The sequence below is a fragment of the Syzygium oleosum genome, unplaced genomic scaffold (genome assembly GCF_021117445.2).
Source record: "Syzygium oleosum isolate NSW1041296 unplaced genomic scaffold, Sole_v2.1 Sole_v2.03, whole genome shotgun sequence".
Classification (NCBI taxonomy): Eukaryota; Viridiplantae; Streptophyta; class Magnoliopsida; order Myrtales; family Myrtaceae; genus Syzygium; species Syzygium oleosum.
This window is the reverse complement of record NW_026607487.1, coordinates 15963119-16075629: the sequence shown is the minus strand read 5'-3', so window position 1 is coordinate 16075629 and position 112511 is coordinate 15963119. Positions and strand designations below refer to the sequence as shown.

Genomic DNA, 112511 nt, shown 5'->3' with positions numbered 1-112511 from the left:
GGCACGCTGGCAAGTCACATCGGCCAGAGAAACTAATAAAATATGACCACGTCGGATTTCGATGACCCAAATTGGAGTTATCACTTAAGTGATCATTTTTTTTTAATAAAAAGTGACATTTAAGTGATTCAAAAAAAACTTTTGGCACTAAAGTGAACGTCGTACAAAAATTTTAACACTTCTAATGTCTTTATGCCCTCAATTAAAATATTAGGCCGTGAGTATTTTTTTGAAGGCTGTGAGTAGTTGCCAGGATCAACATTCCGATAGGAATGGATAAAATACGATGAGAAATATGGGCAATATGTTATATCCTATCTTTTGTATGGCAAAACATTGTATATCAACGTTAAGCCGGTGACCCTCCATTCGGGTCATCCTGAACTAGCCCGAATTAAGATACGTGTATCTCATGATTTGGTTGTCAGATTGGGACAAATTGGATATTGTTGAAAGGCTCTTGACAAATATGATTCGTTTGCACCATTCAATTAGGCTTTTGACGAAATTTGACTTTGAATCAAAATTGATCAAGTATTAGTAAAAAACTAAGTGTCTAAAATCTTCTCATGTGACATTATTGGTTTTTTGTTGCGTCGATCCAACAAGTGGTATCGGAACTAATGATTGAGTGGTGGCTCACTTTCAATGTGTATTAATATTTGGTGGATATCTTAAAGAAAGAATCTCATGTGACTTATTGATGGAGGTAGCGAATGGTGTGTGTTGGCTTCTCGCTGAACTTGGCTTGGTGAAGATGACTGAGGTAAAATCTGAAGTTTGAGTTATGATAATGTTGGTGTGAAAGGAAACTTGGACTAAAGAGGAGCCTGGCTTAACGCAGGAGGTTCACATGTGAGGTGGAGATTGTAGAGGCAATGATATTGGCAAAAGAAATTTCACATCGAGATGTAATGTATTGCGGAGCAGTTAAAATATTTCAATTGACCTATAACTAGTTTAAATTTTTTAGTAATTATGAGTCTAATTAAATATGTTAACGGGCTCACACTTAACTCCCACTTTGTGATGACTTCTGATGCGAGTCCCAACAAATTCGTCAAGTTTCTTTGATGTGGCTTAATCTTGTCATCTAACGGATCTCGGAAATGAATGCCTTCCGTAAATAGGATATCTGCATGTAAATCATCTGGAAAACACAAAGCTTCATAACAATTGATCATTTCCATTCAGCATCTCTAATAAAAAGATTGTATTCATTTTCCCATGTTTTACGTGGGGTCTATCAGGACATACTAGAAGCAACTTATTCTATGTTTCTTATCAAAAATAATATAAAATATTATCCTATGTTTCGGAAAAAAAGAAGACTATTCTATGTTTGATGGAACGAAAGTCATATTCCTAATCCATCGCAAGACTTTCATGACGCTAATCCATCAAATCAGTAATTCGTCGCTTTTTTCGACTTTCCCAATTGCCTTTTCCCGGGCTAATACTAGTCTATGAAGTAAAGTTGCACCTACCGCATGACGTAAGTGCTTACCATTTTCGTGCAATCCCAATCAGCTGACACCGACGAGCATCATAAAATTGTTCTCATGGATATTATTTGTTTATCTTTGGGTGCTGATCAAGGCTCAGTCTCTCCCTATCGCACGTGATAGTTGAGTTATTTAACTCCACATGTTCAAGAAAATCTCAGTCAATCTTGGAAAATAATGGGGATCAGCATAGCCATCGTGTTGAGCTCTCTCTTTGTGTTTCTAATCTTACGGTCTCTCGCCGAGCTCGTGCACCGGTTATGGTGGAACCCGCTCAGAATACAGAGGTTGATGGCCCGACAGGGAATCAAGGGCCCTCCTTACAGGTTCGTCCATGGGAGCACCAAGGAAACAATAAAGATGAGATCTGAAGCCAGAAGCACACCCATGGACGATCTCTCTCACGACATACTCCCTAAGGTTCAGCCCCACATCCACACATGGATCAACACATACGGTAAATTTAAAATTGTTAGTATTTGCGGAAGCGTGATTTGTTTTGTAAGTGAGTGAGTGATTTAGTGAGTACAAGTGTTGGTACGTGGACTTGAAGCAACAGTAGAGCAAAACTTTTGATAGTGGAAGACAAGTAGGAAACAAAGAAGACAAAAAGTATTGTATTATGAAGGCTTTGTACAAGGGACTTAGTTTTTTTCTTCTAATAGGTGTGTTCTTCAAGTGGAGAGGGGTTGGCTATTTATAGCCCTCTTCCACCGCCACTAAGGAAAAATCTATAGCATGTTACATAGATATTTTTCTAGAATTTTCTACACATGTCTCATTATCCTTCTAGAAATATCAAAGATTTTTTCTAGAAACTTTTCTAGAAATATCTTAGATATTTCTCACAACTTTCTAGATTATTCATTTAAATATCTATTCTCCAAAAATCTTGAGCATACTAGAAACTTCTAGAAATTGGATCGCTATTTCAACAAAAATATAAGCTTTAGTCATAATATTGTGCTAACCATTCCTGGGAATTTGATCTGACTTTAGGTTGTTCATAATTGAGGTTTTTGTGCAAACATGTGGTAGGGAGGAATTACCTAAGTTGGTTCGGGACTCAAGCTCAGTTGGTCATCACGGAACCGGAGCTGGTTAAGGAGGTGCTAATCAACAGGGAGAAAACGTTTCCGAAACCAGGAGCGAGAGACTACGGCAAGAAGATTTTAGGAGATGGGCTCGTGTCGACGAAAGATGAGGTAAAGTGGGCGAAGCAGCGTAGACTCGCCAATCACACTTTCCACGGGGAAAGCCTGAAGGTAATTGGGTTTGATATACTGAAGAGAATTTCATGCAATCTTGAGATTTGAGTTATGAATTGAGGGGAACTAATTGAAGTGCAGAACATGGTTCCGGCCATGGTGGAGAGTGTTCGCATGATGCTAGAGAAATGGAAGCAACGAGAACGAAAAGAGATTGAGGTGTTTGAAGAATTCAAGTTATTGACCTCTGAAGTGATTTCGAGGACAGCTTTCGGGAGTAGCTACCTTGAAGGGAGAGACATCTTTGGGATGTTGACAAACTTGGCTTTGTTAGCGTCCAGGAATGTTTTGCATATGAGGTTCCCGGGAATGAGGTATTCCTCTTCAACATTTTCCTGAGAAAAATTCTCTTAAATTTAGGATGTATAAAAGCTAGAAGAGAAAAGTACCAAAACCTGCGTGAACCCGTTTTAGCTTACTCAAATTGACTATGTCAATCTTGTTTTGAAAAGTCAAGAATAAAACTTGCAATAAATCATAGCGAAGACCCCGACTTCCTTCCTTGCTCATGTTTTGTAAAGTGGCGATTCTTCCCAGTATTTGAACAACCTAAGAGAATCATAAAAGGCAGCTTGTAAATCATAATGCTGTTATATGTATATGTATATCCACCTCAGGCACAAACTTGTCCATCACAAGAGTAAATGCAGCTAGCAAGGTAAATGGAGACTTGAGCACGCATTTGACAGAAAATCAATCTATGATTTAGATTCACAATCTAAGGCGTTTCTTCTTGAATCTGGGCACAGTAAGATTTGGAAGACGGCGGATGAAATCGAAGCTGAGAAGCTCGAGAAAGGCATACGTGATGCGATCTTGGAGATCGCCAAGAAAAGAGAGAAGAAGGTGATGGCTGGGGAAGCAGATGACTATGGGAATGATTTCCTGGGGCAGCTTGTGAAGGCTTATCATGATAAGGATGAGAGCAAGAAAATCACGGTCGACAGTCTGGTGGACGAGTGCAAGACATTCTACTTCGCTGGACACGAAACCATCACCGCAATGCTGACATGGGTCACGTTGCTCCTAGCAAGTCATCCTGATTGGCAGGAGGAAGCAAGGAAGGAGGTTCTTGATGTATTCGGGAATGAAGACCCCAACTCCGATGGAATCGCGAAGTTAAGGACGGTATGAAAAATTGAACTGGTCTTTGTCTTGATTGATTTGGTAGTCTAGAAATGATCCTCCTAACAACATATTTTTTTTAGTAATTCCATAAAAGTGTCTGTTAGTTACCCTTAAGTTATTGTAAAATTACGTGACCGGTAAATTTCTGTACCGACAGTTTTTTCGACACTTAACATCTCTTTCAGAAATTTACCGAGGACGGAATAGAGTTAATTTTACTGGAAAGATACAATGAAATCGTCCTTCTTCTAAATTCTGAGTTGTACGTGTTGTCAACTAATGTCTTCTCTTGTGTGCAGATGAGCATGATCATGAACGAAGCTCTACGATTATACCCTCCTGTGATTGGGTTTGCTCGAAAAGTGGACCAGCAACTTAGGCTAGGGAAACTTGTTCTTCCTCCTAATATTGAAGTCTTTATAGCAAACCTCAAGCTTCAACATGACCCCGAAATCTGGGGAGAAGATGTGCACCTCTTCAGACCAGAGCGATTCTCAGAAGGCGTCTCTAAAGCCACCAACAACAACGCAGTGGTGTTCCTTCCCTTCGGCTTCGGGCCTCGAATGTGTGTGGGAATGAACTTCGCCATGAATGAAGCGAAAACCGTCCTTTCGATGATTCTGCAGCGCTACGCTTTCAAATTGTCGCCAGGGTACATCCACAGTCCAGATCAACTCATCATGACTCGCCCGCAACATGGACTTCAAGTTATATTTCATCCATTATAGCTTGTTTATCAGCATATATGATATAGTTAATTTTGGGGTCATAGTTTCATGAAAGACCCACAGAAGTTCATTTATCTCAATGATGTGTTTCGGCTTATGTCCAGGTCAAATAGGGTTGGTTTGACCCCTTGAATATAACGGATTAGGTGAATCGTGTGTTCTGATTACCTACGTAATCATTAGGTGTTCGAGTTTCCTGAAAAAATAATTATATAGCACATCATGTTCGATTGACTTATCTAAACATACACTATCATGTTGACAAGACATGAATATGTATGAGGACATGAATTGCCGCCCCTAGTTGCGAACGGAAGGAGCAAACAAGGGGAAAGCAGGGAAAAATGGATAATAGGTAGAGAAGATGATGATCGAAAATATATTAGGAACAAAGACGTCGATGGAGGAGTGATGGAATTGAATAGAACCATGAATGAAAAGTATCACACCTCGAATCCTATAAACATAGTTGAGATGACACGACCGTCCTCTTACCCAAAAAACGTAGCCTCAAACATAACCAATATTAACATGTTGTCTCAATATATATCTCTATTTAAATTTCCGATAAAATAGTAATTTGGTTACAAGACGAGAGTTCTAAAATTCATTAACAAATATGTATTTTTTTCAAACTAAGAAATGAGACCTCAACAGATATTCCAACTATCTAAATTGATATCCACAATCCACCTACCAAAAGTTCTCCGTCGATATCGCTCTTGTACTACTCACCGCTAATTGAACAACCTGAAAAAGATCGGAACGAATGAGGTGAGTAACTACAACTTAGTAAGTAGTATATCTAATTTAAGCAGATTGAACATGTATTATGTATCTTTGTAAAACGGATATCCTAACTCATCTATCCCAAATCCAAATATCAAAAGTGGATGATAGCTTTTCAACTAAACTTTTTGCATTTCAAATAAATCAAAAATATCAAGGAGGCAATAACAAATCAATCATCAATGGTTCATTTGATTGATCAATCTCTATCAAATCAAATGTTAATAGTGCATTCTATTGACTAATTTAATGCTCAATATCTAACTTCGCCGGTGACAAAGCCAACCAAGTTTACTCCATTGGCTAAGTCTCCACCTTTATTAGCTGTGGTTTGACTAAGAAGGATGTTCAGATAACAGTATGCATATTTACTCCTCAATTGCTTCTAATAATAGCAACACGAGCATAATCCATCAACCTCAATCTCCAAAAACCTACAACCAAAACCATAAACCTTATCAAAATTCTGGTTTACTAACCAAATCATATAACTTTTCACAATTCAATATTCCACAATCATAAATCATGAACTTTTCGTGATTCTCTTATAAAAGGTTTCACAAACCATTTATAGACAATCAACTCAAACTGTAATCCAACAAATATTTTGTCATTTCAAATAGACTAAATGGTAATAAATGCTCAATCCAGTTTTATGCCTTTTTTAACTTATAATATAACTAATCTATATTGCTTTCAAAATGCGAGTTTACAAACTCAAAAAAAAGATAGTACCACTCACATGGAAAAGTTGAAAACCAACCTACGAAGGTTACTCAAAGCGATGAACTTGTATTCCTATCAATTTAGCAAAAAACAATATCAAAATCAAGCAGAATGCTATCTTAACTACGAATTGACTAAGCTAAGCTTATTTGCTGACAAAATGACTCCGACGCGCTAACAAAACTCTCGTTGGAAGTGGATATTCAAAGCTATCTGTAACACAGAGCTTGAGCGCAAAAATTCAAAAATCCGTTTTGATCAAACCATAAATCGGAATCGATGTTTGACGAACCCTACATCTTCACAACGCCCGAAACTATTATGACTATACAATTCCACAAATTGATAACTCCTCAAACAAACCTCATAGTTTAAAATTCACATAACTCCGAATTTATGACCTAACTTCGAAAATTATTCTAATTATATGAACTAAGGGCTCAAATACTTATCAGACATTGCAAAACATAGTTAATTCAACTTGTTGAGGTGTCCAAATTGTGTATGCGTTAATTTTTCCTTGTCTTTCCTTCGCTTTCTTTTTCCTGGCTTTAATCATACGAGCTCGCCCTCTCCTCCTTATATAACCTCATTGTGCTTTAAGCGAGGCGGTGGCTTTCCCTTTTGTTTTTTTCCTGTCTTTTTGACCTTCGACCGGTCAAGATTGCTTGAGCCCTTCTTGTCAGCTTGTATCAACTGTTACAAAAAGGTGTTAGACATATATTTTCATTGATTCCACATATCTCTCGAGATTATGTATTATCTTTTTGTTTGATCATGATTGATAAAGATTGAGATTGTAATCTTCAATTACTTAAAATAGTCATCCCATAAAGCTTATAATTAGATTAATGTACTTTTCAATATTGAACACACTGAAATATATAGAAATTTCACAAGTCTCTTTTCCCCTCTACTCTTAACTTGGTATCCGAGCTATTGTTAGCTTGCTACCCGTGTTATCTGAGAAAGCATTCATTGAGTCTTTTTCAAGGTGGTTGTCGCAGTAACCTTACGTTAGCCACGTCGTTGTCTGTTTTTTACTGTACTTATCACTTTTGAGTGAGGTTCCGACATTTCCTTTGCTTGCTTCGAAAAACCAACACCATCATCTGACTCACTACTCTCAAACGAGTGAGATCCTGAATTTTTGTAGTGATCTACCGCCGCATGCATCAATATCTTATCAATTTAATTCTAACACATCGGACTCTGGCGATCAGAGTTGCGGAAAATCATCCTTTGCACTTTCTGCACCTCACAAAATTAACAACCTACATGCCATCCGAGGGTCCAAAACTAAATAATACTTAATTTTATATCCTTAATATTATTAGGAAAATTTCAGATGTCACAATTCTTTCCCCCTTAAAGAAATTTCGTCCTTTAAATTTAGAATTACCTGTTAATTGAAATAGCTAGGGATACTTGCACCTCATATCATCTTCACTTTTCTACGTCGCCTCTTTTTTAAATCGTGATACTGACACAAAACCTTGACTGAGGTAATGGTCTTGTTTGTAAGAACTTGTTCCCTTCGATCTAAAATTTGTACAAGCTTCTCCACATAAGTTACTCTCTTGTCTACCTCGACGGTTTCAAAATCCTATAAGTGCGTAGGATATGGTTCATTCTTCCTTAACATGGACACATGAAAAACATCGTAGATATTGGAAAGTCTTGGCGGCAATGCTAATTGATAGGCCAAGTCGCTAATCTTTTCGAGAATTTCAAAAGGTCCTACAAATCTTGAACTTGTCTTGTCTTTCTTTCCACATCATGATACACCCTTCATTGGTGACACCTTCAGGAATACATGGTCACCAATGTTAAACTCCAATGGCTTTCAATGTCTATTTGTATAACTCTTCTGTCGGCTTTGTACAGTTTTAAGTCGATCTTGAATCACTTCTACTCCATTCGAAGTGACTAGTACTAACTCTGGTCCTATCAGCCTTCTTTCTCCTACCTCATTCTAGCAATAGGAGTTCTCTTCCACACAATGCTTTAAAGAGAGCCATATCAATACTCTGTTGAATGTTGTTATAAGCAAACTCTACTAAATGCAAGCGTTCATCCTAACTACCCTTAAAGTCAATCACACATGCCTGTAACATATCTACCAATGTCTGTATGGTCCTTTATGATTGACCATCAGTTTGGGGATGAAAAGCGATGCTATATTGAAGTTTAGGTTCCAATGCAGTTTAAAGAATACGCCAAAAATTCGTAGTAAATCTTGGATCTCAATAAAATGCGAGTCATGGGCACTCCATGCAATCAAAGTATTTGTTGGACATATAGTTCCGCATACTTTTCCAACGTATAATCTACTCTCACCGCCAAAAAGTGAGCAGATTTAGTCAACGACTATTACCCAAATAAAATCGTGACTTTTTGGTGTCATTGACAATCCTTGGACAAAATCCATCTTTACGTGCTCCCACTTCCATTCAAGTATTTTCAATGGTTTCAACATTCTACCTGGCTTAAAATGTTCTGTCTTCACTTGTTGATATGTCAAACATCTCGAGACATGTTTGGCGATATCAACCTTCACCCAATTCCACTAATAGTGCTGGCGAAGGTTTTGATACATCTTCGTACTTCCTGGATGAACACTGTAATTACTTCGATGAGCTTATGATAAAATTTCATTCCTCAAGTCGACGTCATTAGGCACACAAACATCTATGAAATTTTAGAACTCCATTTTGACACCTGAAAACTTGGCGTTTTTCCTACGATGGCTTCTTTTCGAATTTTCCAAATTTCAAAGTCGGTTTGTTGCAGGGTCATGATTCTTGCACAATCACTGGCTCAAATCTCAGAGTAGCTATTACACTTTAAAGAGTACTCATATCAAACCTAAACTCAAAATCTCAAGCTTCTTCAAGTAAGGTCCATTCCTAAACCATCATATGTGCAACTACTTGTGTAGATTTCTGACTGAGCGTATCCACAACTTTGTTCGCCTTTTCAAGATGATACAAAATCTCACAATCATAGTCCATCAATAATTCCATCCAACGTGTTGGACTCATATTCAATTCTTTTTGGGAAAAATAGGTACTTCAAACTTTTCCCCATAGAAATAATGGCTGTCTCCATATCTTCAATGCAAATACAATTGCGGTGAGCTCTAAATCATGAGTAGGATAATTCAACTCATACGGCTCCAACTATTTGGATGCGTAAGGTACAACCTTCCCATGTTGTATCAAAACACAACCAATCCCCTTATGAGATGCATCATTGTAAATTACAAAACCTCTAGGTCCTAATGGTATCATCAAGATCGGAGCCATAGTCAATCTTCTTTTAAATTCTTGGAAGCTTTGCTCGCACTTATCCGACCACTTAAACTTCACTTCCTTTCTCGTCAATTGAGTTAATGGAGTGGCGAGACGTAAAAATCCTTTTACAAATCTCTGATAATATCTAGCTAGACCCAAGAAACTCTTAACTTCGATTACTGTTGTCGGTCTTGGCCAATTTATCACTGACTCGACTTTTGCAGGGTGAATAGATATTTCTTCGCTTTATACCACATGGCCTAAAAATACCATACGACTAAGCCAGAACTTGCACTTGGTAAACTTAGCATATAATTTGTGCTCACTAAGTGTTTGGAGCACATGCCTTAAATGTTGCTCATGATCATTCGAGCCATTTGAGTATAGCAAAATATCATCAATGAACACTATAACAAATTGATCAAACGATGTAAACACCCTATTCAACAAATCTATAAATGCTATTGGTGCATTAGTCAAACCAAAAGGCATGACTAAGAACTCATAGTAGCCACAACGAGTTCGAAAAACCGTTTTAGGAATATCTTCCTTCTTGATCTGCAATTAATGATATCCTGATCTTATATTGATCTTGGAAAATACCAACAACCCAGAAGCTGATCAAATAAATCATCGATCATTGGCAACGGGTCTTGTTTGTAACTTGATTTAGTTTTGCTGATAATCGATGCAAAGTCATATCGACCCATCTTCTTTTTCACAAACAACACCGGTGCACCCCAAGGTGACGCACTAGGCCTAGAGTTACACCTTTAACTCTCTCAACTCCATTAAAGCCATCCAATGGGGAGCTTTGGAAATAGGTTCCGTTCTAAGAGCTAATTGGACAATGAATTCAACTTCACACTCCAGCGGTAACCCTAGTAATTCGTCCGAGAATACATTATGAAATTCTAGCACTATAGGGATTTCTTCAAGTTTTTCTTCTTCCTTTGACAGTACTACCACAAATGCCAAGTATCCTTGGCAACCATTGCCTCAAGCGCAGAAATGAGTGGCATTGAAGGATTTACCCCTTTTCCAAAGAATGCAAAACTAGGATGATCAGGTGGATTGAACTGGATTATTTTCTTGTAACAATCCACATTGGCTTGTTGCTTACGAAGCCAATCCTTTCCCAAGATAACATCAAAATCGTACATAGTTAACATGATCAAATCTGCCGTTTGATCTTGTTTGCCTATGGTGACCTTACAACCCTTGCTTGTTGGAGTGGACAAAATCGCATCTTTAATGGCGTAGAGACACTAAGGGATATTTCAAGCGGCCTAGGGTTTATTCCAATCGATTGTACAAACCGTGTATACATGAATGAATGTATGGTACCCGTATCAAATAATGCATAAGAATTATTGTCGCACACAAAAATGATACCTGATATAACCGTCTTGGATGTGACTGCATAAACTCGACCTTGAGCTGGTGACCTTGATACCCAATTTGTTATGGTTTCGAATTGGGGAATTTCTTTCAATTTGCAATTTAGGATTTATATTTTTGGGCAAACATTGTACACGACGTCCTTTAGGGGTCTATATGTTAATTGGGCACGACAGCGAGCCACGTTGACCGGAGAAACTAATAAAATATGGTCACGTCGGATTCTAGCGACCCAAATCGGAGTTGGCATTTAAGTGATCGTTTTTTGAAAAAGTCGCACTTAAGTGATCCGAAAATAACTTTTGGAACTAAAGTGAGCGTCGTACAAAACTTTTGACACTTCTGATGTCTTTATGCCCTCAATTAAAGTATTAGGCTGTGAGTATTTTGTTTCCAAAGGTTGTGAGTAGTTGCCATGATCAAGATTACGATAGGAATGGATAAAATACGATGAGAAATATGAGGAATTTGTTGTATCCTATCTTTTGTATGGAAAAACACTGTATATCAATGTTAAGCCGGTAGTCATCAGTGACCCTCCATTTGGGTCATCTTGAACAAGCCCGAATTAAGATACGCGTATCTCATGATTTGGGTGTCGGATTGGGATAGATTGGATATTGTCGAAAGGCTCTTAACGAATATCATCCGTTTCCACCATTCATTTAGGCTTTCGACGAAAGTTGACTTCGGACCAAAATTGGTAAAACGTTAGTAGAAAACTAAGTGTTTACAATCTTCTCATAAGAAGTTATTGGTTTTCTATTGCGTCGATCCAACAAGTGGTATCAGAACTAATGGTTGATTGGCGGCCTATTTTCAATGTGTATTAATATTTGGTGGATATCTTAGAGAAAATATCTCATGTGACTTATTGATCGAGGTAGCGAATGGTGTGTCTTGGCTTCTCGCTGAACTTGGCATGCCGAAAATGATTGAGGTAAAATCCGAAGTTTGAGTTATGATAATGTTGGTGCAAAAGGGCAATTGGATTAAGGAGGAGCCTGGCCTAACATAAGAAGTTCACAAGTGAGGTGAAGATTGTAGGGGTGATGGTGTTAGGCAAAAGAAGTCTCATATTGAGATGTGGTGTATTGCGAAGCAGTTAAACATATTTCAGTTGACCTATAACTGGTTTAATTTTTTTTGTAATAAATGTGAGTCTAATTAAATATGTTAATGGGTTCGCACTTGACGTCCTTTTCGCGATGACTTCTATTGTGAGTCCCAACAAATTTTGTCTAGTTTTTTTGATTTGGCTTAATCTTTTCATCTTACGAATCTCGGAAATGAATGCCCTCCGTGGGTAGGATATCTGCATGAACGTTAGTACACGCAATGACTCATCTAGAAAACACAATCTTCATTATGATCGATCATTTCTATTCAGCATCTCTAATAAAAAGATTGTATTCATTTTCCCATGTTTTACGTGGGGTCTATCAGGACATACTAGAAGCAACTTATTCTATGTTTCTTATCAAAAAAATAAAATAAAATATTATCCTATGTTTCGGAAAAAAAGAAGACTATTCTATGTTTGATGGAACGAAAGTCATATTCCTAATCCATCGCAAGACTTTCATGACGCTAATCCATCAAATCAGTAATTCGTCGCTTTTTTCGACTTTCCCAATTGCCTTTTCCCGGGCTAATACTAGTCTATGAAGTAAAGTTGCACCTACCGCATGACGTAAGTGCTTACCATTTTCGTGCAATCCCAATCAGCTGACACCGACGAGCATCATAAAATTGTTCTCATGGATATTATTTGTTTATCTTTGGGTGCTGATCAAGGCTCAGTCTCTCCCTATCGCACGTGATAGTTGAGTTATTTAACTCCACATGTTCAAGAAAATCTCAGTCAATCTTGGAAAATAATGGGGATCAGCATAGCCATCGTGTTGAGCTCTCTCTTTGTGTTTCTAATCTTACGGTCTCTCGCCGAGCTCGTGCACCGGTTATGGTGGAACCCGCTCAGAATACAGAGGTTGATGGCCCGACAGGGAATCAAGGGCCCTCCTTACAGGTTCGTCCATGGGAGCACCAAGGAAACAATAAAGATGAGATCTGAAGCCAGAAGCACACCCATGGACGATCTCTCTCACGACATACTCCCTAAGGTTCAGCCCCACATCCACACATGGATCAACACATACGGTAAATTTAAAATATAAGCTTTAGTCATAATATTGTGCTAACCATTCCTGGGAATTTGATCTGACTTTAATTTGTTCATAATTGAGGTTTTTGTGCAAACATGTGGTAGGGAGGAATTACCTAAGTTGGTTCGGGACTCAAGCTCAATTGGTCATCACGGAACCGGAGCTGATTAAGGAGGTGCTAATCAACAGGGAGCAAACGTTTCCAAAACCAGGAGCGAGAGGCTACGGCAAGAAGATTTTAGGAGATGGGCTCGTGTCTACGAAAGATGGGGTAAAGTGGGCGAAGCAGCGTAGACTCGCCAATCACACTTTCCACGGGGAAAGCTTGAAGGTAATTAGGTTTGATATACTAAAGAGAATTTCATGCAATCTTGAGATTTGAGTTATGAATTGAGGGGAACTAATTGAAGTGCAGAACATGGTTCCGGCGATGGTGGAGAGTGTTCGCATGATGCTAGAGAAATGGAAGCAACGAGAAGGAAAAGAGACTGAGGTGTTTGAAGAATTCAAGTTATTGACCTCCGAAGTGATTTCGAGGACCGCTTTTGGGAGTAGCTACATCGAAGGGAGAAACATCTTTGAGATGTTGACAAACTTGGGTTTGTTAGCGTCCAGGAATGCTTTGCATATGAGGTTCCCGGGAATGAGGTATTCCTCTTCAACATTTTCCTAAGAAAAATTACCTTAAAATTAGGATGTATAGAAGCTAGAAGAGAAAAGTACCGAAACCTGCGGGAGCTCGTTTTAGCTTTAGTCAAATAGACTATGCCACTCATGTTTTGAAAAGTCGAGAAAAAAAGGTGCATGGATAATTGTCTGCGGATAATAGTGAATCAAAATCATTGATTTTTGTGGGATCCTCGTGGAAATCATGTGGACCTTCCATGGTGATGGAATGTGATTAAACCGATTCATGTGGATTCGGATATAAGCAATTCCAACCCCAAGTAGCAGTGAGACCTACGTGAGATCTCACTAAAAGAAATAAGTTAGTAAAAGTTTGATGAGTGGTTTCAAGCCGGCGGACAATAACTGTGTGATCAAACTTACAGTTTGCGATTCTTCCCAGTATTTGAACAACCTAATAGAATCATAAAAGGCAGCTTGTAAATATAATGATGTTAGCTAGCTAGTAAGGTAAATGGAGACTTGAACACACATTTGACAGAAAATCAATCTACACTTTAGATTCACAAACTAAGGCGTTTCTTGTTGAATCCGGGCACAGTAAGATTTGGAAGACGGCGGATGAAATTGAAGCTGAGAAGCTCGAGAAAGGCGTACGCGATGCGATCTTGGAGATTGCCAAGAAAAGAGAGAAGAAGGTGATGGCTGGGGAAGCAGATGACTATGGGAATGATTTCCTGGGGCAGCTTGTGAAGGCTTATCATGATAAGGATGAGAGCAAGAAAATCACGGTCGATGGTCTGGTGGATGAGTGCAAGACATTCTACTTCGCCGGACATGAAACCATCACCGCAATGCTGACATGGGTCACGTTCCTCCTAGCAAGTCATCCTGATTGGCAGGAGGAAGCAAGGAAGGAGGTTCTTGATGTATTCAGGAATGACGACCCCGACTCTGATGGAATCGCGAAGTTGAGGACGGTATGAAAAATCGAACTGGTCTTTGTCTTGATTGATTTGGTAGTCTAGAAATGATTGGTATGGCTGATTGTTTGAGTCCAAAACGCAAACTCATTGATACTCTATATTACCAGAATTATACCATTTGCAACTCTGTTTGAGGAACACCCTTATACGTAAACTTGAGGCTCAACCATCGATAACTGAAAAAATTGTCGGTAAAAGCAAAAAATAAAATAAAAGACCAGTGTGCTTACATGTAACTTGCCGATAACTTGCCAACGCTTTTACGTAATTATCGACTTCTTTTATAATTTGTAAATAGTAATTTTTGTACTAACTTACCAACTTTTGAATCTGTCTGAATTGATTTTTACTTTTTACTCTTTACTCAAATAATCTAAATTTTACACCTCGACATTTTGCCTTATGCTAACATGTAGAATCATACGTAGTTTTTCACAATTTTTAAACTTTGGACAATATTTTAAATTTTGGCGGGAAAAGTAAAAAAAATATGTGAACAAACAAGTCTTTGTTGCATAACTTACCAACGTTTTGAATTTTAGAAGTCTTACATGAAATTAATAAAAAGATTTGGTAAGCAGTCCAATTAAGGTTGGTAATTTCTAACGAAGTTTGCAAATTTAATAGGTTGGTAAGTAAGGAAAATAAAAATTCGTAAGTCAATAGATAAATTGGTAAAATTTATAATTAAATTAACGTCAGTGAACAACTTAAATAAGATTTGGTAAATTAAAATTAATTGGCAATCTAACATGGAAAAACTGGTCAGTTGCAAAAATAAAGGTAGATAGAATCATGTAGAGTTGATAATTATAAGACGTTTGTAAGAGAGACAAAAAAAAATTGGTAAACTATAAAAAAAATTCATAAATTGAAAAAAAAATAAATCTATGACTCAAATGAGAGTTGGTAACCCAAAACTAGTTTGTAATTTAATCAGGAAAAAATTGGTGAGTTACTCAAATAAATATTGATGAGTTCATATAGAAGTTTAAAAATTAGAGCATTTGCTAAACTGTGCAAAAAAAAAAGTAATTCCATAAAAGTGTCTGTTAGTTACCCTTAAGTTATTGTAAAATTACGTGACCGGTAAATTTCTGTACCGACAGTTTTTTCGACACTTAACATCTCTTTCAGAAATTTACCGAGGACGGAATAGAGTTAATTTTACTGGAAAGATACAATGAAATCGTCCTTCTTCTAAATTCTGAGTTGTACGTGTTGTCAACTAATGTCTTCTCTTGTGTGCAGATGAGCATGATCATGAACGAAGCTCTACGATTATACCCTCCTGTGATTGGGTTTGCTCGAAAAGTGGACCAGCAACTTAGGCTAGGGAAACTTGTTCTTCCTCCTAATATTGAAGTCTTTATAGCAAACCTCAAGCTTCAACATGACCCCGAAATCTGGGGAGAAGATGTGCACCTCTTCAGACCAGAGCGATTCTCAGAAGGCGTCTCTAAAGCCACCAACAACAACGCAGTGGTGTTCCTTCCCTTCGGCTTCGGGCCTCGAATGTGTGTGGGAATGAACTTCGCCATGAATGAAGCGAAAATCGTCCTTTCGATGATTCTGCAGCACTACACTTTCAAATTGTCTCCAGGGTACATCCACAGTCCAGTTCAACTCTTATTGACTCGCCCGCAACACGGACTTCAAGTTATATTTCATCCATTATAGCTTGTTTATCAGCATATATGATGTAGTTAATTTTGGGGTCATAGTTTGATGAAAGAGCCACAGAAGTTCATTTTATCTAAAAGATTTGTTTCGACTTATGTCCAGGTTAAATAGGATTGGTTTTACCCCTTTAATATAACGGATTAGGTGAATCGTGTTCTGATACGTATTCATTAGGTGTTCGAGTTTCCTGAAAAAAAAATTGTTTAGCACATCTGTTCGATTTACTTGCCTAAACATACACTTCCATGTTGACAAGACATGAATATGCATGAGGACATGAATTGCCGCCCCCAGTTGCGAACGGAAGGAGCAAACTAGGTGAAAGCAGGGGAAAAATGGATAATAGGTAGAGAAGATGATGAGCGAAAATATATTAGGAACAAAGACGTTGATGGAGGATTGATGGAATTGAATGGAACCATAAATGGAAAGTGTCACACCTCGAATCTTAAGGCATTAATGGACTAAGGTTAACATAGATAATGTAATGCATGACATCATGGTTAGCCAAGTTTTTTTTTTGATCGAAGGTTAGCCAAGTTGAATGTCACAAATTTAAGGCTAGTGGTTCAAAAATGCTTGGTAGAAAATGAAAAGAGGCGTGTACTAAATTTAAAGAGAGACCAAATGTTTATTCCAAAGTAGATATTTTGTTAAATTTCCAAAATATCTAATAAATCGATACGTAATTATGGAAACTGGTGTCCGCTCTAAAGTACTGATAAACCCGAAAAATATTTTGAACCCACTAAATTATTAGTGAGCAATACCGAATGCTAGGAAAATTTCAATTTAGTAAATTTAAACTTGAAAATTCTCAAATAAGTAATTTGGAGTACATCAGCCCCCATCTACAACTCATATGGTAGTAAATCAATTACTGTTATGCCACACCATCAATGCACACGCCAATATCTTATCAATTCAATTCTAACACATCAGACTCTAGCAATTACAGATGCGAAAAATTGTCCTTCGCACCTTCTGCACCTCACAAAATTAACAACCTACATGCCATCCGAGGGTCCCAAATTAAATAACACTTAACTTTATATCCTAAATATAATTATGAAAATTCTGGATGCATAAAAATGACTTCCCGAAAAATATTTTCCAGAAATATCACATTTTTCACGAAACAAGCTAAGCTTTAATTTAAAATATTTTCACTAATTTGTCCTTTTTTACATTTTAAGCTTACTAAAATAATTTTTGATATACTTTCTCTTTATCCATTTTCTAATTTTTAAACTCAATATAAACTAAATATCGAAATTGGGAGATGATAGATTACAATTGAGAATGCTTTCTCTAATTTATCCTTCTTTTTTAAGTTGAAAGTCAATAAGAGATAAAATGTTCATAATTTTCATTTATTTATTTTATAAAATTTAAATTTAATAAGAGATAAAACTGGCATATTACCAATCATTAAGTTAAAAATTTATTGGTCAAATGTGTGTCATGTGGCAAAATTGTGCCATAAGTCTCAAAAACAAAAGTGAAGTTTCATGTGGTGAGCACTGAGGCGAACGTGACACGGACATTATTAATATGTCTCCTCCAATCTGAGGCACTATAAAGTCTCAACCTTAAGTCTGTGAAATTTGATGAATTACAATAAGTTCATGGTTTTAGATTTAGAGCACATCTGATTGATAAGAAATCATTCTTTGATTGTTGATAGTTTATTTCATCCGACATCACACAAACAATGCCTCCGGCGAGCTTACCACCTGTCTAATTTTATTTACTTGACATTAAGGTTGGTCTAATGATCTTTTTCAATACATATTCTGATAAATGCAATGCTTGAATATAAAACCTAATCTAACAAAGATATTTTTAAATTAAGGTGTCGAATTATGTGTTAAATTATGTCTCAGGTTTGAGTTTGTATACAAAACCCGACCTGTTTGGAGGATTTTGATTTGTTAAACTCCAATTAAATTTGAATTTCTTGAGCGGTGGAACTTGATAACTGAAGGTTTGTTTTTCTGTTGGAAATATATTTCAAGATTTGGCCAACAAGATTAGTTTCTTCTTTCAATCAAATTTGACTGGTTGATCAAGAAGTGGACGTCTCCTCCTCCTTCAGTATAAAAATTGCCCAAGAAAGACGAAATAGGCCGCTCTTGTTTAAGCCATAAAAGGCCAACAAGAAATGGGACGCAACTTGCCGTGTAAAGAACAACTTCACGCACGGAAACATTCTAGCTCACTCAAGCATGCGTTTTTTCAATTATTAATGCATTATTTGGAGACTCTCTCGTAGAGTAGGTAAAGAACTCGAATCGAATCATATACATCTCCGGTGTCCTTTATTATTTCTCATTTATTTCTTTGGTTTTCTCGTATTAATTTAATTGTAAGATCCGTTTTCACCTTATTGTCTTGAGGGATGATTTCTTAAAACATACTAGAGCCGGCAAATGCGACATTTTCGATGTCAGTATCAGCCGTTCCATCAATCAATGCCGAAAGGCGGTCATTTTGAGCCTGTTCTTACCACCCGGCTCACAGATTCCTCCGGCCAAAGCCACTTAAAAGCTTGATCATCATCACTTCACAACCCATGATTTGGATTTTCTAGTTTCCTCTACTTCCTTCCTTTCCCTACCTCGGAAAGAAACCATGCAGGTGCTCATTATCTTGAGCTCTCTGTTTCTGTTTCTCTTCTTGTCTCTTGCCAAACTCTGGTACAAGTTATGGTGGAACCCGCTCAGGATAAAGAGGATAATGAATGAGCAGGGAATCAGAGGTCCTCCTTACAAGTTCGTCCATGGAAGCACTAAGGAATCATTCAAGATGACCATGAAGGTCAGGGACATACCCATGAACAATCTCTCTCATGACATATTCCCCAAGATTCAGCCTGAAATCCACACATGGACCAACAGATATGGTAAATGACTTAAGTCCTTAGCTTTAGTTCTGATTTTGTGCTCTACTTTATGTCCATAATGAAAGCTGCTGCAGGATCATCCGACCTTAGTTGTTGATTGGAATTTTTTATGACTTTTGTAGGGCGAAATTACTTAAGTTGGCATGGGACTCAAGCTCAGCTGGTCATCACAGAACCAGAACTGATCAAAGAGGTGCTAGTTAATAGAGAGAAAACATATCCGAAAACACCAGCTAAGGACTTTGTCAAGAAACTTTTAGGGGATGGGCTTGTGACCACCAATAATGATGAAAAATGGGCAAAACAGCGTAAACTGGCCAATTACACTTTCCACGGGGAAAGCTTGAAGGTACTTAAGCTTGATAGTAAAGTGCTCCAAGTTCATTATTTCAACAATCTCAATCTTAAATAAAATTCCATGCTATTAATAATAGCTGAATGTGCTTTTCGTGATCGACCTAATGGAACCGTTAAGAAGACGACGAGAAAGGAGAATGGTTCTCTGATTGTACTAACAAATTCAGATTCTACCAATTTTGTGGGGTTCGAAATTGTCACGCAGAATATGGTTCCAGTGATGGTGGACACCGTTCACGTGATGCTAGCAAGGTGGAAGCATCAAGAAGGGAAAGAGATTGACGTGTTTGAAGACTTTAAGTTATTCACAAGCGAAGTGATTTCAAAAACGGCATTTGGAAGCAGTTACGTCGAAGGCAGGAATATTTTCCAGATGTTGGCAAGATTGGGTGTGTTATTAAGCAAAAATATTCCTCTTGTAAGGTTCCCAGGATTAAGGTATGCCTCCTTTTCTTAAGAACAAATTGTTTTTGGCCAATTTTTAGGTTGACCTCTGTTTAGTTGAGATTAGCCTAACAAACTAGGGGAGTTTCTCTTGGAATACCTCTCAGTAAGTTTTGGAAGACGGCAGATGAAATCGAAGCGGAAAAGCTCGAGAGAGGCATATACGACGCTATATTGGGGATTGTCGAGAAAAGGGAAGAGAAGGTGAAGGCTGGTAAGGCAGCTGACTTCGGGGATGATTTCCTAGGACAGCTTGTGAAGGCTTGTCGTGGCATGGACGAGAGCAAGAAAATCACGATCGATGATCTGGTGGATGAATGCAAGACATTCTACCTAGCGGGACAAGAAACCACCAATGCATGGATGACATGGGTCGTGTTCCTCCTAGCGGCTCACCCTGATTGGCAAGAGGAAGCGAGAAAGGAGGTTCTCCATGTGTTTGGGAACAGTGATCCCGACTCTGATGGTATCGCAAAATTAAAGACGGTATGAATATAGATGTTCAGTCTGGGGTTAATTTGGTAGAACAAAATGTAGTTCAATCTCACAAATATAATAAAATTCGGGTGGCCTTATCTAGAATTTCTTTAATTAGAAAGGCAAAGATTGATGAACTTGATGTCTAGTTGTCATATTTTCTTTGTGTGCGCAGATTAGCATGATCATAAATGAGACTCTGCGATTATACCCTCCTGTCATCGGGATGAGTAGGCAAGTTGATCAGCAACTCAGGTTGGGAAAACTTGTTCTTCCCGCCAATATTCAGATCGTAATAGGAAATCTCAAGCTTCACCATGACCCCGAAATCTGGGGAGAAGACGTGCTTCAATTCAAACCAGAGCGATTCGCCCAAGGCATTGCCAAAGCCACCAACAACAACCCAGTCGTGTTCATTCCTTTCAGCTTCGGATCCCGAATTTGTGCAGGCATGAACTTCGCGACGCATGAGGTGAAGATCATTCTCTCGATGATTCTGCAACGCTACACTTTCAAATTGTCATCTGCCTACGTCCACTGTCCGGTTCAAGTCCTCACGATTCGCCCGAAACTTGGACTTCAAGTTATATTTCAACCCTTGTAGCTTGGTTCACCGGCATATAAATAATGTCTTAGTGGTAAAATGATGTCCATTGATGCCTTCATATTTCAATGCCTTGTGGTGGGCTTCTAGGATTTGTCGAACATTCTGGGGGATGCTGATGATCAGCGTATCATCCTTCCTAATCAGCATAAAAATGTTGGGGTTTGGTGCCTTCTTTATTTACTGCATACTACGCTATCGACGCATGAGTGCCAACATATATTTGCTGGTATATAGCATTTGTCGGGCTCCATCCCGACCCGTGGAAATGTCAGGAGAAGAGGACAAAAAACTGTGCAAGCAGGTGAGCGACATGAAATTGATCGGTCGATTGTTTTTTTTTCCTGATTTCCGCTTTTTCCTAATATGTTGGGGTTGGCCAGTTATATTGGCTCCATCCATACCCTAATAAAGTAAAATGATAAAAATACTCGCACAATGATACTTCTGTTCGTCTTCCTTTGTTTTAGTCAATTAAGGGACTGTAAAATCTTCCTTGGACTGTGTTCAGTCTTCTGCGATTTCAATATTGTTGATGCGGAACTTGAAAATCTTCCTGGACTTTCAGAGCTTCATTAAGAAGAACCACCCATTGCCACCCAGGGTCATTAGTCCCCTTACCGAGTGAACAACCTTGGTCGCGATCGCCACTATGACCACTGATGCGATAATCTGGGTTTTCAAAAGATAGTTCTGTTGTCACCTAATAGTGCTTGTATATGCAAAATAAAGTTGTTCGACAAACCTGAAGTCACGTTCTGACGAGCAATTTGAATGTTGACGAATGATCCGAGTCCAACGAATTCACGTTGTGTCCTTAAGACAATTTGTCCCCTCTACCGGTACCCAAGGTTGTTAAACAATTATATCCCAAGATAAAACGGATCGCCTTTTCAAAGAAGAGGTACTTCTTCAAAGGAAATATTTGAACGCAACTTCACATAATAATCGCACAATGTCGTGACCGAGCTCCCGAGCTTTTTTTAACAAAAGAGGGGGGTCTCAACACACAATGATGAAGAAAATGCAGCAGAATGCCTTGCGGAAACAAATGAAAAATGTGTAGAGAGTGTCGGGAAAAAAGTCTCACGGGAAAATAAGAATGCCACGAAGAGTCACAAGACCGAACAGAACAGTCCGGTTATAGATGGCGAAAATGAAGAGTCGCGAGCAATGAAGCGGTTTTTTCGTTCGGTCCATGAACAGTCGCAAGCACTCACTTGAACCGAAGCAGTTTTCGTTTGGTTCGTGAACAGTTGCGAGCAATGTTTCGGGCGAACCGAATCTCACGAACAGACATGTTTGTTTGTCCAAAAAAAAATAATTAATTAATTTCTAACAAAACGTGGCTATTCGGGAAAAAATAAAAATCGATAGAGAATGGACTCGGGCCCGGTCCGAGCCGAGTCGGCCGGACGGACGGCGGCGTGTAGGTCCTCTCCCTTCCACAAAAGCAGGGTATCCCTTGGGGCCCAAACCCATTTGAGAGGCTTATCTAAATAAACCATCTCTCATCACAACTTCTATCCAATGTGGGACTATTTCCATCCTCACTTCTCATTCACAATTTATGGATTTTTGATACTAAAATCCCAACAATCCCCATGAGAAGTTCAGATATCATGACTCTTCGTGTATGCATGAGATGCAATGTGCGATTATTCCATGAGAGAACGTTGCATTGGGATAAGTAGTCTGAGGCTTTGAACTTTCCCTAGTGAGACCTATCGGACTTACTCGGTCAATCAATAGACTTGATGTCTTTGAACTGTCGACCTTTCGTGTAAGTCAAGACAATAGAAATCACACAATTATCTCTCAAACAAAGTTGGTTCTCACTGTTGTGTTCGTTTTGGCCACGAACACCGCCTGGATTCATGAGTGCTTTGAAGAATTTGGCCTTTCAAATTCTTCATAGAAGCGGCCCTCACTTCACACTCACATATGTGATTTCTGATTGTGTGGTATATTATGTACCCGAATCAGAATCATTAAAAGCTTACACTTAACCTCCACATGTTAGTATTGTCTCTATACGGGAATGAGCAAGAGTTGACAGTACACTACTCCGCTTGCATAACTTGGTTGTTCCTTTGAACCTAGATCTTGGGATCTCCAGTCAACTAGGTAGGGTTTCCGCTATGATGACTTATTTTATAGGCCTTAAACCCATTCCCCTTGATGTTTTTACAACCAACTCTCTAGTTAAGCCTTTTGTTAATGGATCCGCAACATTATCTTTTGACTTCACATAGTCAATCGTGATAATTCCACTAGAGAGTAGTTGTCTTATAGTATCGTGTCTTCGACGTATATGTCGGGACTTTCCGTTATACATGACATTTCTTGCCCTGCCTAGTGCCGCTTGACTATCACAATGAATACACACAGTTGGCATTGGTTTAGATCAATTAGGAATGTCTTCTAGGAAATTTCGAAGCCACTCAGCTTCTTCGTCGGCCTTATCCAAAGCAATGAATTCTGCTTCCATAGTAGACCTTGCAATATAAGTTTGTTTGGATGACTTCCAAGACACTGCTCCCCCACCAAGTATAAACACATACCCACTTTAGGATTTTGTGTCTCTTGTGCCGGTTATCCAATTTGCATCACAATATCCTTCAAGTACCGCTGGATACTCTGTGTAGTGCAAAGCATAATTTTGAGTGAGCTTCAAATAGCCCAATACACGTTTCATAGTTTTTCAATGATTTTCATTTGGACTAATTGTAAATCGACTTAGCTTGCTCACAGCACAAGCTATATCTGGCCTAGTACAATTCATGATATACATTAGACTGCCTAGTATATTAGCATACTCATTTTGAGCTTTGCTTTCACCAGTATTTTTTGAAAGATGTAGATTAACATCTATCGAAGTCTTTACTGGTACAATGTCTAGATTCTTGCACTTTCCAAGAATCGTATCAATATAATGGGACTGTGATAGAGCTAATCCTCCATAAGTCTTGTGGATTTTAATTCCTAAAATAACATCTGCAACCCCCATATCTTTCATATCAAATTTACTTATGAGCATTCGTTTGGTCATATTGACAACTGTAATATCGATACCCATTATAAGCATGTCATCTACATACAAGCACAAAATAGCAAAACTATTATGAGTGTTCTTAACATATACACATTTATCACACTCATTAATCTTAAAACCATTCGATAACATGACTTGGTCGAATTTTAGCATGCCATTGTTTTGGTGCTTGTTTCAATCCATATAGTGACTTGATAAGCCGACATACTTTCTTCTCTTGTCCTGGAACAATGAACCCTTCGGGTTGTTCCAAATATATTTATTCTTCCAAATCCCCGTTTAAGAAAGCCGTTTTAACATCCATTTGATGGATTTCAAGCCTATACACCGCTGCTCTAGCAATTAGCATCCTTATAGATGTAATTCTAGTAACAGGTGAATAAGTATCAAAATAATCAAGGCCTTCTCGTTGCTTGTATCCTTTTACCACAAGCTTAGCTTCATACTTATCAATAGTACCATCCGCTTTTATTTTCCTCTTGAAAATCCACTTACATTGTAGTGGTTTATTACCAGGAGGAAGGTCAACCAATTCCCATGTATGGTTTGACAAGATGGATTCAACTTCACCATTGATAACTTCTTTCCAGAACGGGGCTTCTAGGGATGTCACAGCCTCTTTAAAGGTCTGAGGCTCATTCTCTAATAAATATGTTAGAAAATCATTTTCAAAGAACTTAGAAGTTCTTTGTCTTTTACTACGTCTAGGTTCATCTTCTATAGGATCGCTTTTAGGTGTAATATCTCGATGCCTCTTATTATTGTTAATTGGCTCATAAACTATGTTATACGGAAATATATTTTCAAAGAACGAAGCGTCCCTTGACTCAATGATCGTATTAACATGTATATCGGGGACCTCAGACTTATGAACAAGAAATCGATATGCATTACTATTAATATCATATCCAATAAAGACACAATCAACGGTTTTTGGTCCTATTTTAACCTTTTTAGGTTTAGGAATCGCAACCTTAGTTAAGCACCCCCACACTTTGAGATATTTCAAATTAGGCGTTCTGCCTTTCCACTTCTCATAGGAAGTTTGTTGTGTCTTTCTGTGGGGTACTCTATTCAAAATAAAATTTGCCGTCAAAACAGCTTCCCCCCACAAATTTTGTGGTAAACCAGAATTATTCAACAATGCATTCATTGTTTCCTTTAAAGACCGGTTTTTCCTTTCCGCCACTACATTAGCTTGTGGCGCATAAGGAGGAGTAGTTTGGTGAATAATACCAAACTCAGAACAAATTTCTTTAAAAGGAAATTCATATTCACCTCCTTTGTCACTTCTTATCATCTTAATTTTCTTATTTAACTGAGTTTTAACTTCGGACTTATAAGTTCTAAAAGCATTCACAGCCTCATCTTTACTACTAAGCAAATAAACATAACAATACCTCGAACAGTCATCTATGAACGTTATAATATACTTCTTACCACCTCTTGACGGTATTGCTTTCAAATCACAAATGTCTGTGTGTATTAAATCTAAAGGTTTTGTGATTCTATTATCTATAGAATGAAAAGGAGGCTTAGAAAATTTTGATTCAACACACACTTGGCATTTTTCACTTGGACAGTCGAATTTTGGCAATAACGCCATGTTCATTAATTCTTTTATTGACTTATAATTAGGCAAAAGAACACTACAAGTGCCATAACTTGTGTACGACGCTCACTTTAGTGCCATAACTTTTTTTTGGATCACTTTAGTGCTAAAATTTTTGAAAAACGATCACTTAAGTGCTAAAATTTTTGAAAAACGATCACTTAAGTGCCAACTTCGGTGCCGCACACAATTTTTCGCCGGAAATCTGACGTGGCATTTTTTGTATTAATTTCTGAAGCTGACGTGGCTCGCCGGAGATTGGCACTTAAGTGATCGTTTTTCAAAAATTTTAGCACTTAAATGATCGTTTTTCAAAAAATTTAGCACTTAAGTGATCGTTTTTCAAAAATTTTAGCACTGAAGTGATCCAAAAAAAAGTTATGACACTTAAGTGATCGTTTTTCCTCCGACTTGGCACCAAAGTGATCCGAAAAAAAGTTATGGCACCAAAGTGAGCGCCGTACACAAGTTATGGCACTTATAGTGTCCTTTTGCCCTTATAATTAACATGTCCTAGTCTAGCATGCCATAAATTAGGAGACTCAAGCACATAAGCAGAAACAACTTTATTCATAACATCATTGGGTACAACAGTCGTTACATTCAACTTGAATAGACCATCATTAAGATAACTCTTTCCTACATACATCTCATTTTTGGAGAGTATAAACTTATTAGACACAAATACCAACTTGAAACCATTCTTGCTAAGAAGAGATCCGGACACTAAATTTTTGCATATGTCTGGCACATGTAGCACATTGTTTAATGTCACAACTTTCTCAGACGTCATCTTCAAAGCAACCTTTCCAACACCTTCAACCTTAGAAGTTGATGAATTATCCATGTATAGTTTTTCATCACCTTCCATAGGCGTGTATGATGAGAACATAGATTTATTGGCGCATATATGACGAGTTACTCCAGTATCAATCCACCATTCTTTGGGGTTTCCCACCATGTTGCACTCGGATATCATAGCAGTAAGATTGATATCATCAACACCATTGAAAATCTGTTCCACCACATTTGCCTGAGTCATCTTTCTTTTTTGGCTCTACAGTTTTTGGCACGATGTCCAAACTTTCCGCAATTGTAGCATTTGCCAATGAATTTTTTCAGGCCTTGGGTGGATCGCTGTCCATAGTTTTTCCTCTTCTTGTTGGTTTTTTATCCTTCTTCAACAACGTTGGCCCTTGAGACCGCCAGATTGCTGCTAACTTTCTTTTCAGAATTCCTATTATCTTCCTTTATCCTCAATCGAACAATTAAGTCTTCAAGTGATAATTCCTTTCTCTTGTGTTTGAGATAATTCTTGATATCTTTCCAAGACGGTGGTAACTTTTCATTGAAAGCAGCCACTTGAAATGATTCACTGATCATCATACCTTCAGCATGAATGTCATGCGTGATCACTTGAAGTTATTGAACTTGACTTAAGACGGTTTTAGAATCTACCATCTTGAAGTCCAGAAATTTGCCGACGATGAATTTCTTCAACCCAGCATCTTCCGTTTTGTATTTCTTGTCCAAACTTTCCCACAACTCCTTAGCTGTTTTTAGCGGATTATAAATGTTGTAGAGGGAATTGTCCAGACCATTAAGGATATAGTTGCGACACAGAAAATCAGAATGCTTCCATGCACCTATAGCAGCAACCTTTTCTTTGTCTGTCTCTCCTTCATCCAACTTCATAGCATCCTCTATGAGGAACCTTGCCAAGTTCAAAGTAGTGAGTAGAACAACATCTTCTGTTGTCATCTCTTGAAGTCAGCCCCATTGAACTTTTCTAGCTTCTCTCCATGAGTCGAAACAGAAACAATATGCGTCATTGATGTTGTAGCCATTTCTGAAGTCACGAAGATAGAAATGATTGAGAAATGCAATTATACAAACACGATAAAAATTGTCTTAAGATTGTTGTCACGTAATAGTGCTTGTATATGCAAAATAAAGTTGTTCGACAAACCTGAAGTCACGTTCTGACGAGCAATCCGAATGTCGACGAATGATCCGAACCCAACGAATTCACGTTGTGTCCTTAAGACAATTTGTCCCCTCTACCGGTACCCAAGGTTGTTAAACAATTGTCTCCCAGGATAGAACGGATCGCCTTTCCGAAGAAGCGGTACTTTTTCAAAGGAAATATTTGAACGCAACTTCGCAGAATAATCGCACAATGATGAAGAAAATGCAGCAGAATGCTGTGCGGAAACAAATGAAAAATGTGTAGAGAGTGTCGGGAAAAAAGTCTCGCGGGAAAATAAGAATACCATGAAGAGTCAATAGACTGAACAGAACAGTCCGGTTATAGATGGCGAAAATGAAGAGTCGCGAGCAATGAAGCAGTTTTTTCGTTCGGTCCGTGAACAGTCGCGAGCACTCGCTTGAACCGAACCTCACGAACAGACATGTTTGTTTGTCCAAAAATAATAATTAATTAACTTCTAACAAAACGTGTCTGTTCGGGAAAAAATAAAAACCGATAGCGAATGGACCCGGGCCCGGTCCGAGCCGAGCCAGGTCGCGGCACGCCCGCGGGGGGACCGACCTAGCTTGGCGTAGGTCCTCTCCCTTCCACAAAAGTGGGGTACCCCTTGGGGCCCAAACCCATTTGAGAGGCTCATCTAAATAAACCATCTCCCATCACAACTTCTATCCAATGTGGGACTATTTCCATCCACACTTCTCATTCACAATTTATGGATTTTTGATACTAAAATCCCAACAAGTTCTTGAAGGGGACCGTAAATTTTCTTTATGGATATGAGATGAACGAAAGAGATTAGGTAAAAATCGATCAACTCTTGCATATACATTTCCTTGAAATGGTTCAAGTGTGCTGTAAAACTATTGACGCACTCTGGCTTTCATTAGGTCAAACTCTATTTAGAATAGAAGAAATGGCAGAAAGCATATGCTAGAAGCAAACCTAGTAGATATCTTTTTTTTCTTTTTAGGGATATGTTCCCTAAAAGTCCTAAAACTTATCAAATTGGTTCAATCGAGTTTTAAAGTTAACACCGTCTAATTTACTAACGGAAAATGTTGACGTGGCACTAATGTGGCTTATTTTATTAATTTTCTTGAGACACGTGGCGTCCAACAAGCGCCACCAGCAAGGGCTTGGCTAACGCCACAGCCGCTTGTTGGGGTCTTCTTCTCTTCTTTTTTTTTTATAAATTTTTATAGATTTTTTCTATTTTAATTTTAATTTTAATTTTAATTTTTGCTGACGTGGTGCTTGTTGGACGCCACATCATTTCCATGTGTCTCAAGAAAAGTAATAAAATATGACATGTCAGCGCCACATCAGCATTTTCCGTTAGTAAATTAGATAGCGTTAATTTTAGGACTCGATTGCTGCTTTTGTAAGTTTTAGGACTCAATTGCACTTTTATAATAAGTTTTAGAACTTCTAGTGTACATATTCCTTCTTTTTATAAACATTACCAAGAAAAAAGTTATTGAACAAGGGAGAAGTAGAGAACAAAGGAAGAAGATGAACGGCATCAATGTTTAAGTTGTCATTGGGTGTGGATACAGTCGATATAGGGGTGGAAAAAGCATGACCAATATGTTAATGTAGCCCAATCTATTCGGAAGAGATGAGATTTTTGTTGCCACAATTAAAATATTAGGCTATGGATAGTCGTCAAGATAAGTATTGTGATAGGATTGGATAAAAGAGAATATACAATGTAGGGATGGGGATTTGTTATTTCCTATCTTTTGCTTAGCAAAACACTCCGATGACCCTCAATTCAAGTCACTCTAAATTGGCCAAATCAAAAGAGGCGTATCATTATAAAGTTCTCAACAAATATCATTAGATCGCACCATTCGATAAGGCTTTTGACGGTGGTTGACTTCGGGTCAAAGTTGGTGAGACCTTAGTAAAAAGTTAGGTGCCTAAAATATCCTCGAGTGAAGTTGTTGGCTTTCTATTGGGTCGATCTAACAAATAGTATTACAGTCGATGATTAATCGGTGGCCCACTCCCTATATTTATTAATGTTTGATGAATATCTAAATGAAGGAATCTTACATTTGATTTTCTTAATTGAGTTGGTTGATGGTGTCCCCTGACTTCCTATTGAACTTGTCTATGTCAAGACGATTGAGGTAGAATCTGAAATTCGAGTTATGATAATGTTGGTATGGAAGGGTGCTTGGAATAAAGGGAAGGGGCCTAACACAGAAGGCTGACACGTGAGGAGGGGATTTGTTGAGGTGCACGTGTGAGAGTGTTGGGCAAAGGAAGTCCTACATAGGAGATGTGCTACATTGGGGAGCAGTTAATATATATTCTAATTGAGACAAAACTCATTTGTTTAGACTTTTAAATGAATGTGGGTCCAACTATATATGTTAATGAGCTTGAACTTGACTCTCTCTTGGCGATTTACCCAAATGATTTAGATTTTTGTTGTCCGTCCCAATAAATTTAGTGTAGGTCTTTGATGTGGCTTAATCTTTTCATCGTACGGTTCACAAAAATAATGCACTACATGGATTTGGAAATCTGCATGAACATTATATTGTAAAAGCAATGAATCATCCGGAAAAAAAATCTTCAAAACGATTGATCATTTTTATTCACCATTGTTGATACCTAAATCTTGACTATCCATTTAGGATTTAATTGTATAGAAAATTAGAAATTAATTTTTAACCCCTAAACAAAAATAATTATCATTAAATTGCATAATATATAAACATTAGGAGCATTTTCATTAATAATAATAGGGTTTATTAAAATTTTGTTCAAGAAAAAAAAAACCTCGGGCCGGTTCGACTGGACCGGTCCGACCCGGCCCCTTATTTTTCTTTCTTTTCTTTCCTCAGTTGGGCCGGCCCACTAGACTTTCTTTTTTCTCCTTTTTGGCCCAGCCCCTTTCTCCTCCTCCTCCTCCTCCCTCACGTTCAGAAGACAGAGAGCAGGAGGGACAGAGAGAGGAACAGAGGCAGCGACGCAGAGCTTTGGCGGCCGACACGGGCAGGCGCAGGGAGTTGGTGGTCGGCGACCGGCCGGCCATAGCAGGCTGGCGGTCGGGCGTGACCGACCGGCCATAAAGGGGCCGTGGGAGAGAGCGGGAGGAACCGGAGAGAGAGTGAGACCGTGAGGGAAGAGGAGAGAGCCGAGAGTGAGAATCCGACATTGAGAATGTTCCTCCGGTGACCACCGCGCCGGAGCTTTAGTCGACGAGACGGTCATCCGACGTTTTCCCTTCCTCGAGCCAAAGTCACTGTAGGTTTCGGTTTGTTCATTCCCCTTTTTTTTTTTCGGTTTTAGGTCGATTCCCCGAGGATCCCGGCTCGGAGGCGTGCGAGGCGACCGGATGTAGTCCGATCTATCGAGCGCGCCCCCCATTCGCCGCCGCCAAGCCGGGTAGGGATGCCACCGCCGAGCCCCCTATTTTTCTTGTCTTTTGTGCTCTGTTTTTTTTTTGGTCTCGGCCAACCGGGGCCGAGACTCGCCGACGCTAGCTTGCACTCGTTTCTGAGCGTCAGCGAGCCTTCCCCGGCCACTGTTGTGTGCTGCCTTCTGTTTTATGTTGATTGTGGTTGTGGGTTTGAGCCTTAATCGGCTCTGTTCTTGTTCCCAGCCAGTCGCACGTAACCTGTTTGACAAAATGCTCATGAAAACTCGGTGTAAGTGGTTTCGTTTCCTGTCGTCATCCGAGAACTGTTACTGCGGACTACATCATGTTAATCAATCCTCGAGTCATTTTCACGATCGGAAATGGATACACCCTCTTGTAGTTACATCATGACTTTTTGGTGTCATTGACAATCCTCGGACAAAATCCATCTTTACGTGCTCCCACTTCCATTCAAATATTTTCAATGGTTTCAACATTCCACCTGGCTTAAAATATTCTGTCTTCACTTATTGACATGTCAAACATCTCGAGACATGTTTGGCGATATCAACATTCACCCAATTCCACTAATAGTGCTGGCGAAGGTTCTGATATATCTTCGTACTTCCTGGATGAACACTATAATTACTTCGATGAGCTTATGATAAAATTTCATTCCTCAAGTCGACGTCATTAGGCACACAAAGACATCTATGAAATTTTAGAACTCCATTTTGACACCCGAAAATCTGGCATTTTTCCTACAATGGCTTCTTTTCGAATTTTCCAAATTTCAAAGTCGGTTTGTTGCAGGGTCTTGATTCTTTGCACAATCACTAGCTCGATTCTAAGAGTAGCTATTACACTTTAAAGACTACTCATATCAAACCTAAACTCAAAATCTCAAGCATCTTCAAGTAAGGTCTATTCCTAAACCATCATATGTGCAACTACTTGTGTAGATTTCTAACTGAGCGTATCCACAACTTTGTTCGTCTTTTCAGGATGATACAAAATCTCACAATCATAGTCCATCAATAATTCCATCCAACGTCTTGGACTCATATTCAATTCTTTTTGGGAAAAATAGGTACTTCAAATTTTTGTAGTTCGTGTAGATTTCAAACTTTTCCCCATAGAAATAATGGGTGTCTCCATATCTTCAATGCAAACACGATTGCGGTGAGCTCTAAATCATGAGTAGGATCATTCAACTCACACGGCTTCAACTGTTTGGATGCGTAAGTAACAACCTTCCCATGTTGTATCAAAACACAACCAATCCCTTTATGAGATGCATCATTGTAAATTACAAAACCTTTAGGTCCTAATGGTATCATAAAGATCGGAGCCATAGTCAATCTTCTTTTAAATTCTTTGAAGCTTTGCTCGCACTTATCCGACCACTTAAACTTCACTTCCTTTCTCGTCAATTGAGTTAATGGAGTGGCGAGACGTAAAAATCCTTTTACAAATCTCTGATAATATCTAGCTAGACCCAAGAAACTCTTAACTTCGATTACTGTTGTTGGTCTTGGCCAATTTATCACTGACTCGACTTTTGCAGGGTGAATAGATATTCCTTCGCTTGAAACCACATGGCCTAAAAATACCATACGACTAAGCCAGAACTTGCACTTGGTAAACTTAGCATATAATTTGTGCTCACTAAGTGTTTGGAGCACATGCCTTAAATGTTGCTCATGATCATTCGAGCCATTTGAGTATATCAAAATATCATCAATGAACACTATAACAAATTGATCAAACGATGTAAACACCCTATTCAGCAAATCTATAAACGCTATTGGTGCATTAGTCAAACCAAAAGGCATGACTAAGAACTCATAGTAGCCATAACGAGTTTGAAAAGCCGTCTTAGGAATATCTTTCTTCTTGATCTACAATTAATGATACCCCGATCTTATATCGATCTTGGAAAATACCAACAACCCTAGAAGCTGATCAAATAAATCATTGATCATTGGCAACGGGTACTTATTCTTGTTTGTAACTTGATTTAGTTGCTGATAATCGATGCAAAGTCATATCGACCCATCTTCATTTTCACAAACAACACCGGTGCACCCCAAGGTGACGCACTAGGCCTGGAGTTACACCTTTAACTCTCTCAACTCCATTAAAGCCATCCAATGGGGAGCTTTGGAAATAGGTTCCGTTCTAAGAGCTAATTGAACAATGAATTCAACTTCACGCTCCAGCGGTAATCCCGGTAATTCGTCCGAGAATACATTATGAAATTCTAGCACTATAGGGATTTCTTCAAGTTTTGCTTCTTCCTTTGACAGTACTACCACAAATGCCAAGTATCCTTGGCAACCATTGCCTCAAGCGCAGAAATGAGTGGCATTGAAGGATTTACCCCTTTTCCAAAGAATGCAAAACTAGGATGATCAAGTGGATTGAACTGGATTATTTTCTTGTAACAATCCACATTGGCTTGTTGTTTACGAAGCCAATCCTTTCCCAAGATAACATCAAAATCGTACATAGTTAACATGATCAAATTTGCCATTTGATCTTGTTCGCCTATGGTGACCTTACAACCCTTGCTTGTTGGAGTGGACAAAATCGCATCTTTAATGGCGTCGAGACACTAAGGGATATTTCAAGCGGCCTACGGTTTATTCCAATCGATTGTACGAACCGTGTATATATGAATGAATGTGTGGTACACGTATCAAATAATGCATAAGAATTATTGTTGCACAAAAAAATGATACCTGATATAACCATCTTGGATGTGACTGCATAAACTCGGCCTTGAGCCGGTGTGACCTTGGTACCCAATTTGTTATGGTTTCGAATTGGGGAATTTCTTTCAATTTGCAATTTAGGGTTTATATTTTGGGGCAAACATTGTACATGACGTCCTTTAGGGGTCTATATGTTAATTGGGCACGACGGCGAGCCACGTTGACTGGAGAAACTAATAAAATATGGTCACGTCGGATTCTAGCGACCCAAATTGGAGTTGGGATTTAAGTGATCATTTTTTGAAAAAGTTGCACTTAAGTGATTCGAAAATAACTTTTGGAATTAAAGTGAGCGTCGTACAAAACTTTTGACACTTCTAATGTCTTTATGCCCTCAATTAAAGTATTAGGCTATGAGTATTTTTTTTTTTCCAAAGGTTGTGAGTAGTTGCCATGATCAAGATTACGATAGGAATGGATAAAATACGATGAGAAATATGAGGAATTTGTTGTATCCTATCTTTTGTATGGAAAAACACTGTATATCAACGTTAAGCCGGTAGCCATCAGTGACCCTCCGTTTGGGTCATCTTGAACAAGCCCGAATTAAGATACGCGTATCTCATGATTTGGGTGTCGGATTGGGATAGATTGGATATTGTCGAAAGGCTCTTAACGAATATCATCCGTTTCCACCATTCATTTAGGCTTTCGACGAAAGTTGACTTCGGACCAAAATTGGTAAAACGTTAGTAGAAAACTAAGTGTTTACAATCTTCTCAAAAGAAGTTATTGGTTTTCTATTGCGTCGATCCAACAAGTGGTATCAGAACTAATGGTTGATTGGCGGCCTATTTTCAATGTGTATTAATATTTGGTGGATATCTTAGAGAAAATATCTCATGTGACTTACTGATCGAGGTAACGAATGGTGTGTCTTGGCTTCTCGCTGAACTTGGCATGCCGAAAATGATTGAGGTAAAATCCGTAGTTTGAGTTATGATAATGTTGGTGCGAAAGGGCAATTGGATTAAGGAGGAGCCTGGCCTAACACAAGAAGTTCACAAGTGAAGTGAAGATTGTAGGGGTGATGGTGTTAGGCAAAAGAAGTCTCACATTGAGATGTGGTGTATTGCGAAGCAGTTAAATATATTTCAGTTGACCTATAACTGGTTTAAATTTTTTTTAATAAATGTGAGTCTAATTAAATATGTTGATGGGTTCGCACTTGACGCCCTTTTCGCGATGACTTCTATTGTGAGTCCCAACAAATTTTGTCTAGCTTCTTTGATTTGGCTTAATCTTTTCATCTTACGGATCTCGGAAATGAATGCCCTCCGTGGGTAGGATATCTGCATGAACGTTAGTACAAGCAATGACTCATCTAGAAAACACAATCTTCATAACGATTGATCATTTCTATTCAGCATCTCTAATAAAAAGATTGTATTCATTTTCCCATGCTTTACGTGGGGTCTATCAGGCCATACTAGAAGCAACTTATTCTATGTTTCTTATCCAAAAAAAATAAAAATTGTCCTATGTTTCAGAAAAAAAGAAGATTATTCTATGTTTGATGGTACGAAAGTAATATTCCTAATTTATCGTAAGACTTTCACGACGCTAATTCATCAAATGAGTAATTCGTCGCTTGATTTCGATTTTCACAATCGCTTTTTCCCGGGCTAATGCTAGTCTATGAAGTAATGTTGCACCTACTGCATGACGTAAGTGCTTACCATTTTCTTGCAATCCCAATCAGCTGACACCGACGACCATCATAAAATTGTTCTCATGGATATTATTTGTTTATCTTTGGGGTGCTGGTCAAGGCTCAGTCTCTCCCTATCGCACGTCATAGTTGAGTTATTTAACTCCACATGTTCAAGAAAATCTCAGTCAATCTTGGAAAATAATGGGGATCAGCATAGCCATCCTGTTGAGCTCTCTCTGTGTTTCTAATCTTACGGTCTCTCGCCGAGCTCGTGCACCAGTTATGGTGGAACCCGCTCAGAATTCAGAGGCTGATGGCCCGACAGGGAATCAATGGCCCTCCTTACAGGTTCCTCCATGGGAGCACCAAGGAAACAATGAAGATGAGATCAGAAGCCAGAAGCACGCCCATGGACGATCTCTCTCACGACATACTCCCAAAGGTTCAGCCTCACATCGACATATGGATCAGCACATATGGTAGATTTAAAATATAAGCTTTAGTCATAATATTGTGCGAACCATTCCTGGGGATTTGATCTGACTTTAGTTTGTTCATAATTGAGGTTTTTGTGCAAACATTTTGTAGGGAGGAATTACCTAAGTTGGTTCGGGACTCAAGCTCAATTGGTCATCACGGAACCGGAGCTGATTAAGGAGGTGCTAATCAACAGGAGCAAACGTTTCCAAAACCAGGAGCGAGAGGCTACGGCAAGAAGATTTTAGGAGATGGGCTCGTGTCTACGATAGATGGGGTAAAGTGGGCGAAGCAGCGTAGACTCGCCAATCACACTTTCCACGGGGAAAGCCTGAAGGTAATTAGGTTTGATATACTAAAGAGAATTTCATGCAATCTTGAGATTTGAGTTATGAATTGAGGGGAACTAATTGAAGTGCAGAACATGGTTCCGGCGATGGTGGAGAGTGTTCGCATGATGCTAGAGAAATGGAAGCAACGAGAAGGAAAAGAGACTGAGGTGTTTGAAGAATTCAAGTTATTGACCTCCGAAGTGATTTCGAGGACCGCTTTTGGGAGTAGCTACATCGAAGGGAGAAACATCTTTGAGATGTTGACAAACTTGGGTTTGTTAGCGTCCAGGAATGCTTTGCATATGAGGTTCCCGGGAATGAGGTATTCCTCTTCAACATTTTCCTAAGAAAAATTACCTTAAAATTAGTATGTATAGAAGCTAGAAGAGAAAAGTACCGAAACCTGCGGGAGCTCGTTTTAGCTTTAGTCAAATAGACTATGCCACTCATGTTTTGAAAAGTCGAGAAAACAAGGTGCATGGAGAATTGTCTGCGGATAATAGTCAATCAAAATCATTGATTTTTGTGGGATCCTCGTGGAAATCATGTGGACCTTCCATGGGGACGGAATGTGATTAACCCGATTCATGTGGATTCGGATATAAGCAATTCCAACCCCAAGTAGCAGTGAGACCTACGTGAGATCTCACTAAAAGAAATAAGTTAGTAAAAGTTTGATGCGTGGTTTGAAGCCGGCGGACAATAACTGTGTGATCAAACTTACAGTTTGCGATTCTTCCCAGTATTTGAACAACCTAATAGAATCATAAAAGGCAGCTTGTAAATATAATGATGTTAGCTAGCTAGTAAGGTAAATGGAGACTTGAACACACAATTGACAGAAAATCAATCTACACTTTAGATTCACAAACTAAGGCGTTTCTTGTTGAATCTGGGCACAGTAAGATTTGGAAGACGGCGGATGAAATTGAAGCTGAGAAGCTCGAGAAAGGCGTATGCGATGCGATCTTGGAGATTGCCAAGAAAAGAGAGAAGAAGATGATGGCTGGGGAAGCAGATGACTATGGGAATGATTTCCTGGGGCAGCTTGTGAAGGCTTATCATGATAAGGATGAGAGCAAGAAAATCACGGTCGATGGTCTGGTGGATGAGTGCAAGACATTCTACTTCGCCGGACATGAAACCATCACCGCAATGCTGACATGGGTCATGTTCCTCCTAGCAAGTCATCCTGATTGGCAGGAGGAAGCAAGGAAGGAGGTTCTTGATGTATTCAGGAATGATGACCCCGACTCCGATGGAATCGCGAAGTTGAGGACGGTATGAAAAATCGAATTGGTCTTTGTCTTGATTGATTTGGTAGTCTAGAAACGATTGGTATGGCTGATTGTTTGAGTCCAAAACGCAAACTCATTGATACTCTATATTACCAGAATTATACCATTTGCAACTCTGTTTGAGGAACACCGTTATACGTAAACTTGAGGCTCAACCATCGATAACTGAAAAAATTGTCGGTAAAAGCAAAAAATAAAATAAAAGACCAGTGCGTTTACATGTAACTCGCCGATAACTTGCCAACGCTTTTATGTAATTATTGACTTCTTTTATAGTTTGTAAATAGTAATTTTTGTACTAACTTACCAACTTTTGAATCTGTCTGAATTGATTTTTACTTTTTACTCTTTACTCAAATAATCTAAATTTTACACCTCGACATTTTGCCTTATGCTAACATGTAGAATCATACGTAGTTTTTCACAATTTTTAAACTTTCGGCAATATTTTAAATTTTGGCTGGAAAAGTAAAAAAATATGTGAACAAACAAGTCTTTGTTGCATAACTTACCAACGTTTTGAATTTTAGAAGTCTTACATGAAATTAATAAAAAGATTTGGTACGCAGTCCAATTAAGGTTGGTAATTTCTAAAGAAGTTTGTAAATTTAATAGGTTGGTAAGTAAGGAAAATAAAAAATCGTAAGTCAATAGATAAATTGGTAAACTTTAGAATTAAATTAACGTCAGTGAACAACTTAAATAAGATTTGGTAAATTAAAATTAATTGGCAATCTAACAGGGAAAAACTTGTCAGTTGCAAAAATAAAGGTAGATAGAATCATGTAGAGTTGATAATTATAAGACGTTTGTAAGAGAGACAAAAAAAAATTGGTAAACTATAAAAAAAAATTCATAAATTGAAAAAAATAAAAATAAATCTATGATTCAAATGAGAGTTGGTAACCCAAAACTAGTTTGTAATTTAATCAGGAAAAAATTGGTGAGTTACTCAAATAAATATTGATGAGTTCATATAGAAGTTTAAAAATTACAGCATTTGCTAAACTGTGCAAAAAAAAATAGTAATTCCATAAAAGTGTCTGTTAGTTACCCGTAAGTTATTGTAAAATTACGTGACCAGTAAATTTCTGTACCAACAATTTTTTTGACACTTAACAGCTCTTTCACAAATTTACCGAGGACGGAAAAGAGTCCATTTTACTGGGAAAGGAACAATGAAATCGTCCTTCTTCTACATTCTGAGTTGTACGTGTTGTCAACCAATGTCTTCTCTTGTGCGCAGATGAGCATGATCATGAACGAAGCTCTACGATTATACCCTCCAGTGATTGGGTTCACTCGAAAAGTTGACCAGCAACTTAGGCTAGGGAAACTTGTTCTTCCTCCTGGCATTCAAGTCTTTATAGCAAACCTCAAGCTTCAACATGACCCCGAAATCTGGGGAGAAGATGTGCACCTCTTCAGACCAGAGCGATTCTCAGAAGGCGTCTCTAAAGCCACCAACAACAACGCAGTGGTGTTCCTTCCCTTCGGCTTTGGGCCTCGAATGTGTGTGGGAATGAACTTTGCCATGAATGAAGCGAAAATCGTCCTTTCGATGATTCTGCAGCACTACACTTTCAAATTGTCTCCAGGGTACATCCACAGTCCAGTTCAACTCTTATTGACTCGCCCGCAACACGAACTTCAAGTTATATTTCATCCATTATAGCTTGTTTATCAGCATATATGATATAGTTAATTTTGGGGTCATAGTTTTGTTGGCCACGAAAATGGCACGCCCAGGATCACCATAATCAGAAACCGAAACACGATAATGGAGAAATTATCGATTCGCGTACCTGGTTTGGAATCCATCGAACTTGACGCGGAATTTGCGACGGTTTCCGAACACGAACTCAAGTTCTTCTCCCCTATACCCTTCGTTAGAACACTGGCCTAATGAGATTGCCACTCACGAGAAGAAAGTTCTCTCTAAATCAGTATGTGAGTCAAATTGTGCATCATCAGATTAGGGGAGGGACTTGAGTGCTATTTATAGAGTCTTCGACCACGGGCTCTCTCATTACGGGCCGGGCCGTACTCGGCCCATACCAGCCAGCCCCATATTAGACTGATTAAGAATCTATATATCTTACCTTTATTAGACCAAACTAATTCAGTTAATTTCAATTAATGAAGCCCACATTAAGAAATTCTTACATTCTCCCACTTGGGCGATATTAATTGAAATAGAACTGTGTGCGCACCCTTATATTGGTCTAGAGATTATTCTTAATAGTCAATCCGATCCCATAAAGTCTCGAACACCGAATCATGGCGGTAACTGCATGTACTCACGTAGAGCCTTCCATGGTCACGAGTGCTTTCAACTTTACTGATATGGATTCAATATGGTAGTGTGTCAAATGGACAATACCTCAAAATGAGTGATACTTCATGTGTTATCCATTTTGTTAGTCCAAATTCTCTCTCCTTAAGTGTCACAAAACCTAGTGTGTCACCAGAGAATTCCTTCATGGTTCCAACGAACCTTCATATGTCTTATCTTGATAGTTAACTGTACTTTATGTGTAACAAGACATATTGTTAAGGCTAATACCAAGAATGCCCCATAGCCTGTACTCGAGGTTTACACAATGCCTCGAGATTTTCATCAAATATGTGTACTCAACTTGATAAATCTACATTCACAAATACCTCATTGAATGCAAAAGAGTTGATACATATTCAAATATTACAAAATGTAACAAAATCATATACAAACTTCATAAGAGCAACATAAAACTAAACAGCTCCCACTAATTAACAGTATCCCATTGTACTCCTAAGCCCATGTTCATGACATGTCGATCAAATACACAAGGGCGAAGGCCTTTAGTTAGCGGATCTGCAATCATATCATCTGTTGAAAAGTGCTCTACTACAATGTCACAATTCTGAACTTTTTCTTTTATAGTCAAGTACTTGACCTCCATATGCTTAGACCCCTTGAGACCTCTGTTGTTGTTAACAAACAACACTGCAGAGTTATTGTCACAATACAGCTGTATCGGCCTATCCACAAAATCAAATACGGTCAACTCCTTAATGAGGTTCCGGAGCCAAATTGCCTGGGTAGCGGCCGAAAAACATGCTACAAACTCCGCTTGCATGGTAGAAGATGTCATTGATTTCTGTTTCTCACTTTTCCATGATACTGCACCTCCTGCTAACTTAAAGATGTAACCCGTTGTCGACTTCTTTTCATCCTGACAACCAGCAAAGTCTGAATCTGAATACCCAACCAGCTGTAGGTCCCGAACATGTTTGTAAATCAGCATATAGTCTTTTGTCCTCTTTAAGTACCTCAAAATCTTCTTGGCAGCAATCCAATGATCGTGTCCTGGATTTGACTGATACCTGCCTAGAAGTCCCGTTGCAAAAGCAATATCTGGTCTAGTACATACTTGAGCATACATAATACTCCCAAGTGCACTAGCATAAGGTACATTCTTCATTTGGGCTTTCTCAAAATCTGAATGAGGATATTGTGACAGACTCAACTTATCACTCTTACTGACAGGAGCAATTCCTGGCTTACATTGCTGCATGTTGAATCTTTCTAAGATTCGATCAACATATGCCCTCTGAGATAAACCCAATAGTCGGCGAGAACGATTCCTATGAATCTCAATGCCAAGGACAAAAGACGCCTCACCAAGGTCCTTCATATCAAAGTTCTTTGACAACATCCGCTTTGTCTCATGCAGTAAACCAAGGTCACTGCTCGCAAGCAGAATATCATCTACATAGAGTATAAGGAAAATGAATTTCCTCCCACTGACCTTGCAGTATATACACTGATCTACTTTGTTCTCAATAAAACCAAATGAAGCGACAACACTATGAAACTTCAAGTACCATTGTCTAGAAGCTTGCTTGAGACCATAAATAGACTTTTTCAGTCTACATACAAGTGTACCTGAATCATCTGCCGCAAAGCCTTCGGGTTGCATCATATAGACTTCTTCATTAAGGTCTCCATTAAGAAAGACAGTTTTAACATCCATCTGGTGTAACTCCATATCGAAATGAGTTACCAATGCCATGATCACTCTGAAAGAATCTTTAAAAGAGACTGGAGAAAAAGTTGCTTCATAGTCTACTCCTTCTCTCTGAGTGAAACCCTTGGCTACCAGTCTGGCTTTAAACTTCTCAATCTTTCCTTTAGAGTCCCTTTTAGTCTTATATACCCATTTGCAGCCAATGGGTCTATGACCTTCAGGTAATTCAACAAGTTCCCAAACTCCATTATGCTTCATAGACTGCATTTCATCTCTCATTGCATCCAACCACAGTGCCGACTGAGGACAAGAAACAGCTTCCGCATAAGTTACTGGATCAGCCACAGAACCGATATCGTAGTCTTGCTCTCCTATATAGACTAAATAGTTCGGTGGTATAGCTGATCGTCTCTCCCTAATGGATTTCCTTACTGGAGCAGCAACAGCCTCATCCTGCACTTGAGAGCCTTGAGGAACTTCATTAGGAGCTGTCTCAACAACAGGATCCTGAGCCTCAACAGGTTCAGTCTGTGGTGTGGGAGTCTCCACAATTATCTGTATGGGAGGAGATAAAGATACAACATTACCCACCGTACTATTATCCTCAATAGTCTGTGAGCAGCTACTTTCTTCGGCCACATCAAATTCCAAAAACTTGGCTGTCTGTGATTCCACAATTCTTGTGCCTCCATTGGGATTATAGAACCGATATCCCTTCGAATGATCCGGGTAAGATACAAAGTAACATCGAGTGGTTCTGAAGTCCAACTTACTTAATGTTGAATTATATAACTTCACTTCTGCAGGACATCCCCAAACCTTAAGATGGTTTAAGCTAGGCTTACGTCCAGTCCACAACTCAAAAGGAGTCAATGGAACAGCTTTAGTAGGTACACGATTTAGAATGTACAAAGCTGTTTTCAAAGCTTCACCCCACAGAAAACTAGGTAAATTTGTCCTACTAATCATACTCCTCACCATTTCCATAAGGGTGCGATTGCGCCTTTCGGCTACACCATTTTGCTCAGGACTCCCAGGCATAGTGAACTGAGCCACTATCCCAGAATTCTCTAAGTATTTGGCAAATGGTCCCTTAAGCTGTCCGGCATCGCCATACTTGCCATAATACTCTCCATCTCGATCAGATCTAACAACCTTTATGACCTTTCCAACTGTTTCTCGACTTCAGTCCGAAAAATCTTGAACTTGTCAAGAGACTCAGACTTTTCTTTAATCAAGTACAGATAGCCATATCGAGAATAGTCATCAATAAATGTAATGAAATAAAAATTTCTACACAAGGTTGTCGTATAGGGTCCACTTATATCAGTGTGAATGACTTCCAACAGGTTAGAACTTCGGACTGCAGTTTTCTTCCTTATCTTGGTCATTTTACCTCTACAACAGTCTACGCATGTCTCTAAGTCATCTTTAAGAGCAGGCAGGATGTTAGTCTTTATCAGCCTTTCTACTCTATCCTTAGAGATATGACCAAGCCGTTTATGCTACAATGCATAAGACTGTTCCTTAGGTAGTGGTCTCTTAGAAACAACATTTTCAGCCGTATAAGCGACGTATATGTCATTGGGAGACAAACACAATCTATACAATCCGTTGGATATATAACAGCACCCAACCTTATTTGAATTAAGAAACAAAGAAATAACATTGTTCGTGATTTCAAAAGAGTAGCCATACATGTCCAAACACGATACGGAAACTAAGTTCCGTCTAAATGAAGGTACATAAAAAGTGTCTTTCAACATTAATCTAAAACCAGAGTCTAGAATCAAGATTACATCTCCCACAAACACAACATCGGCTTTCTCGTTGTTTCCCACAGTGAGTCTTGACTCATCCTGATTTGGCTTCCTCGGGTTTATGAATCCCTGTATGGTAAACGCAACATGATTAGTTGCACCGCTATCGAGCCACCAAGAACTGGATGGTGCTTCTGATAGGTTGGATTCACAAACAAGTGCCAAAGAATCATTACCTGTAGGCTCACGTTTGGACAACCAAGCTTTAAACTTTCCACAGTCCTTCTTTATGTGACCTTTCTTCTTACAAAAGAAGCAATAGTCACCATCCCTTTTGAAGGATGTTTTTTTTAGACCCATATTGTCCGATTGACCGGTAGTGTCATGAGCACCTTTATGAGTACGATTTCTGGACTTCTTATTCTTCCTTTTGTGGGAACTAGAAACATATAAGGCTAGATGCCCTTTTTCTTTCTTAAGTTTCTCTTCCTCTGCCACCACCCTTGCTATCAAGTCATTCACTGACCAAGTCTCATCTTGGGAATTGTAATTTGTCTTTATAATCCCAAAATCAGGTGGAAGGGTGTTCAGGGCTTGATGCACAATACAAGCATCAAGAATGGAAACATTAAGAGCTTGAAGCTTCGTCTTTAGGTCTACCATCCTAAGGACATAATCTCTAACCCCAGCAGTACCATCATACTTCATATTGAAGAGTTTTTGAAGAAGTATACCAACCTTAGCATTAGATGAAATGCAGTTTCTAGCCTCTAAGGCTGCCATCATTTCCTTAGCAGTACAGTCAGCTGGCAAACCACTTTTCAAGTGTTCTTGAATGGATTTCTTCATTGTCAATAAGCAAGTCCGATTGCTCTTTTCCCAGGTAGCATAGTCCGTTTTCTCAGCTTCAGTACTGGTGGCCGTGATATCTGTCGGCTTATCCTTTGTAAGAGCAATGTGAACATCCGTCAGCTCCATTCCAAATAGAAAATCCTCTTTCCATTTCTTAAAGTTCAACCCAGTAAGGACCTCAATGGAAATGGAATTGCCGTTTACAGAAAAGGTGACTGGAAAACAAACAAACAATACAATCAGCATCATGTGAGTACTTATCTAGAGAGTTACATACATCATCACATAATCACCTTTGGGCAGAAAATATGACATGCAGTTGTACACTCTCCACATGACAACGGCCATGAGAACATATTCTAATCTTTCGTGAAATCACCACCTTTGGGTGTATGAATCACTAAGATTAGTCATTTCTCAAGCACATGCTATACATGTACCCCTCCATGAACCAATACAAGATCACCTCCTTTGGGAGTATGATCATGCAATAGAACAGGAGACATCCCACCACAATATGAGACCAATATTTCTCAAACCTAGTCAAGCGTGCCACATTGGCGGTCACTACTCAACTGAATCCTTGAAAATGTCTCATACCAGGGATATAAACTTTATGTATCACATTCACTATATACATGTAATGCTAGACGTAAAGACATGAGCGTATGTCTCTGAAATTACATGTCATGCTAATTATATTGTTCCATTCATTGATAGACAATGAATTACGCTCTACACAGTCCTTATGTGGTGATATACAAGTGAGCTACCATATGTATTTCCGAAACCATAGAGAAATACAAGAAAATACGCAAAAATACCCTAAAAATACGTGTATATAGGGTTCTATACGTATTTTCACATATGTATAAGCTTCAAAAATGTAAAATAAATACACCACAATTAGAACATCTCAATACGAGCGTGTCGGTACCAAGAACGTCCAAAACGGACGTCGGACGCGCCCTCACGCGCCGCCGGAAGGTGCGTGCTTGCGTGTTCAGCCGGTCAAACCGGTCTGAACAGCCGGTCCGACCGGTTGACCGGTCCAACAGGTCAACGGTCAACGAACCGGTCCAACCGGTTGACCGGTCGGGTCAACGGTCGGGTCGGGCCAGATCTGCGCCTCGCTGACGTCAGCCTGCGGTTACCGGTGGAAAGACGCGCCGGTTTGGCATGGCCGCGCGTGTCCGTCACGCGCCGCCACGCCTAGGGCACGTGTAGGCGCGTGACGGCGCGTTCGGCATCCTCTGGCGACGTGCCGCCCACCATTCTTCTCGTCTTGACGAGTAGATTCTAAATATGTAATAAAATTCAACTTTCATCCGACAAAAAAATTTCGAAACTGGGCAAAAACCTCTCGGACAAAACGAAAACGGTCCTAATCCGCATGTTTCAGTTCTAATCTATGGCAGGCTCTGATACCACATGTTGGCCACGAAAATGGCACGCTCAGGATCACCATAATCAGAAACCGAAACACGATAATGGAGAAATTGTCGATTCGCGTACCTGGTTTGGAATCCATCGAACTTGACGCGGAATTTGCGACGGTTTCCGAACACGAACTCAAGTTCTTCTCCCTTATACCCTTCGTTAGAACACTGGCCTAATAAGATTGCCACTCACGAGAAGAAAGTTTTCTCTAAATCCGTATATGAGTCAAATTGTGCATCATCAGGTTAGGGGAGGGACTTGAGCGCTATTTATAGAGTCTTCGACCACGGGCTCTCTCATTACGGGCCGGGCCGTACTCGGCTCACACCAGCCAGCCCCATATTAGACTGATTAAGAATCCATATATCTTACCTTTATTAGACCAAACTAATTCAGTTAATTTCAATTAATGAAGCCCACATTAGGAAATTCTTACAAGTTTCATGAAAGAGCCACAGAAGTTCATTTTATCTAAAAGATTTGTTTCGGCTTATGTCCAGGTTAAATAGGGTGGTTTTACCCCTTTAATATAACGGATTAGGTGAATCGTGTTCTGATTACCTACGTATTCATTAGGTGTTCGAGTTTCCTGAAAAATAATTATTTAGCACATCTGTTCGATTGACTTACCTAAACATACACTTCCATGTCGACAAGACATGAATATGCATGAGGACATGAATTGCCGCCCCTAGTTGCGAACGGAAGGAGCAAACTAGATGAAAGCAGGGGAAAAATGGATAATAGGTAGAGAAGATGATGAGCGAAAATATATTAGGAACAAAGACGTTGATGGAGGATTGATGGAAATGAATGGAACCACGAATGGAAAGTGTCACATCTCGAATCTTAAGGCATTAATGGACTAAGGTTAACATAGATAATGTAACGCATGACATCATGGTTAGCCAAGTTGAATGTCACAAATTTAAGGCTAGTGGTTCAAAAATGCTTGGTAGAAAATGAAAAGAGGCGTGTACTAAATTTAAAGAGAGACCAAATGTTTATTCCAAAGTAGATATTTTGTTAAATTTCCAAAATATCTAATAAATCGATACGTAATTATGGAAACTGGTGTCCGCTCTAAAGTATTGATAAGCCCGAAAAATATTTTGAACCCACTAAATTATTAGTGAGCAATACCGAATGCTAGGAAAATTTCAATTTAGTAAATTTAAACTTGAAAATTCTCAAATAAGTAATTTGGAGTACATCAGCCCCCATCTACAACTCATATGGTAGTAAATCAATTACTGTTATGCCACACCATCAACGCACACGTCAATATCTTATCAATTCAATTCTAACACATCAGACTCTAGCAATTACAATTGCGGAAAATTGTCCTTCGCACCATCTGCACCTCACAAAATTAACAACCTACATGCCATCCGAGGGTCCCAAACTAAATAACACTTAACTTTATATCCTAAATATAATTATGAAAATTTCGGATGCACAAAAATGACTTCCTGAAAAATATTTTCCAGAAATATCACATTTTTCACGAAACAAGCTAAGCTTTAATTTAAAATATTTTCACTAATTTGTCCTTTTTTACATTTTAAGCTTACTAAAATAATTTTTGATATACTTTCTCTTTATCCATTTTCTAATTTTTAAACTCAATATAAACTAAATATCGAAATTGGGAGATGATAGATTACAATTGAGAATGCTTTCTCTAATTTATCCTTCTTTTTTAAGTTGAAAGTCAATAAGAGATAAAATGTTCATAATTTTCATTTATTTATTTTATAAAATTTAAATTTAATAAGACATAAAAACTGGCATATTACCAATCATTAAGTTAAAAATTTATTGGTCAAATGTGTGTCATGTGGCAAAACTGTGCCATAAGTCTCAAAAACAAAAGTGAAGTTTCATGTGGTGAGCACTGAGGCGAACGTGACACGGACATTATTAATATGTCTCCTCCAATCTGAGGCACTATAAAGTCTCAACCTTAAGTCTGTGAAATTTGATGAATTACAATAAGCTCATGGTTTTAGATTTAGAGCACATCTGATTGATAAGAGATCATACTTTGATTGTTGATAGTTTATTTCATCCGGCATCACACAAACAATGCCTCCGGCGAGCTTACCACCTGTCTAACTTTATTTACTTGACACTAAGGTTGGTCTAATGATCTTTTTCAATACATATTCTGATAAATGCAACGCTTGAATATAAAACCTAATCTAACAAAGATATTTTTAAATTAAGGCATTGAATTATGTGTTAAATTATGTCTCAAGTTTGAGTTTGTATACAAAACCCGACCTGTTTGGAGGACTTTGATTTGTTAAACTCCAATTAAATTTGAATTTCTTGAGCTGTGGAACTTGATAACTGAAGGTTTGTTTTTCTGTTGGAAATATATTTCAAGATTTGGCCAACAAGATTAGTTTCTTCTTTCAATCAAATTTGACTGGTTGATCAAGAAGTGGACGTCTCCTCCTTCTTCAGCATAAAAGTTGCCCGAGAAAGACGAAATAGGCCGCTCTTGTTTAAGCCATAAAAGGCCAACAAGAAATGGGACGCAACTTGCCGTGTAAAGAACAACTTCACGCACGGAAACATTCTAGCTCACACAAGCATGCGTTTTTTCAATTATTAATGGATTATTTGGAGACTCTCTCATAGAGTAGGAAAAGAACTCGAATCGAATCATGTACATCTCCGGTGTCCTTTCTTATTTCTCATTTATTTCTCTGGTTTTCTCGTATTAATTTAATTGTAAGATCCGTTTTCACCTTATTGTCTTGAGGGATGATTTCTTAAAACATACTAAGAGCCAGCAAATGCGACATTTTCGATGTTAGTATCAGCCGTTCCATCAATCAATGCCGAAAGGCGGTCATTTTGAGCCTGTTCTTATCACCCGGCTCACAGATTCCTCCGGCCAAAGCCACTTAAAAGCTTGATCATCATCACTTCACAACCCACGATTTGGATTTTCTAGTTTCCTCTACTTCCTTCCTTTCCCTACCTCGGAAAGAAACCATGCAGGTGCTCATTATTTTGAGCTCTCTGTTTCTGTTTCTCTTCTTGTCTCTTGCCAAACTCTGGTACAAGTTATGGTGGAACCCGCACAGGATAAAGAGGATAATGAATGAGCAGGGAATCAGAGGTCCTCCTTACAAGTTCGTCCATGGAAGCACTAAAGAATCATTCAAGATGACCATGAAGGTCAGGGACATACCCATGAACAATCTCTCTCATGACATATTCCCCAAGATTCAGCCTGAAATCCACACATGGACCAACAGATATGGTAAATGAATTAAGTCCTTAGCTTTAGTTCTGATTTTGTGCTCTACTTTATGTCCATAATGAAAGCTGCTGCAGGATCATCCGACCTTAGTTGTTGATTGGAATTTTTTATGACTTTTGTAGGGCGAAATTACTTAAGTTGGCATGGGACTCAAGCTCAGCTGGTCATCACAGAACCAGAACTGATCAAAGAGGTGCTAGTTAATAGAGACAAAACATATCCGAAAACACCAGCTAAGGACTTTGTCAAGAAGCTTTTAGGGGATGGGCTTGTGACCACCAATAATGATGAAAAATGGGCAAAACAGCGTAGACTGGCTAATTACACTTTCCACGGGGAAAGCTTGAAGGTAATTAAGCTTGATAGTAAAGTGCTCCAAGTTCATTATTTCAACAATCTCAATCTTAAATAAAATTCCATGCTATTAATAATAGCTGAATGTGCTTTTCGTGATCGACCTAATGGAACCGTTAAGAAGACGACGAGAAAGGAGAATGGTTCTCTGATTGTACTAACAAATTCAGATTCTACCAATTTTGTGGGGTTCGAAATTGTCACGCAGAATATGGTTCCAGTGATGGTGGACACCGTTCACGTGATGCTAGCAAGGTGGAAGCATCAAGAAGGGAAAGAGATTGACGTGTTTGAAGATTTTAAGTTATTCACAAGCGAAGTGATTTCAAAAACGGCATTTGGAAGCAGCTACGTCGAAGGCAGGAATATTTTCCAGATGTTGACAAGATTGGGTGTGTTATTAACCAAAAATTTTCCTCTTGTAAGGTTCCCAGGATTAAGGTATGCCTCCTTTTCTTAAGAACAAATTGTTTTTGGCCAATTTTTAGGTTGACCTCTGTTTAGTTGAGATTAGCCTAACAAACTAGGGGAGTTTCTCTTGGAATACCTCTCAGTAAGTTTTGGAAGACGGCAGATGAAATCGAAGCGGAAAAGCTCGAGAGAGGCATTTACGATGCTATATTGGGGATTGTCGAGAAAAGGGAAGAGAAGGTGAAGGCTGGTGAGGCAGCTGACTTCGGGGATGATTTCCTAGGACAGCTTGTGAAGGCTTGTCGTGGCATGGACGAGAGCAAGAAAATCACGATCGATGATCTGGTGGATGAATGCAAGACATTCTACCTTGCAGGACAAGAAACCACCAATGCATTGATGACATGGGTCGTGTTCCTCCTAGCGGCTCACCCTGATTGGCAAGAGGAAGCGAGAAAGGAGGTTCTCCATGTGTTTGGGAACAATGATCCCGACCCTGATGGTATCGCAAAATTAAAGACGGTATGAATATGGATGTTCAGTCTGGGGTTAATTTGGTAGAACAAAATGTAGTTCAATCTCACAAAAATAATAAAATTCGGTTGGCCTTATCTAGAATTTCCTTAATTAGATAGGCAAAGATTGATGAACTTGATGTCTAATTGTCATATTTTCTTTTTGTGCGCAGATTAGCATGATCATAAATGAGACTCTGCGATTATACCCTCCTGTCATCGGGATGAATAGGCAAGTTGATCAGCAACTCAGGTTGGGAAAACTTGTTCTTCCCGCCAATATTCAGATCGTAATAGGAAATCTCAAGCTTCACCATGACCCCGAAATCTGGGGAGAAGACGTGCTTCAATTCAAACCAGAGCGATTCGCGGAAGGCATTGCCAAAGCCACCAACAACAACCCGGTCGTGTTCATTCCCTTCAGCTTCGGATCCCGAATTTGTGCAGGCATGAACTTCGCGACACATGAGGTGAAGATCATTCTCTCGATGATTCTGCAACGCTACACTTTCAAATTGTCATCTGCCTACGTCCACTGTCCGGTTCAAGTCCTCACGATTCGCCCGAAACTTGGACTTCAAGTTATATTTCAACCCTTGTAGCTTGGTTCACCGGCATATAAATAATGTCTTAGTGGTAAAATGATGTCCATTGATGCCTTCATATTTCAATGCCTTGAGGTGGGCTTCTAGGATTTGTCGAACATTCTGGGGGATGCTGATGACCAGCGTATCATCCTTCCTAATCAGCATAAAAATGTTGGGGTTTGGTGCCTTCTTTATTTACTGCATACTACGCTATCGACGCATGAGTGCCAACATATATTTGCTGGTATATAGCATTTGTCGGACTCCATCCCGACCCGTGGAAAGGTCAGGAGAAGAGGACAAGAAACTGTGGAAGCAGGTGAGCGACATGAAATTGATCGGTCGATTGTTTTTTTTGCTGATTTCCGCTTTTTCCTAATATGTTGAGCTTGGCAAGTTATATTGGCTCCATCCATACCCTAATAAAGTAAAATGACAAAAATACTCGCACAATGATACTTCTGTTCGTCTTCCTTTGTTTTAGTCAATTAAGGGACTGTAAAATCTTCCTTGGACTGTGTTCAGTCTTCTGCGATTTGAATATTGTTGATGCGGAACTTGAAAATCTTCCTGGACTTTCAGAGCTTCATTAAGAAGAACCACCCATTGCCACCCAGGGTCATTAGTCCGCTCACCGAGTGAACAACCTTGGTCGCGATCGCCATTATGACCACTGATGCGATAATCTGGGTTTTCAAAAGATAGTTCATGAAGGGGACTGTAAAATTTCTTCATGGATCTGAGATGAACGAAAGAGATTAGGTAAAAGTCGATCAACTCTTGCGTATAGATTTCCTTGAAATGGTTCAAGTGTGCTGTAAAACTATTGATGCACTCTGGCTTTTATTAATTCAAACTCTATTTAGAATAGAAGAAATGGCAGAAAGCATATGCTAGAAGCAAACCTAGTAGATATCTTTTTTCTTTGGGAAAATACTACCAAAAACCCCAAATTATGCCACTTGTGACAAATTTATCCTGAATTTTTTTTTGTGACACGAAAAGCCTCAAATTATGCCACTTGTGACACATTTATCCCACAATACATTTGTCCACGAGCATTTTCGTCTTTTTCTTTTTTCTGTTTTTTTTCCTTTTTTTTTCTTCTCTCTTCCCCTCCGCCGTGGTCGGTGGAGGGAAGCCGGCAAGGGCGGCCCTCGCCGGCTTCCCTTCGCCGACCACGGCAGAGGGGAAGAGAGAAGAAAAAAAAAGGAAAAAAAAACATAAAAAAGAAAAAAAAAACGAAAATGCCCATGGACAAATGTATTGTGGGTTAAATATGTCACAAGTGGCATAGTTTGGGGTTTTTCGTGTCAAAAAAAAATTCGGGGTAAATTTGTCACAAGTGGCATGGTTTAGGGTTTTTGGTAGTGTTTTCCCTTTTTCTTTTTAGGGATATGTTCCCTAAAAGTCCTAAAACTTGTCAAATTGGTTCATTCGAGTCCTAAAGTTAACACTGTCTAATTTACTAACAAAAAATGCTGATGTGGCTTATTTTATTAATTTTCTTGAGACACGTGGCGTCCAACAAGCGTCAACGGCGAGGGCTTGGCTACCACCACAGCCGTTGGTTGGGGTCTTCTTCTCTTCTTTTTTTTTTTATTTTAATTTTTATAGCTTTTTTCTAATTTAATTTTTATTTTTATTTTTGCTGACGTGGTGCTTGTTGAACGCCACATCATTGCCACGTGTCTCAAGAAAAGTAATAAAATATGACATTTCAGCGCCACGTCAGCATTTTCCGTTAGTAAATTAAACGATGTTAACTCTAGGACTCGATTGCATCTTTTGCAAATTTTAGGACTCAATTGCACTTTTATAATAAGTTTTAGGACTTTTAGTGTACATATCCCTTCTTTTTATAAACATTACCAAGAAAAAAGTTGTTGAACAAGGGAGAAGTAGAGAACAAAGGAAGTAGATGAACAGCATCAATGTTTAAGTTGTCATTAGGTGTGGATATAGTCGATATAGGGGTGGAAAAAGCATGACCAATATGTTAATGTAGCCCAATCTATTCGGAAGAGATGAGATTTTTGTTGCCACAATTAAAATATTAGGCTATGGATAGTCGTCAAGATAAGTATTATGATAGGATTAGATAAAAGAGACTATAAAATGTGGGGGTGGGGATTTGTTATTTCCTATCTTTTGCTTAGCAAAACGCTCCGATGACCCTCAATTCGAGTCACTCTGAATTGGCCAAATCAAAAGAGGCGTATCATTATAAAGTTCTCAATGAATATCATTAGATCGCACCATTCGATAAGGCTTTTGATGGACGTTGACTTCAGGTCAAAGTTGGTCAAACCTTAGTAAAAAGTTAGGTGCCTAAAATATCCTCGAGTGAAGTTGTTGGCTTTCTATTGGATCGATCTAATAAATAGTATTAGAGTCGATGATTAATCGGTGGCCCAATCCCTATATTTATTAATGTTTGATGAATATCTAAATGAAGGAATCTTACATTTGATTTTCCTAATTGAGTTGGTTGATGGTGTCCCCTGACTTCCTGTTGAACTTGTCTATGTCAAGACGATTGAGGTAGAATTTGAAATTCGAGTTATGATAATGTTGGTACGGAAGGGTGCTTGGAGTAAAGGGAAGGGGCCTAACACAGAAGGCTGACACGTGAGGTAGGGATTTGTTGAGGTGCACGTATGAGGGTGTTGGGCAAAGGAAGTCGTACATAGGGGATGTGCTACATTGGGGAGCAGTTAATATATATTCTAATTGAGACAAAACTCATTTATTTAGACTTTTAAATTAACGTGGGTTCAACTATATATGTTCATGGGCTTGAACTTGACTCTCTCTTGGTGATCTACCCAAATGATTCAGATTTTTGTTGCCCATCCCAATAAATTTAGTGTAGGTCTTTGATGTGGCTTAATCTTTTCATCGAACGGTTCACAAAAATAATGCACTACGTGGATTTGGAAATCTGCATGAACATTATATTGTAAAAGCAATGAATCATCCGGAAAAAAATCTTCAAAACGATTGATCATTTTTATTCACCATTGTTGATACATAAATCTTGACTATCCATTTTATGATTTAATTGTATAGAAAATTAGGAATTAATTTTTAACCCTTAAACAAAAATAATTATCATTAAATTGCATAATATATAAAAATTAGGAGCATTTTCATTAATAATAATAGGGTTTATTAAAATTTTGTTCAAGAAAATAAAAAACCTCGGGCCGGTTCGGCCCGGTTCGATTGGACCGGTCCGACCCGGCCCCTTATTTTTCTTTTCTTTTCTTTCCTCAGTTGGGCCGGCCCACTAGACTTTCTTTTTTCTCCTTTTTGGCCCAGCCCCTTTCTCCTCCTCCTCCCTTACGTTCAGAAGACAGAGAGCAGGAGCGATAGAGAGAGGAACAGAGGCAGCGACGCAGAGCTTCGGCGGCCGACACGGGCAGGCGCAGGGAGTTGGTGGTCGGCGACCGGCCGGCCATAGCAGGCTGGCGGTCGGGCGTGACCGACCGGCCATAAAGGGGTCGTGGGAGAGAGCGGGAGGAACCGGAGAGAGAGTGAGACCGTGAGGGAAGAGGAGAGAGCCGAGAGTGAGAATCCGACATTGAGAATGTTCCTCCGGTGACCACCGCGCCGGAGCTTTAGTCGACGAGACGGTCGTCCGACGTTTTCCCTTCCTCGAGCCAAAGTCACGGTAGGTTTCGGTTTGTTCATTCCCCTTTTTTTTTTTTTGGTTTTAGGTCGATTCCCCGAGGATCCCGGCTCGGAGGCGTGCGAGGCGACCGGACGTAGTCCAATCTATAGAGCTCGCCGCCCATTCGCCGCCGCCAAGCCGGGTAGGGATGCCACCGCCGACCCCTCTATTTTTCTTGTCTTTTGTGCTCTGTTTTTTTTTTTGGTCTCGGCCAACCGGGCCGAGACTCGCCGATGCTAGCTTGCACTCGTTTCTGAGCGTCAGCGAGCCTTTCCCGGCCACTGTTGTGTGCTGCCTTCTGTTTTATGTTGATTGTGGTTGTGGGTTTGAGCCTTAATTGGCTCTGTTCTTGTTCCCAGCGAGTCGCACGTAACATGTTTGACAAAATGCTCATGAAAACTCGGTGTAAGTGGTTTCGTTTCCCGTCGTCATCTGAGAGCTATTACTGCGGACTACATCATGATAATCAATCCTCGAGTCATTTTCACGATCAGATGCTCTTCGACACCATTGTTTACTTTGTTTTGTGTTTCATGCTTCGTGACCACCAATGATGGTCCACTGGCGGTGTCCGACGAACAGCCGTGTGATAGCGTTACAAGAGTTGGGGCTTTGCTCAAGTTGTTTGAGTTTGGGCTTATTTTGGTCTGGATTGAGTGAAGCCTTGTTTATTGGCCCAATCTTTGCTTGTGTCCATGAGCCCAGTTTCGTGTGACTAGTTGCAGCCCATTTTTTTTTTCTAAAATTAAGAAAAAGTTTGGAAATTAGATTTCGGGTAGTTTTTCTTAAAAAAATATTTGAAAAATCTTTTATAAAAATTGTGCTCAAATTGGACAAGCCTCAATAGGGTGATGTTTGTTCGTAGAGACAATGCTATGTTGTTGTTTGTACATTTTCATTTGGATTATTATTCCATTGCATGTTGATTGGTTCGCATGTTTGAATCGCGTTATTCAAATCAACCTTGTATGTAGTCGATTAGAGACATGTTAGGCCATTGTTTGTGCACTCCCGATGCCTTGTTTGCTGTTTCCTTAGCCTTGTTAGAGATATAATTTTGGGGCTCACTATTGGTAAGACTGCTGCATGAACACATTATGTGGTGATTGGACAAGTTTAGGTATTGAAAGGGCACTAGTTAGTTAGTTAGTGTAATCAAGTTCCCGAACTCATTGAATCTTTGGCTCGTAAAAGTAAAGCAATTCTCTCACCCTTTACTTGGGTATCTAATCGACTTACCAAAAACTGATTAGTGGCGACTTCTCGATAAAATTTATTTGCATGTTAATGATTTAAATTTAAGTTGCGAATTGGTATAGACTTGGGAGAGCCCAAGTTATGTTTAACTTAGTAATCCATTAACTAAACCTCCTAGGTGACAAGATCGATTCGAGGAGGTCGTGACAACCATCTCTAATACAGAGATCATAACCCATTTCCCATATGTTATGTGGGGCCTGTCCTGTCATTCCAGAAGCAATTTAGTCTATGTTTCTAATAAAAAAGAGAGAATATCATCCTGCGTTTTGATAAAAAGATTATTCTATATTTGATGGAATGAAAGTGATTTTCCTGATCCCTCAGAAAACTTTCATGACACTAATCCATAAAATGAATAATTTGTTGCTTAATTTCGGCTTTTACAATTGCTTTCCCATAAAGTAAAGTTGAGGCACTGCATGACTTGAGAGCTTACTAATTTCCATGCAATCCTAGTCAGCACGCTTTGTTTGAACCGGCCGGCGACATTCAATGTTTTATTTTAGGGTGTCGATCAAGTGGCAGTCTGTCTTTACTCCATTTCTCGTACCAAAGTCAAAAAGGTTGTCGTTTCCGATCGTGTACGTCTCTACAAGCTGAACATTCCTGCAACGATGACATCGATCCCAAACAACCGCAGTTGCATTATTCCACAAGCTCGAGAAAAATTTCTCTCTATCTTGGAAGACAATGGGAAATAGCATCGCGATCGCGTTGAGCTCTCTGTTTTTGGTTCTAATTTTATGGTCTCTCGCCAAGCTCGTGCAAAAGTTATGGTGGAATCCGCTCAGGATACAGAGGATGATGGCCCGACAGGGAATCAAAGGCCCTCCTTACAGGTTCATCCATGGAAGCACCATGGAAACAATGACGATGATCGAGGAAGCCAGGAGCACGCCCATGGACAATCTCTCTCACGACATACTCCCCAGGGTTCAGCCTCACATCCACACATGGATCAACACATATGGTAATTGAAAAATATAAGCTTTAGTCATAATTTGGTGCTAGGCATTGCCGGGACTTCGATCTGACTTTAGTTTGATCACGCGGGAAAATTTTGTAGGAAGGAATTACCTAAGTTGGTATGGGACTCAAGCTCAACTGATCATCACAGAACCGGAGCTGATTAAGGAGGTGCTAATCAACAGAGACAAAACGTTTCCGAAAACAGGATCAAGGGACTTTGCCAAGAAGCTTTTAGGAGATGGGCTCGTGACGACGAAAGGTGGGGTAAAGTGGGCTAAGCAGCGTAGACTCGCCAATCACACTTTCCACGGGGAAAGCCTGAAGGTAATTAGGTTTTGATACATTAACGTGCTGCAATTTTACTTCGAGTTTCTTCTACTTAACATATGCAGAAAGAATTCCGGATTACGAATTTACGGAACTAACTGAATTGCAGAACATGGTTCCAGCGATGGTGGAGAGTGTTCATATGATGCTAGAGAAATGGAAGCAACAGGAAGGAAAAGAGATTGATGTGTACGAAGAATTCAAGTTATCGACATCCGAAGTGATTTCGAGGACAGCATTTGGGAGTAGCTACGTGGAAGGGCGAAACATCTTCGAGATGTTGACAAGCTTGGGTATGTTATTCTCCAGGAATACTTTGCGCATGAGGTTCCCGGGAATGAGGTATACCTTTTTAATCCTTCCTAATAAAAATTCGCTCATTTTTGGGATGTATAGAAGCTAGAAAAAGAAGAAGAGAGCACTGAAATCTCGGTGATCCCGTTTTATCCTAGTCAAATAGACTTTGCCAATCATGTGTTAAAAGGCATCTAGTAAATCGCAATGATGGTGAGAAGCTAGCTAGCAAATCCACCTCAGGCACAAACTAGTCCTCACCAAGAGTAAATGCAGCTAACTAGTAAAGTAAATAGAGACTTGAACACACATCAGTCAGAAAAGCAATCTTAGAATTTAGGTTCACAAACTAAGGTACTTCTTGCTGAATTCGGGCACAGCAAGATTTGGAAGACGGCGGATGAAATCGAAGCTGAGAAGCTTGAGAAAGGCGTGCGCGATGCGATCTTGGAGATCGCCAAGAAAAGAGAGAAGAAGGTGATGGCTGGGGAAGCAGATGACTATGGGAATGATCTCCTAGGGCAGCTTGTGAAGGCTTATCATGATAAGGATGAGAGCAAGAAAATCACGGTCGACGGTCTGGTGGACGAGTGCAAGACATTCTACTTTGCCGGACAGGAAACCATCACCGCAATGCTGACGTGGGTCATGTTCCTCCTAGCAAGTCATTCTGATTGGCAAGAGGAAGCAAGGAAGGAGGTTCTTGATGTATTTGGAAATGAAGATCCTGACTCCGATGGAATCGCCAAGTTAAGGACGGTATGAAGAATCAAACTGCTCTTTGTCTTGATTGATTTGGTAGACTAGAAATGAGTTTCCTAACAACATATTGGTATGACTGGTAAAAAATATTGGTAAAAAAAAAAGACTGGTGAGTTTTTATTTAACTTTTTGATAACTTGTCAACACTTTTATGAAATTATGGACTTCTTTTATAGTTTGCGAATAAGCGATTTTTGTACCAACTTACCAACTTCTGGATCTATTTGGATTGACTGTTACGTTTTACTCTTTACTTAAATAATCTAAATTTGTGCCTCAGCATTTTGCCTTTTTTAAATTCAACGCCCCTGGAACTTTCATGACACCCAAATGTTGACATGTAGAATCATGCATAATTTTTCATAATTCTTAAATTTGAACACTTTATTAAATTTTGGTGGGAAAGTTAGAAATGTAAACAAACGGGTCCTTTAGTTGCATAACCTACCAACTCTTCGATTTGTCTGTACACGTAATTTCTTTTGCGAAGTTAGAAAATGCATATGAAAAGAATTGTTTTATTGGGAACGAAACAATGAAATCGCTTGTGTATCAGCATATATGTATTCTGAGTTGTACGTGTTGTCAACTAATGTCTTCTCTTGTGTGCAGATGAGCATGATCATGAACGAAGCTCTACGATTATACCCTCCTGTGATTGGGTTAACTCGAAAAGTGGACCAGCAACTTAGGCTAGGGAAACTTGTTCTTCCTCCTAATATTGAAGTCTTTATAGCAAACCTTAAGCTTCACCATGACCCCGAAATCTGGGGAGAAGATGTGCACCTCTTCAGGCCAGAGCGATTCTCAGAAGGCGTATCTAAAGCCACCAACAACAACGCAGTGGTGTTCCTTCCCTTCGGCTTTGGGCCTCGAATGTGTGTGGGAATGAACTTCGCCATGAATGAAGCGAAAACCGTCCTTTCGATGATTCTGCAGCGCTACGCTTTCAAATTGTCTCCAGGGTACATCCACAGTCCAGATCAACTCATCATGACTCGCCCGCAACACGGACTTCAAGTTGTACTTTATCCCTTATAGCTTGTTTATCAGCATATATGGTATAGTCAATGCTGAGATAATAATGTGCTGAAACTAATTTGAATGCCTTTGTGAGCTTGTGGTTCCAGTTTCATGAAAAAGCTATTGAAGTTTCATTTTATTTCAGAGATGTGTTAGGGGTAACAATCGGGTTGGATTGACCCACATTAAATTTAACGTACGTATTCAATTGGTGTCTGTGTCGAGTTTCTCGAAAAAATAATCATATGACAGATCATGTTCAATTGACCTATTTATGCTTGGATCTTGACGGACCTAATGAGCCATCATATCAATGATCAAGTCTATCTTGTATCGTTCTGACAGCTATTAGATGCGGGGTTCGATCCTCACTAAGGTCCACTCCCGATTTGACCGACTATGTGGCAGCTAGGACACCTTCATACCCGTGTGGTGATGAAGCAACAGAAACAAGAGGCCAAATTTGTTTTTGGATCTGCCAATGAAGAATGTGTTGGATAGACTTTTCGAACAAAGCAAGAAAAAGATGAAAACGAGTGATAGATGGTCTTGGTGTTTCCTTGTCACGTCCGATATCAACATCGATGGAGTTTTATTCATTGTTGTGATCTATCGTCAGTGTAAAAAGCTATTTATCGTAAGCTCATGATTGCGTCTCTGATTGAAAAGTTAGACAAATTCTTTGTTCACCGAATTCTCAGTAAATTTGGGTTTGGAAACGGAATTTTGACAGTTTTCGCATTCGAAACGCCAACCTGTCGCGGGCTTGGAGGAGAACCGGGCGCATGCGTACCTTGTCCGTCATAATTGCCGCTGGTTGTGGGCCTCGTTGGGAGTCACGTGATTTTGATGGCTTTAATGAATTGGATACATAGTAATCCGGATCACCCAAGAGTCCCTCGTCGAGTGCTCTTCCTTTTTGGGTTGATTTGGATAAATTCCAGATCGGCTACCGACACACGGATGACGTTAACCAGTTAGTCTCCATCCCACGTTTCCTTTGAAATGGAGCCAAAATGTCAAACTAGGACCCAAAGACCTTTCCGACATCATCCCAACAAAGTCTCTTTCATTTTGACCGTGGCATCATCGTCCGGCTCATAGAATCCTCCGGAAGACACAACAAATACGTGATCCAATCAAACTTGTCACTTCATAAGAAAAACCCAGTATCATAATTTTCACAGTTTTCGTTTCCTTTACTGTTTGATCCCCGGGTAGAACCATGCAATTGGTCATCTTCCTGAGCTCTCTGTTTCTGTTTCTTCTTCTCTGGTCTCTTGCCAAGCTCTTGCACAAGCTATGGTGGAACCCGCTCAGGATACAGAGGATGATGGCCCGACAAGGAATCACAGGCCCTCCTTACAGGTTCCTCCATGGAAGCACCAAGGAAACAATCAAGATGAAGATGGAAGTCAGGAACACACCCATGAGCAATCTCTCTCACGACATATTCCCTAAGATTCAGCCTCAAGTCAACACATGGATAGACACATATGGTAATTACCGAAAAAACTAAACTTTAGTTTCATTAGTGTTGTGACGCTTTAATATTGAACTTCTCTGCAACTTTGTAGGGAGGAATTACCTGAATTGGCACGGACCTCAAGCTCAACTCGTCATCACAGAGCCAGAGCTTATTAAGGAGGTGCTGCTTAATAGAGAGAAAACATACCCAAAAACAGGAACTAAGGACTTTGCCAAGAAGCTTCTAGGAGATGGGCTCGTGAGCACAGGCGACGGCAAGAAATGGGCGAGGCAGCGTAAACTCGCCAACCACGCTTTCCATGGGGAAAGTTTGAAGGTAGTTGAGTTCGATCAAAAGAGAGAATTGTCTGATTTGAGCTTTTACTAATTATTTTTGGGGGATTGAAATTGCAGAATATGGCACCGGCAATGGTGGAGAGCGTTCACACAATGCTAGGAAAATGGAAGAATCAAGAAGGGAAAGAGATCGAGGTGTTTGGAGAGTTTAAGTTATTGACATCCGAAGTGATTTCAAGAACTGCGTTCGGGAGCAGCTATGTCGAGGGGAGGAACATTTTTCAGATGTTGACAGGATTGGCCTTGTTAACATCCAAAAATGCTTTCAATATAAGGTTACCAGGAATCAGGTATCACACATTTTTTCTAGGAAAAGTTTGTTTTGACCATTTTCAGGATGAAGAAGCTGGAAAAGTACAGTGAGTATGGGCCACTTTTAGAATGAACTTTAGACATCTGAATTTGATTATTCTGACCAAGTTTTCCAGTCGAGTAAATGCATTCCAAGGAGGTACACTGTTTTTTGATAACCATTCTTATCTTTAAGCTTACTGTTGTAAGATCAGACTTAGCAAGCTGCAAATTTCTAATGATGGTCAGGCAACAATTTTGCTCATTGTGCAAATACATATTCAAGCCTTAATTGACTTAAGACATTTCACATCTCAGAATCAGAGTTTCAATCTGGCCTAACTAACTATGGAATTTGTTCTGAATCCTGCTGGCAGTAAGCTTTGGAAGACGGCGGATGAAGTCGAAGCGGAGAAACTTGAGAAAGGCATACGCGATTCCGTCGTACAGATGATCAAGAGAAGAGAGACGAAAGTGATTGCCAGTGAAGCAGATGGCTTTGGGGATGATTTCCTAGGACAACTTGTGAAGGCTTTGCACGACGGGGACAAGAGCAAAAAAATTACGGTAGATAATTTGGTGGATGAGTGCAAGACATTCTACATCGCCGGACAAGAAACCGCCAACTCAATGATGACATGGATGTTATTCCTCCTAGCAATTTATCCAGAATGGCAAGAGGAAGCAAGAATGGAGGTTCTTAATGTATTTGGGAATAAAGACCCTGATTCTGACGGACTAGGAAAACTAAAGAAGGTGTAGAAAACGATTTGAGTCTTGGTCTCGGTCAACCTTTTTCAATCCACTCGAATTGTTAGTAAGAGGTGGTGCCTAACTAATCATTTTTCCTTTTTCATGTGCAGATTAGCATGATCATGAATGAAACTCTGCGGTTGTACCCCCCTGTAGTCGGCTTGACTCGAAAAGTGGGCAAAACACAGAGGTTAGGGAAGCTTGTTCTTCCTGCTAATAGTCACATCTTTGTACCAACCCTTAAGCTTCACCATGACCCTGAAATCTGGGGGGAAGATGCGCATCAATTCAAGCCGGAGCGATTCTCAGAAGGCATAGCTAAGGCTACCAACAACAACGCGGTCGTGTTCATCCCCTTCGGCTTCGGACCTCGATCTTGCGTCGGGATGAGCTTCGTGGCAGCCGAAGCAAAAGTCGCCCTTTCGATGATCCTCCAGCGCTACACCTTCGAGTTGTCCCCGGCGTATATCCACTGCCCAGGTCAGCTCCTTACAACACGCCCGCAACATGGACTTCAAATCAGATTTCATCCTCTGCAGTAGTTCATCACCGCATGATGTTCAGTCGCAAATGTGCATGGGTGCCTTCATGGATCAATGCAACAATGGCTTGTGAATTCTTGGTTCCAGAGGCATGTGATATTTATGAAGGTATCAAGATGTCTTGTAGTGTATTCGGTTTGCCAAGACTCTTCATGGCGTAGAATCTTGTGTCCTGGTTCTCTTAAGTTGTCATTTATTTTCGGTAGTCAGGCACGTACCTTCTAGGGGTGCATGGTCATGTCTAGTGGAACTTAATAATGATTTACCATATTTCTTGTCGAATAATTGCAACATTACCATTTGGGAAGTACAAGTAATGCATGTTTTGGACAAGGCAAAGAATGAACGTCTAATGACCGATGTTTGGATGACAAGAATTGTCAAATTCAGTCGCCTCATTTAACCTGATCTACCAACCATATAAACCAAGTTTATGTCAACCATTGATCATTTTGGGCTCCATAATGAGACCGCATAACTAATGGCTAAGATGATATAGATATACATGGTCTATAGATCATCGAGAGCGTCTGTAGCTAGTCCCTCCTTCACCTCCATCGTCTCTGGTCCCGAGCTCAATCCATTCGCCGCACGACCATTCATTGAAATAGTTGGAGGTTTTTACTCTTTCTGGGCGGTACGAGCATCCATTCGCTGCACCCACCATCAACCTCGGCTTTCCTAGTATCTGCAACTTGTTTCCCGTTGGGGCTCTGTCCTGCCCGACACTCCTCGATGGTTGAATTTCCACCAGCAGCAATGCCGCGGACAGCGCATCCGGTTGAATCATCCTCCCTCGGTTGAATCTCCGTCCAGTGATCCTTCCTATGTCCCAAAACCCCACAATTGAACAGGGACTTAACACCTTCACACAGCACCTGGTTTTCTTCCTCGTCAATGGAAACTTTCTTCTTGAGCGGCTTATCCAGGGAAACGTGGGCACAGAACTTAGCAAAGCTTCCGCGTTTATTCGTAGCCGTCTCAGCATCAAACCTAAGTACTGGCCCGACAAGGCTACTAAAAACTCCGTTCAGACCATCTTTACTTTGAAAACGAACCACAAAGAAGGAATGCCCCCAATCGATGCACACTCCATGAATCGACTGCAGGTTCTGGGCTGTGAAGTCTTTTCAAATGACTTGTCAGTGCATTGGTATTTTTCATGCGGCCCTTCGTGTCAAGCACTTCCCCCGGCTTCCACTGGCAGCGGATCATTTCACATACCTTTAAAGCTCGCATTATAAATGAGGAAAATCATTAATTGTTGAGATATTTTGTGTTTAATCTGTTGGTCCATAAACCCAAACAATTGTACTTTTGTGAACCCACATGTCGGCCATCAAGCGCCGAAGATTCCCACGCTGCAAAGACAAATGGGAAGTAAATGAATTAACAAATGAATAAATAATTTGAAAATCAAGAAAGAACCAAGAAACTTCGAACTTGAGGGAGTTCAGGAGTTACGTTGACTTCACAACCCAAAAGCTGGTTTCGTTCCCCTTCTTCTTCATCATCCTTTCAGAGCACAATCCGATTCTCCCGGAGGCGCCATGATCGTGCTCTGGACCTCTCTGTTTCTGCTTCTCTTCTCAGCTCTCGCCATCGCTCTCCACAAGCTATGGTGGACTCCGTTGCGCATCCAGAAGATGATGGCCTCGCAAGGAATCAGAGGCCCTCCTTACAAGCTCTTCTATGGGAACACCCGAGCGATCCTCCAATTCAAGAACGAAGCTTCGAGCAGACCCTTGAATTACCTTTCTCACGACATCTTCCCTCGCGTCCAGCCTCACATCTCCGCTTGGACTAGAACATACGGTAAGTTCGCGAAAGATCGCGTAATGTTCGTCATCGGGTTTCGGAATTCCAATTTTGTTTAATTCTACGTGGTTTCTGATTTGCGGGTGCTGTAGGGGCAAATTATCTGGGTTGGTATGGCCCTCTGCCTCGGCTGATTGTGACAGAGCCTGAGCTGATCAAAGAGGTGTTGAACAATAAAGACAAGGCCTTTCCGAAACCTGCTACGGAAGGGTTTCTCAAGAAGCTTTTGGGAGATGGGCTCGTGACGACGGAAGGCGAGAAATGGGCGAAGCAGCGTAAGTTGGCGAATTATGCTTTTCATGGGGATAGCTTGAAGGTACAATTTACATGTTCACCCAGGAAATGTTATCCAATGTTGTCTTTGATAACCAAAAGTGGATTGCAGTACAGATATGAATGAACACTATGAATGACAGAGTATTTGGAAACACGATGTTGCTTGAAAATTGTTGACCCATACTGAAGAATTGAACTGATTTCATTAAATGTGTGCAAATGCAGAGTATGATTCCAGCAATGATAGATAGCGTCCACATGATGCTGGAGAGATGGAAAAATTTACACGGCGATGAAATTGACGTGTACCAAGAATTTACATTATTAACGTCAGAAGTAATTTCCAGAACTGCATTTGGGAGCAGCTATATGGAAGGAAGAAATATTTTCGAGATGCTAAGGAAGTTGACCTTGATTGTGTCCAGAAACGCTTTCAAAATAAGGTTTCCAGGAATCAGGTACTCTTAATCTTCTTTCTATTTTTCAGTTTATTTGGTCTGATAAAGCTAATTGGTTGGTTGTCAACAGAATGTCAAACCAAATGTATACAGAACTTGTCTGACAACATACATAGGCATTAGAATTTCTATTCATTCTGGTAACCGAGTTGATATGAGGGGGTTTTGGTTACGTTTTTCAGTAAATTGTGGAAGACGAATGACGAACTTGAGTCTGAAGAGCTTGAGAATGGAATACGTGATGCTGTGTTAGAGATAATTAGGAAAAGAGAAGAGAAGGTGAAAGCTGGAGAATTGGATGATTTAGGGAATGATTTTCTGGGACTGCTTGTGAAGGCTTCTCACAGTGATGATGAGAGTCGAAGAATTACAATCACTGATCTCGTTGACGAGTGCAAGACCTTCTACATTGCCGGGCACGATACCTCAAATACCATGCTTACATGGACTGTCTTCCTCCTGGCGATTCACCCAGACTGGCAAGATGAAGCAAGAAAGGAAGTACTCAACGTGTTTGGCAATCAGGATCCGGATCCTGATGGTATTGCGAAACTAAAGACGGTAATTTCTGTTCATCTCATTTAGTTCTAAAATGTTCCTTTATTGTTGTTATTTCTGCATGGCGAAATGATTTAAATATTATGTGCTCTCCTTTCGCTATAGATGGGAATGATCATAAACGAGTCTCTGCGATTATATCCTCCAGTTGTTGGTATCATTAGGGAAGTTGGTACGAAAGCTAGGCTTGGGAAGCTTGTTCTTCCTGCCAACATTGGCCTATACATCCCGAATTTGAAGCTTCACCACGACCCTCAAATCTGGGGCAACGATGTGCAGCTTTTCAAGCCGGAGAGATTCTCTGAAGGGGTCACTAAAGCCACCAACAACAATTTGGGGGCATTCATCCCGTTTGGTTTGGGACCTCGAACTTGTGTGGGTTTCAATTTTGCAACCATGGAAGCGAAGATTGCTCTTTCGATGATTCTGCAGCGCTATACTTTCTCTCTCTCCCCTGCATACGTCCACTCACCTACTCAACTTCTCACGACCAGCCCACAACGCGGAGTTCAGGTGATACTTCACACACTGTAGCGTAATGATGTTTGTGCTTAAAGCAAATTTGTACATTCATAGTCATAAGCCGGTTGGACTTGTCATTGCTTAGTATATGCAGTCGTATTTTGGAGCCTCTAGGCTTTTCTGCCCCGCAGTCATCACTGTGAATAACCAGGTTTTGAAGGCTGTAATAAGATTGCGTCCCAAAAAAAAGAAAAAGCAGCAGATAATTGGTTGCAGACTGTGTGCTATTGAATAATGTTAGACATAGAGTTATCGATTTGCAAATTTGATTTAGACAGTGATGTTCGAGGCTTTTGCTAGGTATTTATATATGACCTGTTTATTTAGTTCTATGCTAGCACTAGCATAGTTTTTGCCAAATTTGAGGATTGTCTGTTATGTGTGCCTGCTAGTCTGACTCGTTACATGTATACATGATTAGTCTTGTCGTCGCACTGAGACGGAGTCAACATATGATACTTACCTGGACTTTACCTGACAAATGTCCTAAATCAAGAGCTTGATTGCTGAACACAGTCATGTTTATTTCTTGTACGTGAGTTGCGGATGATGCGCGGAGTATAGAGAGTATTTCCACCATCTTTTTTACATAGATATGTGATAGGATCTGAATGTTGTGTATTGAAAGGGATCGATTTGACCGAGTAAGACCTATGTACTCTGAATAACTTATGGAATACCCGGTATATGAGCAAAAGGGAGTTAGCTAAAGCCTTCTAGCATAGTTTTTGCCAAATTTGAGGATTGTCTGTTATGTGTGCCTGCTAGTCTGACTTGTTACATGTATACATGATTAGTCTTGTCGTTGCACTGAGACGGAGTCGACATATGATACTTACCTGGACTTTACCTGACAAATGTCCTAAATCAAGAGCTTGATTGCTGAACACAGTCATGTTTAGTACTTGTACGTAGGTTGCGGATGATGCGCGAAGTACAGAGAGTATTTCCACCATCTTTTTTACATAGATATGTGATAGGATCTGAATGTTGTGTATTGAAAGGGATCAATTTGACCGAGTAAGACCTATGTACTCTGAATAACTTATGGAAAACCCGGTATATGAGCAAAAGGGAGTTAGCTAAAGCCTTTTCGGATTTTTAACATTATTCAGGAGCAGTAATGAACTCAGTAATATGAATGTTCTCATGCAATAAGCCTCTTTATTTAACATCGTCACTGACCACTTCAGCTAATCCCTTTTTGTCCCTTCGCCGAGCCTTAAGCAACTATAATGACCCTTCACTCTGCAATTCTCCCTCTCTTCCTCCACCAGGACACCCCCTCAACCTCCCCAAGCAAAGAACTTGTGAGATGTGATGACATCTCCCAAAAATGCCGAGACCTCCTTCCCTCGCTCCCTTGCCAAAAAGGCTGGATCGCCACCTGTTTCTACCAATACCAAGGCCTCCGGGTTGCCCCGAAGCTCTTGAACGGCGTCCTCGCTTGCCAAAGTCCACTTCTGAGCCCAAGACACAGAAGTCCTCATCACCGCCCGCAAGTCCAGCACCACCCGGTTGAAGGCCATCTTCTTCTGTTTCTTGAACTGGGCCGAGTACTCGGGCTTGATGCAACACAACCTCTCCTCACCCAAAACCCCCCCATGAGCCGGTGCCCCTCCTGGAGCTCAAGCTCTACTTCGGGCGAGAGATCACCAACCTCTCATCCCTCGCATCCTCGAGGCTCTTCGCCACCCACTTGCCGTACCCTTCACTCCTGCAGTCGGTCATGGGTTCTGGGTGCAGGCTGGTGTACCTGTGCGGGAATCCCAAGGACACCCTCGTCTTGCTCTGGCACTTTGCCAACAAGCTGAGGTCCAAAGGGGTTCGATGCTGGTTTTGCGAAAAATAGCCATTCCTAAATCTGTGTGAAGCGGGACTAGGAGCTAACGTAGATGTTGTCTCCGTATGGTGCAAAATCAATTGAAGAAAGTGTATGGTTTCAAGTACACAATTGAAAGAAATAAGCTAATGAATAACTTCTGAAATATTCCTATTGAAATAATAAAGTGCATGAATGGGCACCTATAGTTAAGTGCATCTTTCAGGAAGAAAGTTCAAGAGTCTAACTATATTAATTTCCATGAAGACCTATCACTGTAGAGTCTCACTTTGAACACTAAACTCGATGATTTCAAGAGACAATAACCATATTTTACCAAGAAATTCTGATTCACGTAGTTAATTAAACAATCGAAAGACTAAACATCCAACCTCGATTTTCTGTTGCCATGCGCGGCGACAACACTTGCTTGTTAATGTAGTGATATTGTTAGAGACCACTATATATTTCCATTAACATGCCTGACGTTGTTGGGATCGCACAGTAGAAACTTGATATCTTCACAGGCGGAGATCACCAAGAGAGAGTTCAAGTCCAAGCTTATTAATATATCCACTTGAACCCATATTCACTCAAAATTAAGCCAATAAATTATGGGCCGATAAGGATATATTAACTACTTCCTACACCAATTCTTCGATGTTGGATTTTTCTAATACAACTCACACATGCATTCAACGTGTGAGTTTAGCGTTAGGTCTGTTCACCCTTAATCTAGTATCCTTCTTGCACCGCCATATCTCAACTTAAAGATCTCCAACGCCTAAATTCATTCCTCTTTTCTTTCTCTGAGTTGGTCATGAGATTCATTCTTTGAGATATTCACTAAAAACTGATACACATTAGGAGTTGGCCAACAATAAACCATCGACTCTGATACTATTTGTTGGGAGCGCAGTAGAAATATAATACCTTTACCTAAGGAAATTGCCAAGAGAGAGCCCAAGTCGAAGTCCGTCAATATATTTAGTTGGACCCACTTCTACTAAAAAATTTAAGCCAATGAGTTATGAGTTAACTATGATATATTAACTACTCCACGTACTAATTATTTAATGTGAGATTTTTCTAACACAACTCATGCGTTGCCTACATTCTAACAGATGCTTCATGATTAGTTACTTGATTGGATTCCCCTTCAATTTATCACAATATTTCCAAAAGGCTATTATTCTAATTTTTTGGGAGTGGTATCACTGCCTAGTCCCCCAAAACTTGTGGCTAATTTCTTAAATTTCATGCTAAGATGTCGTCGTTCTTTTATGTTTTTGCTAACTATTATTACTATTTATTCTTTATGATAATATACATGTAAATAAAAAATCCTTTTATTCCTTTTGTTGTGATTAATGATAGATAGGAAATATTTGTCATCATAAAAAAAGGAAGACTGTTGGAAAAACATCTCTAGGAATTTTGATGATTTCAAAACTATCTTTGGTATAATATCTAGGGAAAATGACACAAATAGTCCCTGAACTTTGACTCAATGTGCAATTTGGTCCCTGAACTTTTAATTTGTTCAATGTAGTCCCTAAACTTTAACCCAATGTTCAATGTGGTCCCTGAACTTTCAATTTGTACATGTTCAATATAGTCCCTGAACTTTATAAAAATGTTCAATATAGTCCTTGAACTTGAATCAATGGAAGGACTACATTGAACATTTTTATAAAGTTCAGGGACTATATTGAACATGTACCGAAAGTTCAGGGACCACATTGAACAAATTGAAAGTTCAGGGACCACATTGAACATTGGGTTAAAGTTCAGGGACTACATTGAACAAATTAAAAGTATAGGGACCAAATTGCACATTGAGTCAAAGTTCAGGGACTATTTGTGTCATTATCCCTAATATCTACTATAGCAAGTGCAGATGTTCATGATGATTATTAAGGATTACGTGATATGTATGATGCATTCATTGGAAGAAGATTGCAGGATGTCCATGTACAAGTTACTCATAAACAACATCAACTGACTATGGTAATCGACTAGTGATGATTTCGATTTCACTTACGAGAACATCATGTCACTGACGATGCTGGGATAATGTTCATCCGAGGATGTGAATCAAATATAACCGTTGGCTATGAGAACAGCACAACAGAAGGATCGGAAATCGTCAAAGAGACGAAAACAGTTTTGTCAGAACTATCGGCTTTATGACAACACCTATAGGACCCGTTTTGGAAATGTTCGCTAATCTCCGCAGAAAGGGACTGTTTTGATAGTCTAGCTATGGAACAACAACCGGCAAGGATTCCTAATGCCTACTTACTTCTCCCGACATTTCCACCAAGAAGAGTGAAGATGTCTATATAAGAGAAGCTCATTGAAGTTGGAAGGAGTTAGTCAGTTCTCTGAGTTGATAATGTCTAGAGAAAATTGAAAGTGTTCATCGTTGTATTCTGAGCAAATTGTGTTTCATCCTTTGAGATTTCTGGAGTAGCATTCTTGCTACCTTGTAATCAAGAGAAGATTAAGTGTACGCACTTGATAGCAGCATCTAGATCATGATAGTGTGATCTATCGGTTGATAGGATCAATGCTTGCTGGTTGTAACTTATCTTGGTGATTACTAGTGCAATCCAGCCCACGTTGTGGCTGCTAGTCTAGAGAATGAATGTAGGCTTTCTGAATAAGCTGAACCACTATATATTGTTGTGGGTTATCTTTACTTCCGCTCTTATATGGTATTTGCACATCAGCACTTACTGATATTCTAAAAATTAGCTTCACCTGATTTCCAAACATACCTCGGTGATTTTTCGTAAAATTTGCAAAAGAACCTATTCACCCCCTATCTAGATTACATTGTTAACCCTAACACTACTGTAACTACTCAAAGATTGCTAGTGGAATCCAGCCAGTAGGTTGTTAGTTTGGAGAATGGATGTATGCTTACACCAAGCTGAATCACTATAAAGCTCTGTGTGTATCGTTCTCTATCTCATTGCTTATATTCATTTACTGCCTAATAGAATCACACTGCACTGCTTGATATACTGGAACGTGCTTATATCAACACTCTATTTCACCCGGTTATGATTATATCAAACTTGATGCTTTTAATTTCGCAATATTTTGTCAAGTTCATTGAAATCACCTATTCACCCCTCCTCTAGGTGATACTGTTAGCCAACATCATATTCAACATAAAAGAATAAACTATTAGGTAAAGAGAGAGTATATATATACAAGGCATACATATTGAAGCAAAGTAAAACTATATTTAACACGTCCCATTGCGTTTGAACATTCTTACAAGCGCATGACTTGCCTCTATGCTATGAAATAGGTAGGGGTCCAGTTTTGTGTGAGCAAAGTTGTGAGCCCACCGCAAGCAATGAGTTTGAGAGAGAGCCCCAAGATTTGACATGTGCTCTCATGTCATAGGAGAATATCTAATCATAAAGCTTAAACCATTAAATGAAAGGAACCTACAAGTATACAAGACATATCATAACAATAATTTAAGCGATTTAGAACTATATTTAATAGTTTGAATGAATGAGGAACCAAATAAATATGCCAATGGAGGTAAAGGATCTCATTACATTATGGGCTACCTTCACATAATAAAGTTTCCCTGTAACTTTACAGAATCCCACAATTTTTATTCAATTACAAAAGTAAGTTAAATTACCCCGATTGCATCTTGGTGATAGGATCTAATCCAAATATTTGTAGTCAGTAGCTCATTGTATGAGAGATTAGTGAAAAGATTGACATTCGGAGTCCCACATCATTTGGATGAGGTTTTGTTGAGTAATTCATAAGTCAGCATCCACCATCAAACGGTCACCATTTTGTGTGGTTACTCAAACTACTTTTTTAGGGGCTTGGACCAAGTGGATTAGGCTGGGCATTTATAGATGGTATCATAAGTAGAAACCCCCCAAATAGATGTATAGTCCATAAAGAGATTAGATCCATACTCAATTCGATTAGGGCGAAAAGTGATCGATAGGGTGAGAGAACTCAAACAAGGTGTGCCTTTTACAAACTTCTAAAATGACGGAAATGGTTGTATTGGACCGCATCACACAATAAGAAAAAGTGATATTGTTGGGTGTTACACTGGCGAGTACTTCATTTCTTTAAGTGGGGGAGTTTGTGCCATCCCAAATCTCACAAAAGTTGGGAGGGGTCCCGTTGGAGATTCATAAATCAACACATACCCCATATAGTCACCATTTTGTGTGCTTATTCTAAGTAATCTTTTTATGAACTTGGTCCAAGTGGATCGTGCTGGGTCATTACAAGTAGAGACGAGCTAACGGTGTCTACAAATTCTTTGAATTCTACAATGAATTTTAATATATAATCATAATTTCTAGTGCACATAGACCGAGTAGATATCCAGTCTACTCTAATCATTTCAAAGTAATATGTTCTCGTCAATAAAAAAAACAATGGAGAGTTGTATGTGTGGACACAGGCACTTCTAATGCTCCACTTTTTTTATAAGCAATGCTTAATTGACTTTTTTGAGGATGGGTTTCTGTTCAATCATGTGATCCAGATGCGTTTGTTTTCAGTTTATTAATATGATTGAAAAAATATTTGATGACGGATGCCGTGAGATAGTGCGTACCCACTTTAGCATTTTTAATCCTTGTTAGTTGATCTTAGACCGAACTATTTATTAAAAATCGTGAAACAAGTGTGGGTTGGTGAGAGTATTTTGTTTATCTAGAGAGTGGTTAGCATTTTGATGTTCACAGCTCATCGGCAATTCAAGCCGACCAGTCTGGTGGCACAGCGGTGGTCATTCATCTTGTTCTCAATACGGGGAAGATTTATTATGCGAATTTAATGCATACACTCGATATCAATCGCAGCCATTGAATTCAATGGTTCTCACTTCTCATATGTAAGACAGATGGACCTCAATGTACGTTGAATGGTTGACATCATTTGGTTTTACACACCTGATCCAATGCCTCCTTCTGATAGAGTAAATGAAGTACCACGCTAAACGTGCATTTGAAAAGCCAAAAAATAGATGATGAATACATGTACGAATATCTTTACGCTGTAGCTATAAACAAGTAAACAAATACAATATATGGGCCTGACGCTTCACGCTCTTGATATCGTCACTCACATGTATTAAATGTGCACCAAATGATTTATTGACTTGATATTGCACACCAAATTAAAGAGATATGTTTTTCTCTATCCCTGTTAAAGCCAGACCTCTAATTAGAGGATTGCAAATATTGACATAAGCCACTTGTAAATTTAACTAAGTTTAAATGTATGCGATGTCAAATTCTGTTTCGATCATCTAACCAGGGATGGAGGAAATAACATGGCCCCTAACAAAACGATTTTTTTTTTTTTTGGTAAAGAAAAAATTTTTTTGGTAAAGCAAAACGATTTTTTTTGGACCCCAAGAAATTAATAAACGATGTTCTTTCATGTGCATGTTCAAAGTTTAAAGAAAAAAACGAAGAAGATTTACTTAAATCAATATACCAATTTTCACCTATAAAGATAAAATTTCAGAAGTTGTCCAGAACGGAGTCTAAAAATGAAAGTCAGTTTCTTTTCCACGATGAGGAGATTCATGCGAAAGGAATAATTCTATCTGCATGGGTCAAGTTTCGGGAGATATTAATTTCTTGCATCTTGATAGGTATAAAATGCAATGTTGTATTAATACTAATTTGGATGAGTAAATATCAAGGACACAAAAATTGGTCTACAAAATCGATTTACGGGATGAAATAGTAAATTCAAATAATAAATAAAGGGGGAGGGATACATTCGAGTATATCCAATAATAGTTTTGACATGACTTTGTAAAAATCGATCTTTATAAACCTTGGCACTATTAATTTAAACATACCACGTTAATCACATGAAAGCATTAACAATGCTAGGAGTATTAAAAGTTTTTTTTTTTTTGGCAAATTTGTTATAGAAAGACGCAATTAGACAACATTTAATGTATAAAATATAAGAGACACCCGGCACCATCTTCATGAAAGTTCTTGTTTTAGACACCCAATCCTTCACTCCAACTATCCACCTCCTCCTCCTCCTCCTCCTCCTCCTCTTCCACCACCACCACCACCACCATCACCACCATGCAAGCCTCTCAACCTCCTCCTCCTTTCTATGAAAAGTACTTGCAAGACGACGTCATGTCGCAAGAATGCAAAGATTTGCTCTCCTCTGTCCCTTCGGAAGAGGACTGGTTTCCCACCTCTCTGCACTTGTACCAGGGCTTCTGGTTCCCCTCTTGGCTCTTGAACGGCGTCCTCGCTTGCCAAAACCACTTCCAAGCTCACCCCTCCGACATACTCCTCGTCACCAGCCCAAAATGTGGCACCTCCTGGCTAAAGGCCATCCTCTTCAGTCTCTTGAACCGCGGCAAGTACTCTGACTCTGACTCCCAACAACGCCACCCTCTCCTAACCCAAAACCCCCACGACCTCGTGCCCTTCTTGGAGCTCAGGCTCTATCTCCAGCAAAAAAATCCCGATCTCACTGCTTTCGCGTCCCCAAGGCTCTTGGCCACCCACTTGCCTTATTCCTCGCTTCCACAGTCGGTGAGGGACTCCAAGTGCAAGCTGGTTTACCTGTGTAGGAACCCTAAGGACAATATCGTCTCAATGTGGCACTTCATCAACAAGGCGAGGCCCGAAGAGAAGGGCCAGATTCCGCTCCTGGAGTGCCTCGACAAGTTCTGCCGAGGCGTGAGCATGTACGGGCCTTACTGGGACCATGTGCTGGGTTACCACAAGGCAAGCTCGGAGATGCCCGAGAAGGTGTTGTTCGTGAAGTACGAGGAGATGAAAGAGGACCCGAGTGTTCATGTGAGGAGGTTGGCCGATTTCATGGGGTGTCCATTCAGCGAAGAAGAACTGAGGGACGGGACTGTGGAGGGAATATTGAGGATGTGTAGCTTCGACAATTTGAGCGCATTGGAGGTGAATAAGAGCGGGAAGTTGTCGACTGGACTAGAGAGGAAGTGGTTCTTTAGGAAAGGCGAGGTTGGAGATTGGGTGAATTACATGAGTGCCGAGATGGGAGAGAGAATTGACGGTGTCATGGAAGAGAAGTTGCATGGTTCTGGTTTGAAGTTTTAGTAAATATGACGCTCCTTCAACAATTTCCGGGTGTTATGTTTTAGTTTTGAAGATGTTTGATTTGATTATGGAGAAGAAAAAGGGAAAAAAATCAAGAAAATAAAAAATAAAAAGCGGAAACGATTCGACTGTTCACACTTTGGGAAGGTCAATGTCTAGTTGGCTAATGAAAGCGTGCTTTTCATGCTATAGGATGAAAGATTGGCATCGTCAATCGTGGCTTCGTCTCCGTAGTGAGATGCTTCAAGGTTGGGATTCCAGTCTTCATTTATGTTGTACCATTGGCATTTGCAGGTGTTATTTGGCCAACACGTAGTTAGCTCATAAAAAGCTGCCTTGCTACTTGCTGGGAGCTTGTGGATGTATCTTCTGTTATTCTATCCAATTCCATTTTTTTTTTCTTTTAGCTGTGTGAAGCTTCGTGGCATATGGTCTTAAATACAAAGCAGTTACTTGGTTAGGTTAAACTACAAATTATATTAGTTAGATGGAAAATAAATTATATGGTTAGCGTTTTTCGTTATCCAAATTGGACAATATTAACTTTAGGACTCGATTGCCTTACCAAAAAAAAAAACTTTAGGACTCGATTGAACTAATTTGATAAGTTTTAGGACTTGATTACACTTTTTGCAAGTTTTAAAACTCAATTGCACTTTCTTGGCAATTTTTATATATTCCAGTGAACATATCCCTTTTATTTTTTAAGAATTCATTTACTTTAAATTGCTCCTCTTGTCTTTGGCTCTTTTAAGTGTTTTGATAAACCACTGTGTAGTTTGGTTGACCCCCTTTTTATACTGTGTTAACGAGAATCCAAAATTAATTTCGTCATTTCTTTTCAATTACTTTACCACTTGCTTGCCAAGTGATGTCTTTCACTTCCACACCTCCTATAAAATTGTCCATGACACCTTTGACTTCACGCATCACATACCCATTATAATTTTTCTCCTCTTTTTGCTGATAGTCGGCACATCCATTTGGTTTTTATCTTTCCTCGGCAAAGAAGAAACCTCATACCTCGAAAAACAATCCTAAACTTATCACACAGATTCTCATTCAGTCCTAAATCTTTAAATGATTCAATTTAGAAGGAAATTCCAATCAATTCTTCCCATCAAAGACTTGATGATATTGCTGACATTACGGTCTATTCATTGCTGACTATTGCAACCCTCCCGAGCGGTAGTCGAGCGGGGATGAGCATTCCTCGTATTCGCGGTGCTCGCCCTCATTCGATGTGGGTTCCCAAAATACTTACCTCCGCGATGTTGGGAAATTCGTCTAATTCATCCATCTATTAAGTTCTATCATACTTTGGAGTTGCCACTAGCCTAGTTGGGATCAGCTAGGAGCCAAGCGAGACACGGGAGTATGTTTCACTTCCTACGTAACTAGAGATCTAAGTACGGGAACTTGATTACACTAATTTATTTAACTAGTGCCATTTCCGTTCCTAAACTTGATTTATTTGCCTACGAAGTGATTCACGTGATCTTGTCAAATTATGAAATCCTGTGGTGCTTTTCCACTATGTGTTCAATGCACGGTTTCATTGTAAGATTGAAACCTATCCTAAAATTCGAGACATCAAAGAGGAATAGTAAAAGACAAGTAAAGTGCAAGGGGAGTAAACTCGATTCGAGCCGTGATAATACATGACCTTATTATAAAACCCAGGATAGGAATTCCATGAGCTAAAATTGAAACCTCACATTACACAGGCACGATACAAAAACGACAAGATGAAAAGTGCGGTAAGTAAGCCGACACAAGTCTGGCAATGAATATACACTGCCTTATTATTGAGCCCCAAGATATCAGCCCGTGAGCTAGACCCTATTCTAAACATGCAATTATTTCAATTTAAGGAGTGCAAATTTCCTAACAAAATGATAACGATGAGACAGTAATCAAGAAAAGACAAAAGAAACAGGAATCAAGCTTAAACCCTAACAATGTTCAAAATTAAGGATGAATTTATTCATTGAAAACTTCATGATAAATGAAAATATTTTCCATAAAAATCATTTTGAAGAAAAATAGTTAGTTTTAACTTGTTTGGTGGTTTAGGGAAAGTGATTTCCTTCTTTCCATAAGGGAGGCCGTTTTCGCTAAACTTGTTGTTTTCAATCCATGAAAACGTTTTCAATAGACCGATTAGTTTTCCGTCGTCGAAACACGGGAAAGTCAGAAAATAATTTCTTAAAAATATTTTTTTTCAAACAAACGGACCCTAAGCATATATCCAACTTAACATCTTTTTTTCTCATTTATCATCATTTTTTTTTATTTTCTAATGTCACGAGGATCCCATTTTCTCTAAACTTCTTTTGCTTTCTCTGAACCAAGTGGTCCACTGGAAATCCCCACTTCTTTTGTCTTATCCGCCACCGATCTCTCTCCAAATCTCCATTCATTTCCCACGTTTTTATTTTGTTCACAGCTTGTTGCCTACTCAAACCAGATATGTTTAAGTCATTTGCTCTTCTTTCATAAGCAAGGGTGCGTTTGGTTCAGCATTTACAAGGGGCTTTAGGGAAATACAAAGCAAAGCAGTTCAGCCTAAAGAGTTTTGAGGAAATGTAAAGACTGTTTGGTAAACTATACTTTGAGAAGCAACTTTGAAAAAAATGCCGTTTGGTAAAAACACATTTGAAAAGTCCCTTTAAATGATTAATTTAACCTTTTTAATTTTTATTTCTGCAACTTTTTTAATTTAAATATTGACAACAACGTTAAAGATTTCGTGTAAATTTTTGCTAAAAATTTCAAATGGAAAAAATTCACATCAAAGTGGTCTCTTTCTCAATTAAAAAAAAAGAACACTTTCATCTCAATAAACGTGGTAACAAAGCTTGCGTGTTATCTTCGAGCGGAGATGCTGCACAGCAAAACCATTAAAGCAAGACCAAAAGATAGGATTAAAGGACATTCTAGCTACCAGCAAAAACGTAACAGAGGATGGTTTATCAATCAAACACATATCAATCGTCAATGTCGCTCACTCATTGTCCCATACAATGAGATTTGAGATCGCCTTTTCTTAGAGAGTGAAAGAAAAATGGCTACATAGGCAACTTTTTGTCTGGCAATTGGAAGTTTAACCCTGAATTCATTTAACAGTGAACACAGAAATTGCCAATTAAGATGTCTCTTTTGAAAAAAGTTGAAATGGCAGAGAACAGTATGTCATAGACATATTAGCATAAACAAACTAGCAAAAGCCATTGCTCTTATATTAGAAGTCATTACAAATACATCACCCGCGAAAACTCGATGCTTTTCTACCTACAATCTATATCCATTCTATAAGTAGCACAAATGTACATTTCCAACATCGACTTATATGCAAGACTCTGGTGAAGCTATCATCATATGGCAGCCTTGTTCGGTCAAGTTTCTTCTTGTCTATCTATATCTATCTACTGCAAACACGGCCTGAGCCCAAGAGAGCAGACTTTCTTAGCTGGTATTGCTGAAATCTTTGCCTCGCATATTCCTTGTAGTCAAACTTGATGTCGTTCACATAGCCCTGCAAGTGAACAGAGACTCAGAACTTTTATCATTTTGTAAAGAATCGATATGAAATTGATGTATTGTCTTCACACAAATCTATATGAACTTGTGTCATTAAACTGAGGACAAAGCAGAATGAGATCCTCATTGGATTGAGAAATACAAACACGGTCAGCATGCATTTGGTTCAATTCCAGCATGTTTTCAACAAAATTCAGTAAGATTACAGCGTATTTCAACAAAATTCAGCAAGATTCCAGCATTTGGTTCATATCCAAATCGAAAACAAATCTACTTTAAGCATAACAAGAACAAAAACCAGTAAACCCCGCTTCATAAATGTCCACCACGAATATCCATCCCCGTGCGATTGCTCAACTCATCTACATGCTCCACACACGGGTTCCAGAATCACGTCTTGAAGTCACACAACCAATACACCACAGCCCACAACATACAACATAGAACACAACCCAATCAAATATCTACTCAACTCAAGGCGAAATTAGATATCAGAGCCTAGAGGGATCGTCTAAATCCATCAAACAACAACAACGGCATCAATAACACCCCCAAATCTGAGTTGAAACCCTCAAAACCCCGACCAAGACACAGGACACACCCAACCACCACAAAACGAACCAGATCTGGCCACCGCAAGACACACACAACGGATCGTATTTCAGCGACTCGAATCAGACCGGAAAAAGATGCAATCGGCCAAGAATGCGCAAATCGAAACCTCATCTAAAGAGCAAATCGAGAAGAAAATCTCCGGCGAAAGCTCATTGGCATGCTAGATACACCAGTCGCGAGCTAGAGAAAGGGAGAGGAGAGGGTACCTAGTTGTTAAGAGAGAGGTATGCTGCCGAAAGCGAGAAGCAGTCGCGAGGGAGAGAGAGCGGACGAGCGGGGTGGTCGCGAGGGAGTGAAGAGAGAGTAGTCGAGAGGGAATGAGGAATGAGGAATGAGCTTCTGGGAGAAGGGTCTTGTTTTTAAAAAGGGGCAAATTTGGGTTTCTAAGAAGCTTTTGAGGGCAAAATGGGAGATTGATCAAATTTCATTAATCCATGGCTTCAGCATTCCGGAAATGCTGAAAGCTCAAGGCTGGTCCCCACTAGCCTTGAGCTTTTAGCCTTCCTAAGGCTGACTTTCACTTGAAAGCCCCTTGGGGGATGGTTGCCAAATACCCCAAAATTTCTCCAAGGGGCTTTGAGGCCTCAAGGAGCTTTCAAAATGTTGAACCAAACGCATCTTTAAGTGTGCTATCGGCTTGAAATGCATCACTCCATCACTCACAACGTGCATACTCACGCAAATACCAGTGTGAACAGTAGGTGATCATGGCCACTCCCTAGAAATCTGTTGTTTAAATCCACGATTCACAATATACTTTAGTACGAAATACCAAATGTCCGTGATCTAGTATCGAGCTAACTCAACATAGAAATCTTAGATCATGTCTTTATGAGTAAAACAATTATTATCTGCTGATAATGGTAAAGAAAATACCTACTTAAAGCAATAGGAACAAAGTTACACCTGAAAGTTTCTTCCCAGACGTATTTTTTCAGAGCCAAAACTGAGCCGCGAGCTTCATCCATTCTGGTTATGAACTTCTTGCACCCATGTCCACCTGTTTGAAAACCAATGACAAAGATGGAATGAATCAAAACCAGTTCCAAAATTTAATCAGAAAGGCACAACCTGGTTCAGTCGTCTGATTTCGTCATAGCTATGTCACCAATGGAGGGAGTGTTGTGCTAGCAGGGGCTTCGATGGTGATGGCCAGATGAAGAACAACGGTGGGAGAACTCTACGATGAAGAAACTTGCGTCTACCTCTCTTCCTCTGCTCTTGTTGATATCTGAAACGATGAAATAGTCAAAAGAGAGAGTACTCCCTCTGCTAACGTCCTCTGTAGATGCGGGTGCGAGCGTCAATCTACCAAAGATGGAGAATTGCAATTTGCTTTTCTCTTGTACATTTGGTCGAACAGTTGCTCTGCTCCTAAGACGAATTTACTGAGATGAAGATAGAGGATGATGGTATCGAGTTTAAGACTCACCTTCGCAACCGCAATCTCTGGTGCCGACTCCAATTAATTGCATTTCTTGTTGGGATATGGCTTATACTCTCCATCGATAGGAAGGCACGAGGTCATTGCAACGCCAGATGACTTTTATAGTTTGGGTTTATATTTTATTGATAGTTTGGGTTTGAGCCCATGAATAGCTACTGTGCATCTGTATAATCTCTTTCTCTTGTAATTAAGAGTTGTAACAGAGAGATGTAATATGCTAATTATAGTAGAATCTTCTGCTGGATATAGCCCTTGTTTAAGGGTGAAATAGGATAAAATATTGTATCTCGATTTCTCTTTCTCGCCTTTACTGTCTATTTTGTTGTGTTTGTGTGCCTAATTCTAACATTGCTATGGTCAATTTATTTAGGGCAAAAGTACACCAGAAGTGCCACAACTTGTGTACGGAGATCACTTTGGTGCCATAACTTTTTTTTGGATCACTTTTTTTTTGGTAAGGTAAGTATTATATTAACTTTTCAACACGCAATTTACAAGAGGAGAAGTCGTACACAAAAACCTCGTACCTGAGGCAACACAAAAGTGTCACGACGGGTGCAAAGGTGTAACGGCTAAACGAGACACAAATACACCAAGTGCGAAGCACTAACTATAGCCAAAACAACGGCAAAAAAAGATTAGACAACTATAAGGCAATAGCCATTAAAGTTACTGGAAGATAGAGACCGGAATGCCCCACTTGACTTGAAGTCTTCTGTTACGTGGAGTGTCAACAACAGGCTGGACGGAAACAGCTACATCTCTTACAGTCTTGGCCAGATGGGCACGCATTGCAGGCAAGTAGGGGTAACGATCCCTAAATAGGATGTTATTTCGTTCAGTCCAAATGCAGTGGCACATTGCCCCAAAGGAGGCACGAGCAATACGTTGATGGAAGGTCAGTCCACTGAGGACTCGGGTTGCCCATCTAATAATATCCATCCACGGGCCAGCACTCCATGATAAATTACAATTACCTGCCCAGAAGCGCGCAAGAGAGCCCGTAACAGCACACCCAAAGAATAGGTGGTCAATTGAGTCCGGCCTTGTACGACAGAAAGCACATGAGCCTTCAGCGATCTATGGTAAGACAACAACATCACCTGAGTTGGGAGCCTGTTAAGGCAAGAAAGCCAAAGCAAGAAGCTGTGTCTCGAAGCAATACCATTGTCCCAAACAAACGAGTTCCAAGAAACATTGTGCCCCCTATACCGTAAAAGATCCCAGGCCGAAGAGAAAGAGAAATTACCGGAGGGGTGACCTTGCCACATTAGCCGATCCCTTCGATCCGAGTCCATAGCAGGCCAGCTTTCCGCCCAAGAGTTGAAGGTTTCCGTTACAAAGGACACTTGCCAGGTGGATGCATTAAAATCTCGCATTGTCGCTTTTCTGGGGATGCCCGAAGAGTATATTTCCATGTTTGTAAAAAAATTGCAGAAGGGGCCTTTAGGATGCCAGTAGTCAAACCAAAAAGATGTGGAGGCGCCATTTCCAACTTGCCATTTAAATTGAAGTTGGAATTCCAGATGTAAATTTTTCGGATCACTTTGGTGCCAACTTTTTTGAAAAACGATTATTTTAGTGCAAATGCTGACGTGGCTCGCCGGAAATCCAATGTGGCGCTGACACGGCTCGCCGGAGAGGTCCACGGCTCGCCGGAGAGGTCCACGGCTCGCCGGAGAGGTCCAGTCAGCATTAAAAACCAAAAACGACGCCGTTTAGCCCGCTGACGTGTACTTTTTTTAAAAAAATTAAATTAAAATAAATAAATAAATAAATAATTTTTTTAAAAAAAAGGCTGCAGCAGCGGCGAGGGAGCCCTCGCCATTGCTGCCGCCAACCCACCACCGTCGGGAAGGACCGGCGGTGGTGGGCGCAATGGTCGGCGAGGGCCGGATCGCGAGGCGAGACCTCGCCGTCGCGACCCGGCGACGGCGAGGTCTTGCCTCACCGGATCCGGGTGAGGCCGACCTCGCCGTCGCCGGGTCGCGACGACGAGGTCTTGCCTCCCAGCCGAGGCGAGGCCGACCTCGCCGTCGCGACCCAGGCGACGGCAAGGTCGGCCTCGCCTTCGCTGGGCGAGGCGAGGCCGACCTCGCCGTAGCGACCCAAGCGACGGCGAGGTCTCGCCTCACCCAGCAAAGGCGAGGCCAGACCTCGCCGTCGCTTGGGTCGCGACGGCGAGGTCTCGCCTCACCGGATCTGGCCTTCGCTGGGCGAGGAGAGGGTCGCCGGGCCCCGGCCAGGGGCCGGCGACCCTCGCCGACCACTGCGCCACCACCACTGGGCCTTCCCGGCGGTGGTGGGTTGGCGGCAGCAGCGGCGAGGGCTCCCTCGCCGCTGCTGCAACATTTTTTTTTAATTATTATTATTTTTCTAAAAATTTAAAAATTCGAAAAAAAGCTACATAATTTCCACATATATAAGTCAGACCATTTTTTTTAATATAAATGCCAGGTCAGCTTTTTGGCCGGAGTCACTAAAGTGATCTATTTTCATCCGACTTGGCACCAAAATGATCCGAAAAAAAGTTATGGTACCAAAGTGATCGCCGTACACAAGTTATGGCACTTATAGTGTACTTTTTCCATTTATTTAGTTACAAATAGAAAGATGCACAACAATTGCACTCAAGATCGTTTTTGTTAGAGTAATTATATATTAAACCACGCATTTATCTAAGAGCTTAAGCTATTAGAATGGTTGGCAGTGGTCCTATCATATCTTATATAGTATTAGAGCATAAGGTCTTGAGTTCAAATATTTCTAAGCCCTTAAACCACTCTTTCATCTAAGAGCTTAAGCTTTTAGAACAACAATTGACAGTGGTTCCATCAAATCTCACAGTTTTGCTTCGTGCTTTGAAATTTCCGACTTCAATAGAGAAACGCCAAGAGATGATAATGAGAGACAATCGAATCTCGAGCTCCGACGCGGAGAAGAAGATGCGGCAGCGACCGGCGACGGAACTTTGTTCCACTAGAGAGGGGGCGAAAGATTGCAATTAGTAAATGGACGGAACTCTTGTAGATGTGTCCACAAGTTGGAGGTACCTGAGTAGAAGGTGAACAAGCCTAGAATAGGGAGTTCGGTAAAGCTATGAGCTACCATGGATAGGTGAATAGTGAGGTAGAGTCACGATTGCCAATATGCTTAGAAAAATCATAAGATAGAATTTGTGTTTGCTTGACATCAACATAAGCCATTTATAATGTGGATATCATCAGACTGCATGGATATCAGCAGAAGCCAGTTATAACGTTGATATTATCAGCTTACTGCATGGATATCAGCAACGTACCTTGAGGATATCAGCAGAGTACATAAGACACTAAATTAGCAGCATACAACAGAAGCTGAAATCAACAGAATACTATGATAGATGAATATAAGCAGAAATTTGATATCATTAGTTGACTGGGAAGCTAGATATAACCAGTATACTATGTGGTTATGAGTAGAACACTTACACTAATTGCAACGGAGTTCTTGTCATGATCTTCAATATTATTATTTTGAGATATTTTATCTCATCCCTTGATAGCTAGTGATCCGGTATGGTTCTAATTATGGAAGGATATCATTGATTATCAATTTCAAATTATATCTATGCGAAAGGTTCAGATATGTGTAACATCTTTGTGGATTGGCAATCATCACGAAGACAGAGGACATTCCATAAACAAGCTACTCTATTTCTAGAAGCCAAAAATTGATAATATGGGCGACCAAATCTACGAGAATTCTGATTGCTTATCTTCAACCGCTAATTGATTTTCTCAACAATTATCCAATAGCAAGTTTGAAAATTGATCCTCTTGAAGATTGTCCAACGAGAAGATTGGATGCTGATGAGTATAAAAGAAGACCAAGGCATCAAATAGTGTATGGGATCAAAAGTTCATAAATCCAAATTTAGAGAAAGCTATACATCTATACATTGTTTTTTGAGAGCATTAAATTTATAATTTTTCGAGAAGCGTTGGCAGTATTATAATTTGTGCTTATGTGTGAGATAGTGAGTCCTATCAGCTTGGGTATAAGCAGCACCAGTTTCAAGGAGAAATGATTGAGTATAAGCGACACATTTTATTGTAACTTTAAGAAGATTTTTAGTGGAATCCAGCCAGTAGGTTGTTAGCGTGGGAGAGTAGGCTTACACTAAGCTGATCTACTATAAAGCTTTGTGTGCAAAGTATTCTATCTCTCTGCTTACATTATTATCTTGCTTGATAGAATTGTATAGCACACCTTGATACAACCTGATTGTGTGTATATCACTCACTGATCATAGTCAGGATTACGCTAATCAAACTTGACACGTTTTGAATTTCGCATTAATTTGTTATGTTTTTTTGAAATTACCTATTCATTCCCTCTGGGTGATATTGCTAGCCAACGTCGGTTATCGTTCGTGATGTACGATAAGATGAGAGAGGACCCATGTGTTCATATGAGGAGTTCGTCGATTCCATTCAGCGAAGAAGAATTGAGAGACGGGACTGTTGGGGGCGGGGGGTCCGTGGGTCCTGGGGGCAGGAATTTGAGCTCATTGGAGGTGAACAAGAGCGGGAAGTTGTCGAATGGATATGAACAAGTGGTTTTTCAGGAGAGGCAAGGTTGGAGATTGGGCGAATCACACGAGTTTTGAAATGGGAGAGAGAATTGACGGTGCCATGAAAGAGAAGTTGCATGGTTCTGGTTTGAAGCGTTGAAGTAGAAAAAGTATCTACAAACTGGAGATGGAGCCAATCACGGTGTGTTATATGTTAGTTTTGAAGATGTTTTGTTGATGGTGAGAGAAAAAGTAAAAAATGTTCAAAAAAGGAAAAGAATGATTCGATTGTTCGCACATTAGAAAGGTCAATGTCTGGTTGGCTAATGAAAATGTGTTTCTCGTGCTATAGAATGAAAAGTTTTAGGTGGCAGTGTCGATCGGGGCTTCGTCTCCATAGCGAGATGCTTCAAGGTTGAAATTAAAGGCTTCATTTATGTTGCACTATTGGCATTTGCAAGTGGTTTTATGGTTGTGGACTTTGATATAAAAAGTAATGTTCAAGCGTAGAGCTTTTACTGCTAATGGCGTACATGTAATTTTCATATTAAAACAGAGAATAGAGTTTTTACTATTGCTAATGGCATACATGTAATTTCCATCGTAACTATGTATGCCCTAAACTCTTGGTATATATTGGGGCAATATCTTTTATAGTTGTAACGCTAAAGCATGTTACGCTGATAAATGATATTGATAGTGAAGAGATTGCTCAGTGCGGCACCATGATTTTTCCCTTTTGATTTTGAAAGGATTTTCTACGTAAAAATTCGCTCATTTTCTTCTCTATTTTTTCTCTTCAAAGATTTGCGCTCCTAAGAGATTTTTGGTCGGGTAGGGATTCATACCCATGCTCGAGATCCCCAGTTCTGATGCTTGACCCGGATAACGCATTCCAGGATGAGGATTCAAGTAGGGATTCTTACCCATACCCGACATCCCTGGTTTGGATACTTAACCAGGATAATGTATTCCGGGTCCAGGAGTTGGGCTTGCCCCAATGTTGGCTGATGGGTTCCCTTGGTTGTCTTCTCCGTGGCTTTGACTAGCTGGTCCTTGAAGATTGTACCATGGATTCGGTTGAGTCGGCCCATACCAGAATGGTTTAAATGGGCCCTGGACAGGCAGCCACTGGATGGGCCGGGCCGAATTGAGTTGCCCCTGGTTTGGCTGGGCCTGAACAGGGTCCTGCTGGATGGGCTATATCTGCACGGTGGATTCCTGGCTTGGTATTACTCAGTGGGATCCGAATGTGATACATCCTCCGGGTTTACTTTTGGAATTCGTTCTTCAGATCTTGAAGAATTACTTTTTGGCATGGTATCGGTAAGAAAGTGTTGTTTTCTTTCCTGAATTTTGCTCAGAAAACTGATTAGTGTTTTTCTACAACAACAAGGATAGGAAGGACGGAAAGGCAATCAAAGAAAGGATTTGCGGAAGCTATACTAAAATCAATCGCTCTGATGCCATGAAACGAAGCGTAGAAAAGAATCGGAGAAGAGAATTTGTTTTGTATTCTCACTTCACAATATCATGACATTGTTTGCATGTATTTATAGTACAATATATGAATAATAAAAGGAAATAATGAAAGATAAAGAATCAATTGTAATCACAAATTGATTTAATCAATCAATCCAAATCCTTTGATTTTATCTTCAATGTCAAAACATATCTCCAACAATGATTTATAATATTGTGTTATTTATATTGCGTGTGAATCATTGTTATTTTCCGATGATTTCCTCATAATCATGTGTAAAAGTGTCGAAGGGAAAATTACACCCCGTACCTTTATACCAGGAAATCCCATTTCTCTATGCAGAATTAATATCGACAGTTTTACAATAGCATAATTCCACAGGTCAGTTGACAAAAAACACCAAGGGCCCGTTTGGTAACGTGCCAAATAGTGAAAATTTCTGTTCTTTTGTTCCCAGAAATAGTTTGGGAACAGAAATGCGTTTGGTAAACTTTTTGTTCCTCGGCACATTTTTGCAAAAATTTGTGCCGAGAAACAGTTTTGGAAGAGAAACAAGAAGTAAAAAAAAGTTGCTTCTTGTTTCTCGGCACAATTTTGAGAATCAGTTTTTTTTCTTTTTTTTCATTTCTTATTTTGTGTGTTGTTCTTCCTGGCTGAGCCGGTCGCCGGTCTCCGGCGGCCGGCGACCGGCCACAGCCTCTGTGGCCGGCGAGGGCATCACGGCCCTCGCCGGCCGCCGGCGGAGGCGAGGGTCGCCCTCGCCGGCGAGGGCGAGGGCTGGACCCTCGCCGCCCGGGCGAGGCGGCCTCGCCCAGATCGAGCGAGGCCGAGCCTCGCCGTCCGTCGCGACGGCGAGGTCGGCCTCGCCCGGAGACGGCGAGGCTCGGCCTCGCCCGGATCTCGCCGTGGGTCGCGACGGCGAGGCTCGGCCTCGCCGGATCCGGGCGAGGCCGAGCCTCGCCGTCGCGACCCACGGCGGCCGAGCCTCGCCGTCACGACCCACGGCGAGCCGACCTCGCCGTGGGTCGCGACGGCGAGGCTCGGCCTCGCCAGATCCGGGCGAGGCCGAGCCTCGCCGTCTTTGGGCGAGGGTCCGCCCTCGCCCTCGCCGGCGAGGGCAACCTCGCCTCCGCCGGCCGCCGGCGAGGTCCGTGATGCCCTCGCCGGCCCGGGCGTGGCCGGTCGTCGCGACCGGCCACCGGCCATGGCCAAAGAAGAAAGTAGAAAAAAAAAATTAAACAATTCAAAATATTATTTGGGAACAGAAATTTTGTGTAGTTACCAAACGCATTTCTGTTCTTTTCTACTCTAGGAATAGAAATTTTGGACATTTATCAAACGCCTTTAAATACTCAGAAATTGTTTCCGGGCACAGAATCAAAAAAAATCATTTCTGTTCAGAAATAGCGCCCGGGCACAGAATGGTATTCATGCGCACCCCAAGTGTCCGTGACAACACCTTTAACAAGTGGTCCATGCACAATATCCGCATATTTATGCGTACCTTCCTGCCACGAATACCCAATTCGTGGCGAATGGGTTCGAAAAATAGCCTCGAAATTGAAATCCAAATTCGTGTCTTACCTATGGCTAGACATGGCCACGGGCCGGGTTCGGCCCGGAACCGGCCCGGGTCAAACCCGGGACCAGCCCGTTGACCGGGCCCGCAGTTCGGAATCGGAATCGGCCCGTGACGTACAGGCCCGGTTCTAGTTCGAACAATTTTGGAACCGGCCCAGAACCGCCGGTTCCGGGCCCGGTACCAAAAAAAAAAAACTTACAATGTACATTTTGATTACAATGTAAGGCGCTTAATGATAATTCATTAAGTTTAAGCCCCATCTCTTTCTCTCTTTTTTTCTTCAAATTTGATTACAATGTATATTTTGATTACATTTTATATTGAATAATTCATAATTTCATAATTTGATAATTCATTATTTTTTTATTTCATAATTTATTTTTTTAAATTTTACCGGCCGGTTCCGAACTAGGCCGGAACCGGAACCGGCCTGGAACCGCCGGTTCCGGTTCATACATGGCCACGAACCGGAACCGACCGGTTCCGAACCGTGGCTATGTCTACCTATGGCCACGAAAATAATTTTCAAGGCAATAGGTCTCACCTTCGGCCAAGAAAACAATTTTCGTTGCCCAAGATTAGACTTGCTACCACGAGACAAATAATGACTATGAGCCACGAATCATTCTTTTTCATGGGGAAAGATGAGTACCATGTTCGACTTTTAGTCACGAAAGTTTAGCTCGTCGTAGATGATCCGTCTTTTGATAGGCGAAATTCTTTTTTCAACGTTTTTCTTTTCTGATAAGGGACTGAATCTTTCTTTTTATTTATTTGGGGTTTTTAAAGAAAATTGGCAGATTGATGTTCGAGTATATTATTGAAAGACTTGGCCCTGTGCTTGGCGAATAAGTCATGTATATCATTGACTCCATTTTAAAGCACCAGTTCAGATTCAGCGTTGGATCCAATACTGGGTCGATATTATAAAATGTCATCCACACTGCCCTGGATATGAACCACCCAATGAATATTTCAATAGGTTGCTTCGCTTAGTCCAAAATAGAGTTAGGTGGGCTACCTTTTAATTATTATTTACGGACGATCAGGAACCTTGGAATATACTATTCAAAGTTGACATGATACGGATACTACTTGCATAGAGACTATAATTTGCATTTCGTAATACGACAAAACATATTTTGGGTTAGATGAGTTACCTAATCATGTTCTAGAACTTGCAAATTTTCGACTGTTCAAGGCACTGTATAGGTATACATTTATTGATGAATCTGTATATCTCGAACGTGATAGGGAACAATTGGAGGACTGAGGATGTGTAGCTTCTGATAGTTTGAGCACGTTGGAGGTGAACAAGTGCAGGAAGTTATCGATTGGACAAGAGATCAAGTCATACTTCAGGAAAGGCGAGGTCGGATATTGGGTTTTGTTGATAGGTTGTTTGTAAAATAAATAAAAAGTGCCTTATGTCACATAGAAAAGAAATGAGTATGTGAGCTAATAAATAAGTGGAAGGGTTCTAATCTTACAATGAAAGACCATGGGCTCAGTTAGCAGATTTAACACTTTGCGCGCTTGCTGATTAGAATTGGCATGAAAGGTTGTATTTGTTCTAAAACACTGTTATAAATTTGTTATTTCCATTTCAATACTTTTTACTTCTAGATTTTCCTTTCTCAAAAAAATACAGCCATTGTTTTTTATTGTTTTTATTTGAAGAGTTCTTGCAGAGATATCATAATTAATATCTGGTGTTCTCATTTGAGAATTTGTTGTATTATGGAGGATTTTTTCTAGTAACTATTAGTTACGTTGTGGGGCAAATAATTCCTTAAAAATAGTATATTCACGCTTCAAAGTCTGATTCCATTTTTCCCGATTGATTTTTTCCAAACAAGTCTAGTTGTGGATGAAGTTTCCAAGTAACGTATTTTATATAGTTTTTTCTCTTGACAATTTGTTAGGACAATGTCAACACCAAATATGATTAATTTATGGTTTTATCGACAAGTGACAAGCTTAGTCGATGAGAGCAAAGTTTGGTCAAGACGGTAAGTCACTAAGGTATAAAACATTTGACAATTTAAAGGGTATTCACAACTCATCAGTAAAGTCATCAACATCAGACAATGTAGAAGTTATTGACATGGACCTTCACCAGTTGACGAGAGTCATCAACTGCTAGCTATTGCGTATGTTTGTTAAGTGTTGAAGCTCGAAGACAAAGATGAAGGATCGACACAAGTACATGGCTGCTGGATGGTTATGCCTATAACATTGGGATTTGTAACTTCTTGTTGATAATCATTGCTATATGATAGGTGATCGTGTCTAGAGTTTATAAATTTTTATCAATAACTGCAGATCGGATTAGGAGTTATTTGTAGATTGACATCAATAATTATTCATAAGTAACTGTCCATGGTGGGTTACAAATAACCATGTTGTAATTTTTGTAAAAGGTTGCCCAATCAATCAAATAACATATATTCTTGCAAATTAACATTTATCCTCTTTATTTTCTTTATCATTCTCGCATCCTTTAAAAATTTCTAGTGTTTGTACTTTAAATATCTTAAATTTCAAAACCATTTGCTTTCCTAGCCAAAATCAACAAATATCCCATTTTACTTAGATATATATATCAAGGAAAAATTACCAAAAAAGTTTTAAACATATTGCACTTGTGTCAATTCAATCCTAAACTTTTCAGTTTGGCAAATTTAGTCATAAACCTTTCTATAGGCTTCTATTTACTAAACTTCCTCTTGACTTTTTATTGGGAAAGTCCAATGTGTATTGTGCTTGTGCCTCCCTGCAAGACATTGTTCAAAAAGAAATAAAACAATGACATGAGACAAAGCCCATGTGCTAATGGCACATGCAGCTCGCTTAATCACCAAGTTTTCGATTAAAAAATTAGCTAGGTTGCATTACTATATCTTGGAAATTTCACATAATACAACCCCTTCAAATAAAACAAGTTTTGTTCTTCTAAATCTTTACCAAGAATAAAATGGTGAATTTGGCAAATGATATCTTTCTAGTTAGAATGTTTAAAGTGGAAAAATTAGTAAACAAAATATTGAGCACATAACAAAACTACGTTATATTTTAGTAGTAGGTTTGGTTAGTAACTTGAAATAATGATTCCACCACTTTCAAATGGCAGTAGATTATGAGCTACTTTTCCATTCGACAAGGATCGATAAAACAATGATCTCGCAACTTTCAAATTTACTACTACATGCACGTTTTCAATTTCACAAGTGGGTCCATTTATTTGTGGGTAGTTTACTCACAAAATCATCATTTTACACATTCAAATTGAATAGTATGTTATCAACAAAATATTTGCTTTACAAGTGAGCAAGTTTAGTCATCAGTAGCTTACAAATAGAATAATAATAGTACACTTTCAAATTGCATAGTTCATTATCCATAAAATTTCGATTCTACAAGTGGGCACGTATATTGGTCAAACGTACCACCAAAAATATTACTTTATTACTTTCAAATCTCGTAGTAGATCATCAATTGCTTTAGATTGCGAAAGAGAGTCCATTTATTTATTTATAAGTTACCAATGAAATAATAATTTATCATTTTAAAATTCTATACGATTTCAATTCATTTTAAAATTCACAAATGGGTTCATATATTCGTCACATTTACCGCTAGCTCATGTGAGCCTCGTTGGAAGTCACAAGATTTTGATGGCTTTGGTGGATTGGACGTGCATGCACCCTAATCATTTAATAATCTCTGATCCTAAGCTCTTCCTTTTCTAGGCTGAGTTCGACAATTCTAGACTGGCCATCGACACATGGGTATCATGTAAGGGTCATCGGTTTCATAACAAATATAATCCCAAACAAGGAACTGAAATCCACCATGTTAGAGTCGGTTCTAGTTTTCAAATTGGAAACTGAATAGGTTGACTCTTGAATCGGTATGGAACCCAACCGATTGGTTTTAAGCCAATTCTAGGGTCAACCCGAGAAACCGGTCTACCTTTTCCCTATTTCATTTTTTATTTAATTGCACAATTATATGCATATTTTTGAGGATAAGAACACCACAAGTGCCATAACCTTCGTACGGCTGTCATAACTTTTTTTTCGATCACTTAAGTAACATGACTTATAAAGAACGTTCACTTGAGTGTCATGACTTTTAAAAATCGTTCACCCTAGTATCGAAAATTTGACGTGGCATGATACTTGTAGTGAATATTTTTAAAAAATTATATTACTCAAGTAATCACTTGAAAAGTTATATGGCACTCAACTGATCGAAAAAAAGAAAATTATGGTACTCAAATGAGTACCTTTCGAAAATTATGACACTTGTGATATCATTTTCCTCGTATTTTTGCAAAATTTCTCAATTAGGAAACCATAATGAACTGCTTACGCTGAAATGTTCAACCTCTTCTTTTTTGCAAAAGATTTCAACTAAGAGACTTATAGGGTTTGGTTTAGAACTGGTTCAAACCCGATTCAACTGAGAACATGTATTGAAACTCGTTCAAAACTAGTTCAACTCGAGAACCGGAAACTGAACAGTTCAAAGCCGGGTAAAGTTGGTTCGGTTCGCTTCTCAAATGAAACCAGTTCTGTTGCTAATCCCTAGTGTCGTTCTAATTAGATAGTCTCTATCCCACGTTTCGTTCGAAATGGATCCAAAATGTCGGACCAAAATGACCTTTTCAACATCATCCCAACAATTGACCAAAAAAAAAAACATCCTCACAACAAAGTTTATCATTTTCCGACCATGTCATCGTCCGGCTCATAGATTCCTCCGAAAGAAACAACAAATGTCTGATCCAGTCAAACATTTTTACTTCACAAGAAAAACCCTATATTGTAATTTTCCCGGTGGTCGTTTCCTTTTTGTTTGCTCCCCAGAAAGAGCCATGCAATTAGTCATCTTCTTGAGCTCTCTGTTTCTGTTTCTTGTTATCTGGTCTCTTGCCAAGCTCTTGCACAAGCTATGGTGGAAGCCGCTCAGAATACAGAGGATGATGGCCCAACAGGGAATCACCGGCCCTCCTTACAGGTTCCTCCATGGAAGCACCAAGGAAACAATCAAGATGAAGAAGGAAGTCAGGAACACACCCATGAGCAATCTCTCTCACGACGTATTCCCTAAGATTCAGCCTGAAGTCAACACATGGATAGACACATATGGTAAATACTACAAAACCTTTGCTTTATTAGTGTCGTGACATTTTAAAATTGAACTTTTGTGCAACTTTGTAGGGAGAAATTACCTGAGTTGGCTCGGACCTCAAGCTCAACTAGTCATCACAGAGCCAGAGCTGGTTAAGGAGGTGCTGCTTAATAGATATAAAACATACCCAAAAACAGGAAACAAGGACTTTGCCAAGAAGCTTCTAGGAGATGGGCTTGCGAGCACACCAGGCGGCAAGAAATGGGCGAAGCAGCGCAAACTTGCCAACCGCGCTTTCCATGGGGAAAGTTTGAAGGTAGTTGAGCTCGATGAAAAAACTAAAGCAGATTGCGTGAGTTGAGGTTTTACTAATTATTTCCGGGGAATTGAAATTGCAGAATATGGCACCCGCGATGGTGGACAGTGTTCACACAATGCTAGTAAAATGGAAGAATCAAGAAGGGAAAGAGATCGAGGTGTTTGAAGAATTTAAGGTATTGACATCTGAAGTGATTTCAAGAACTGCGTTTGGAAGCAGCTACATCGAAGGAGGGAACATTTTTCGGATGTTGACAGGATTGAGTTCGTTTACATCCAGAAATGCTTTCAATATAAGGTTACCAGGACTAAGGTATCAAACATTTTTTAGGAAAAATTTGTTGGGGCCTTTTTTAGGATGTAGAAGCTAGGAAAGTCCGGTGACTATAGGCCACTTTTAGATTGAACTTTAGACGTTTTAATTTGATTATTCTAACCAAATTTTCCAGTTGAGTAAATTTATTTGAAGGAGGTAAATTTTTTTTTTCGATAACCATTCTTATTGCTAAAATTATTGATGTAAGATCACACTTAGCAAGCTGCAGATTTATGATGATGGTCAGGCAACAACTTGTTCATTGTGTAAATACAAACTTCAAGCCTTCATAGACGAAGGCATTTTACATCTCGGAATCAGATTATCAATTAAGCTTGAAAAACTATGGAATTTGTTCTGAATCCTGATGGCAGTAAGCTTTGGAAGACGGTGGATGAAGTTAAAGCGGAGAAACTTGAGAAAGGCGTACGCGATTCCATCATACAGATGATCAAGAAAAGAGAGAAGAAGGTGATGGCTGGTGAAGTAGATGGCTTTGGGGATGATTTCCTAGGACAACTTGTGAAGGCTTTGCACGATGCGGACAAGAGCAAAAAAATTACGGTCGATAATCTGGTGGATGAGTGCAAGACATTCTACATTGCCGGACAAGAAACCGGCAATGCAATGATGACATGGATGTTATTCCTCCTAGCAATTTATCCAGAGTGGCAAGAGGAAGCAAGAATGGAGGTTCTTAATGTGTTTGGAAATAAAGAACCTGATTTTGATGGACTTGGAAAACTAAAGAAGGTATAGAAAATGACTTGTGTCTTGGTCTCGGTCGACCTTTTTCGGTTCACTTGAATTCTAAGTTAGACATGATACCTAACTAATTATGTTTCCCTTTTTGTGTGCAGATAAGCATGATCATAAATGAAACTCTGCGGTTGTACCCCCCTTTAGTTGGTTTGACTCGAAAAGTTGGCAAGAAACAGAGGCTAGGGTGGCTCGTTCTTCCTGCTGGTATTCACATCTTTGTACCAATTCTTAAGCTTCACAGTGACCCTGAGATCTGGGGGGACGATGTGCATCAATTCAAACCAGAGCGATTCTCAGAAGGTGTAGCTAAAGCTACCAATAACAATGCGGTCGTGTTCATCCCCTTTGGCTTTGGACCTCGATCTTGTGTCGGGATGAGTTTCGTGACGATCGAAGCGAAAGTCGCCCTTTCGATGATCCTCCAGCGCTACACCTTTGAGTTGTCCCCAGCTTATATCCACTGCCCAGTTCATCTCTTCACTAACCGCCCGCAGCATGGACTTCCAATCAGATTTCATCCTCTGCAGTAGTTCATCACCATATGATGTTCAGTTGCAAATGTGCATAAATGCCTTCATAGATCAATTTGACAATGACTTGTGAATTCTTGGTTCCAGAGGCTTGTGATATTTATAAGGGCATAAACACATCTTTCTCTCAATTTCCATAGTATTCTCTTAATATGTAGTCTATAAGGTTTGCCAAGACCCTTCATGGTGTAGAATCTTGTGTCCTGGTTCTTGTAAGTCGTCATTTAGGCATGTACCTCCTATGTGTGTGGTTATGTCTGGTCGAACATATATTAAACAAGGCAAAGAAAGAATTGTTAGGGCTAACAATGCAACCAAAAACGGCGGTTGAATAGGTTAAATTAAGATACTGAAAATCTTTTGTTAAATAATAACAATTAGCGATATAGATTGTGAAAGATGTAGGCTAGCGTGTGTGCTGATACTGTACTAATGATGCAAATAGTGAACATTGAAGATGAATCACACAACGGTTTATACCGGTTTGGCTTTATATCCAAGCTTACGTCCACTCTCTCGCTAATAGCCTAACAGTGTCTAGATTCCATTGGTAATCAGCACTATAAGTTAGAACTGGTAATTGTTGTTCCTTACACAAGATAGATCACAATCAGAAGACAACTATTGCACTTACACTTATACACTCGACTATTTGATATTACAAAGCTAACCTTTACAGAGATGTCGCGACCTCCTCGCGGCATGGCCCTAGACGGGCTGACAAGTGTCATTAAGAGGCTAATGGATTGCTAAGTCTAAACATGGGAACTTAATTCAGGCTCTTCCAAGTCCATATCAACTTGTGACTTAAGGTTTAAATTATTAACATGCAAATTGATTTTTATCTAGGAGTCGCCACTAATCAGTTTAGGGTGAGTCGATTAGAAACCCAAGTAAGAGGACGGGAGAATCACCTTACTCCTGCGAACAAAAGATTCAATAAGTCCGGGAACTTGGTTATACTAGTGAGACAACTAATACCCTTTCGATACCTAACTTTGTTCAAACAACAATTAAGAGTATTCGTGCAGTTTTCCTATCGATTGTGAATCCTAGGTTTTAATCCTAACTAGGCTAAGGAAACGACAATCAATACATCAGAGATGCACAAACAAAAGGCCTAACATGCCTCTAATCGGGCACATTTAAGGTTGAATTAAATACGCAATTCAAACGTGCAAATCAACCAATCGTGCAATCAAGCATGGCATTCATCATACAAGAAAGCGAGAAAAGGCAATTTGAAAGCCCAATTTCCTTTTTTTTGAATTTTTTGAAGTTTTTTGAAGTTTTTATATATTTTTTATTAAAAATATATTTTTAATATTAAAAATAATAATGGTTATATTATATTATTATAATAAATATAAACGGACCCGAGTCGGATCTCCACATCCGACCTAGGTTCGCCAACCCACAGCCGGACCGGGCCTTATTCGCGGGCCCGGTCTAGCTCACAAAAAGGTCCCAAACCCCTAAAATAATTAAATGAACTGAGCCCGACCCAAATCCTAATTTTTCTATTAACAAAGTCCAACCCACATATGACAAAACCCTAAAGAGCCGGGTTAGATCTACACATCCAACCCAGCTCCGACCTGACTATGGCTGACCTGACTCACCCGACGTTCCACCTCCCTACAGACCCGACTCCCCTGTTCCGTGAGGCTTCGCTTGGCCAGCCTTCTCGCCGGGCCGCCGAGAGGCGTCGGCATCGACCAGTTTTCTACGCCAGGTGACGTCAGGTTCTTGGCGTGCCATAGCCGGCGACCATGACCACCGTCGACCCCCCTCTCCGGTCGGCCTCGCCCCTGTTTCGCAGTTTCGACAAAGACGGCCAAAACGTCTATTCCGGTGTCGCCTCGGTCCACATCCAGCCACACAAGCAATAAAGCAAGAAAAAAGAAACAATAATGACCAACTTACGGATCTCATTAAGGCATACGGATCTCATTAAGGCATTTTGTCGAATGCCTGGTGGGCACCAACTGGGAAGTTAAAACCGAGCCATTCAAAGTTCAATGTGCAAACACCATCGACGCAATGCTCAAGGAAGCACACTACGACAGCCATGTAAGGCTTATCGACGCTCGAAACCGCGTGTGGCCGAGCGCCGACGAGTCTTGGCCCCGGTTGGCCGAGATCGCCAAAACAGAGCACGGTTCGGCAGAACAAGGGGGGTCGACGGAGGCCTCGTGTAATATTCGGGTATTTATAAATAAAAAAAAAGTCAAAAAGTCAGAAAGTCAAAAGTTGCTACAGTGACGCTCTGTTTTTCTCATTTAAGCCGAGAGCTTGTTCGACCGAGACAGAGAGAAAGGAAAAGAAAGAAAGAGAGGAAAAGAGAAAGAAGAAGAAGAAGAAGAAGAGAAGAGGGTTTTGCGCCGCGCGAACCTCACCTAGCCGATTCGACTTCGTATTGCAACATCCAGTAAGCATTCGCGTGCCCCTCGTCCATCCGATCGGAGAAGTTTTCACATTTAGGGTTTAAATTTGGAATTTTGGGAAATTCAAGCCGCGAAGTCCGATTTTTGAGTCGTTGAGCTATGTATATATATAGAATTGGTATTTTAGGGTATCGTGGAGCCGTGGTATTTTACGGATCTTGATTTGGACTTACGGTTTGCCTAATATGAATTTTTGAAGTTGGCCGCGCAAGGTGAACAGTGCGCGACCAGCAGCTTTTAGGCCGATTTTCGTCGGTTTTCGGGTCGATTTTGGGATGGCCAAGTTGGGGTTCTTGTAGTGCTCTGAGTGGGCTTTCTATTGACTATAAGCTCGCTTGAAACGGGGTTCGGTGGATGAATTTATGGTGCGATCAAGTTTCGCGTTCAAATTCCGCGTTGCGGATGGTTTGGATAATCGCTTTGGAGAAGCGATTTGTGGGCGCCTTTGAGTTGTCTTGTTAGCATTTAAGCGTCGTTTAGCCATTTCGTAGTTTTTTTTACTTGGTTTTGATGTCGATTCTCATTTAATTGTTAGGATTACGAGATCGTCGGTTCGAGTGAGCGTGGTTGTTTGATTTTTGGGGATTCCAGGTGAGTGGTACTATTTCTTCTTTGGTTTTATAAAAACCATATCTCAAAGAAATTATGATTCGACATAAATATATATGTTGAACTTAAAAGAGCATTTTGTTGCATAAATCGGGATCGAGCATTTACTACTTTTTAGTATTTGAGAATGATTTGAGAATTGTTTTTGGAAATGTATTATGAAAGGATACATTTGTATATTGTGTTATAAACTAGTTTATGAAACTGAGTTGGGAAATAATTCAAGAAATGCTCTATGAAATGTATTTCTGGTGAATGAGCCATATTGTGAGAAAGTTATTTGTTTGGTTTGTGAAATGTATTCTGGATTGGATTTCTGATATTGGATGATGATTGTTTGATGCTCAATATGACTGTGAACCCATTGAGAGGTTTTGGGGTATGCATATCGGGTTTAGGATATCCTTCTAGGTCGAGCCACTAGCTTTGTAGGTGTAAACCTTGCCAAGGGGGAATCTTGGTAGCCTTGTCACAAAGCTTTGTGTCGTGACCATGGTTAGATATTGAGCAATAGATTGGTCGATGGAATAGACCATCGACGTTTGATGTGATATGAGATTCATCAATGGATTAGACCATTGATGTGTGATTTGAGATTAGTCAATGGAATGGACTATTGACGTGATTTTTATAGAGATTGATCAATGGACTTGACCATTGATAGTTTGAATTGTGATGGTGAATTTAAATGTGTATTTGGGACTTGTACAAAGTTTTGATGAAATGAAATAACTCTTATGTGATTCTATATGTATTTTAAACCTTGGGTTTGGCTTCTGAAGTTTTGGTATTGCTTTGTACACATGCATAGTGATTGCTCGATCTACTTAGAAGAGATATACTATTCACTGAGCTGTGGTTGCTCATTCCTCTCTTTCCTAATCTTTTCAGGTTCCTCGGCTAGCGGCCGTTAGTACGAGAGCTCTATCGCGGGGACGTTTAGGTGTTTGATTTTTGGGTATGATTTTTGGAGTTGTTTGTAAGGTTGTTGATAGTTCGTCGAGTTGGCTGAGTTCTTGATGTACATGTTCTTTTGGTGGATTATAAAAACTCTGATGTTGTAACCAACCTGTTGGTTTATTTGATATATATGTGGTTCGAGATAAATATATATTGATAACAGGTTGTTGGTTATTGTTGAGGCTGCGTCCTTCGTGTGGAAGGACGGCCGTGTCATCCCCCTTTTCTAGTTGTTTTTGGGGTGTGACATCTTTTGGTATCAGAGCTTAAGTTGTGATCTGTTTGGGTGTAGATTTTTATGGGACGTTGTGAGATTGTGTGATAGTTTTAGCGTGTTATCTTCTAGGTGCTAAGGTTTTGTTACGCTTTGGATTTAGGTTATTATGCGTTCCTACTCAGAGACACTTGCCTCACTTCGTAAGAACAGTAAAGGCAAGCGAGTCGCTATCCCCGATACCAGAGATATGCCTCAAGGTTCTCGAGGCCCGGCTTCAAAAAGGAGATTAGAGGATCTATTTGAAAGAAGCCTCGACTCATAATATGCAAGTGATGAACTTCCTAAGCCTACCATCCAAGGCAATTTATTTGAGGCTTGTCATGTAGTGCTTAACTTTCATCGTCAACTGAAAGATCTAGGTGGGAGTGGAACCGCTATGACTGAAGGTGAGAGAGAATATACAGTTGCCCAGTTCAGAAAGGCCAAACCACCTACTTACGATGGGAAATCGGATCCTCTATTGGCCGAACGTTGGATTAGAAGAATGGAGAGGATCTTTAGAACCGATAGAGTTCCCAATGATCGGAAGGTTGACTTTGCCACCCAATGTTTGGAGGGCGAAGTAGAGTATTGGTGGGAAGGGACTAGACTCGCCCTGGGAGGCAGAGATGCGACAATTTCTTGGGAAGATTTTACAAAGGCCTTCAACACTCAATTCTTCCCGAGGTCATTCCAAGCGAAGATGAGAGACGACTTCATACACATATCTTGGGGTGACTCTATAGTGATGGACTATGCAGGCCGCTTCAACCAGTTAAGTAGATTTGCGAAACATTATGTGGATGATGAAGAACTTAAAGCTGAACATTTCCAAAGAGGCCTTCGGCTTAATATACGTTCTAAGCTCGCACATCTTGAACTGACCACATACAAGGATGTCTTGGAACGAGCGATCAAGGTGGAATGGTACAAATTAGAGCGTGACACACAGGGTGTTCATCAATAAAAAAGGCCCAAGTTTACTGAGTTTCAAGAAAGTCGTGTAAGTGGCAGTATTAATCGAGGAAGCAATAACCTACCAGGGAAGTTTAGAGCCCAGAACACTCATAGCCCGTGTACTACATATGGAGGGTATCATGGCGGTGAGTGTCGCAAGAAAACAGGAGTATGCTTCTTATGTGGGAAAGTGGGACACATGCGGCGTGATTGTCCTACACAGAGGAATTCTACGACTGATAATAGAACATGTTATCTATGTGGACAACGAGGACACCTAGCACATCGTTGTTTCATGAGAAACAAAGCTCCTTCATTTGGTAAGCCCAAGAGAACCCGCAAAGACAGAGGACAAGTGGGAAAGTTTTTGCGATAACAGAGGAAGATGCGGCGGCATCTAACACAGTTGTTGCAGGTAATATTTCTATTGCCTTGCAATGTGCTTATGCGTTATTTGATTCCGGTGCTACGCATTCTTTTGTTTCTACTGAATTTGTAAAGAAGCTTGATGTGTTGCCTGAGCCTCTTGAATATGAATTGCGTGTCAATACTCCTACCGGTGATTTCTTGGTTGCTGATCATGTGTTCAAGGGATGTGTGCTCCAGATTAATAATGTTGAAATGACTGTGGATCTAGTGGAGTTAAATGTTCGAGATTTCAATATTATTATAGGGATAGATTGGTTATCCACATACCGTGCTACTGTTGATTGTTTTTCAAAGAAAGTGATCTTTAGACTTCCATGTCAACCCGAATTCTCTTTTTCGGGAAGTTGTAAAGACACTTTTCCAAGGTTGATATCGGCTTTGCAAGCAAAGAAACTTTTGAGAAAGGGTTGTAGTGGTTATTTGGCTTGTGTAAAAGACACAAGCAAGGTTGTAGCGAAGTTGGAAGATGTTCCAGTTGTCAGAGAATTTCCCAATGTATTTCCCGAGAATTTACCAGGTTTGCCTCTTGATAGAGAAATTGAGTTCTGTATTGAATTGATGCCCGGTACGGCACCTATCTCTAAGGCACCATATCGGATGGCACCTACCGAGTTGAAAGAATTGAAAACGCAATTGAAAGAGCTTTTGGATAAAGGTTTCATCAGACCTAGTGTCTCATCTTTCCAGTTTTATTTGTGAAAAAGAAGGATGGTAGTATGAGGCTTTGTATAGACTACCGAGAACTTAACAAGGTGACGATCAAAACAAATATCCCTTACCCCGGATTGATGATTTATTTGATCAACTTCAGGGAGCTCAAGTCTTTTCTAAGATTGACCTTTGTTCTAGGTATCATCAGTTGAAGATAAAAGCGGATGATGTGCCTAAAACTACTTTCAGAACAAGATATGGCCATTATGAATTTCTCGTCATGCCTTTTGGTCCAACAAATGCGCCTGCTGCTTTCATGGACTTGATGAACAGGGTGTTCAGAGAGTATCTAGACAAATTTATTGTGGTGTTCATTGATGACATTCTAGTGTTTTCGAAGAGTTTTGAGGATCACGAATAACACTTAAGGTTTGTCCTACAGACCTTGCATGAGAAGAAGTTGTATGCTAAATTTAGTAAGTGCGACTTCTGGCTTGATCATATAGAATTCTTGGGTCATGTAATCTCGAAAGATGGCATATTAGTAGATCCAAAGAAAGTTGAAGCAGTTGTTCAGTGGAATCGCCCTACTAATGTTACAGAAGTGAGAAGTTTTCTTGGGCTAGCTGGCTATTACAGGCGATTTGTGGAGGGATTCTCAAAGATCGCTGGTCCACTTACTCGCCTAACTCATAAGAGAGTTAAATTTATATGGTCGGATCAATGTGAGAGCAGTTTTCAAGAGTTAAAGAGGCGGCTAGTGTCAACCCCTATATTGATTTTACCTTGAGGAACTACTGGCTTCATAATTTACTGTGATGTGTCTAAAGAAGGTTTGGGTTGTGTTCTTATGCAAGTTGATAAAGTTGTTGCCTATGCTTCTAGACAATTGAAACCACATGAGAAGAACTACCCCACTCATGATCTCGAATTAGCAGCAGTTGTGTTTGCCTTAAAAATATGGCGGCACTATTTGTATGGTGAAAGATGTGAAGTCTTTACCGATCACAAGAGTCTGAAATATATTTTTACCCAGAAAGAGCTAAACATGAGGCAAAAAAGAAGGCTAGAACTTTTAAAGGATTATGACTTGTCTATTAATTATCATCCATGAAAGGCTAACGTGGTAGCGGATGCCTTGAGTCGTAAGTCCGTCGGAAATATAGCAACTTTACTTACTTCTCAAAAGCCTATTCTTGAAGACATGAGGAAGTTGGACTTAGAGGTATTAGTACATCAGCTTGGTGCTCGTTTAGCTAATCTTCGAGTGCAACCAACATTGATTGATAGAATTAAGACCAAATAGAATGAAGATCCTCAGTTGCAGAAATTCAGAGAAGGCGTGGAAGCTAGAGGACAAGCAGACTTCAGTATACACGTAGATGGGTCCTTGAAGTTTCGTAGTCGTCTATGTGTTCCCGATGATTCAGAATTGAAAAAGGAGATATTGCAGGAAGCTCACAGCACTAGATTCTCAATTCATCCTGGAAGCACTAAAATGTATAGGGACTTGAGAGAGAACTTCTGGTGCGTCAATATGAAGAAAGATGTTGTAAAATTTGTCGACCAATGCCTAGTTTGCCAGCAAGTGAAAATTGAGCACCAAAAACCAGGTGGACAGTTACACCTCTAGAGATACCTAAATGGAAGTGGGAGCGTATCACCATGGATTTTATAGTTGGTCTATTGAGAACGCCAAGTGGTAAGAATGCTATATAGGTGATTGTTGACCGATTGACTAAGTACGCACACTTTTTGTCATACCGATTCGGCCTTTCAATGGAAGACATGGCAAAGCGATATGTTAATGAGATAGTGAAGCTTCATGGAGTTCCAGTAAGCATTGTTTCTGATAGGGATCCCGGATTTGTATCTAACTTTTGGAGGAGTGTGCAAGGAGCATTGGGTAATAAACTCAACTTGAGTACAGCTTTTCACCCGCAAACAGATGGGCAGTCAGAGAGAACGATCCAGACATTAGAGGATATGTTGAGATCCTGCATCATTGACTTTGGAGGTTTTTGGGATGAACATCTACACTTGGCAGAATTTTCTTATAACAACAGCTATCATTCCAGCATTAAGATGGCACCTTTTGAAGCTTTGTATGGCCGAAAATGTAGAAGCCCTATTTGTTGGGATGATGTTGGTGAGAAAAGACTAACTGGGCCCGAGTTCATTCAGCAGTCAGAAGAGAAAGTTAGGTTGGTTCGGGAACGTCTCAAAACAGCTCAAAGTCGTCAGAAAAGTTATGCAGATCTTAAAAGGTGCAAGGTGGAGTTTAGTGTGGGGGATCATGTATTCCTAAAAGTTTCTCCTACGAAGGGTGTTATGAGATTTGACATGCGTGGGAAGTTAAGTCCAAGATACGTAGGACCATTCTTGATCTTAGAGAAGATTGGTGAAGTCGCTTACAAACTTGCTTTGCCACCGGCACTGTCAGGTGTTCATAATGTGTTCCACGTCTCTTTGTTGCATAAATATGTGCCAAATCCTAAGCATGTACTGGACTTTACACCATTGAGGTTAAGGGAGAACTTGACGTATGAAGAGCAGCCTATTTGCATCGTCGATAGGAAGGATCAGGTGTTGCGAGGGCGGACCATTCCTTATGTAAAGATACAATGGCTGAACCACACTGAGAGAGAAGCCACTTGGGAACTTGAGGATGAGGCAAAACGCAAGTACCCTCACTTGTTTGAAAGTTGAGGTAAGTTCAAATTTCGAGGACGAAATTTCTTTTAAGGAGGGATGGATGTAATATTCGAGTATTTATAAAAAAAAAAGGTCAAAAAGTCAGAAAGTCAAAAGTTGCTATAGTGACGCTCTGTTTTTCTCATTTAAGCCGAGAGCTTGCTCGGCCGAGACAGAGAGAAAGGAAAAGAAAGAAAGAGAGGAAAAGAGAAAGAAGAAGAAGAAGAAGAAGAAGAGAAGAGGGTTTTGCACCGCGCGAACCTCACCTAGCCGATTCGACTTCGTATTGCAACGTTTGGTAAGCATTCGCGCCCCTCGTCCATCCGATCGGAGAAGTTTTCACATTTAAGGTTTAAATTTGGAATTTTGGGAAAATCAAGCCGCGAAGTCCGATTTTTGAGTCGTTGAGCTACGTGTGTGTATATATATATAGAATTGGTAGTTTAGGGTGTCGTAGAGCCGTGGGAGTTTACGGATCTTGATTTGGACTTACGGTTTGCCTAATATGAATTTTTGAAGTTGGTCGCGCAAGGTGAACAGTGCGCGACCAGCGGCTTTTAGGCCGATTTACGTCGGTTTTCGGCTCGATTTTGGGATGGCCAAGTTGGGGTTCTTGTAGTGCTCTAAGTGGGCTTTCTATTGACTATAAGCTCGCTTGAAACGGGGTTCGGTGGAGGAATTTATGGTGCGATCAAGTTTTGCATTCAAACTCCGCGTTGCGGACGGTTTGGATAATCACTTTGGAGAAGCGATTTGTGGGCGCCTTTGAGTTGTCTTGTTAGCGTTTAAGCGCCGTTTAGCCATTTCGTAGTTTTTTTTTACTTGGTTTTGATGTCGATTCTCGTTTAATTGTTAGGATTACAAGATCGTCGGTTCGAGTAAGCGTGGTTGTTTGATTTTTGGGGATTCTAGGTGAGTGGTACTATCTCTTCTTTGGTTTTATAAAAACCATATCTCGAAGAAATTATGATTCGATATAAATATATATGTTGAACTTAAAAGAGCATTTTGTTGCATAAATCGGGATCGAGCATTTACTACTTTTTAGTATTTGAGAATGATTTGAGAATTGTTTTTCGAAATGTATTAAGAAAGGATACATTTGTATATTGCGTTACGAACTAGTTTATGAAATGAGTTCGGAAATGATTCAAGAAATGCTCTACGAAATGTATTTCTGGCGGATGAGCCGTATTGTGAGAAAGTTATTTGTTTGGTTTGTGAAATGTATTCTGGATTGGATTTTTGATATTGGATGATGATTCTTTGATGCTCAATATGACTGTAAATCCATTGAGGGGTTTTGGGGTATGCATACCGGGTTTAGGATATCCTTCTAGGCCGAGCCACCGGCTTTATAGGTGGAGACCGTGTCAAGGGGGGAATCTTGATAGCCTTGTCACAAAGCTTTGTGTAGTGACCATGGTTAGATATTGAGCAATAGATTGGTCGATGGAATGAACCATCGACGTTTGATGTGATATGAGATTCATCAATGGAATAGACCATTGATGTGTGATTTAAGATTAGTTAATGGAATGGACCATTGACGTGGTTTTCTATAGAGATTGATCAATGGACTTGACCATTGATAGTTTGAATTGTGATGGTGGATTTAAATGTGTATTTGTGAATTGTACAAAGTTTTGATAAAATGAAATAACTCTTATGTGATTCTATATGTATTTTAAACCTTGGGTTTGGCTTCTGAAGTTTGGTATTGCTTTGTACACATGCATAGTGATTGCTCGATCTACTTAGAAGAGATGTACTATTCACTGAGCTGTGGTTGCTCATTTCTCTCTTTCCCAATCTTTTCAGGTTCCTCGGCTAGCGGCCGTTAGTACGAGAGCTCTATCGCGGGGACGTTTAGGTATTTGATTTTTGGGTATGATTTTTGGAGTTGTTTGTAAGGTTGTTGATAGTTCGTCGGGTTGACTAAGTTCTTGATGCACATGTTCTTTTGGTGGATTATAAAAACTCTGATGTTGTAACCAACCTGTTGGTTTATCTGATATATATGTGGTTTGAGATAAATATAAGTTGATAACAGGTAGTTGGTTATTGTTGAGGCTGCATCCTTCGTGTGGAAGAACGGCCATGTCATCCCCCTTTTCTAGTTGTTTTTGGGGTGTGACACCTCGGGCCTTCGGCCGGGACTCAGGTGTGGCCACTCACTCAGTCTAGATCTCAGTCTTGCGCTCGAGCTCTCTCTCCTGACTCTCTGTCTCCTCTCTCTCTCGGTTTCACACCAAAAATCGACCCCCCTCCAAAACTCACCCCCACTTCTCTCGCTGTCTCTCTCGGCTTTTATGGTGGCCGGCCACCTGCTCCGCCTGCTCTCCTTTTGCTCTACGTCTCTTCTACTTGGCTGTGGAGCGTCCACCGCTTCAGTCAACTAACGTGGGGAAGGAGGAAAGGGAAGGAAGAGAGAGGAAAGGAGGCCAGGCTAGGGAGAGAGAGAAAGCGGACTAGGCCAAGCCTAGCGAGGGAGAGATGGAGGGGAAAGGGAAAGGGAGGCCGGGCCGGGCCTTCCTCAGCTCGGGTTCCCTTCTTCTTCTTCTTCTTTTTTCATTTTTTTAAATAATAATTATTTTTTTAAGTCTTATTAATGCAAAATGTATCTAATGTCTACATGCCATGCAATTAAATGAAAATATTTTTGTTTAGGGGTTAAAAATTTAATTCCTAATTTTTGTGCAATTAATATAATTGGGCAATTAAAAATAGGTGTCAACAAGAGAGATATCAACAAAGAAGGTTTCTAACTCAAGCACAATTGCAGTAATTCTCATGTCCAACCTCCTTTAGGCTTTGCTGATCCTTTTTTATAGAAGTCTTCAATTCAACCGTTGGAGACCTTCAAAGGAGATCCAGCTAGCCGCTTGAGAGCAAGTGAAAACCTATGCCAGAATTAGGATTACCTATACAATCGTTTCTTTTGACTGGCACAGGTTCCTAGAATGAAGTCTGCTGTAGTTGTCACTTCGCCTGAGAGTAGGTGGCGACCTATGCTAGAATCACGATTGCCCATACAATCATTTCTTTTGACTTTCATAGGTTTCTTAAAATGGAGTCTATTATAGCTGTTACTTTGCATGAGAGTAGAAACCTATTAGCTAGGAATCCCAGTCTTGTAACAGTTATTTTCTGTACCATTAACGGTCATCTTCATACGTGTATCTCACCATCATTACTGTTAACTCCTTATTAGCACGATCTGAAAATCATCATCAGCACATGCAAATTGTGATCAAGTTGGTTGATGATCTTCAATGATGATATCGATGAAATGATGCATGATAACAGGATCAATGATCCCTCTACTTTGATCAGTACCCAAATAGCTTCAAGAACACTAGCTTGACACAAGAACCTCAAAGCTATCGTAAGATACCACTGATACTGGCACTTGTTCACCTTATTTATCAAAGCCTAGTTTCTCGTCTTTGTTGATACAAAAGAAATATTGATACCTGCAAAACTAATTCATCATCAGCACTCATCATAATAGATATTAGTACCAAAGACATATTTGAAATCATCAAAATTGATGTTTTCCCAACTTGAATGTCTAATGACCGACGTCGATGACAAGAAATATCGAATTCAATTGTCTTACGTAACCTGATCTATTGACTATATAGACCAAGTTCATCTCAACCAGTTCCTTGTTCACATTATTAATAGTTAAGATGATAAAGAGACTGTAGCCAGTTCCTTGTTCACCACCATCCTCTTGAGTGGCGAGCTCATCACATCTCTCTCTCATAAAAAAACTTTTCAAATCTGACCGGAGAAGTTCTGCAACCTTTTATTTGCGGTTGTGGACCTCCATGAAGATGGCGGTCTACCACCTCTCTTCGAGGTTGTGGACCTTCACCTGCAAATCAGAGAGAGAGAGAGAGAGAGAGAGAGAGAGAGAGAGAGAGAGAGAGAGAGAGAGAGGAATTGGCGGGCAGTGAAGGTGATGACGAACGTGGTGCGTTCAGGCGACCTCAAGTTGGCAAAGTCATTGACAGTGTCGTGAAGCGGGTGGCAATAGAACACTACTTGCTCGAGGAAGAAGAACGGAGAAAAGGAAAGAAGTTAGCTGAAATGATAATAATTAGTTTAAGATGTGAATTTATCATAGGATTTCAATCCATAAAAGATTCAATATTGATGATGTCAATGTTGATAAAATAATGGGGTCGGAATAAAATAAAATATCTATGATTTTCAGTAATATGTTACCAGATTGAGTGAGGCCAATTGAACCCATTCATTTTCAAATGGCACCGCCACCAACTGCCATTACAAAATGTCCCTAACCGATCTTTAATACCTAAGATGTTGATATCCTATCAAATTCAACGCATAAATTCATCCAATATTCTCCAAACCATAACACTAGGAAGGATAATTTTATTTTAATGAGAATTGCTATGATTCGCGTTCGTTGTTTTGTCCCAAGGACCGCATCTTTTCCATTAACTTGTGTATGAAGATGAGAACATGAGTTGGCCTTCGCCAACTGCTTTTGTTGTCATCGTGTACCGTTTTGCTGAGTTATGCTATTTATTATGGATTTTGATGTTCTTCCTAGTGTTAAGGCTGGAGGCTCTACACCTGGTCTGGGTGCTACACCTCAGGCTTGGACAGGAGGAGGATGCGAAATTTCCAAAGTACATAATTATTTTCTTGCACACCACTTTGGCTCTATTTGTTTAACGAAAATAAAAAATTTAAAAAATATTTTTCAAAAAATGATCACTTGTATCGCCTTAAAAAATGAATGAAAAAAAAATGTTTCATTGTCCACAAAATGTTTAGATATAAATTGTTGCCAATAAAGAAAATATTTTTTATTGAATAATTATTTCAAGAGATATAAGCAATTTATTTTAGGAAAATGTTTTCCAAATCCTTTATTTTCCGCGAAACAAAAGATGTCGGTTCATTTATTTTTTTCATATGCATTATTTTTTATTGATCTTCCATCTCTATTCTTTGCAAGTGCTAATCAGTGATTTCAATTTTCTTTTTGTTGATCATCGAGGCTAGACTGCCATTTATAGGGTGGTAAATTACGAATTTATAAGTTCACGCACATGGATCAGTCCTAGGGTTGAGTAGTGGTCCAGGGTCAATCCTAGACCGACCTTGGACCGGCCTGGATCGGCCCAACTCAGCCGGTCCTGGTCCGGTTCCCAAGGGAACTAGGCCAGTCCTTGGTCCTAGAACCCTCGGGACTTGCACTATACGGGTTAGTCCTCGGTTCTAGGATTTTAGGGTTTGTCCAACTCGAACCAATCCTACACACGCATATTTCTTTTTTCAGCCACAAAGTTAAAAATCTTATTGCCTCTCTTTTTTTTGGGTCAAATGTTGCCTCTCTTTGCCTAGGTAAGTTCACTCACCTCTCTTCACCAGATCTCTCTCCTAACGAACGCAGTTCAGTAGCTTAGCTGGTGACATCTCTTGCCTCTCTTAGCCCACCTCACGAACGGAGCTCGCTCACCTCTCTTCCGTCGCCCCATGAACGCGGTTCAGTTGGTGAGTTCCCGGCTTGTGCTTGATTTGAGAGCTTCAAGCTCGTGTGAGTTCTTGGTTTGTGCTGGGTATTTATGTTTCCACTTTCTTTTCTCAGTTTGTGCTTGATCTGAGAGTTTCAAGCCCATGTGATTTCCCGATTTGTGGTTGGTATTTATATTTCCCCTTTTGCTTCACGTTTTATGCTTGATCTGACAACTTTATGCTCGTTAGAAAAATCTCTTTCTTTTTTGGCAAGTAGAGATTTCTGTTGTTGCCTTATCTTAAATTTTTGTTTGATTTGTATAGATGTTCACGGTTTGGTTGCTCAATATCACATTGTAGATGTATATATAATTTCAAATAGTGTGTTTGTCCTTTCAAGGAATACAAAAAAATGAAAAAAAAAAGAATTGATTGGTCCCGGGTTGACTCTGGACCTGAACCGAATTTATAGGGTCGATCCAATCCTCGGTCCCAGACTCTATAGGGTCGGTCCGATCCTCTGTCCCAGACTCTACAGGGTCGGTCCTCGGTCCCAAAAATTGGGGACCAACATTGTGCAAGTTGGTCCTTTTGTTACATGCTAGACCGGCCAAACCCGGACCATGCTCACCCTAATTGGTCCCAACTTTGTTTAATGTGGATCTCATTTTTCACAAACAGTACACTACTTTTATAATAACATAAGGCTCTATTCATTTCGCGACAAATGTGACGTTGCTGGAAAAAGCTTTTCAGGAAGCCATTTTCCAAGAAAATGACAATATTTTATGGTGTTCGGCTACAACATGAAAATGAATTGAAAATATTTTCCGTCGTTAGGTATGGAGAATCCTCATTGCACTCCTTTTAATAATTTTTTATTTTCTATTTTTTTAAAATCGAATTTTTAATTATTTTTGAATTTTGAATTTTTTTAATTATTTTTAATATTTCTTTCCTTTTCTTTTTTTCCTTTTCTTTGGCCGTCAACCGGCCACATTTGAGGCGAGGCTCTTGTTGACCTCAAGCAAGGGCTCGCCAGATCTAGCAAAACTCAGCCTTGCCACGCCAGATCCGGCGATGCTTGGCCTCGCTCGAGGCTGGCGAGGCTCAAGCAAGACCTCACCTCGCCTCGCTAGATTTGACAAGGCTTAGCCTTGCCTCGGTGATCTTGAGCGAGGTTGAGCCTTGCCTATGGCCAATCGCCAGCCGTCACCATGGCCGGCAACCGACCAAGGAAGAAGAAAACGAAAAAGAAAGAAAAGGAAAAAGAAAAGAAAAGAAAAGAATAAAAATTATTTAAAAAAAAATAAAAAAAAGAAAAAAGAAAAGAAAAAAGAAAAATAAAAGTAAAATGTTTTTTGTAAAAGAAAGTGAGGTGAAAGAAGATATGGAAAATGTTTTCCGTTTTCTAAAAAGCGGAAAGCCTTTTGCTTACTTTTGAAAGTGTTTTCTACATTGGTGGAGAATATTTTTCTTGGCTAGTTTCCTTGAACCGAACGTTGGAAAATGTTTTTCCGGAAGTTGTTTTCCGTGAAACGAACGGAGCCTAAGTAATGCTTTATTGACTTTTTCTTGAGCATGGGGCTTTCTACTTTGTTTAACGTGGATCGGTCCCAACTTTGTTTAATGTGGATCTCTTTTCTCCCCAACAGGACACTACTTTTATTGATAACATAAGTAATATGCTTTATTGACTTCTTTTGAGCATAGGGTTTTCTGTCTCCATCATGTGATCATCTAGATGTGTTGTTAGTCTAGCCTGCATATGTTTAAAAGAAGAAGTTAGCTAAAGGTTTTTCGGATTGCTGAGATTATTCCAGAGCAATAATGGATCCAGCAATGAATCTTCTCATGCAATAAGCTTCTGCATCTAACGTCACCACTGAAAGATACTTGATTGTTATGCACTAGAGAAAGTAATGCCTACAAACTTCAGCATTTTTAATCTTTGCCGGTTGAGATGGAGATGATAGTTACAGAAGATCTAAAATCAGTGTCGGATAGACTTGTGGACCTAACAAGGTTAGTTTAGATTATTTTAAGCAATGAATTATAAGGTACATGAATACTAGACCTGTTAAACGGGTGGATCAAGTCATAAATAGTCCGACCCAAATTGACCCATTAACCTATTTATGACCCATTTATTTGTAATGTAAATATCCCGACCCATACCTAACCCATATCCGACCCGACCCATATTGCTAAAACACTTCTATATTTAACCAAATATAGGAAAACTTGTTTCTTATAACTTTTTTTAAAAATTATACTGCTAAAACATTTTCATACAATACAAAGTTAGTGAACAATTTTTATAATTTTTTTTTTGAAAATTGAGGTTATGTTTGTTTCGCAAAAAAGGCAACATTTCTAGAAATTATTTTTCCATGAAATCATTATCCAAGAAAATAAAAAAAATTTCCGGTGTTTAGCTGAAACTTGAAAATGAACTAGAAAATATTTTCTGACGTTTGGTATATAAAATCTGATTTGATTTTACTTCATGCATTCAATAATTTATTATTTTTCATATTTTTTA

At 39.8% G+C, this 112511-nt stretch overlaps 10 protein-coding genes, 1 long non-coding RNA gene and 2 pseudogenes across 17 annotated transcripts; 12 read left to right on the top strand and 1 right to left on the bottom strand.

The window, feature by feature from the left end:
- Positions 1–1597: 1597 nt before the first annotated feature.
- LOC115664164 (cytochrome P450 CYP749A22-like) lies at positions 1598–46297 on the top strand. Of its 2 annotated transcripts, XR_008816096.1 has the most exons (6): positions 1598–1962; positions 2544–2770; positions 2855–3087; positions 3523–3901; positions 4201–4775; positions 46264–46297. XR_008816096.1 is itself a non-coding variant. In XM_056309661.1 (5 exons), exons 1-5 carry the CDS (start codon positions 1683–1685, stop codon positions 4627–4629), a joined length of 1548 nt encoding a protein of 515 aa, XP_056165636.1. In that variant the 5' UTR covers positions 1598–1682; the 3' UTR covers positions 4630–4780. The 2 variants fall into 2 exon arrangements, 1 of the variants encoding a protein (XP_056165636.1); XM_056309661.1 differs by lacking the exon at positions 46264–46297 and having other exon boundaries at positions 4201–4780.
- Positions 12632–16464, top strand: LOC115664886 (cytochrome P450 CYP749A22-like). Its single transcript, XM_056309662.1, has 5 exons — positions 12632–13001; positions 13111–13337; positions 13422–13654; positions 14235–14613; positions 15871–16464. Exons 1-5 carry the CDS (start codon positions 12722–12724, stop codon positions 16297–16299), a joined length of 1548 nt encoding a protein of 515 aa, XP_056165637.1. The 5' UTR covers positions 12632–12721; the 3' UTR covers positions 16300–16464.
- Positions 18623–21258, top strand: LOC115664163 (cytochrome P450 CYP749A22-like). The gene is made up of 5 exons (XM_030586107.2): positions 18623–19207; positions 19330–19556; positions 19770–20002; positions 20116–20494; positions 20661–21258. Exons 1-5 carry the CDS (start codon positions 18937–18939, stop codon positions 21087–21089), a joined length of 1539 nt encoding a protein of 512 aa, XP_030441967.1. The 5' UTR covers positions 18623–18936; the 3' UTR covers positions 21090–21258.
- LOC115662171 (cytochrome P450 CYP749A22-like) lies at positions 35737–39376 on the top strand (annotated as a pseudogene).
- A 2376-nt stretch (positions 46298–48673) lies between the features above and the next one.
- Positions 48674–50922, top strand: LOC115662170 (cytochrome P450 CYP749A22-like). The gene is made up of 5 exons (XM_030584353.2): positions 48674–49002; positions 49125–49351; positions 49565–49797; positions 49911–50289; positions 50456–50922. The coding sequence occupies exons 1-5, from the start codon at positions 48732–48734 to the stop codon at positions 50882–50884; spliced, it is 1539 nt and encodes a 512-aa protein (XP_030440213.1). The 5' UTR covers positions 48674–48731; the 3' UTR covers positions 50885–50922.
- A 3471-nt stretch (positions 50923–54393) lies between these two features.
- LOC115672073 (cytochrome P450 CYP749A22-like) lies at positions 54394–59328 on the top strand. 3 transcript variants are annotated; one of them, XM_056309663.1, is made up of 6 exons: positions 54394–54545; positions 56312–56775; positions 56872–57098; positions 57211–57443; positions 57776–58154; positions 58770–59328. In XM_056309663.1, exons 2-6 carry the CDS (start codon positions 56496–56498, stop codon positions 59196–59198), a joined length of 1548 nt encoding a protein of 515 aa, XP_056165638.1. In that variant the 5' UTR covers positions 54394–54545; positions 56312–56495; the 3' UTR covers positions 59199–59328. The 3 variants fall into 3 exon arrangements, with proteins under 3 accessions (XP_056165638.1, XP_056165639.1, XP_056165640.1); XM_056309664.1 differs by having other exon boundaries at positions 54406–54545; positions 56266–56775; XM_056309665.1 differs by lacking the exon at positions 54394–54545 and having other exon boundaries at positions 56577–56738.
- Positions 59329–60262: 934 nt separating this feature from the next.
- On the top strand, positions 60263–62897 carry LOC115672074 (cytochrome P450 CYP749A22-like). The gene is made up of 5 exons (XM_030593832.2): positions 60263–60679; positions 60758–60984; positions 61062–61294; positions 61673–62051; positions 62159–62897. Exons 1-5 carry the CDS (start codon positions 60406–60408, stop codon positions 62588–62590), a joined length of 1545 nt encoding a protein of 514 aa, XP_030449692.1. The 5' UTR covers positions 60263–60405; the 3' UTR covers positions 62591–62897.
- LOC130137720 (uncharacterized) lies at positions 62602–63875 on the top strand (annotated as a pseudogene).
- A 139-nt stretch (positions 63876–64014) lies between these two features.
- LOC115672054 (cytochrome P450 CYP749A22-like) lies at positions 64015–66933 on the top strand. 3 transcript variants are annotated; one of them, XM_056309666.1, is made up of 5 exons: positions 64015–64405; positions 64501–64683; positions 64923–65142; positions 65325–65703; positions 65806–66933. In XM_056309666.1, exons 1-5 carry the CDS (start codon positions 64141–64143, stop codon positions 66232–66234), a joined length of 1476 nt encoding a protein of 491 aa, XP_056165641.1. In that variant the 5' UTR covers positions 64015–64140; the 3' UTR covers positions 66235–66933. The 3 variants fall into 3 exon arrangements, with proteins under 3 accessions (XP_056165641.1, XP_030449671.1, XP_056165642.1); XM_030593811.2 differs by having other exon boundaries at positions 64501–64724; positions 64910–65142; XM_056309667.1 differs by having other exon boundaries at positions 64501–64724; positions 64910–65142; positions 65849–66072.
- Positions 66934–74137: 7204 nt separating this feature from the next.
- On the top strand, positions 74138–75515 carry LOC115671737 (cytosolic sulfotransferase 5-like). The gene has a single exon (XM_056309668.1). It carries the CDS (start codon positions 74170–74172, stop codon positions 75172–75174), a length of 1005 nt encoding a protein of 334 aa, XP_056165643.1. The 5' UTR covers positions 74138–74169; the 3' UTR covers positions 75175–75515.
- A 2865-nt stretch (positions 75516–78380) lies between these two features.
- Positions 78381–79661, bottom strand: LOC115672007 (uncharacterized). Of its 2 annotated transcripts, none has more exons than XR_004004670.2 (2): positions 79539–79661; positions 78381–78712 (listed from the first exon to the last, which is right to left on the bottom strand). It is a non-coding gene; the product is annotated as an uncharacterized LOC115672007 (long non-coding RNA). The 2 variants fall into 2 exon arrangements; XR_008816097.1 differs by having other exon boundaries at positions 79439–79655.
- A 13579-nt stretch (positions 79662–93240) lies between these two features.
- Positions 93241–95486, top strand: LOC115672051 (cytochrome P450 CYP749A22-like). Its single transcript, XM_030593806.2, has 5 exons — positions 93241–93555; positions 93628–93854; positions 93937–94169; positions 94547–94925; positions 95033–95486. Exons 1-5 carry the CDS (start codon positions 93282–93284, stop codon positions 95462–95464), a joined length of 1545 nt encoding a protein of 514 aa, XP_030449666.2. The 5' UTR covers positions 93241–93281; the 3' UTR covers positions 95465–95486.
- A 4647-nt stretch (positions 95487–100133) lies between these two features.
- LOC130137713 (uncharacterized) lies at positions 100134–101821 on the top strand. Its single transcript, XM_056309647.1, has 2 exons — positions 100134–100689; positions 101073–101821. Exons 1-2 carry the CDS (start codon positions 100134–100136, stop codon positions 101819–101821), a joined length of 1305 nt encoding a protein of 434 aa, XP_056165622.1.
- Positions 101822–112511: the final 10690 nt, after the last annotated feature.

Bases quoted from the DNA above. Each gene is read 5' to 3' on its own strand.
- LOC115664164 (XM_056309661.1), top strand. From the start codon at position 1,683: ATGGGGATCAGCATAGCCATCGTGTTGAGCTCTCTCTTTGTGTTTCTA. The intron at 1,963-2,543 runs GTAAATTTAAAA...AACATGTGGTAG, and splicing joins CACATGGATCAACACATACG to GGAGGAATTACCTAAGTTGG. The intron at 3,902-4,200 runs GTATGAAAAATT...TCTTGTGTGCAG, and splicing joins GAATCGCGAAGTTAAGGACG to ATGAGCATGATCATGAACGA.
- LOC115664886 (XM_056309662.1), top strand. From the start codon at position 12,722: ATGGGGATCAGCATAGCCATCGTGTTGAGCTCTCTCTTTGTGTTTCTA. The intron at 13,002-13,110 runs GTAAATTTAAAA...AACATGTGGTAG, and splicing joins CACATGGATCAACACATACG to GGAGGAATTACCTAAGTTGG. The intron at 13,655-14,234 runs GTATTCCTCTTC...ATCCGGGCACAG, and splicing joins ATGAGGTTCCCGGGAATGAG to TAAGATTTGGAAGACGGCGG.
- LOC115664163 (XM_030586107.2), top strand. From the start codon at position 18,937: ATGCAGGTGCTCATTATCTTGAGCTCTCTGTTTCTGTTTCTCTTCTTG. The intron at 19,557-19,769 runs GTACTTAAGCTT...ATTGTCACGCAG, and splicing joins TCCACGGGGAAAGCTTGAAG to AATATGGTTCCAGTGATGGT. The intron at 20,495-20,660 runs GTATGAATATAG...TTGTGTGCGCAG, and splicing joins GTATCGCAAAATTAAAGACG to ATTAGCATGATCATAAATGA.
- LOC115662170 (XM_030584353.2), top strand. From the start codon at position 48,732: ATGCAGGTGCTCATTATTTTGAGCTCTCTGTTTCTGTTTCTCTTCTTG. The intron at 49,798-49,910 runs GTATGCCTCCTT...AATACCTCTCAG, and splicing joins GTAAGGTTCCCAGGATTAAG to TAAGTTTTGGAAGACGGCAG. The intron at 50,290-50,455 runs GTATGAATATGG...TTTTGTGCGCAG, and splicing joins GTATCGCAAAATTAAAGACG to ATTAGCATGATCATAAATGA.
- LOC115672073 (XM_056309663.1), top strand. From the start codon at position 56,496: ATGGGAAATAGCATCGCGATCGCGTTGAGCTCTCTGTTTTTGGTTCTA. The intron at 56,776-56,871 runs GTAATTGAAAAA...AAAATTTTGTAG, and splicing joins CACATGGATCAACACATATG to GAAGGAATTACCTAAGTTGG. The intron at 57,099-57,210 runs GTAATTAGGTTT...ACTGAATTGCAG, and splicing joins TCCACGGGGAAAGCCTGAAG to AACATGGTTCCAGCGATGGT.
- LOC115672074 (XM_030593832.2), top strand. From the start codon at position 60,406: ATGCAATTGGTCATCTTCCTGAGCTCTCTGTTTCTGTTTCTTCTTCTC. The intron at 60,985-61,061 runs GTAGTTGAGTTC...TTGAAATTGCAG, and splicing joins TCCATGGGGAAAGTTTGAAG to AATATGGCACCGGCAATGGT. The intron at 62,052-62,158 runs GTGTAGAAAACG...TTTCATGTGCAG, and splicing joins GACTAGGAAAACTAAAGAAG to ATTAGCATGATCATGAATGA.
- LOC115672054 (XM_030593811.2), top strand. From the start codon at position 64,141: ATGATCGTGCTCTGGACCTCTCTGTTTCTGCTTCTCTTCTCAGCTCTC. The intron at 64,406-64,500 runs GTAAGTTCGCGA...CGGGTGCTGTAG, and splicing joins CGCTTGGACTAGAACATACG to GGGCAAATTATCTGGGTTGG. The intron at 64,725-64,909 runs GTACAATTTACA...GTGCAAATGCAG, and splicing joins TTCATGGGGATAGCTTGAAG to AGTATGATTCCAGCAATGAT.
- LOC115671737 (XM_056309668.1), top strand. From the start codon at position 74,170: ATGCAAGCCTCTCAACCTCCTCCTCCTTTCTATGAAAAGTACTTGCAA.
- LOC115672051 (XM_030593806.2), top strand. From the start codon at position 93,282: ATGCAATTAGTCATCTTCTTGAGCTCTCTGTTTCTGTTTCTTGTTATC. The intron at 93,556-93,627 runs GTAAATACTACA...GCAACTTTGTAG, and splicing joins CACATGGATAGACACATATG to GGAGAAATTACCTGAGTTGG. The intron at 93,855-93,936 runs GTAGTTGAGCTC...TTGAAATTGCAG, and splicing joins TCCATGGGGAAAGTTTGAAG to AATATGGCACCCGCGATGGT.
- LOC130137713 (XM_056309647.1), top strand. From the start codon at position 100,134: ATGACTGAAGGTGAGAGAGAATATACAGTTGCCCAGTTCAGAAAGGCC. The intron at 100,690-101,072 runs GTGTTCATCAAT...TTGCGATAACAG, and splicing joins ATTAGAGCGTGACACACAGG to AGGAAGATGCGGCGGCATCT.